Source organism: Odocoileus virginianus, chromosome 4 (assembly GCF_023699985.2).
Source record: "Odocoileus virginianus isolate 20LAN1187 ecotype Illinois chromosome 4, Ovbor_1.2, whole genome shotgun sequence".
In the NCBI taxonomy this organism is placed as follows: domain Eukaryota; kingdom Metazoa; phylum Chordata; class Mammalia; order Artiodactyla; family Cervidae; genus Odocoileus; species Odocoileus virginianus.
In genome coordinates, this window is record NC_069677.1 from 6882136 (window position 1) to 7001955 (window position 119820).

The 119820-nt window shown below is 39.7% G+C and overlaps 4 protein-coding genes across 18 annotated transcripts; 2 read left to right on the plus strand and 2 right to left on the minus strand.

The window, feature by feature from the left end:
• Positions 1-1729: 1729 nt before the first annotated feature.
• On the minus strand, positions 1730-31157 carry TMEM39A (transmembrane protein 39A). 6 transcript variants are annotated; one of them, XM_070466006.1, is made up of 10 exons: positions 30844-31156; positions 29505-29691; positions 21780-22002; positions 17561-17644; positions 13333-13487; positions 7728-8076; positions 7579-7623; positions 6765-6952; positions 4654-4774; positions 1730-2212 (listed from the first exon to the last, which is right to left on the minus strand). In XM_070466006.1, the coding sequence occupies exons 2-10, from the start codon at positions 29615-29617 to the stop codon at positions 1979-1981; spliced, it is 1512 nt and encodes a 503-aa protein (XP_070322107.1). In that variant the 5' UTR covers positions 29618-29691; positions 30844-31156; the 3' UTR covers positions 1730-1978. The 6 variants fall into 6 exon arrangements, 5 of the variants coding, with proteins under 5 accessions (XP_070322107.1, XP_070322108.1, XP_020747402.1 ...); XM_070466007.1 differs by having other exon boundaries at positions 31042-31149; XR_011487199.1 differs by lacking the exon at positions 1730-2212 and adding an exon at positions 5649-5829 and having other exon boundaries at positions 4685-4774; positions 30844-31157.
• A 440-nt stretch (positions 31158-31597) lies between these two features.
• On the plus strand, positions 31598-59934 carry POGLUT1 (protein O-glucosyltransferase 1). Of its 6 annotated transcripts, none has more exons than XM_070466011.1 (12): positions 31598-32086; positions 36264-36354; positions 36810-36853; positions 37766-37909; positions 42221-42356; positions 44570-44691; positions 50424-50483; positions 51879-51978; positions 53690-53748; positions 54770-54937; positions 55662-55718; positions 56307-59934. In XM_070466011.1, exons 2-12 carry the CDS (start codon positions 36322-36324, stop codon positions 56461-56463), a joined length of 1080 nt encoding a protein of 359 aa, XP_070322112.1. In that variant the 5' UTR covers positions 31598-32086; positions 36264-36321; the 3' UTR covers positions 56464-59934. The 6 variants fall into 6 exon arrangements, 4 of the variants coding, with proteins under 4 accessions (XP_070322112.1, XP_070322113.1, XP_020747407.1 ...); XR_011487201.1 differs by lacking the exons at positions 31598-32086; positions 36810-36853 and adding exons at positions 34744-34903; positions 56065-56232 and having other exon boundaries at positions 59476-59934; XR_011487200.1 differs by lacking the exons at positions 31598-32086; positions 36810-36853 and adding exons at positions 34744-34903; positions 56065-56232 and having other exon boundaries at positions 56307-56394.
• A 3351-nt stretch (positions 59935-63285) lies between these two features.
• Positions 63286-110107, plus strand: TIMMDC1 (translocase of inner mitochondrial membrane domain containing 1). 4 transcript variants are annotated; one of them, XR_011487202.1, is made up of 9 exons: positions 63286-63749; positions 66636-66801; positions 69785-69873; positions 70552-70619; positions 75709-75787; positions 79061-79171; positions 81387-81627; positions 84893-85087; positions 108381-110107. XR_011487202.1 is itself a non-coding variant. In XM_020891741.2 (7 exons), exons 1-7 carry the CDS (start codon positions 63556-63558, stop codon positions 81523-81525), a joined length of 846 nt encoding a protein of 281 aa, XP_020747400.2. In that variant the 5' UTR covers positions 63286-63555; the 3' UTR covers positions 81526-82038. The 4 variants fall into 4 exon arrangements, 1 of the variants encoding a protein (XP_020747400.2); XR_011487203.1 differs by lacking the exon at positions 108381-110107 and adding an exon at positions 94912-95345; XR_002313571.2 differs by lacking the exon at positions 108381-110107 and having other exon boundaries at positions 84893-90512.
• Positions 77054-108573, minus strand: CD80 (CD80 molecule). Of its 2 annotated transcripts, none has more exons than XM_070466013.1 (6): positions 108474-108573; positions 99728-100051; positions 94952-95233; positions 89332-89442; positions 88006-88120; positions 77054-77403 (listed from the first exon to the last, which is right to left on the minus strand). In XM_070466013.1, the coding sequence occupies exons 1-5, from the start codon at positions 108571-108573 to the stop codon at positions 88044-88046; spliced, it is 894 nt and encodes a 297-aa protein (XP_070322114.1). In that variant the 3' UTR covers positions 77054-77403; positions 88006-88043. The 2 variants fall into 2 exon arrangements, with proteins under 2 accessions (XP_070322114.1, XP_020747398.1); XM_020891739.2 differs by lacking the exon at positions 77054-77403 and adding an exon at positions 82709-85094.
• Positions 110108-119820: the final 9713 nt, after the last annotated feature.

Here is a 119820-nt window from a genome sequence, read left to right on the forward strand (position 1 = left end):
AAAGCAACCAACACACTGGTGGTTATTTTTCCAGTGTACCAAAATTGCTCAGGCTTCCCTGGTGGCACTAGTGGTAAAGAATCCACTTGCCAATGCAGGAGACTTAAGAGACGTCGGTTCAACCCTGGGTCGGGAAGATCCCCTGAAGGAGAGCATGGCAACCCACCCCAGTATTCTTGCCTGGAGAATCCCATGGACAGAGGAGTCTGGTGGGCTACAGTCCATGGGGTCACAAAGAGTTGGACACGACTGAAGCGACTTAGCACATAGCACACAAAACTGCTCCTACCTGAGGGATTGTCTCCTTGAGGATGCCTTCTATTGGTGCCATTGCTAGCACTATTTCCTTATTCTGACTTATTTTCTCTTTACCACCCTTATCACTACTAGCAAGAGACATTATATATGTTTGTTTACAGCATATTTCGCACCTCCCATTCTGCATACTGTAAGCTCTATGAGGTAGGGCCTTTACTTTTCTTATTTGCTGCTGTATCCCCAGTACCTAAAATAGTGCCTGGTGGTCACCACATATTTGTTGAATGACTGAACTGACTCAACGAATTCCAAATAATGTAACTTTAAAAAAAAAGTATATCCATCAAAATTTAAGGAAACAATGGTCACATGCAGCAGTCACTTTAGGTAGCTATATATACACCTATTCCTCATAGTGCTGTCTTTGCTGAAACCTGTTGGGAACTTTCAGAGCCAGTATAGGAATTATATGATTATTTGTTTTCATTTCATAAGCCATATTGTATTTCAGCTGTCTTTGGTGAAACCTGCTGGGAACTGTTTTCAGAGCCAGTATAGGAATTATATGATTATGTTTGTTTTTACTTCATAAGCCATATTGTGTTTCACCAAAAGCTTCACAGTGTAAAAAGGTCAAAAGGAACATAGGAAACACATGAAAATGTATTTCAGGCTCTCAAAACAATGCTCAGAAATTTAGTTGACTAGTAACATCAATTGACTAGGCATATCCTCTTTCAAGAAAATGGACTAAAAGGGGTTAATACTCACAGACATAAAGGTTCTGGAGTATGAAATTAAGAACACACACAGATCAAACTACTTGAGGACAAAGAGGTAACTTCTCCTATCTTCCTTCCACTCATAACTCCAAATATGCCATGGTAGGGGGGTTGCTGCTAGACTGCATCCATTCCTCCAGTTACGTGGGTGTGTTCAATCTGCCAGACCCCAGGCCAGGGGATCTGTGCTCATCTTCTCCCACTGATCCAGTCATACCCAACTTCTTCATAAGTTTGGGCATTCTATCCTGTCCTTAAAAGTATTATTTCAAAACAGCTAACAAGAAAAGGAAAATCTTTTCAAGCAAAAGTGGAAGAACAGGGAAAAGGAGTGTAATATCCTGTTTCAGGATAAGAGATTTCACAAAAGTATATTTAAATGTCATAGGGCAGGCAGAACACTGAGTTCCTACCTCAGAAATGCTTCTTCCCAGCAGGCAACAAAGAAAACCCCACCAGGACTTAAACCCACTCTTGCCCTGTGCACTCCAATACTATCTGCCAGTCAAAAAAAAAAAAAAACAAAAGATGATGAGTGCTGTCAGGCAACTCCACTGATCTCTCTGTAACAATAAGGCCAACCAAAGACTAAAGATGAGGAGGACTAGAAGGAAAGCATACACACAAAAGGTACCATGTCAAGTGATATATGAGATGTTTTCAGAAATGAATGAGTTATTCCAGGGCCATACAAACAAATCAATCTCTTTACTAGAGAGGTGCACCTCTCCTCTGTATATTATTCAAATATACTAACACATGAAAGATCACATCACCTTGTTTATGGATACATTTAATATCCCTTGCCCTTCCCACCTTTCAAAACATAATAGTATACAAAATATAAAATATCTTAAATATTTATAAAAATTGCAAGAAAAAAATAGAACGTATGAAAATATTTTTATCTGAGTTCTCCCTCATTGTTGAGAGGCAGCTTAGTTTGCCTTGAGTTCATAACTGTTGAGCGGATAGGAGTATGCCCTGCCTAATACTATTCTGTCCCGGAGGAGCTTAAATAAAACATAGTAGTTGCAGAAGAGGATGAGAGCCATGGAAAGTGTGTGGTTCCACTTCTCTGACCGCAGCAAGGAATAGAGCTGGTAGAAGACAACACTGCCCTCAATAAGGATAAGCAGATTTAACAGCCTTAATGGACGATGAAACAGGAACTGTAAGGAAGTTAAAAAGCAAAATGTTATTTCATAGAAAAGACGGGATTTATTCTCTTTTTTTCTAAAATCATTTTACAGTTATAGGCTCCTATGTACACTAACAAGTAGATCTGCTTATTGAATGTCAATCAGGCTATTTCTTGCTATAGAGATCCAAACTCATTCTTTTTTGCTCAAGGTATAATGAAACACATTTTATTTCAATACCCCTGAGACATAGAAACAGACTTATCCAAAAGAACTCGTTCTCAAAAAAAAAAAAAAAAAATTTTTCCTAGATTATGTCTTATCTCAAATATTTTATTTGAGATAACCTCTTAAAATGTAACTGCTTAAAAATGTAAAAATCGTGGTTTGTGGGCTGATCTAAGACATAAACACCTACACTAAACAAGTCTGGAGGGAGGGATGGTAATATAAGTTGAAATATCAATACAGTAATTTCTTACTTTTTTTCTTAAACTGTTACCCACCAAGCTGTTTTCTTTTGCCCAGTTTTTCTGGATATTGAGAAGTAGGGTATACAAAGGGAGAACAGTGAAGAAGGAAGGAAAAATTAGTTAGAATTAGAGAGACTGGCTAAACACAGAGCTCCAAATTCATCACTCTAAGAGGCTGAATCCTAGTTGACTAATAAAAATGCATCATGAATAGAAGACAGTGGTCACAGACTGCAAACTGTGTTAATGGTAGTATATCAGATCTAAAAGAATAAGTTAGACCTCGGGGCTCAAATCTGAGAATAAAGCCAAATAAATCATCACAACAGCTCTGAAAGGTTTAACTGGGTTCTCAGGATTCTCCTGCGGGAGAAAGAACATGTTTACCCTGGATTTTATTACATGACCCCCAGTAATACCATGTATAATACTGGCTCAGAATTAACATTCTAAAAAAAAAACCAGGCAATTTCAGATTCTGTGGCAATTATACCAAATATAATTAAATGTGTAGGTAGACTATAAACTGAATGAGTAGAAATGTGAGGACAGCCACAGTTACAGGTAGCAAGCCCATTCTTAACTTCGGTGTGCCTTAAGAATCATTTCCAAATATGTAAATGATGCAAATTCCTAGGATTCTTCAGAGATCTGACTTTAAGGGACCCAACCACCACTCTAAGAAGCACTGATTTACCTGTTTGGTCACACAAAATCAGTAATAAGTTCCTTAATCTTTCTTCTATGGTTTCCACCTGATTCTTCAGCTGTCCAACACTAGCAAGGAAAACACTTATCTTTCAAGCAGAAAACTTTAATAAACTATCTGGTTACTGTCAGCTTCCAGGGGACCACAATGGCCAACAGATGCCATTAACAGCCTGTGGAATTCAGCTGGCTGAATGAAATATTCTGTGTAGAAACCAGATGTTTGTGCAGTTATAACCTAAGTCCACTTCTCCATCTTAAGGCCAATCCCACAGGAGTCAAAGAAATTGTTTTAGTTCCCTCATTCAAAGGCCTTCCATCTCGGCCCACCCACCCCTATTTATAAGCATCCTGCCCTGATGCAAGTTTCCAGTATTTAATGAAAAAGTCCTTAGTAGTGAACACTTGCAGAACCAGAACGTCCAAGTACCCTCATAAGGAACTGGGAGGGATGAAGGGAGGAATGGGAGCGAGAACGGGATTCAAGTATCAAATGAATGAATGAATGAATAAAATCTCCCAATTCTTTTTCAGAATATGATCTCCATTCAAAGACAATGCACTGCACTTTGTGCATTTTTACTGAAAACAGTTCCCTGTATGTACCTACTATTCCCCACTCCCATTAATCAGTTTGTCTTTCTTTAATAAGTAAATATTTCTCCCTCCTAGAGCCAGAATTTCTGGAAAACTGAAAGATCAAACAGAACATAACCCAAGACATAAATCAAATGGGACAAAACTAGGTTTAGTGGGCATCTATGGCTTTTTTCCTTTCAAACTTTTAAGCCTTTTTTCCTTTTAATTCGAAAAAAGGTAGAAGACCAGAGATCATGCCATCTGCCTGTGTTTCAAAGTGGAAGTATTTTGAGGAGATGATATACATGAGAAATATCAAAAAATAAAATCATCACATTATTACTATATTAAATATTGCTTAATGATACAGATATAATAGGGATACCGCTAAACCAAACTATTACAAAATTAAAGACTGTAAGATGAAAATGGAAGTCTTAAATAATTGTGTACTTCTTTCAAGTGATACTAAACTCACAAATTCCACTGTAACTAGAGAAACCAGTCAAGTTATTAAAATTGACATACTGGCATTTCACCTTCAATCTGCCTTTCAGAAGTATTCCCAAGGACAGAGGCCATTATAGTAGTAAAATAATTACCCTGTATTAATGTCCTAGTATGTGCTATACTCTGTGCTAAATGTTTACACACAAAGTGGCCTCCTAACACTCCTAAGCTTATGTTTGAAAAGAAATAAGCGGTACTTGCATAAAAGCGGGCATGGGATACATCTGAAGGCACAGCCACGTTGTAAGGCCCCACAGCTCTATACAAGCATCTGCTGTGTCGCACCAACACCCCTTGAGGCCATATTGTATTTTCTGACCAACTAAGGGAGAAAGAAATGCAATGTTAGCATATTGGCAATTACAGATAAGATTAGTGTCTGGCAAAACCAGTTATGTTTCTATGGAAAGAATTAAGTATTCAAGTCTTCATCTGCCTGAATTCTGAAAAGATAGTAATTCCATGGTCAGACTGGAAGGAATTAGAAAGGATTTATTACAACTTCATTGCTATATAATAGAGAGAAAAGTTAACTGCAAAGTTAACTCAGTGTCAAAGGACTTAAGAGGCTTAGGAGAACAAGGAGAAACAAATGTGTAAGTAAGGCATCGATGAGCCAGAAAATCGAGTATAAGCAGGTGGACTGTCACCTCAATCCCAAGTGAGCAGAGTCCACTGGTGGAAATGCTAGAGGAAACAAAGAAGAGAAAAGTGGATGGTAACAAGACTAGTGGAGAAATTAACACATTATCAAACTAGAATGACAATTACTGCAGAATTACATCCCACAAGCTACAGAAAATTTATTCATTTATCACACATTTCAAGTGCTTCATATTGTGAGAAGCTATACAGAATAATACAGAGACACACAAGGTACCAACACACAAACTTTTCTTTTTACTGCTTTCCTGGTTTATTTTTATACAGGTTTCTCTAGGAAAAAGAAGTTACGGAAGAAGCTTCACTCTTTCCAGCACCAACATAATGGAGTTGGGGTGGGGATGGGGGATCTTCAGGTTAAACTTTTTTTAAAAAAATCTAAGTTAATTCATCTCTTCCTGATTTTGGAAAGGTTAGTTTCCTAGGGTAAGAACTGGGACAGCATTTTAAATATGTTAAAGAAAAAAAAAAAGTCTAGCACCCTGAAGCTTTCCCAGTTCAGAAAATGTTCCATCAGCCTTGCTCACACTTACCAGCATTAAAGTGAAGACACACCTCATGGCCATGTGCCATCAGGAGCCTGAAGATGTACAGTACTAGCACTGTGCATTGGATTTTCAATTTTTATTGAAATCTGTCCTTTGCCCACAGTCAGGTTTCTTTTCAGCCTGGCCCAATCTCTTTCAGTTCCTGGGCTTGAAGGCCTGTGCTAATCTGTATCAGACATCAAGGCAAATAATTGAAGGGAGCACTCTGAGGGGAAGAGGGGAAGGGAATGTCACCTTTAATTAGGACACCTTTAATTTCCTAATTTAATTAGGAAAGAATTTCTAGGTGATGAAATTTGTGAAATGTTCAAATTATAAAAGGGAGGAAGATGAAGATGGTCCAGGTCTGAGAGAAAGGCATGATGAAGGGCTCAGAAGCAAGACAATAAAAGGATTCTGAAGTCAAGTCATTTTGGACCATAAAGGACCATGCAGAGAAATGACTGGCGGGGGACACAATGAAAGGAATACTCAGAAAGAACTCAATTAGCGACAGTTTTCATTTGAATATAGGAAAAGCAGAGCAACATTCATTAGTGAGTTTAGGAAAAGAAATGCACAAAGATGCAGGCTAATACAGCAACAAAACAAACAAACAAAAATAAGTAAACAAAAAATAAAAATGCTGGCTAGGAAAATTACTAGAGCAAATTTACATTTATTAGAAAGAAAAGATGAGAGAAGCAAAGGCCAGCTGCCTAAGACAATTAGCTAGCAGCTATTTAACTGGAGCAATGAAAACAAGAAGATGAATCTCACAGTCTTCTAAAGAAAATTAAAAATATATCATGAGTCTTTGAATTTGGGCAAATGGTTAGGACTGAAAGAAAACTCCAAGATGATAATTTGGGAAACAAATTACACACTCTAGAGTGACTGGGCAGCTGAAAGGTAGAAGGCATTTGAGGAGGGACTGGGGATGGTGGTGGAAATGAGTTAATGTTCCCTGCTTTCAGTTTAGAGTGATGACAAGCACCCATGTGGGCAAAAACTAAAAATTAAATGTTCAAAGCCAAGAACAAGAATGACATACAAAGCAAATAAACATGGTCAGCAGCATGTAAAAAGGTGTTAAATGGTTTGATCCTCTAACCTACTTACATGTGCTGTGGAGCATTGCTGTAGGAGCCATGTTCAAGCTTCTGCCACTTGCCCAGGTGAGCAGCTGATTTATGCAGCAAATCACAGTACTTGGATGGCAGCAGCTGTGTGGTGAGCATGACAAAAGCATTGATCCACACCATAATGAGGTGCTCACATGACCAGCGCATGTCATAGTACTGGGTACTCTGGAAGAGATTAGAAGAGAGAGAAATGATCCATGTACTGATGAGCAAGAAGGCAGGGATGGGTGCGTGTACATACGCCCTGCAGACAATGTCACTCTGAGTCACACATGCATTTGTTGTCCTGCTGTCCGTGCAGAAAGTTCAAGAGCAGAGTCCTCCAAAATCCTTCAACCTGACTTTCTGGTTGCATGAGTTAGGGTTGGGAGGGAGAGGCAATTATACTTTAAGTCCTTCCTTTCTAGAAGAAGTGAATGCTCTCTGTGAATGACCACTCCAGCTGCAGATGTGCTTCTCAATGGGTGAAGGAAGGGCACTAAAATGACCCAAAAGATTTTGGGCCCAAGTGACATCCAGACCATTTTTCTCTTCTACCAAAATAAAGTTTAAATAAAGGTTAGATTAAATTCAAGGAAACTCCTGATGACCATGTTAAGATCAACCATGGCAGGCTGTATTTTACTGAAACTCCAGTCCTCTTACGCTACCATATACTGATTCTAAGTACAAGTTTATTCTCTCCAGAAACTGGGGGCGGGGGAAATCTAAAAAAAAAAAGAAAGAAAGAAAGAAAACAAGAGGGGACCACCATGGGTGCATCACAGATATGGAAATATCTATCCACCAACCAGGTATTGGTGCACTCCAGATGCAGCCGAACTCCACCATCCAGGCTGCCAAAGGGGAGACAGAGAAAAGGGGGATTAAATAAGAAATACCCAGTTTATGTCATCCACACACAAATCCAGGAAGCACGGAAAAGCACGTAACCACTTACCTTCACAAAACACAGGGGAAGAAATGCAACATAGTAGGCACTGAAGAGAGAGTTGAAGAGAACTTCCTTGATTCTGTGGTTGAAATCTGCTTTCAGACATTCTACTTCATTGCGAATGAGGTCAGGAGACAGTGGGCAGCTGTGGGTGGGGATGGGCGTGGTATTATTAAACTGTTCTTTTAGAGACTCCAGCAATAAGGAGAGGAAGTCCTTGGATTTCGCCAAGCCACCCACAGTTGAGGCACTTTCCTCTACCGCCTGGTGCTGAACCACATAGGGAAAGTCTGTGAGAAGGAGATGAGCTCTACTATCTTGGTGGAAACAGCAGAGAGGAACATAAACACCAAACCTGTAGAAAAACATGAGTATGAAAATGAGACCACAGATGCCACCTAATATCAGATCTCATAACTATGTTAGCAGAATAGTCATGACTCTTCAGAATGAACCTAATATAATGGGGACTTGGCTGATGGTAAATTCATTATCTGGGAAGCTCTTTAATTTCTTCCCACAAAGGCAATATATATTCACTGTAGGATAAGAAACTACAAAAAAATCATGACAATTACCTAGAAATCACCATTTTATAATTTTTACAATTGGGTGCATAGGCTTTATATTTTTTCTATGTTTAGCTTCACACAGTATAAACTTTTGTATACTACTGTTTTAACTTTGGGTGTGTGATTATGTAGCTTGTATGTACTGAGTATTTTCTCATGTCATTAAATGCTTTTGTTAACAATTCTAAAAGGTACTACAGTATTCTCATATAGCTACACCATACTTTACCTATTTCTCTTTTGTTAGTAACATAGTATTTCTTATTTTCCACTACTGTAATTACCAATGGAGTAAATAATTTCCCACACACATCTTTGTGTACATCTGGTATTTTTTGAAGGGTTGCCTTTTACTTCCAGTTCTCTCTTCTTAGTGACAGGGCTCCCCTGCCTCCCCACAACATCACCCATATCACTATCCTAGTTCCCCTTGGTTATTTTTCTCCACTGAACTGGTAAGATCATGTATTTTACATGTTTATTAGGTTTTTTATTTGGGTTTTTTTCCCGTTGGGTCTGACCTCCCCTTACTACAATGTAAAAAGCTCCAGGAACCAGAGATTTTAGTCTGTTTATTAGTTCACTGCTATATATATCTTTGATACTTATAATAGAGGCTGAAACATAGTAGGCACTAAATAAATACCTGATAAGATTAATAAAAGCAATTCAGAAGTACAATAGATAAATTTTTACAGGTAAAATTACTTGGCTAGAGGACTAAAAATTTGTGAGACTTTTCATAACTTCTTATAGTTACTCCAAACTTTGGTTCCTTAAAAACATGTTAAACACTTCCCTAAGTCTTAAGAAACTTCCACATTGTAACCTAGGTCTGTATTATAAAGTGGTCATTTCAGTGATATAAATTTAGATATTAAAAATAGCAAATAAAAAGACATTTTAGTCTCTCGTGAACTGTTCTCTATAACTCAAAAAGGAAAGAGAGGAACTAGCCCAGACGATCTGCAAATAGTGTAGAGCACCAGGATGTGATTAGCATTATCAGCAGTTGCAGGTTAAACAGCTGCATGGATGCCTTTGAAGGTATTTTCTCAAGATGCAGATGTGAGTTTGCGACGTAACATCCCCAGAGAAGACGCAGAGCAGGAGGAAGAAGAGGAGGAAATGGCAGCTTCTCAGGGGCTGTTGACATTCCGGGATGTGACCATAGATTTCACTCAAGAGGAGTGGGAATGCCTGGACCTCAGTCAGCGGGAATTGTACAGGGACGTGATGTTAGAGAACTACAGGAATCTGGCCTGCTTGGGTCTTTTGGTCTCTAAGCCGGACCTGGTCATGTTTCTGGAGCAAATGAAGGATCCCTGGGATGTAAGGAGAATGGAGACAGCCATATACCCAGCTTATCTCAGTAATCTATCTTTGGATGAAGATCAGATGCCTCATGACCTGCAACCAAGACTGGAAAAAGACATAATTTAAGAGACTGTCTCCAACCTGGATGGAAGGACTTTTTATCAGAGATTAAATCATGGACACTGCAACTGCTGACTTTCAACGGCCCTGAGAGGAGTTCAAGGAGATCCTGATAAGGAATACAGAACTAATAAGCCACCACCAGCCAGAAGAGTTGGGGAAATGTCAAAAGGAGACACCGCGTGTCCGTCCACTTCCATCCACTTCCCAAAATCCCTCTTGCTAGAATCCATCTTGGCTGAGCGATGCGTGGGCCACCAGGAAAGACTCTGAATTAGAATGATTGGCCAAAGACCACCCGGAAACTAATCCCATCACCATAAAACCCAAGACTGCGAGCCACGAGGCAGAGCAGTTCTCCTGGGTTCCCTTACCCTCCTGCTCTCCACCTGGGTGCCCTTCCCAATAAAATCTCTTGCTTTGTCAGCAAAAAAAAAAAAAAAGACATTTTATTTAGTAAATTTTATTTTAAAAAAATTAACAAATGTCACTTGTTCATAGTTCCCTACAGAGAGAGAGAGAATGAGTTTATTACTAATTAAGAGGATGGTGAGCAGAGGCTCTGGGATCCAAAGTGAATGTGCCCTGGAGTAGCAGAATGGGAGAGGAGTAAATGCAAAAGTATCAGGCAGGACTCACACATGTGCAAAATTGCAAAAGCTAGAGAAGGCTGCAAGTTCAATACAGCTGAAACCACACATGCAGGAGCGGGGGTGAGAGCTAGGGTGTGTAGTAGATTGCAATGATGGCCCCATTTCTTTACCCTTCCCAGTAGTTTCACCCACTGTCACATAACTGCACAGCCCTCCTTCCACGTGTGCAGTGACCCTGCCTAATCTCCGTGCTGGGCTCAACAATGCGATCTGTTTTGGCCAATGGGATGTCCAGCAGACACGCTAGGATGGGAAGCTTTAGATGGGCTTGTACATTCAGGCCTGTTCTTTTGCCACTCTGTCAGTTTCATGTGACCATGTCCAGAGAAGGTTGCCAGAGCATGAGAGACTCATGGAACAGAGCTTACTTGTCCTAGCTGCCTAAATAGACAGTCCTCAATTTCAAACATGTGACTGAACCCAGCTAAGATAAGATTGGGAGAGCCTCTTAACTTCTAGCTGATCCCAACATGTGCACAATAACTACAGAGAGTGGTATGTACACTACCACAGCTCTGTGGATGTTTGTTACAGCATCATATGTCAATAGATAACTCATACAGGATAGCATCAAAGGCTTAGAGCATGGAGAGTTTTGTGAAGTACAAAAATGATTCATTAAAGAATTTTAAAGAGGGTTACTAAAGATATTTAGACATAAAATTTGTTTGAATTACATGCTTATTTCATTGTTTTACAAGGGTATGGATAGCCTCCAAAAATAAGCTTCTTTACATATCTAAAAAGAAATGAAAAGGTTTGCTAGTCATTCTGATGATGGTAACTCTCTTCAGTCTAGCCAAAATATTCGTTGATATATCCCTAATTAGCCTTTCAAGTTAGATATGGTTAATCTTCTAAATGATTCAATCAGATATTGCTGGTAAACAGAATAAATAATTTGTTTTCAACTCAAACAGGTGAATGTTAATCTAGAAATACAGAAACAACTGATGTAAAATATACACCTTATACAGAATCTGAATCATGAAAAGTGAAGTTTATAACAAAGAAAATTCATTCTGTATGAACCAAGTTGATGAGTGCTTTAAATAATTGTTTAAGCATTATAATTAGAACCTAACAGAGTACAACCAATAGAAAGACTCTTCCTGCCACAAAGTCAGACTTGGCCGCACAGTCTCTGAGTATACCTTTATTTTATACAGTCACAACGCATATAAATTCATGCTTATGTTATAGCATCATAAATGGTATAAAGCAATGATTCTCAAATTTGACCTAGCATCAGAATCATCTGGAGGACTTGTGTTAAAAGACAAATTGCTGGGCCATACTTTCTAAAGTTTCTGTTTCAGTTTGGGGTTGATTCTGAGAATTTCTTTTTCTAACAAATTTCTAGGAGATAGTGATGCTCTTGTTCTGGGAGCCACATTTTGAGAACTACTGAATTTAGAGTAATGGTTAAGACAATGGCTCTGGAATCAAAAAGACCTGGGTCTTTCTAATTAATTGTCTAACCACTGGAAAAAATTTCAACTGCTTAATCTGTCTTTACCTATGTCAAAAATTGCTAATTGTCTGCCAATAGCTACTGTTCTCCTGTTCTTTCATAGCAACAGAAATTTTAGTCGAGATACAGCTCCCCTGCTAAAGATTCAGTTTTCCAGACTCCCTTACAATGTATTCTACTAGGGAAAGTGGAAGCTTGGGTCCTGACACCATGGAGCTACTACAACTATCCACCATAACTTAAATACACACTGTACAGGAGAGAGGAATAAATTTCTAACTTTTTAAATCCTCTAGTATATTGGATCTGTTGTTACAGCAGATTAAATATACTACTTCCTGGGTGATTGTAATGATTTCATGAGGTGATATTTATAATCACCACCTAGCCCAACACTTAACACATAATAAGAGTTGAATAAATGATAGCTATCTGTTAACATCTAATGAAGAAGGTTTTAGCCAAATGTATACAAATTAAAAAACTATGCAAGATATTTAGTTTAATAGCTAATATCTACAATAAAACACCCCAATTCAACCTTCAGAATGGCTAAAATTTTTTAAATGGAAAACATCAAATGCTGACAAAACTGTGTAGCTGTCAGACTCTTACAGTATTGGTGAAAGGATAAATTGATACCACTTCTTTGGGAAAAAGTCTGATAGATTCTTATTAAACTAAACATACTCCTACCTTATGGCCTAGCAATGCCACTCCTACACATAATTCTCCCAAGAGAATGTAAAGGTAGCTTTACAAAAAAAGACTTGTATAAGAATGTGTATAATAGTTTGTTGTTTTTTTTTTTAAAGAGTAGTCAAAAACCAGAAACAACCCTGATGTCGAATAGAAGGAAAATAAATTATGGTATATTCATGCAATGAACTATTACTGATAATATGTAAACACAGACAAATCTCAAAAACAACATGCTGAGTCAAAGATGGTTTGAAAGAGTACATACTGAACAATTCCATTTATATGACATTCTAGAAATGGCAACCTAACCTATGGTGGGGAAAAAAAATCATCAAAACAGTGGTTGCCTCTGGGATGCAGAGGGTGGGATTTGATTGGAAAGGGACATGAAGGAATCTCTGGAGTAACGGTGACATTCCATACTGGGATGAGGTTTTGATTTACACAGGTATATGCATTTATCAAAACTCAGTAAATGTATACAAGATTTGTGAATTTTACTGTATATGAATTTTATATGGCAAATAAAGCTCATGAAAATCTTCTCCATTGGTACCACTCAGGAACAATCTTAGTTTATATCTATTGCCCCAACTGTATTCCAGTTTAGAAAATAAATTATATGGTCACCCTACCCACTGATTTTTTCGAATTGCCTAAACTTCAGATGTGCATTGAAGAATTTCATTTCCCTCCCTTTTATACCATCATCTGGCATGACCCAAATAATTTCTTAAGACTTACTAATAAAGTAGTAAAACTGGAGTACTCACGGGTAGCCAAGGAAAAGGAGATTGAGGACTGAATGGCTTCGGAAGAGATTGACGAGGGTCCAACAAAGTACCCATCCACACAAAGTAAGTAGCACCAAGCGAGCTGATATCAGAACCATGTAGTGAATCATTGATGATGCACCCGCCTTAGTGGCCTACAAGTTTGGAAGCACCAAAAATAAAAGTTTATAAATGACCTTACTCAAAAGCAATGTGACTCCAGTAAGGACTTAGTAAATTTAGAGGAAGAAAGGGGGGAGAGGAAGGAAGGAAAGGAGAAAAGAACAGAAGAAAAACTGCCCATCCTGCCTTATTTTCCTCTTTCTTGAAGATTCAGATCACTCCAGGCAGTTAGCTGTTTCTTCCTTGCATTCCCATAGTGCCTCACACAGACCTCCACACACGTTCTCATGAAATTGTCTAATTTATTTACATTGGGGCTTCTTGAAGTATGTTCCATTAACCATACTCATCAGAATCACTGGGGCTGCTCACTGCACATGCAAATTCCTACTTGCTTTCATCATCAGGTATAGTGAACAAACTCACAAGTTAAGGAATCTGTATTTTAACAACCTGTCAAGTGATTTTTATATACATAAAAACTGAGAGCCACTAGTATGACTCCAGACTAGACTGCAATGGCCTCGACAGCAGCAACAGTGTTTCTATTTTTCTTTGAATCTTCCCCTCAATATGCTTGCTGAATTAATGTTTAATAAATTATGGAAACTTCAAAAAATAATGAGATCTTCTTTGATAAATCCCTATATAAACAGAAGTTTTTGTTGTTGTTGTTGTTTTACTTTAGCAAACATGAAAATAATGCATGGTCCTTACTTCTAGTTCTTCACATCACAGCTGTTCAAATACTCTTCCTTAATCCTGAATCTTTAAAACTGATTAAATACAGTAAGAAACCACAGTTGTCTAAACATGAGGCTCTGCAATGTCATTTTCTTACAAACTGAACCAGGAAGGAGAGAATGAGTGAAATGCAGGGGAAAATGACAGATTCTTATAAGCTCTGAAAAAGCAGTGTCAGAACTCAGAAAAACAATTCTCTGGAGTCAATAGCACATACAAAAGGAGGAGTTTTCCAGGTACCTTCTATGTATCCATTTCTTAGTTCAACCACATGCTATCAATACACAGCATAAATAATATACACACAATATATGATGTTTGTGTAGTTACTTACAAAAGCATAGAAGCAGTTAATTAATACTACTGCCTGAGCCTCAAAATTGTAGACTAGGCTCAAGCTGTTCTCAGTAATAGCATGGCAAATAGTTGCATATTATTCCCAATACATACTTCATGCCAGTGTACCTCATGTGTCAAAGGCAAGAGAAGCCATTTAAGTCACTGGAATTACTTCAGCGCCTCCATTCTCAAATGTTTAGGGTTAGTTAAAAAAAAAAAAAAAAAAAGGCTGTTTCTGCCTAGTGTCACCATAGCAGCAGAACCTGAATGTGTTTATCATTTCTGCCATATTCCAGAGCCCAAGCTCTTAACCACAAAGCTAGTGGAGGTGATGGAATTCCAGCAAAGCAATTTCAAATCCTAAAATATGATGTTGTTAAAGTGCTGCACTCAGTATGTCAACATATTTGGAAAACTCAGCAGTGGCCACAGGACTAGTCTTTTTATTCTAATCCGAAAGAAGGGCAATGCCAAAGAATGTTCAAAGTACTGTACAACTGTGTTCACTTCACATGCTAGCAAGGTAATGCTCAAAATCCTTCAAGCTAGGCTTCAACAGTACATGAACTGAGAACTTCCAGATGTACAAGCTGGTTTTAGAAAAGGCAGAGGAACCAGAGATCAAATTGCCAACATCCACTGGATCATAGAAAAAGCAAGGGAATTCCAGAAAAACATCTACTTCTGCTTCATTAATTACTCTAAAGACTTTAACTGTGTGGATCATAACAAACTGTGGAAAATTCTTTAGAGGTGGGAATACCAGACCATCTTATCTGTCTCCTGAGAAACCTGTATGCAGGTCAAGAAGCAACAGTTAGAACCAGACATGGAACAACAGACTGGTTCAAAATCGAGAAAGGAGCTTGTCAAGGCTGTATATTGCCACCCTGCTTATTTAACTTCTATGCAGAGTACATCATGCAAAATTCCGGGCTGGATGAAGCACAAGTTGGAATCAAGATTGCAGGGAGAAAGATCAACAACCTCAGATATGCAAATAACACCACTCTAATGGCAGAAAGTGAAGAGGAACTAAAGAACCTCCTGATGAGGGTGAAAGAGCAGAGTAAAGAGGCTGGCTTAAAACTCAACACAAAAAACCAAGATCATGGCATCTGGTCCCATTACTTCAGGGCAAATAGATGGGGAAAAAGAGGAAGCATCGACAGAGTTAATTTTGGGGGGTTCCAAAATCACTGTGGAAGGTGACTTCACCCATGATATTTTTTTTCCTTGGAAGGAAAGCTATGACCAATCTAGATAACGTATTAAAAAGCAGGGACATGACTTTGCTAATAAAGGTCCACATAGTCAAAGCTATGGTTTTTCCAGTGGTCAATTCATGGATGTTGAGAGTTGGACCATAAAAAAGGCTGAGTACCTAAGAATTGATGCTTTCGAACTGTGGTGCTGGAGAAGACTCTTGAGAGTCCCGTGGACTGCAAGGAGAACAAACCAGTCAATCCTAAAGGAAATCAACCCTGAATATTCATTGGAAGGACTGATGCAGAAACTAAACCTCCAACACTTTGGCCAACTTATGCAGAGAGTCTACTCACTGGAAAAGACTCTGATGTTAGGAAAGACTGAGGGCAAGAGGAGAAGGGGGCAACGGAGGACAAGACGGTTGGGTGGCATCACCGACACAATGGACACGTGTTTGAGCAAGCTCCAGGGACAGTGAAGGACAGGGAAGTCTGGAGTGCTTCAATCTATGAGGTCGCAGAGTTGGACACTACTTAGCGACTAAAGAACAATAAACTCTCTAAAGTCATGCAAAAGCTGTTAAAACTATTCTTAAGTAAAAGAAACAATAGAGTTTTTCGAGTTACAGCTGTTGTAGCTCCAAAATAGAAACCTCTGTTTATAAAGGACTTACACACTAACTAGAAGGGTTTACATACTAACTTGACATACACAAGCACCATCTCTAAGTAACTGAAAAGATGAAACAAAATCAATCCTTGCCTCTTTTAACAGATATAAACATAAAATCCCACTGAGTTCCTCTAAAGAAAGAAGAGACTTTCTCAAACATCCAAAAGCAAGAACTTAATTTCATGACCTAAATGAAGACCTTGGGATTAAAAAATTATAGACAGCCTTTCTCACTCTTACTGCACTCTTGCACTCTTACTATCAAAGTTTTAAAGTTAACTTCAAATAGCTTTCAGATTATGACTTAATTATCTGCAATTATTCTGCGCTCACAGAAATAAGGTTCCTGCAAATCAAGAGCCTGCAGACACAGACTTCCCATGTACGTTTTAGAAGAAAAGAGTTGACCCTAAGTTAGCTATGATTATAGCAATGATTTATTCAAAATTTCACAGTTAAAAACAAATTAAAATTATTAGCCATTTTAGCTAAGTTAACATTTTTTGTTTTTGTATTCATTTATAGGGCACAAGATAAATTTTTAAAAAACACAATTACCTTCTTCACTGGGGTTTACAAATATTAAAAAATTATTTTAACAATGGCCATTTCATAAAAAGATCATATTAATGTTAACATGGTCTTTTTAATTAATTAGGTTCTAATCTTCAAGATTAGTCCTATGCAAATGTGGATGCTATCTTTTAAAAATTCTAAGTTTTAATAAACTCAAATGTTTCTTGCTAGCAACTCCACAAATGATATATAAATAATTTGAAGTGAATGTTACTTGAATCACAGTTTTAGATGCAACTTTCCCTAGTAACAGTTACCTAAAATCCATCCTATTTTTACTATAACTATCAAAATTAGAAAGATTATACTGAAGGACTCAGAAGTTAGAATTAAGCTCCTACTGGACAAATAAAATTTCTAACAGCTGAATTAGTATATCACACTTGAATTTTGAATATATTATGAGAAAACCTTTTTTAAAAAACTAGCACAGTTCATGTGAGAGTAAAGAAATTATTTATTACAGCATTTAAATTATACTTTGACACTTCACATTTTCAACCTGAACACATCCTAGTGACTAGCTCTAGCTACAAGTGATAGAATACAGTCAATGAGCAGTTACCTCTGAGATGAGGGCCCATACAAGCCTCCTTGCAAGCATCACTGTGATGAATGCTGCCAGATGGTAATCAATGAGATGAAAATTCTGTAAGAGAAACAGATAACCAAATCAGAAAGAAATATGGATATCCAGCTGTAACTACTACATGAAGAATCGCCCCCTCAAAAGGTCTTCTTATATCACCTTACATTTACAGACCACAGGAATTTGGGAGACCTTAAAGAGACTACCTACCTTCTCCTTCTTTCATGACAAATTGCTTTAACTTCTAAAACACTATTTTAAACTATCTGGAATATAATCTTCTCTGTTCTTGAAAGTTTACTGTATTAAAAGGAAACGACTGCAGTTTTGGGTTAACAAGCACCAACCTGCAGAATTATGACAAGAATAACTTATCTAAAATGCCATACTTATAATGAGTGTCAAATTTAAATTCCCGGTCTCCTAGAGCTACTGTTGTTGGTTTCTCTTTAAGAAAACAAATTAATCTAACGGGGCATCTATTAACCTAAACTCCCTAACTCACTGATACAGCAACACATTCAGTCTTTCCCCTTAACTTGATTTAGAAACATGTCTTATGTTGATCTCTTATTCCTATAAAATGACAGCATTACCTAGAAGCTGTGTACGTTCCTTCTAGTTCTAAGTCTGTATATTTAACTGTAATAATAAAATAAAAAGTCATTAGTGGCAAAAAAAATAGGATATATTTTAATTTTGATGATCAAAAGGTCTCTAAGTTTCTGTTCTACTGTTCTCCTTCCAGAATTTCTCAACTCATTCAATAAATATGAGCTGGGCACCCAGTTTGCTTAGGAGGGGAGGGCAATAGCAATAAACAAGCTAACAAGCGAAAGCATTTCAAACAGTTAACGCTGCTGGTAAGAAGAAAACAATAATGACTGGGAAGGGAAGTGTAGAACCAATTTAAACTGGTAATTAGGAAGGATATCTCTAAGAAGGCAGCATTTGGCTGAAGGCAGCATTTAGGCTGACAGCTGAATGACAAAAATGCACCAGCCAAGAGAAGATCAGATGCTGAGCACTCCAGGCAAGGAAAAAGTAATCACATAGCTCTAAGGCAGGAAAATATACACCTGGTATGTCTCAAAATCAGTAAGAAGGCTGAAATGAGGTAATGAGCAATAAAGACTGAGTTTACTCTTTTTTTCCTAAGGGGGAGTTACAAGAGTGTTTCAGGCAAAAGGTGCCATGATTCTATTTGTATTTTAAAATTCTCACACTGATTGCTGTGTGGAAAATATACTGTATTGGGGAAAGATCAGTTAAGAAGCTACTGCTTTAAATTCAGGTGAGAAAACATGATCACTCAAACAGGGTCAGCAGCAATTGGGAGTTGTCAGATCTGGGATACATTTTAAAGGTAAAGCAGTCAGAATGCCAAGAGAATGAATGGCTTACTGCTTCTCACACTATTTCCTTTTCTCTATCTCTAAGTGTTTAGAAAGAAAGAAAGTGAAGTCACTCAGTCATGTCCGATTCTTTGCGACCCCATGGATTGTAGCCTACCAGGCTCCTCCATCCATGGGATTTTCCAGGCAAGAGTACTGGAATGGGTTGCCATTTCCTTCTCCAGGGGATCTTCCCGACCCAGGGATCGAACCCAGGTCTCCCGCATTGTAGGCAGACTCTTTACCATCTGAGTCACCAGGGAAGTGTTTAGATCCTAACAATTATTTATCCCCTCTTGAGACTCGTCCGTGCTCATCCTACTCCTTTAAAATAATGCAAGCAAATTTACTACATCCCCTAGCTAATGTCTGGGGGTCTTATTTATATGTATCACAAGTCCATCTAAGACATTTTTATTATAAAAATAATTTAAGTGCCTAGGATATTTCATTGTTAAACACACCTATATTCTAAATCGTTGAAAAATAGTAATTTACATTTGGTTAACTTTTACAAACCAGAATATTTGATTAATCAGAGCACTCCACTCCTGAATATTCTGAATAACTTCCTATACTACTACTAGCTTGTATTTTTCTTAGGGTTAAGACTCACTCAGATAATTGTTTGATAGTTAGAATGATATTTTACATATTCGGGTGCCCACGTTTTCTTTCTGATAATTATTAAGACCTTGAAAAGGAAAAAGGAAAACCTAACATATAAATCTGACAAGCATCTGAGTCAGGCATGCCTAATGGAAGAAAGCTTAAAACAGACAAATCACTAGCTGAAATGTAAATCCCATGGCGAGTGTCCCAGTCAAGCTGTTACGGGCTAGGCTTGAATTCCTTCAGTGGCACGAAGGAATCAGATCTCTGGCAGCCCATTCATCTTTAACAGTTTACTGATGCAGGCTCTCAGATTCATGAGCTAAAATCTTATTTGCTATTCCACATATGCTACTTATAGTTCCACAATTAAATTTTAAGCTTTGTGTGATCAAGCATCACACGTGACAGATAAGTTAGCCAGTTCACACGACACTCTCCTTTAAGTGTGCCTTCCTCTACGGTAGAGACTGGAAAGCTAAAAACTACATGCCCAAACTTTCTTGTAACTGAACTTACTAGATTTAGCATCTGCCAGCCACCAGGCACCACAAAAACTGAGTGAAGTGGGGAGAGGGGCAGGGTAAAAGGCCCCTCTTGGTGGTGTGAGCCACAGCAAAGGAAGCATAATTTTAGAGTCAGCAGTTTCCCAATTATAACAGGAGCACTGGCTCCCTTCATTTCAAGGCGACACTTGTAACAGACTTTTACAAGAACTCTTGTCAGAAATTGGGAAGTTGTCAGAAGTTGACTGGGAAGAGTTCTGTGATTAACCTGAAAATTCAGTAAGTGAAAAGTTTCCATAGGATGTCAAGGTGGAAACAGCATAATGAACTAACCAACGGTACTCATGGAGTAAATAAAGAATAAATACAGGAAGTAGAGCATAGCAGATAGTTCTGGATTTGAGTGCTCACTTGATCACATGTGATTTTAAGCCAGTTTTGTAATCTCTAGTTTTCATATTTCTCATTTATAAAATGGGAATCATAGAATAATACCTACCTGTTTTTAGAACAAATAAATAATACTTGCAAATAGCATAGTAAATATATTAATAAGTATTTGTCAATGTCACTGTTATGATACAGGTATTTAGATTATAGAACTACATAGTGGAAGAAGCCTTAAGATCATCTAATCCAACCTTCTCATTCTGTAACACCATGGCCAAAGAAGGATGAATAAAGTAGGGTTCCTATACTCAATAAACTAATATTCCAAATAGGAAAAAAAAAACATATTTTAAAAAAAGCATATTATTTGGCACTAAATCATTATAATTCTTAAAATAAAGAAACTAAACTTTTCTTCACCTGGTATTAAGAAGAGAGACGGCCAATACGGAAAGAAAAATCTTAACAGTTAATTTTAGGAGAAACCAAGTAATACAAATACTTAAAATAAAATTGTTTATTTCCTTCTCATACAGTCTTGAATATTTTGGTCCACATTTACTATGTTCACCAGACCAGGGAGATTTTCTAATCATTTAGAAGTCTCAGACACATATAATCTACCAGGACAATAGTCTTTCTCCTAGAGCACATCTCTATCATCCATCCAAATCTGCCATTGCCAACCACTTAACTATCAGGTCACCTGACTACCCTGAACTGGAACATTACCACAGTGTTCCTAAAAACTGGAAAGAGGGCAGAAGAAACCTACAATATATACTGATGTACTTCAGCAGAGATAGCTAGTTCTTGCCTCTATTTTATATTTGTAACAGAACCCAATTTTATCCACAGTTAATGAACCCAGCTAAGGGGCTATATTGTCCAGCTTCTCTTACAGTTAGGAGCAGATACATCTCAAAATGATATGAACCTGGTCTAAATGAAAACACTCTCCTTTACGTTTCCCTATGTTCTTTTCTCTTTCTGGTAATCAAGGACAGATAACATCCACCGTGGATGTAGAAAAAGCTAAATATCAAAACCTTTTTGTGATACTGTTATAATAAATTACTTAAATGTTTTCCACATTTTCATTTATATTTTTACTATCTCTGCTTATGGACCAAAGCCAGATATTTAACAATTTTATGATATTACATTATGAAAGTAATCTGTGCTTTAATATAAAAACATTTTATTGCAAGAAAAATAATTTCTACATGAAAGTTTTCCAACTAGTTTCTCGGCTAAGTAACATGAAGAACTTAGAGGCCTATTAAGACTTACCAATGAAGTACAAGAGGCAGGATGATTGTAAGGATACCACCACACTGTTTTATAGATGTTGATGTACTGAATGAACAGAGCAACCAGCAAGTAGATGAAAAACAGAAATTCAAAGAGCAGGCTCCCATCCACAGGCAAATCAGGAATTTGGCAATGACGAACAGGACCTGGGGTAATTAAGGCTGTGATAGGTGGGACCGGAAGGCCAATAGCACTACCATTCCTGAAAAGAGAAAACTACAGTTAAATCAAATGGTGATACCTTTCAGTGTCAAAGAGCATAAAGGAGTCCTGCTTCCTTAGTCACCTACACTTTTAACTGTTGGCCTTCCTCAAGACTCTACTCTGGGACCTTTCACTCTTCTCTTTTCCCTCTACAACACTCTCTCAGTCATGTAATACATGGTCATGGCTTCCGCTATCTCCTACATGCTGAAAACTAAAATTTCTCTCCATAAAGCTCACTGCTGCATTTTAGATCCACGTCATCAAGCTGTCTACTGGACATCTCTCTGTTTCTCTTCGTAAAATCCTGATCATAGTCTATGGCCCACCCAGTTAGCTGCACAAATCAGAAGCCTGGGAGTCATATTAGGAATCTTCTTCTCTAAATCTCTCTCTAAATCATATATGCTCCACTTCATAAATCTTTTTCCAAATTGCACTCTCCTCTCTAAACCCATAGCCTTAGTTCAAGGAGTTGCCATTTTTCACCTGAACTACTGTAGTAATCCCTCTAAATTCAAGTCTGTTTTCATCAAATCCTCCAACCTGCCTTTAAACATCTTTCTAAAGTGAAAATCTGATAGTATACTCTCTTGCCTAAAACTCTTCAATGCTCTCTACTGCTAGTAGCATAATACCCAAAAATGTTTATTCCTATGAGACTCTCTGCTTAACAGACTAGTCTCATCTCTAATCACTCCTCCACATGCACCCTAAACACTACCCATACTATTTGCTATCTGTGAAATATATATATATATATACATGCTTTGTACACAATATTCCTTTTACCAGCAATGTCCTCTAAAACCACCTTCCTTAACCCTTCACATATACATTTACAGAGAAAATTTTTTGAGACTGTTTTAAATAATCAAACAAAACCTCTAAAAGATTACTCTGACTCAATCAAAATCAATTCATCTCTCCTATGTGCCACTATTACAACTAAACAATGCCTTTATTGCACTTTTCAATTGTTCAATTTTCAAAAAATTGTTATACAATTTTTTCATACTGTTATGTAACTTTTTGTATTACATCTTTCTGTCTATCATCATAATCTTAAGGATAGAGACAGTACTTCTCCTAGTTCACTGCAATTATATACCTTTAGGTTGAGAAGACAGTAGACCAATATAGTCATGAAAAAGAGGGAGATCTCTCAAAACACAGATTAAAATGTAGAAATTTTAATCCCTATCTTATTCTTTCTTTTACACTCTCTTATAGGTCACAACTAGCTGGACTATCTAAAATGATAAGATAAGGCTAAAGAATTAAATTTCCCATTTATCTGTATGCCTGTGAACAGTGAGAGATCTAAGGGTCTATGCTGTTAATAGAACAAGGCAAAGAGGCTTCATTTGGCTATTTCCAAAGAAGATTCTAAAGAGGGAATAACATTAGTGTTACCATTCTACCCTAAAATTTCCAAATATAGAATTCTAGCATTAGGATGTGACACCGACAGCACTTAAAGTGACTCATCGACTATAAGCTCTCCTTATTCTGAACCATTCTGAATAGTTAAGAACACCATGGCAGAAACTAGAAGGGAAGAGAGCTAGAAGGAAGAACAGGGATGGGTGAGGGTTGGAAAAAATTTAAAAAGTTTCTTCCCCTCAATCTCAGAGTACATTGCAATAGAGCAAGCTTACCAAGGAGTGGGTTGTGATCTACCAGTAGGTCTCAAAACCTCATCTGCTCAATTATAAATTAATCATTAATACATCAACGCCCTCTGATCTGTTCTGGGAGCTGGGCCACAGCACTATGCAACTCCAGGAAGTGCTATTCATAAAGAATAGGACATGAAAGATTCTCTCTGGAATTGTTCAAGTTGGTGGACTTGAATGGAGAGAATTAATGCCAGCAACTATTCTACTCCCTCACTCCATTTAATCACAAAATAAGGGAAAAAAATTCTGAAGAGTCTCTACTCTAGAACAAGCTAAGTATTCTCTAGAACAAATAAAATTTCCTATTCCTGTTCAGTCAAAAGTATATGCTAAACTATTTGTTATGATTTAAAGGTTAAAATGGTTTTCATAGAATTTACCTAAATAAAGCAGACTAATGTGCTTCTGCCATTAACAAAGTTATTAACACTCTGGGCTTCAAGAAAAATATTCAAAACAAAGTACAAAAGATCTATATCTGTGAAACTACCATATGATCCAGCAATCCCACTCCAGGACATATATCCAGAGAAAACCATAATCCAAAAAGATACAAGCATCCCAATGTTCAGTGCAGCACCATTTACAACAGCCAAGATATGGAAGCAATTAAATGTCCACTGACAGAGGAATGGATAAAGAAAATGTAGTACATAAATACCATGGGATACTACTCAGCCACAAAAAAAGAAAATGAAATAATACTATTTGCAACAACATGAACAGACCCAGAGATTATCATATTAAGTCAGACAAAGAAAGACAAGTCTAAAAAAAGAAAAAAAGAAAGAAAAACAAGTATTGTATGATAGCTTATATGTGGAATCTTAAAAAGCTATAAATGAACTTATTTACAAAACAAATAAAACCACAGATGTAGAAAACAAACATGGTTGTCAGGGGGAAGTGTAGGGAAGGGAGAATTGGGAAATTAGTATTGACATATATACACTACTATTTATAAAAGAACTAACTAATAAGGACCTACTGTACACCACTGGAAACTCTACTCAATACTCTATAATGATCTATATGGCTATGGAGTGGATATATGTGTATATAGAACTGATTCACTTTGCTGTATAGCAGAAATTAAAACAACTTTGTAAATCAACTACTCGCCAAAAAAATTTTTTTAAAAAAAGGATTCACTCAATCCTTCTCCCCTCTATTTGGAGAAGTGCCACTCATCTGAATGCCCATTAAAATTTGGTCCCTAGTTCCCTTATCACATTTATCATTTAACATTGAAATATTTTCTCCCCTGCTGGGCAGTAAGCCACTTGTAATCAGAAATCAAGATGTTAGGGAACCATTGACCGAAACCACCCACCTTGGCATAATAATAACTGCTTGCATGAGTTGTCTCATAACAGGAAATCCCAATAAGGAAAACAGTACTGCTGCTGAAAACTAACTGGAAGAATCCGGGAAGGGCCAAAAGGAGGAAGGAGATGCCAGTTCATAATATGTCCTCTAACCTCCCAGAAATCTTCATGCTAGAATCCATCTTGGCTGAAGAATGGAGTGTGCCACCAGGAAGTACTCTGAGTCAGACCAAATATGGGCAGAGCAAGATGACTGGCCAGAGACAACTTGGAAAGCTAACCCTGAGCTTGCAAGCCACACGGCAGAGCAGATCTCTGGGCTTCCCTTACCTTGCTGCTCTCCACCTGGGTGACCCTTCCCAATAAAGTCTTTTGCTTTGACAGTTAAAAAAATTTTTTCTTAAAGATCTGTATCTGTGATATCCTATACAACCTTGACTATTATACTTCAAGCCAAAAGACAGAGACAAACATCAAATAAAGTGATCCAGAGCATCAGAGGAAAAGAGGAAAGTATTTGCATACATTGAAAATATGAGAGGGTATATGATCAAAGCATTTTAAAACCAAAAACAAACAAAAAAGAGCTAAAATAAACACTTAGTCAATACATCTCAGAAAATTAATTAGAGAAAAATGTGAGAAACTTTAGAGACAAATCACTTAAGAAAAGTTAAAAGCATTGTTCCTCTGAAAGAATATAAAATAGATTCAAGAAAAACAAAGTGACACAAAGGTTTGAGATACAATGCAGGAGAGTTCTAGTCCCAGATTTCCCATTAACCAGTTGTGGGGTTTTTGTTGTTTTTGTTTGTTTGTTTTTGGCTATGCTGGGTCTTTGTTGAAGTGTGCGTGCTTAGTTGTCCTGGGGTACATGGGATCTCAGTTCCCTGACCAGGGATCGAACCCACGTCCTCTGTTTTTGGAAGGCAGATTTTTAACTACTGGACCATGAGGGAAGTCCCCCAATTGTGGTTTTTGAGACAATAACTTTACATCCCTAAGCCTCAGTCTCTTCATCTACAATACAAGGGTTGGAAAAGATTCTCTTTAAAGAAATTTTCTCAATGCACACTGAATATTCTCTTTCAAACAGGGCTGCAGTCCCAACAATCATGCCTAAGCTGATGATTTGCTAGGAGGACTCAGAGGACCAGGCATGTAGTAGTGTTCACAGCTACAATTTGTAACAGCAGAAGGATACAAATCAAAACCAGCAGATGGAAAAGGTAACAAGCAAAGTCTGGAGAAAACCAAGTGCAAACTTCCAAGGGTTTCTCAATGGAGTCATATAGGATGCACTTAACTAGTTTAGCAACTAGTTATGACAACATGTGTAAAGTCCTTCTACCAGGGAGGTTCATTACTAAGCAAGCAGCATTTTTACTGGAGGCCTGCCTCACCTCGTAAACACTCTTTAGCTAGCACTAACAAAATTCCAGACTCTTGAGAGGAAAGCAGGTGTTCAGTGTAACAATTTATAGAAAGGACTGGCTACTAGACTGGCATCTTGGAACTGGTAAATAGTTTCCCCCACTGACACAAAAGTTTCTCTAAATAATAAGAGTGGCTTACTGTCCCTAAACTGTCTGTGCAAACAATATGAATCATGCTGAACTCCATTTTTGTCCTTGTATGCAGGAAAGAGTTAACACAGCAGACCTAAGACTAGCCTTTATGGAACTAGCAAGCAGCAGATTTTAGGTAAGAAAACAGATAAGTCAAGAAAAATTTAAAGGAATAAAAAAGAACTAAAAGGGACAGAGAAAGCAGTAATCATTTGAACATGCTCAGGTGATATTAACTAAGTATGCAAGAACAAAACAAAACAAAATCACTCTTAGTCATCTCAAGTAAGAGTCTCCCTCAACCAAAAGATCTCTAGAAAACTCAGAATTGGAGAAGGAAATGGCAACCCACTCCAGTGTTCTTGCCTGGAAACTCCCAGGGATGGGGGAGCCTGGTGGGCTGCCGTCTATGTGGTCGCACAGAGTTGGACACGACTGAAGCAACTTAGCAGCAGCAGCAGAACACTCAGAGGTTCACAGTATATTCTCCTTCTTTAGAAGGCAATCATCTAAGCACATAGTTCCAAGAACAAATTCCTGCTCCCCACAGGTGGAAAGCAGGACAGGATGGATTTCAATTTTGATTGTGTCACCAAACTAGCTCTTTTAACATTCTCAAGTTTAATTTTACCAAACAGGTCATAAATATCCAACCGGGGCAAACGTTTTTTCAGCTGATCTCTGCTTTGCAGGATCAAATACCTCATCCAAAACTCAAGCAATTACTTATTTCTCTCCGCAATACAGACATTCCATGAGTTCTCCACATGTGGACATTGCTTTTCTTTAGAAACACACCTCCTCAAACTATATTGTAGGCTATTTAACACTGGTTTTATCCACACTTTTTATACCCTTTCCCCATGTCTTATAAAACAACCTATTCCAAGCTGCTTCTTTCCCATCGAGAAACACAGTAAATCAGAAAGAGAAAGAGAAATATGGTATATAAATGCATACATATATATGGAATCTAGAAAGATAGTACCAATGAATTTATTTGCAGGGCAGCAATGAAGAAACAAACATAGAGAACAGACTTATGGACAATGAGGAGCAAGGAGGAGGAAGGAGAGGGTGAGATGTATGGAGACAGTAACATGGAAACTTACATTACCATATGTCAAAAAGAGAACCAATGGGAATTTGCTGTATGACTCAGGGAACTCAAACTGGCTCTGTATCAACCTAGAGGGGTGGGATGGGGAGGGGGTGGGAGAGAAGTTCAAAAGAGAGGGGACATATGTATACATATGGCTGATTCATGTTGATATTTGGCAGAAAAGAACAAAATTCTGTAAAGCAATTACCCTTCAATTAAAAATAATAAATAAATAAAATAAGGGAAAAAAAAGAAAAAGAAACACAGAACTGTCTTCTTCCAAAATAACCCCTTTAGGTAAAAATGTCACAAAATAATCCCTCAATAACAGTTTCAGTGACTTCAAACCATGAGCAATTGTTATTTTTCACTTTATTCTAATCTATTGAAAAATAAGTCCTTCTCCCCACCATTCCAATTAATTGCTAAAGAAATATATGTTAAAGGAGGAAAGTTGAAATATATGTTAAATGAGAATCAAGGCAATCATAACAAAAACCCTGAAAGCCAAGATAGGCACAGCTATAATTTTCTATGGCAATTTGAAAGCACTGAATCACTAAATAAGTAGTCAGTACATATTAGTAAAATTAAGCCATGAACTTCAAATAGGAAACATCCTTCATCTCAGTCTCTATGCTGGATAGCACCTTTCCTTAAGAGCATTTTCACATATCCTCATTTAAAAATTCTTCTTTATTAAAAAAAAAAATGTGTTATTTGTGGAAAATTCAGAGTAAAGTTTTTAAAAGTTACTGCAATTTACTACTTCATTTATTTCCAAGCAGAAAGTATTTATGAAACAAAGTATTATCATTTTTAAAATGAGGAAATTTACAAGAACAGGAGAGTAAAAGTATTACTCTAGAATAAATTACAAGTACTCTGTCTGCATATGTAGATACAAAATTTGGATTGAAAATTAATATAATGAGAATCAGAGACTGGAAAAATCCCTTCAAACTGGAACTTCAGGGAGAGCCCCACTGAAATGACAAGATCAGAACTGACTCTGAAAACTGAGTAGAGCTTGGGGTGGAAGGTCAGAAAGCAAGAGGTAAACAAATAACATCAGGAGAGCCTGAAAAGAACAGAGTAGTACTGACTGCTAGCTGTGAACATCAGAATCCAGGCCAGAAAAAACGCTATTCAGACAGGAAATAGGGAGGAAAAAAATTATCTTGACCAAACAATCTAGTAAAAACCATCTTTCTACTGCGACATGATCGAACCTCCTGATAAATTATTCAGGATAATTTTAAAAATAATTCATACTAACTTTTGAAAATTAGGAACAGAGATAAATTTCCATTAAGAAAATAAAATTCTTTATTCTCATGCAATACGACACAAATCTTAAGATGTTTAGGCTAGAGCTGATAAGTTTATTCATTTCAACTTTTGGAACAAAGTAATTTTTAAGACCCCTGTTAGGATATGACAATTTTAGAATCTCATGTTAACTAATAGCTTTAATTTGCCCTCCTTGAAAAAGAATCCTAGAAAGTAAATCATCACATTCATCTTGAACTGTAATTCACTTCCACCTTCTTTTAATAGCTAAAAAAAAGAGATGACAACTAGAATTTGGATTACTGGCCGTTAAGTATGAATCAGGCTTTTTCTTATTTTGTGGGCATCACAACTTTCTACCTCCAAAGTATTCTGAAATACTCAGCTTCCAGTTTTTAGGGTCAGGGTTTCTACTTCAGTGTCAAAAAATAATCCTGATAAGCAAATATCTGAATAGTATGATGACTTCTGTATTAGCCTTACTAATCATAGAATATTACAAATTGTTTGTCTTATTTCTTTTTTACCTGTTCCTCAGGCCTGTTCCATTGCCGCAGCCCCCTCCAACCAAAGTCTGTAAAGAAGGTAAAGCTGAACGGCTTAGCTGCTGCCGACTAGGGCCCCTCCTTCCACCGGGCATGTCCGGGAACCAGTCTGCTTCCAGTGCCACCTATAGTTGCAACCCAGGTTAATGGTTGTCAGCCTGTTTCAGCGCTGAACAAAAAGAGACATTTAAATATCAGTTTGCTATCTTTAAAGTAGGCAATGTAACAAAACAACCAGAAAAACTGAGTAAGCAGACCATGTAAAAGAATGCTCCCAATGTCTATCACTGACTTCATTCTAATGAAAGGACTACTCAAGACTACAGTGGATCAGAAGCCTAAGTTCCAAGCTTTGTTCAGCATTAGGGAAGTCACATTTGTGTCTTTCATCAGCAGACTTGTTCTACATGAAAGATTTTACCATCAGTTTACAAGAAACACTGAATATATACAGTTTCAACACAGACGTGGTATTTCACATTAAGGCCCTTGAAATAAAAGAGAATCAGCACTGTCCAAAATGTTAGCTTATGTTATCAGGGTATCTAGATTCTGAGATCAGCTGTTATCATTTATTACCTGACTCTGAGGCATTTAACCTCTGAGTCTGTTTCCTCATCAGGAAAAAAAAAGCATTCCTTGTCCTACAGAGGTGGTGGTCAGAACTGACAGAGACGCGTTAAAGTACATCAGAAGGTCTTTTAACTCTAAAAGTAAAACTGTTCAAGTGCTATCTCCATATGTTAGAGTGAAAATATTGTAAAGAGATCAAGGGGATGCCCACTCCAGAAAAACTGATGTAAAATCGTTTAGAAATTAGTTAAACTGCAGGATTAAAATAAATAAATAAAGACCCTCAGTAAAAAGAAACTGTTTTCATTAATCTATGGAAAAGTTGTGGTTCTGTCAATATGAATACCAAGAATCTGCTTCCTGAACAATACAACTTAAAAACTGAAGAATGACACCGTGGAAAAACCCTGGTTTTCAAAACGTTACAGCGGATATTCTGTTCCCTATTCCTAACAGCTCTCGGCTGCAGACTAACAAACGCCAGGTGAGACAAAGCATTCTAACCGCTGGATGTAAGGGCAGCTGGTCCTTGCTCAATTAGCGAGCAAAGGAAAGGAAAAGTGTAGAGCAAAAAACTGGGACGGAAGAAGGCGAGGGGATGGGGTGGTGGAAGGTGAGCAGCGAGAGAACATATACTTCAACAGACTGGCCTCTATGAGGGGACGACAAAGCGGTCCCCGCCGCGCAACCTGGAGGGCCGAAGCAGGCCCGGGACAATCGGACAGCGCGGCAGCTCAGAAATACTCACGCATGGAGGAGGCCAGGCCAGCGGGGAGGGATCCCTGGGAGGAGGCGGCGGTTTTACAGATAGACCCCAAGCAACAGAACTCCCAGCCCACGTTGAGGCGCTGCAAACCGGTTGCTTGTCTGTGGGTTGTCCCCTCCCGGAGAGTCGAGAAAAGGTGTCCCGGCTTCGGGCTGCCAGACCCAGACCCCAAGTCAGTACCAGAATCAGAGCCAGAGCCAAAGCTAGAGGTAGAGGCCGGCCCCGTCAGCACTCATCCTCAGCCTCCATTACCGCGGAGCTGAGCAGACGTGGCAGCGCACGCCGATGACGTCAGCTCGGCGACGGCCGCCCGCCCCAGGAACGGCTAACAGGCCCCCGGAACTACACAGGAGCCCGAGGAGTGAGCACCCCGCCCTCTCTTGCGTGCACCTGCGCAGTGGAACTCGCCTTCTCCGTGGGTCTCGCGATTTCTCCTTCCCCAGCCAGCGATGAAGAAAGTGTTTCCTCCCTGAGCCTCGGTCACCAAGCCCCGACGATATGCGGACAGCATACTAGGGTCCTTTCTGTTATTATCTCATGGACTGCTAGTAACAACCGTGTTCAAATTATCAATTCCCTTTTTACAGATGGGGAAGGTTGTGAAAAGTGAAGCGAAGTGAAAAGTCGCTCAGTCGTGTCTGAGTCTGCGACCCCATGGACTGTAGCCCACCAGGCTCCTCCATCCATGGAATTTTCTAGGCAAGAGCACTGGAGTGGGTTGCCATTTCTTTCTCCAGGAGATCTTCCCGACCTGGGGGTCGAACCGGGGTCTCCCGCATTGCAGGCAGACGCTTTACGGTCTGAGCCACCAGGGAATCCCCTGGGGAAGGTTAGGAGACGACATTTAAAGTCAACGCTAAGCAAAGGCGATCAAGACGCAGTTGTGCTTCAGCAGCCAGTCGTGTGCTTCTTGTATGTTGAGAAGAGTACTAAATGAATGCTGGAGTTACAAAAGTGAATACCACAAAGGGCTCACAGTCTAGTGGAAGAGACAAGACACCAGGAAAATTACAATTTATTACAATCAATGTAACATAAAAAGTATGTCCAAGGTCCAGATAACAGGCTAGACAGGTTAATAAGTTCTGTGCAGTGGTGATGGTGTCAGTCCCAAGAAAATCTTCACAGAGAGCTTGGGGTTTAAAAGACAAGACTGCAAGGATGAATAGGGAGTTTGTGGGAGAATAACTTCCTATTACTAGTAAAGGACGTGTTCGACAGAAAGGTAAGAAAGAGGACAACATCAGTAGTGAATTCAGAAACTTGTCTATAGTTTGGTGTTAGCAGAAGAGTATCAACGGAACTCTTGGCGTGAGATCTCTCACTTTGCATATTTTAAGCATCTTAAGAGAAAACCTTATCCAGTATATGATTAACCTTTACTGAGAGGTTTATTTGTTTGGTGTCAGACACTAGACTAAGAGCTTTACATATTTGATTTAAAGCTCAATGTTTTGATAGTATTCCTGTTTTTTACAGAGAAAACTGAAGGTAAGAAAAATAACTTGTTGAAACCTAGCTAATATTATCCAGCTAGTAAGTGACAGACCCAGAGTTTACAGCCAGAATGACCAATATTAGAACCGCTAAAGTTACTAATATTCCCAAGTATTCTTACTGTCCTTGTGTACCACAGAGCTTTCTTTCATGCAATATAAATGATTACATATTTTCATTTTATTCACCTATAGGCTTATGATACATTTCTTTTCAGTATATTAACTACTGCTTGCTACTCTGAAACTCTTTGCTGCTTTCCATTGGCTCACCAGCGTTCATCTTTCATTCAGCAATTATTTTAGTGCCTACTATGTTCCAAACATTGTGCTTCTGAATAAGATGTGTAACTTCCCTCCTGAAGCTTATATTCTGAGAGACACATTTACTTAATATCAATAAAATACTGTTTATAAGTATTATGAACTAGACAAATAAGGGGGTAAGGTAGAAAATTAGGGTGCTGTTTTGAGGGGAATCTGTCTGAAGGAATGCCATTTCAGCAGAAACTTGAATGTTGGGAAGGAACCAGAGATGCCAGGATGAGAGAGAAAAACAATCCAGATGGAAAACAAAACTTAGGCAGAGATTCTAAGGTGGGTTAGAACTTGGCATGTGTGAGAAATTCAGTGTAAAGCTGTACAGCCAGATTATGGTGAGCATGAAATGACTTTGAAGACACAATGAGCTTGAACATGGAGGGTCTTTTATTAAACTATAGTGTTTGCGTTTCAAATTAATGAGCGTGGCAAAGGCCTAGAAATCTGTGTTTTTTTTTTTTAAACTGTGGTTTTCTTAATTCCCAGGAGAATTCTAGCACTCATTCACATATAGCAACCACTGGAAATAAAATCTTACCAGTTAAGGAAATGAAACAAGTAATATTTAAATTCATGTGTACCTTATTCCTCCTGTATAGAGGGCTCACTTACTCTCGATCTCTCACTTCAAATATAAACATTGTAAAGTTGCAGAAAATATGATTTATTTTCATTTCAAAGACCTTATAGAATGAAGTGATTTCCATCATCACAGAAAACTGTAATTGTGGAAACTAAGCTACTTTATTAGAGTTTCTATAATTGTTCTCCACTATATTCATTTTAAACTAACTTTGAAGGGAAGGATATTTGTTTTCCAGTGTATTCACTTGAAACTAACTTTGAAGGGAAGGTTATTGTGTTCATCCATGTAGTACCTTGCTTGGTGGGCTTTTGATTAATTATTCACTTTGAAGTGTTGCACACCTTCCTGGAAGTAGAAGAAACTGACTCGTTTTCATTTAGATTCCTAAAGGCTTGTAAGATACAGTATTAAGGATTCATTTTCTCCTCTTCCCCACTCACCCAAAATGAGTTACATAGCCATTCCTAACTAATCCCAACATTATTTTATCTTTCACCATTCCTCAACGTACATCCTAAATGCTTCACTACCATCAACCCAGATTCTACTCCCACCTGCAAATTATGGCCTCCCCCCTTTAAGCATCTCTAGCACAATATTCATGAACTGCAACATCACCTTTTCCTCAGCCTGGAATATAATATACCCTTCCTGCCTCTTTCTACAGATTTCCATAGTGATCTTTCCCTCCACTGAAACCAGTAGCATTTAGTTATTGCCTTAAATTGTAAATAAGCTCCCAGGAAGAATATTTTTCTCCCTACTAGATCTAAATTCCTTCAGGACACAGATCTCATCTTGTTTTTCCACAGAGCCTAGGGTGTCACCGTGCACATTTTACACAATGGATACATACTTGGAACTGTATGATCACTGTATATGCCTACACTTTACAGTATAATGTTGTCCTCTGTTTTTTTCTTGCCCCCCCCCCCCCGTCACCCCGACTGTTATAAATTGCTATTACAAAGAGACGTGTGCTATATACTATTTGCAATCATTTGAGGTCTAACAGTACTGTAGACATTCAAGTGCTCAAATCTATACTATTTAGTAAAAAAAAAAAAAAAAAAGAAGAAGCAGTTTGAGGCCATGGAAAGAACTGCTAGCCCAGGTTGTGCCACTAACTAAATCTTTGGGCGAAAAAAATGTGGTTTTTTTGGCTTTCAGGTTTTTGGCTGCGGAGAAGAAGATGTTTTCAAGATGTTATAGAATGTAAAGAACAAATATGAGATATTTTTCCCCGGGGTGCCATTTATTCATTCTCTCCTGGGATTCGATTTTATCTGAGAGATGCATATATATGTATATATAAAGAGCGCGAGTTCAGCTCTAAACAAACGAGCAGGTCAGCGGCTGACTGCCTGCACCGCCTTCCCAGAGAAGCTGCGCGGCTTGCCAGGCTCGGGACCAGGGCCGGGAGGCCGAGCGGCGCTCCGCCGTCACTGCGCTGGGCGGCCCTCCGCCCACGTGGTGCGGCTCCTCGGCCATCTTTGTGCGGGGCTCCGCTTCCGTCCGCGCAGCAGCTGGGAGTCCGCAGTTGGGCGGCAGGCGATGGAGCTGGGGGCGCCCTCCCAGCTTTGGTTGTGGCTGCTGTTGCTACTCCTGCCCCCGGTGCCGGGCCGCGAGAAGGAGTCAGGTGCGCTCCGGAGAGGGCCGGGCCCACCGCTGGGGCTCGGGGTCTGGCCGCCTTCCGGGGCGCCCTTCCGCGCCCTTCGCTCTCCCGTGCTACCGGCGCCCCTCTCTCGCTGTGGCCGCTGCCGCGCAGAGCTGGGCAGCCGGCACGGCGGCTCTTCGAAGCAGAGAGTGCCTCTGGGTGTCTGGCGCTGCTTCTCCTGCCCAGAACCCTGGAGAGTAACCCATCCTCCAGAATTCGGAGCGATAGTGGGTAGGGGAGGGCATGCCCACAGCGGGTATGGCCCACGCTTGGCTACCCTGCACCTCCCTAGGACACACTGGGGGATAATTCGTGTGTGTGTGTGTGTGTGAGTGTGAGTGAGAGAGAGAGAGAGGAGATGAAAGGAGGGTTAATGCCTGTGGCCTTTAACCGATCCTCTTTATAGGGGGTGTGTGTGTGTGTGTGTGTGTGTGTGTGAGTGAGAGAGAGAGAGAGGAGATGAAAGGAGGGTTAATGCCTGTGGCCTTTAACCGATCCTCTTTATAGGGTGTGTGTGTGTGTGTGTGTGTGTGTGTGTGAGAGAGAGAGAGAAGAGATGAAAGGAGGGTTAATGCCTGTGGCTTTTAACCGATTCTCTTTATAGGGTGTGTGTGTGTGTGTGTGTGTGTGTGTGTGTGTGTGTGTGTGTGTGTGTGAAAGGAGGGTTAAAGCCTGTGGCTTTTAACCGATCCTCTTTATAGGGGGTGTGTGTGTGTGTGTGTGTGTGTGTGTGAAAGGAGGGTTAAAGCCTGTGGCTTTTAACCGATCCTCTTTATAGGGGGTGTGTGTGTGTGTGTGTGTGTGTGTGAGTGAAGAGATGAAAGGAGGGTTAATGCCTGTGGCTTTTAACTGATCCTTTTTATAGGGTGTGTGTGTGTGTGTGTGTGTGTGTGTGTGTGTGTGTGAAGAGATGAAAGGAGGGTTAATGCCTGTGGCTTTTAACCTATCCCTTTTATAGGGTATGTGTGTGTGTGTGAAGAGATGAAAGGAGGGTTAATGCCTGTGGCTTTTAATCGATCCTCTTTATAGGGCTCAGTTTAATTAGTAAAAACTGAGAATCTGTGTGACCAGTTTATCCATAACCTTCTGAGTGCCAGGCATTAAACTTGGAAAATTTCCCCTTTCTTGGATGTCTGGGAGCCAGAGTAGAGGAGCAGACTTGACCTGAGTGCTGGAGAGCTGTAGAATGTATCCTTCCTGGCTGTCCATTTCCACCAGTGGGGACGAAAAGGGGGGTGTCTAACAAAAGTTTTGGCTTTCTGTGGATTCTACTTACCTGCTGCTAGTGAATAAGAATACTCAGGAGTGTTTTATTAACCTTCATTTTCTTCTCTTTTTGAAGGTTCAAAATGGAAAGTATTTAATGACCAAATTAACAGGGCTTTGGAGAATTATGAACCATGTTCAAGTTCAAACTGCAGCTGTTACCATGGGTGAGTTCTTTTCTTTCACCCATCTTTAAGAATTTAGATCTTGTCAGGAGGAAGTCCCCTAAAATCCCCAAGAGACCTTGGTTGCAGTGGTCACAGAGCAGACAGGATCCCTGAGGTGGTTTTCTGATTTCTGGGGAATAAAAATACCCTGGGATAGTAGAGGCCCAGGTGGTCTCAGCATTGCCTGTTAATTCCCTGTAGGAATGTACTTGCTTGCATTCCCCACTGGACTGAAAGCTTCTTGAGGTCAAAGCATATGTCTTACATTCGCTGTTGTATTCCTGGTGCTGACTCTCAGTAAGTGAAAGTTGCTCAGTCGTGTCTGACTCTTTGCAACCGCATAAACTATACAGTCCATGGAATTCTTTAGGCCAGAATACTGGAGTGGGTAGCCTTTCTCTTCTCCAGGGGATCTTCCCAACCCAGGGATCAAACCTAGGTCTCCCGCATTGCAGGTGGATTCTTTACTAGCTGAGCCACAAGGGAAGCCCTACTCTCAGTAAGTACTCTGTAAATTTTGTTGAAGGAATGAACATATTTTTAAATGAATCAAATTATGTTTCCTGTTGGTTATCTTTTAATGTATGCAAATTAAGTCTAGAGTATGATGGTAGAAAGATTACTTTGAAATCAGCCTTATATTCTAGTGCCAAATTCAGGTCTCAGATCCAAGTCACTTCTCTAGATATCAGATTCCTTATCAGTTAAATGGCAGTCCTTTAACTCCTCATTATGTTTGTTATTTTATAATTCCTCGAAAAATTCATCTGATGCATGTGATACTTACTGAAAACTTGGTTTGTATCAAGCCTTAAAAGGGATGCTGCTGCTGCTGCTAAGTCACTTCAGTTGTGTCTGACTGTGTGCGACCCCATAGACGGAAGCCCACCAGGTTCCTCCGTCCATGGGATTTCCAGGCAAGAGTACTGGAGTGGGGTGCCATTGCCTTCTCCGTAAAAGGGATACAAAATAGTGTAATTCCTAGTTACTTCTGTCAGTCACACATATTGCTAGAGTATGTGGGGGTGGTAGGGGCCGAACAGGCTAGAACATAAGACTTGGTTTCAAGCTGTAAGGCATAAACTGTGCCTTCTGTGGGGTTCAGAGACTGGGAGGACACAGGTGTGACACGAGTATTGAGGAGGAATATGCAGCAGGCAAGGGAGGGGCAGTCCAGGTAGAGGGAGGGGAAGAGATGCTCGATACTGGCTTGCTTTTTCCTTTTTTTTGCTTTGTTGTTATTTTAAGTTACCTGTGGTGCTTCTGGGAAAGAGGTTGCTCTTCCTGCTCCCTCTTCTTTCCCAAAGCTTACTGTGCTCTCTAATACTAAGCCCAGACCTACAGATAGGAAGTGGTAGGATGGTACCCCTCTCTTGGCCTGCTTTCCTTGATGATTCCTCTTCTTTTCCAGTGTCATAGAAGAGGATCTAACTCCTTTCCGAGGAGGTATCTCCAGGAAGATGATGGCAGAGGTAGTCAGACGGAAGCTAGGGACCCACTATCAGATCATTAAGAACAGATTATACCGAGAAAGTGACTGCATGTTCCCCTCAAGGTAAGAGCTATAAAGTACATATATTTTCTGACCTTATTGCTTACTTAATACTAATCCACCTGCAATGCAGAAGACCTGGGTTCAATCCTGAGGTTGGGACTGTCCCCTGGAGAAGGAAATGGCAACCCTCTCCAGTATTCTTGCTTGGAGAATTTCATGGACAGAGGAGCCTGGTGAGCTTCAGTCCATGGGGTCACAAGAGTCAGACACGGCTGAGCAACTGACACTTATATAGAGTCCAATTAAAGGGGCTTACAAGTAAACCCTCATGTTTCAGGACCCCACAATAGTGACATCTGTCTCCTCTCTCTTTGTAAGGCTGGGGCACGTCACTGGTTGTCCTGGATGTGGCTCTGCCCCTTCTCCAGCTGCAGGACACAGGCTAATGTTAACTAGTGTGAGTGAGCTGGGTTGAAGGAGAAGCGATGACTGATTGTCAGGGGACAGCTATTGTTCTAGATGACAACTATTCAAAGAAAGGTGGCAGAAAGGCAAGAGAAATAACCAGGGCTGCAGATTACACAGGCCATACTAGGCAGGACTTTAGCTGTGAGAGCTGAAGTTCCTTATCAGTGGGCTAAAGGCTGATGGGGAGGGTCATAGACTGAGGCTGGAAATTGCCCTTAGACAGCATTATTTACAACAAATAGTAAACCTTCCTCGTTCCAGCCTTTTTTTTTTTTTTTTTGGCTCAGCCGCCTGGCTTGTGGGATCTTAGTTTCCCAAATAGGGATTGAAGTGAGAGCTCAGAGTACTAACCATTGGACCACCAGGGAATTCCCAGGAGTTCTTTTAAAAAAAAAAAAAATATCCTCAAAGCTTTATAAAATTGCAAAGTACAAAACCCAGAAGGCAGAGTATTCCCTTACTAAGATCTTTTTTTCTAAATGACATATGTCATTACAAGTAAAATAAATGAGCAGTATTGTAAAAAAACATGCATCTATTTGGTCACAAGGATTTATATTTTGTCATAATAACTTCATTACAAATTAGTATATTTTCACTGTCAAAAATACATAAAAACAACAACAGAAAAATATAAAGATCATTTAATATCCCATATTCCGAGGTAATCACAAGTTTGGTTTTCAAGTGTCAGGGGCAAGTAAGGTGATAGTGGGGAAAATCATTGAGATATTTTAAATAGACATTTGTTTCATTACTTGGAGCAATAGAGACTTTAACTACAAATTATGAGTATAGAGGAATTTGTGATTTCTACAAATGAGAAAGAAAATATCAATATAGGTCTTTTTGGACTTTAAAAGGTTTTCCAGTGTTTGATAGTTAGCTGAACAATCTCCAGATCAAATTAAATTGTGCTCTTGAAGTTTCTGCAAGCCACATAGCTCTTATTCCTGACCCCAGAGCATTGTGGTCAGAATCTTGAGCTCTTAGAAATATTCTTAAGAGAGGATGGGACCTTTCATTGGCAGTAAAATAGTCTAGAGTTCTAATACATTGAAAGTTCCCTACCCCAACTACATACACAGCTAAAGAATTGAGAGTTAAATAAAAGAGAAACAAAACAAAATATTTAGAACCAGCATCTTTAATGAAATGGACACAGTTGTATAATATCTCAGACTCTTATCTGGCCAAAAGTAGTATCTTTCTAGGTCTAGATACTTTTAACTCACCCAGTTTGAGAAATATCAGTGACATTTAAAGTATTCAGTTCTGAACAGAAGAACATGTAAATTCAGCATTTCAAGGATGAGCTGAAAGATTTTGCTAAGGAACTGGAGCACCATTTAATTAACCTTGGAGATATATCATTTCAAAGATAGGGAATAACTATTTTTTTAAATAATAGTTTTAGTGAAGTATGGTTGGCATAAATTGCACATATCTAAAAAGTGTACAATTTGATACATATATCAAAATATGTATGTCATATATATATATTTGTAGCCAATATAATGAACCTATCTATCACTACAAAAATTACCTTGTGCCCCTTTGTGGCCCTTCTTTCTCCTTTTCCCTGTCATGCCTTCCTCCTGTCTTATCCCGGTCCTCAGGTATCCACTGATTTGCTCTCTTTCATTATAGATTATTTCCTTGAGTTTTATATAAATAGAATCATGCAGTATGTGAGAGTGCTATTTTAAAAACCGATGTGAAAGAAAATAACATGTTTGAGCTGTTAATATGTAAATGTACTATAGTAATACATTTTTTTAAACTTTGTAACTGGTAATTTTTTTTAACATAAAAGGAGTAATTATACGCACATGGTAAAATATTTAGTTAACTCAAAAGTGTATACAGTGATGCCCTCCACCATTCCACTAGTCCCTGAGTCTTCCTCTCAAGAGACAACTACACTTGCGGATTTATTGTATATCCTGCCAGAAATAATCTGCATATTCAATTGTCTAGATTCATCAGCAAACCAGAATATGCTGTATCTTCTGTTCTACAACTTACCTTTCCTTTCCACGTATCAATAGATTTTGAAGTTGATCCATAGGAGTAACACATGGAAAGCTGTTTCATAGCAGCATAAAAAACCCATTTTATGGATTTCTTTATTCAGTCCTATATCAATGGATGCTTAATTATTTCCCATCTCTCCCCTTTAATTTTTGACTAATGGAAACAATGCTGCAGTGAACATTCTTGAACTTAGACTTTTGAACACTCATGCTAAGTCACTTCAGTCATGTCTGACTCTTTGTGACTCCATGGACTATAGCTTACCAGGCTCCTCTGTCCATGGGATTCTTCAAGCAAGAATACTGGAGTGGGTTGCTATTTCCTCCTCCAGGGGATCATCCCGACCCAGGGATCAAACCCGCATCTCTTGGGTCTCCTGCATTGGCAGGCGGATTCTTTATCACTAGCCCCACCTGGGAAGCCCCTTTGTACATATATCTACAGTATAAAAGTAAAATTAACTAGGCAAATAAAGTGTTTTTAAGTCTCAATAAATAGAAGCAGATTGTCCTCTAAATAGGTTGTGTTTACACATTCACCACCCTCCTATCACATGCTCAGAATAGACCTCACACACTCGGTAACACTATGTATTATCAGGCTCTTTTGATCTTTGACAATCTGATTGGTAGAAACTAGCATGTAGCTTCACTAGACTTTTTCTTTTGTCATGTTGATACTTTTTTGTTGAAATATATTTAACATATAACTTGTAAATTTAAGATGTATAACATGTTAATCTGATAAGTTTATTTTAATATGATTTCTATTGCGGCAACAATTAGCACCTCTATATCATGTTACATAATTATTTTCTTTTTTAGTAGTGGAAATGATTAAATTCTAGTCTCTTATGTTTGATAATTATAATACCATTTTGTTATCTATATTCACTTCACTGTGCATTAGATCCCTATGGCTTATTTATTGCTTCTTTTAAGTTTGTTCCCTTAAACAACATCTGTCCTAGCCCCTCCTTCCCCAGCCTCTGATAAGCACCATTTTATTCTCTGTTTTTATAATTTTGGCTTTGGGGGCATTTATTTGTTAGTAGTACAGTTGACCATCTTTTTTGTATGTTTATGAATGATTGCTATTTAGTTATCACCCTATATATTGATATTTAGTTATCACCCTGTATATATATCAGTCATTATCATGCTGCCAGAAAATTTTGGTCAGACCTTGGAATGTTGCTACCAGTACTGTGCTGGTCTGGACCTCAAGGGTGGGGCAGGAAAGTTAGCTCTGGGTGTATACTTACTTTCCTTCCAGAAATCCTTTTAGAAAATCTGTTCTGAAAGCTATGTTACAATCTTTGTGATTATGTACCTGGCACTTTTTCTGGCTTGCAAAGCTGCTTTTGAGAATGTTCTGTATTTAGGTTGAAGGTAATGAAAGGTTCTTTATCCTTCCTCATAAACTATGAGACTTAGTTATGGTGGAAATAAAAATAATGTCTTTATGAGACGCAAAGCCCAAGGGATACAATTAGAAAATCAGCTTTTCCAGTTCCTATCAAAATTTACATCTTGCTTACTAATTAAACTATTCCATGTAGGAGAAATAAATGCAGGAAATGAAAAGAGGGGAGGAAGTGGTGGGAGTAGCAATAACATTCCGATCAAACTTAGAATGATCTAGTTGGAGAATTTTATTATTCTAAGCTGGAGAAGCTTAGCCAGAAAAGATAACTTGCACCACATGAAAGAGTGGAGTAGTCCTTTCAGAAGCGTTGCTGTCAGGACACTTTGCAGGCCAGTGATCTGAATGCTGGCTTGTCTTACCTTGGAAGTGTCAGTGGGACCCTGCCTTGTCTGAGAGCAGGCACTGCTCTAGTGAAGTTGTGGTATTTCTGGTTGACAGGTGTAGTGGTGTTGAACACTTTATTTTGGAAGTTATTGGGCGCCTCCCTGACATGGAGATGGTGATCAATGTGCGAGATTATCCTCAGGTTCCTAAATGGATGGAGCCTGCCATTCCAATCTTCTCCTTCAGTAAGGTAAGTACAGGAAGGGCTGTCTGAGGGGATGGAGGGTGGTCTTCTAGGGCATAAGCAGGAGATGACTGAATGTGGCAGAGTCTGATGGGTAATGGTAAGGATGAGGCCTGAGGTCCCAAAGCGGGTCTGTGTCCCTGTTAGCTTCATAGTCATTGAATGATAAGACTGAGGAGATGGAGGTGAGGACCTGTAAGTGATGAGTATGATTGCTTGGGATCTTAGCTAGGGCTCAGTGTTTTGGGTGAGGAATGAGAGAGGCTGAGGAACCTGTAATACATTGGAGGTGGGGTTCAGAGAACCTACAGAGTATGGGAGAGAGTGACCCAGGAAAGCTCACGGACTTTCGACAAAAATATTTGTTGAGCTCCTATGATGTATGTATCAGCCATGCCATTGGGTATTGTCTGTCTGGCCACTATATCCCAGGGTCCTCACCAGGCTAATGGGCAGACTAAAGATGCTCAAATAACCACACAGTTTGCACCCAAACAGTGCATTGAGGGGATAGGCCTAAGATACCAGTATGAGAGGGTGATCTTTGAGTCTGGTTACAGAGAGATAGGAGTACTAGGACATGCTTATGGGCTTGGAGAATATGGCACAGTTAATATCTTAGTGCTTAGGTTCTTGCAAATGATGTATTAGCAGGAATGGGCCTTCATTCCCTAGAGACTAAATATGAAAGCACTTGGGGGCAGGGATGGGGGAGGCTAGAAGAGAGTGGATGGAAAATTCTATGGGAGAAGAGTAGGTTTGGGAAAACCCTCTGGACTTTAAGAAAAGGAACTCTGTTTCTGATTTGGTGTCTCCTAAGCAGAGGGACTTTTTATCCCCACTTTTTCTTTATCAGAGTTTACTTTCTCTCTAGATTTGTTTATTTCCTGTGTTGCAAGTGGGCTGAGGCCACACTGTGTTGCATTTCCCATGGTTTAGCCTCATTTCTCAAAAGTGCTTGGTCCCGTTATTTGTCATGAAGCCCTCTCAGAAGAACAGATAGAGGCTCCCATGTAAGTCAGTAAGGATTTCTGTTTATTATTTATCTGGTTTTTTCTGTGGATAATGAAGTATGATCATCAGTATACTAATTTTCCTTTCATCTTTAATTCCTTCCCCCCCGCCCCTTCTTTTTAAACCAATGACTCCTAGCTTGCCAGGGAGGGATTTTAGTCTGTCAGCTTTATAATAATTATGCAGTTTCTTTTGAGCAGCTGTTATGCCTGAGGTGCTTGATGAATCACATACCATTTTTTTAATATTTGAAAGAAGGCAAACAGCATATTGCATATGCAATTCCACCGGAAGACTGTAGATTTAGAGGCTTATCAGTGGCCCGAATTTTAACAGAAGTAACCATATAAAGGTTTCAAACGTTTGAAACCATGTAAAGGTTTCAAATGATTTCAAATTTGCTTCAAAAGGTGTGGGATAATACCCCTACCCCCTTTCTGCCCATCATTACTTTTGACCCTGATCAAAAAAAAAAAAAAAAAAAACCAAAAAATAATTCAGAACTTATTGACCAACCAATATGAGCTAAGTGCCACAGTATTAGGTAACACTAACACTTATTGAGTATTTACTATGTGTCACTGTTCTAAGTTTTTTACATGTATTAACTCATTTAATATTTAAAACAAGCCTGTTAGATAGATACTATTATTGATATTATCATTTCTCTAGTTATAAAGATAAGGAAACTGAAGCATAGGAAGATTAAGTAACTTGCCTAGAGTTGGAAAGAGTTGAAGTCAGATAATCTTTCTCAAGAGCCCACACTCTTAACTATTGCATTGTATTTCCTAATTCTTGCTCTAAAAGACTTACCTAGGAAATAACTAAGAACTGGTAGGACCATATACACTCCAAGTACGATATCAGTTAAAAGATGAGAAAGCTGTGTGGTCATTCAGAATTGGATATATCGTTTCCTTAAACTAAAACCTCTAACAGTATATGTCTTCTAGAAAAACAGAACTTTTGGGAACTGGAAAAGTTGACATTTAGTGTGATTTCATATTCTGGGATTCAGTCAGCCCATGAATTTTAACCCATGACCATTTTTGCCTTTTAGCATCCAGAGTCTAGGCTTGGATATGTCTTTGACGGTATAACACAGGGGCAAGGCCTTTTCCAGATCCCATGATATGAGTGCAGTTTACTGCTTCTTCCTCTGCTCCAAGACATTTAAAATAACTTCTCTGTTTCTGTTGAAGACATCAGAGTACCATGATATCATGTATCCTGCTTGGACATTTTGGGAAGGAGGACCTGCTGTTTGGCCAATATATCCTACGGGTCTTGGACGGTGGGACCTCTTCAGGGAAGATCTGGTAAGGTAGGTCCTCTAGAGAGGTTTTATTTTTCCCTCTTTTTGGGTCACCTTGAAATAAACAGTTAAGTATAAACAATTATTTTCTCTAAAATGACTAACTTTTAAACTAAAAATAAAAGACAAAAAAAAACCACATTATAGCATAAGCAATTTTATATGTGTATAGAAGTATTTACATATCCATAGAAAAAGAGCAAAAGAACTTAACCTAAAATGTTAGCAGTGCTTCTGTGGGAGGGATTATAGAAGCCTCTTTTTTTCTTCTTTAAATTTTTCTATACTTTTAAGATTCTTTAAGAGTGAATTCCTTTTATAAATAGGAAAGAATAATTGATCATATTATGGGGAAGGATAGAAAATGACTTGGAAGAACATAAATGTACTTTACAATTAAGAGCTAAGTTCTTCGGGCAGGGATGCGGTGGGCATAAATGTTCCATAGGCATCTCAAGTTCAAGCTTATTCCAGACCCTCTCGAACTGAAGATTGAAACCTGCCTTGGCCTGTTGTCTGCATCCTGCCATCATTTCAGAGTTTAGATTATCTTGTTCATCAAGCTGTAGGTATTTCTTACCTAGCTGCATTTTACATTAATGATCCAAACAACTTGGGTACCTAATTAGTAAACTTCTAGAAATACAGTCTTTCTAGTTCTTCTCTCAGATGTAGAGAAAGCAATAATTTAGTTCAACTTAATTTTCATAAATATCTATCACCTGTATTAAGTGTGACTACATATTTAAATGAGATGAAGAGAACATCCCTTCTCTGGAGAAACATGTAGGGCTGTAGTCCTCTGTGTCAGCTAGAGCCACTGGTTAAATAAATTTTTTAAGATAATTTGGCCTCATATTTCATTGTTCTTGTCCAGCTCTTTCTTTCAGGGATGAGGGAATGCAAACTCAAGAGAGGTTAAGTGACTTTGATCAAGGAACCAATTTAGGCCTGAAATCCAGATTATCTTCTCCACTAGTTAATATTTCCTGTGTCCGCCAGACTGTGAGACTGACATTTCTTATTTAGCATTTCATTTTGAACATAATTTTGAGAGAGGGAAAAATAAAAATGTTGTTAACATTTTTTCACAAAGTTATTCTTGACTTTAGTTTTCTGATTCTTTTTTTTCCCTCAGGTGCTTGCAAATACACTTTTCACACTCTTCTTTTTGTAGCTCTTTTCCCACCTGCTGTATATCTACTTTGTTTTTTTTTTTTACTTTTATTAGTTGGAGGCTAATTACTTTACAATATTGTAGTGGTTTTTGTCATACATTGACATGAATCAGCCATGGATTTACAAGTATTCCCGGTCCCAATCCCCCCTCCCTACTTTGTTTTTAAAATCTCTTTAAAAACAACTTTTTTCTGAATATGGAAAACTTTGTGTGCTTATAAAAATTTTGCTTATTTATCAATGTGTCCCACCTAGGCAACTTTTCCCCCACTTATTGGTGTGTCTTACAGATCTTTCCATGTCAGTACATAGGTGGAGAAGGAAATGGCACCCCACTCCAGTATTCTTGGCTGGAGAATCCTGTGGACCGAGGAGCCTGGTGGGTTGGCTATCCATGGGGTCACCCAGAGTTGGACACGACTGAAGCAACTTAGCATGCATGCATGCATTGGAGAAGGAAATGGCAACCCACTCCAGTATTCTTGCCTGGAGAATCCCAGGGACAGAGGAGCCTGGTGGGCTGCCGTCTATGGGGTCGCACAGAGTTGGACCCAACTGAAGTGACTTAGCTGCAGCTGCTGCTGCAGTACATAGCAAACTGCTTCATTGTTTTAAACAGTTGTGTGGTATTCCATCAGATAAGAACTTGATTCATTGTGTCCTTCAATGTATGTGTAGGCTGCATGTGTAATATTTGCATAATTTCTTATTTTCTGAACTATTAGAGAGTGTTTTGCATACTTTATGGCTCTGTACCCCTTAATTCTTTGCCGCATAATTCCTAAGAGTGAGAGTATTCCCTTTATAACCACATTGCCATTATCAAATACAGGGAACAATGTTAATTCAACATTTAATTGTCATAACAATGTCCCATAAGACACACTTCTTCTCAGATGCAGGATCCAGTCCAGCATCTTGTGTTGTATTTAGTCTTTATGTGTCTTTAACTTGTTTTAATCTGCAACAGCTCTTAAGTCTATCCTCCTCTTTTACTGCGTAGTTGCCACTCTTTTACCGTTTGCAAACTAATAAGCAATTTTTAGGGAGATAGAATATGTTTTAAAAATCTAACTTACGTTAATATGTTTTTCTTTTGATACCTTCACCTGTTATTCTTGAGCTGAATTTATTCATGATTTAAGAATTGCAATTTTATTTTTTAGAGCCCTCCATTCAGAATCTCTAGCCTCGTGATTTCATTTCTTACCTTGAAACTTTAGTAATCTGTTTACTGATCTGCATTGGTGTCTGCCTGGCGTATTTCCATCTTTATGCTCTTCTGGGAGTTTGTCCCCATTGACATACTTTTCACCCTGTAGAAGAATTTAGTGTCCCTGTGGATTTAAAGATTCACTCTACTGTCAGCAGAGGAGTGGGGTTATAAAAGAGGGCTCGGGCAGCAGCAGTGTTAGAGCTTGCCCAGAGACAAAAATCCTAACATGGGTCTTCTGAGGGGGTGGATAGGTGGGTGGGGAAAAATGAGGGAGAGGGAAAACAGATGATACTTGGTTCAAGTTTGTCTGTATTAAATTCAGCTTTCCCAGGGACTAAGGAAATTTATACTCAAAATTTCAGTATTTCTGATTGGGTAGTTGAGCAGTATAATATATCAAAATGTAAAATGTGTATATCCTTTGACCCAGCCATTTTACTTCAAGAATTTATCCTGAGAAGATAATTAAACAAGTATGCAAAAATGTGCATACCAGGATATTCACTTCAATGTTGTTTCTTAAAGTTTAAGAAACTTCAGTTTCTTAAACTAAACATTCCTACCTGAAAGCTCACCAGTAAGGAATGGAGTGAACTATGACATGGCTATAAAATAGAATATTGTGCATAGATGGAAAGTAAAGGTATAATAGGGCTTAAAAACAGGGACTCTGGATTTAAACCTTACTAGCTGTGTGATGCTGGGCAAATTGCTTAGCCTCTTGAAGGCCTCGACTGTGTTAAGTAGGGATAATAAAAGCCATCTTGTAAGGTTGTAAGAATGAGTTGTGTGTGTGTGTGTGTGTGTGTGTGTGTGTGTGTGTATGTTTATATTTGATCCCGACCCAGGAATCAAACCTGCATCTCTTATGTCTCCTACATTGGCAGGCAGGTTGTTTACCACTAGTGCCACCTAGGATCCCCCTCTGCCCCCATTCCACCCCCCAGTGCTACAGTAGTTCTGACTTGTTAGGAGGGAGTATGGGACAGAGTAAGAAATAATTGAACTGGAGAATCAGGTAAAGATGATCCAGTGAGAAAGAACTGGAAGATAAGCCAGGAAAATATGGAGGACTGGGTCACTTAGGAGAAAATAAGTAATGGGACACTGTTTGTATCTGAACAGTGTCTCTACCTGAAAAGTGTATGTGCGAAGTCTCTCCATTATAGCGAACAGCTCACCAAGCCCTCATGAACTCCACTTCAGTCTTACCCCCTCCTTTTTCAGAGAAAGACGCTACAAAAACTTCTGTGAAGGGTTCCCACAAAGCAAGTTAAGAATGGTGCACCTGTCACCTGAAACTATCACAATATTGTTGTTTGGCTGTATCCCAATACAAAATGTTTTTGGTGTTAAAAAAAGAAAAAAAGATGCATCTGTGAGCTAGCAATTTCAGCACGGAAAGCTGGCCGTGGTAACTGGTGTTGAGAACTGAGTCTCAGGGACTTGGTCTTTATGGAGCACTAAGTACAGTTTGAGGATACCAGAATGCTTTGCAAAATCAGACTAAATCTGATGATACTTCCTATGCATCTAAAACATAAAGTCAGGAAGGAATTTATTTCCTTGCCCTTGATCCAGTATCCGATGTTCTGTACAGTTATTGTTGGCTAGTAATTTTTATCAATCTGTTCAGTTCGGTCGCTCAATCGTATCTGACTCTTTGTGACCCTATGGACTGCAGCATGCCAGGCTTCCCTGTCCATCACCAACTCCCAGAGCTTGCTCAGACTCATGTCCATATAGTCAGTGATGCCATCCAACCATCTCATCCTCTAGACTCTTGCTTAAAGTAAGGAAGAAATCCTCATTGTACTGAATTAAATAGCCCTAAACATGTCATTTACTTTGGGGAACTTTTCTTTCAATGTTGTTAACTTATTAACCAAACAGTAGATGTGCACATATTGCTAGCTAGCATCTCCAGAAGATAAAGTAATAGTAAAAGGAAACATAATGTCATTTAGAGCTTTTTCTTTTTAGTAGCCTTGTTGTTCAGTCGCTAAGGCTAAGTCGTGTCCAACTCTTTGCAACTCCATGGACTGCAGCACACCAGGCTTACCTGTCCTCCACTATCTCCCGGAGTTTGCTCAAACTTGTTTCCACTGAGTCGGTGATGCCATCCAACCATCTCATCCTCTGTCGCCCCCTTCTTCTCCTGCCCTCAATCTTTCAAAGCATTAGGGTCTTTTCCAATAAGCCGCTTTTCACATCAGGTGGCCAAAGTATTGGAGCTTCAGCATAAGTCCTTCCAATGAATATTTAGGACTGATTTCCTTTAGGATTGACTGGTTTGATATCCTTGAAGTTCAGAGGACTCTAAAGAGTCCTCTCCAGCACCACAATTCAAAAGCATCAGTTCTTCGGCACTCAGCCTTCTTTATGGTTCAGCCCTCACATCCGTACATGACTACTGGAAAAACCATACCTTTAACTGTATGGACTTTGGTTGGCAAAGTGATGTCTCTGCTTTTTAATATGCTGTCTAGGTTTGTCATAGCTTTTCTTCCAAGGAGTGTCTTAATTTTGTGACTGCAGTCACTGTCCGCAGTGATCTTGGAGCCCAAGAAAATCCATCACTGTTTCCACTTTTCCCCTGTCTGTTTGCCATGAAGTGATGGGACCAGATGCCATGATCTTAGCTTTTTTAATAATGAGTTTTAAGCCAGTTTTTTCACTCTCCTCTTTCACCCTCATCAAGAGACTCTTTAGTTCCTTCATTTTCTGCCATTAGAGTAGTAGTATCTGCATATCTGGGGTGTTGGTATTTCTCCTGGCAATCTTGAATCCAGCTTGGGATTCATCCAGCCTGGCATTTTGCATGATGTACTCTGCATAGAAGTTAAATAAGCAGGGTGACAATATACAGCCTTGATGTACTCCTTTCCCACTTTTGAACCTGTCCATTGTTCTCTGTCCAGTTCTAACTGTTGCTTCTTGACCTGTATACAGGTTTCTCAGGAGGCAGGTAAGGTGCTCTGATATTGCCATCTCTTTAAGAATTTTCCATAGTTTGTGATCCACACAAAGACTTCATAGTCAGTGAAACAAAAGTAGATGGTTTTGGAATTCCCTTGCTTTTTTCAAAAATCCAATGGATGTTGGCAATTTGGTTTCTGATTCCTCTGCCTTTTCTAAATCCAGCTTGTACATCTGGAATTTCTTAGTTCACGTACTGTTGAAGCCTGTCTTGAAGGATTTGAGGCATTACCTTGCTAGTGAATTGAGTAGCCTGGGTCAGACTTACTTTAAAATGTAAAGCTCTCAGCTAAGCTTTAGAAATGATTCAGACACTTCTTTCTATAGTTAAGGAAGAAACACATAAACTAATGAAATCTGTTTTTAGGTCAGCCGCACAGTGGCCATGGAAAAAGAAAAATTCCACAGCATATTTCCGAGGATCAAGGTGATTATACTTTCTGACATTTTACAAAGATACTCTTCTGGCTAATGTGTAAAATTTTGAGGGTGTGGGGAACTCTAGTTCAAAGAGAAAACTAAGATAACTAAGAAAAAGACATAGAATCACAGAATTTTAGGCTAGAGTAGAACTCAAATTATTGGCCAAATCACTTTTAGCTGAATTGAAATTGAAAGAAGTAAAGTTCATCTGTCCAGTCATTCAGCAGACATTTACAAAGTGTGATGAGTGTGATGAACTTTAATTATTTAATGCTGAATAGAACAATGAGCTGTTCTCTTGCCTGAGAGATTGCATTTTCCTAGGAGTACTTTATGATTGTGCCCACAGACTCTCTGCCACTTAATGGCAGAGCAGGAACCATCACTAGCTCTTCTAGCTGCCTTTTTCATCAGACCATGTGGCTGCCAAATAGTGGTGGAAGCACAGACTGAAACTGGTGAAAATTGAGAGAGACGCATGGAAGGAAGGTGGAGCGAAAGTGAAAAGGTTAGGGGAAGACTGAGTCCATGTTGTTCAGCTCCATATCCCCGGTGTTGAGAACAGTACCTACCCTGTAGATGCACAGTGAGTATCTGTTGGACAGATGAATACCAAGGAGACTGTGAAGGGAGAGTTTTGCAGATTTCTCAGTGTGTCCTTGTCAGAGGTCACACTCTCTCTTCACTTGGTAGTGGGCTTCAGGGTGCAAATGAGCCCAACAATCACTGCTGATGGTTCCTTGTCACCATCTCTGGTTCTCAGATCTTCAGATTCCAGATTCTTAACTTGGGATCCATGTGTGGACTTCAAGACTTTTAGGAACTCCTTGAAGTTATATGGGGATATGTAGAGAGGGCGTCCACAGTTATCAGATTCTCAGGGAGTCCATGACCCCTCAAATGTCAATATCATCCGCTACTAGAACCATAACTAGGACTTTTTCTACAATAAGTTTTCAGGTGTTTGAGCCCTTAAGTTGTCTTTTTAATTTAAATGTTATACTGGGTTTTACAGAGCACACCCAACAAAGGTCATGTAGCTGTTTTGGTGAGTGGTGAGCTATGAGTACCAGTGATTAGAGGTTACATGAAACTTCTAAAAGGGAAATGATTCCCTGGGATGTGGCTGTAGTATCCAGAATAACATAATCCTAAAGACTAGATGGAAGCAAAGAAGGCCAAATACTCCCCTTCCCTGAAGGGTACAGTGGCAAACAGCCAGCACCACCTAGATGCTGTAGGATCTAGTATCCCCCTCCTCTTCTATTAAACGACCCATGAGTTGTTCATCTGTGCGTATGGTCATCTAATTGGGTCTGATTACTGCTTACCTTTCAGTGATTGGGAGTGATCTTACAGTGTAGGACACATAGTTCTATGTCTTGTGTTTCTTTTATAGGACAAGTCCAGAGCGAGATCCTCTCATTCTTCTATCTCGGAAAAACCCAAAACTTGTTGATGCAGAGTACACCAAAAACCAGGCCTGGAAATCTATGAAAGTAATCACTAATTATCTGACTAGAGCTACAGCAGTGAACATTCTCACTCCAAGAACATTGCACCTGGGTAGAACCTCACATTAGGTTTCCTCTCAGTGGTGGGATGAATGTTGAGAACGTTCCATGGACTAAAATTAGTATACGTGTAAATTATTCTTTTTCAAACTCACATTGTGTTTCCGGGCCCTTATTATGACTCATACTTTATATTATTTTGAAGGCTTAAACCAGAGGTCACAAACACTTTCTATAAATGGCTAGATGGTAAATATTTTAGACTTTTCAGATCTTGTAGTCTGAGTTGTAGTTACTCAGCACTGCCACTGCGGTGTGAAAGCATTCGTAGACAATATGTAAACAAATGAGCATGGCTGTGTTCCAATAAAACTTTATTTAGGGCATTGAAATTTGAATTTCATGAAATTTCCCCATGTCGTAAAAATATTGTCCTTTGGATTTTTTCCAACCATTTGCAAGATAAAAATAACTAGTTTGTGAGTTGTGTACAAAAACAAGCAGTGACCCAGATCTCTCCTATGGGCGGTAAGTTTGCCAAAATCTAGTTTAAACCATTGGTTCTCAACCCTGACTATACAATCCAGCCAAAGAGCTTAAAAATTAATAGAATAAGTCAAAGTCTCTGAAAATGGTGTATAGTCATCTTCATTTGTTTAAAATTCCCCAAGAGATTCTAAGGTGAAACAAGCAATGACAGGCTTTTTTGGTTGGGAGTCCCATCTCTATCCTCTTAACTCTGTCTTTCTTGCCTTATTCAAAGACCCTTAAGTTGTAAAATGTCCTCATCTGAAATTTACATATACCATATGAGGATGATAGGAGAAAATGTTTAAAAGTCTTGTCAGAAAAACTAAGTGAAAACTAAGAAATACTAAGTAAAGATGCATGTATTTATCACATGATCATTTAATTCAAACAGAAGCAAATGCAGTGTAAGAAACTTTGTTAAAAAATAAAAGTATGAAAAAAATGTATCCATTCATGACAGCATCTACTATGGGAGCCTGCAGAAGCAAGCAAGACTTTTTCCCCTCACCATCTGCTAAGGTGGCTGGAATATGGATAGGGGATAGGGGTCTCAGACTCTGATGCCCCCAGGGGCTGCAGTAGTGAGCAGAAGAGAGCACTGAAGGTCCAGTCATTTCTGCCAAGGGGAATAGGAGCTCTCTTTGCCAAATCCTCCTTTTTTTTTTGCCCCCAAGAAAAGTGGAAATCTGGATTTTTGTAAGAAGTATCCTGCCACTTAACAAATGCTGGGCAGTGGTTTAAATATTTATTTTTCAAATACTTTGTGAGTACAACAAAATTTATGTGTGGGCTACACCTCTAAGCCCACCAGCCACCGTTTGTAACCTCCTTTGCCATATGATTTACACAGAGAGAGTTGTACTGCAGGCCATGACCTCCTGAGTGCAGAGGAACAGTCACATGGCCCCAGGGGAGCTTAAACTCTAAAATCATACAGACCAAGTTAAAGCCCAATCTCTTCTACGTGTGACCTTGAGCAAGCCTCCCAACTTCTCAAAGCCTCGGCTGCTTCATCTATAAAGTGAGACAGCCTTGCCTCCTGAGTCCGTGCATTCTGAGACTTCAGTGAGGTCATGTTGATGAAATGTTTAGTGACCCTTGTTGCACAGTGATCTTCAATAAATGCTCCTGCTACTAATACTAACAACTTCCTTTTCCCTGAAAGGATACCTTGGGAAAGCCAGCTGCTAAGGATGTCCATCTTGTGGATCACTGCAAATACAAGTAAGATTTCCAGGACTCCTGACTCTTGTTTTTTCCCTATTGCTTTTGGAATAGCTTCTCTTTGGGTGAGAACTTTAATACTAGGGTCCAGCTGGGGTTTGTGAAAGTCGCATTAATTCATTTAGTTATTGTTTACAGAGAGCCTGCTATGCACCAAGCTCTGGACTGGGTTCTTTGGGAACTGCAGAGAAAACGAAACATGGTCCCTGCTTCCAGGGAACCTGTATGCCCATAATCAAAGGGATGGGGTCCCCTCTCCACACCCCACACAGCCAAGAGCTGAAGTTAGATCAGTCATTTATTAAGTTAATAAAAATAGTTTAATGTTCAACATGAGTGAGGCATACGTAACTAATGTATTATTTTCAAATGCCAAGACTAAGAATGAGATGAAGGTAAAACAAGGTCAGGAGGTGGGCAGTGGGAATACTCAGAGAAATGAATGGTGATTACACTGCACAGTGGGACCTACAGAGTAGATGCAGCTCTGGGTGGAGACAGGTACCAGAAATGCTGAAAAGAAGATGTCCTTAGTTATTAGCTTTGTTTTCCAGATGGATTAGGCATGCCTGGTTGTCTTCTCCAGACTTCTGAAGAGGAACCAGGGAGCAGGGCACACCTTTGACCATATATGGAACCCTGTGGGGAAAGCCAGGCTTTGCGGGGTGCCCATGATGAGGTCGAGACTTCAGGCCTAGAAAAACTTGTAAATAGGGTGAGATATTGTTTCCACTGAGCTTTGTATCCAGCACCCAGCTGCTGGCTCTATCTGTCTCTGCCTGGAGAAAGTATTTCTCTTTCCCCCTCACCCTGATATTCCCAGGAACAGGCCTCTAACCCCGGAACAGCAAGGAGTTTATGGAAACTCCACAGGGACATGCTGATGGGTCCTTGAAAATTAAAAATGGAAAGAGAAAGAAGAGAGGGTAATAAAAGGAGAGAAGAAGAGGGGATAAGAAAAAAATGTCATGTGTGGTAGCAGGAATATATTATCAAGTATATTTTGCTCTCTCTTTTCCAGGTATTTGTTTAATTTTCGGGGTGTCGCTGCAAGTTTCCGGTTCAAACACCTCTTTCTGTGTGGTTCACTTGTTTTCCATGTTGGTGACGAGTGGCTGGAATTCTTCTACCCACAGTTGAAGCCATGGGTTCACTACATCCCAGTAAAAACAGACCTCTCCAACGTCCAGTAAGCAGCCATTCATCAAGCAGAGTCTCTGATGAATCCCACAGTCTGCCCCTAAGTCCCCAGCCATTCAAGATATTTATTCCTAATGACTTTTTCCACTGAAAGCTTTTTTTAAGAAAAAAATTTGGTTTTCAAAGATATTATTGCATTATTATCCAACTAGACTTGAGTGGGATTTAATTTTTTAAGTGCTGTAATGCTGATTCAAAATGTAACATTCAGATAGTATGCAGTGAAAAAGCACTAATCTCTCAAAGACTAAACAGATACGGGTATTCAATTGTGTTATATTGTCAAAAGGATTTTCAGATACAGTGTGAGAACTGACCTCAGTGAAACAAAGGCAAATTTCCTCTCATGATGGGAAGAGTTAGGACGGCATGCAGAGGAGGGCCAGAAATATAAGCCCAGTGCCCTCTTCTGGGGACCAGAGCAAGAGACAGGAGGGAAATTTTTTCTTCACTATTGATTTTTGGTGTGTATCATTGAACATTTCTCTGTTTTCCCAAATATGTTCCAAAACTACAATAGACTGTTTAGCCTATGTGCAGAGTACTTTTTTTGTTGCTATTTTGATCCTGTGAGGACCCGATAGCTTTACTTTTAAAAAAACCCAACATCCATATATCTAAAGATTAACTACAGACCTCAGTCTGTGATCTCTCTGCTTAGTACTAATGAGCATGGTCTGTATTTCAAAACCTAATAATTCTTTGCATTTTAGGGAGCTGTTGCAGTTTGTAAAAGCAAATGATGATGTAGCTCAAGAAATTGCTGAAAGGTAAATTCTGCTCATTTTTCTTTTTCCACTTTAATCATTCCTACTTTTCCCAAGCCAAAATCATAAGAATGTTGTTACCATGGTGCTATCTGAATGTCAGCCTCATTATACAGAGATAATTAGAATCAAAGCTATCCTGGGGAAAACCACACATTCACCTATGTCCCAAGCCTATCCTTTGTAGAGGTAGACTGAAATCTTTGAAGTAGTTCAAGTACCCTTTCTGAGGATTGGCTCTTTATATATTTGTTTTTAAGGGTGGGGGAAATGTCCTATTTCCAAATGCACATGTATAGTAGATATTTTGGAGAAGGAAATGGCAACCCACTCCAGTATTCTTGCCTAGGGAATCCCGTGGACAGAGGAGCCTGGTGGGCTGCTGTCCACGGGGTCGCACAGAGTCGGACAGGACTGAAGCGACGCAGCAGCAGCAGTAGATACGATGGCTGTAGAGTTGGTTCTGAAGATCAAAGACTTAATTTACATGAAGTGTTCTGAACAGTGCTTGGCACAGGTAAGTACTCAAATGTAAGCTACTAGTTTTATTAAATGTTATGCTTTAACTGTTCTTGTTAATCTTGTCTCTAGGGGAAGCCAGTTTATTCTGAACCACTTGAAGATGGATGATATCACCTGTTACTGGGAGAACCTGTTGACCGAATACTCTAAATTCCTGTCCTATAACGTAACAAGAAGGAAAGGCTACAATCAGATTGTACCCAACCTTTTGAAAACTGAACTCTAGTAGTCATGATCAGGCCATAGTCCTCTTTATGGCATCAGACCTCAGATATCCTATGGTGAGAGGCTTGCTGTGAATGTGACACCTATACCTTGGATACTGTTACCAAGTCAGATATCTGGTTTTCCTTATCATGCTGTACCAGGAGCAACTTAGGAGAAAGATCCAAATTGTGTGGAATACAATTAGGAAGTCGCTCAACATCTTTACTAAAGAAGGACCAGAAATCGTGAGATGTGGGTTTTGAACCTGATTCTGCCTTTCATCTTCTTAGAGCCAATCACAGCTTGTGCCTCAGATCATCCATATGTGTATGTCCACACTGTGAAACTGACTGTGCCCATGGGGTGATGCCCTTTGTCTCATTCTTTTGAGTAGAAAGTCACTCATATGAAACTAGTACAACTCATCACCACAGTTCTGCACTTATTCTACACTTGATCTCTGTCGCTGTATTTTAATGTAGAAAGCCCTTTAGGGTTTGTAAAGAATACTTGGGGATTATTTTCTGAAAGGTCTAAGGAAGCAGCAGTGTGCCATGAAACAATGTAGGAGCTTTCTTTTGTAAACACGTACAAAAACTCTTTGGTACTCAAGAGGTTTCTATAAAGCCATGTAGAAAGGGGCCAATTGCATGAGTAGTCATTGCAATTGGATTTCAGCTTCCCTTTTTGTGCCTTCACATCCTTTATGTTCTCTTTCAAAAAAGAATGATTAAAAACCTCCTGATTAAAAAAAAAAAAACCTCCTGATAAATTTAGGAAATAGTCCTTACTCTTTAAAGGAATTTGCATAAAACAGCAACTCTTCCTCATTCTTCACACACCCTTAAGATTTTTCGTGCTTGAGTTGGCAGCAGTCCACGCTTGCTGGGATCTCAAGGAGTCTTCATGTGTGAAACGGTGTCAAGTTGGGAGTTGAGAGCAGTCAGCTTTAGCACTTACTCACACAGGAGATTCCTGTTGCAGGGCACATCCTGTTGGAGTGCTTCCTTTTTCCTTTTTGAAAAAGACATGTGGATAGTAGTTTAACCTCAGGATATTCTCCCTAACATAGTCAAAAATGAGGAAAAACTTCTAGTTTAAAACCCATATAGTCCAATGACTCAGAACTATCCTTGTTCTTTAGGCCCAAAATTTCCACTGAGAAATCAACTCTTTTCCTTTGCCTCTTAAGAACTGTTTGATATCAACTGGTTCCAAAATTAGTAAATGTGAGATTCAGTTATATAAAATCAGGGACTATATTTCCATTTATGAAATATGCATTTGGCCATTTAAACTCCCTTTCACGAAACTATAAGCCTATGGACCTTCTTAGAGGACTTTCTGATAAGATCATTGCATAGAACAGGGCAAGTGTTTAAAATTGAATTTTGTCTTTGAGTATTAAAAACTCATGGGGACTGTGTCCTTAGGTGCCGTAAATCTGGCAATAAGACATCCAGATTTCTGAGTTGTACTGTGGTTTTGCCTTATCAGTAGGAGGCCCTGGTAAATATTATCATTCTATTTTAATTTTCTTCTGACTAAACCAAAAGCTTAAAGAGATGGGAATACCAGACCACCTTACCTGTCTCCCGAGAAACCTAAATGCAGGTCAAGAAGCAAAAGAACCAGAAATGGAATAACAGACTGGTTCCAAATTGGGAAAGGAGTACGTCAAGTCTGTATATTGTCAACCTGCTTATTATTAACAACTTCTATGCAGAGTACATCATGCGAAATGCCAGGCTGGATGAGTTCCAAGTTGGAATCAAGATTGCCAGGAGAAATATCAGCAACCTCAGATATGCAGATGATACCATGGCAGAAAATGACGAGGAACTAAAGAGCCTCTTGACAAGGGTGAAAGTGGAGTGGAAGTTGCTCATTCGTATCCAACTCTTTGCGACGCCATAGACTATACAGTCTCTAGGCTGGAATACTGGAGTGGGTAGTCTTTCCCTTCTCCAGGGGATCTTCCCAACCCAGGGACTGAACCTGGTTCTCCCGCATTGCAGGCGAATTCTTTAACAGCTGAGCCACAAGGGTAAAAGAGGACAGTGAAAAAGTTGACTTAAAACTCAACATTCAGAAAACTAAGATGGCATCTGGCCCCATCACTTCATGGCAAATAGATGGGGGGGGGGGGGGATGGAAACAGTGACAGACTTCATTTTCTTGGGCTCCAAAATCATTGCAGATATTGACTGCAACCATGAAATTAAAAGACACTTACTTCTTGGAAGAAAAGCTATGACAAACCTAGACAGTGTTTTAAAAAGCAGAGACATCACTTTGCCAAAAAAAGTTCATATAGTCAAAGCTATGGTTTTTCCAGTAATCATGTATAGATGTGAGAGTTGGAACATAAAAAAGGCTGATCGCCAAAGAATTGATGCTTTTGAATTGTGTTGCTGGAGAAGACTCTTTGAGAGTCTTTTGGACAGCATGGAGATCACACAAATCAATCCTAAAGGAAATCAACTCTGAATATTCATTGGAAGGACTTAATGCTGAAGCTCCGATACTTTGGCCACCTGATGCGAAGAGCCAGCTCATTGGAAAAGACCCTGATGCTGGGGAAGATTGCGGGCAGGAGGAGAAGGGGGCAACAGAGGATGAGATGGTTGGATAGCATCACCAACTCAATGGACATTAGTTTGAGCAAACTCCAGGAAGTGGTGAAGGACAGGGAAGCCTGGCCTGCTGTAGTCTGTGGGGTCACAAAGAGTCAGACACAACTTAGTGACTGAACAACAAAACTAAGAGCAAAATTTTCTGTCCTTTGGATTAGCAGCTGAAGGTGCATTTCCCATGAAGTCTTTCCAACTCAAGCATTATCTCTCAGACTCCTTATTTTCATTACTCTAGGCAGTTAGAGGCTATCATAATATTTTTCTCGAGCCTGTATTATATGACATTACACTGTAGTTATTTGACTGTTTCTCCTGCGAGCTTTTTTTTTTTCCCCTATGAGCTTCTTGATGGGTAGGAATCATGTTTTACTTACCCCAGTTTCTCCATTATCCAGCACAGTGCCTCACACAGAAGAATGCACAGAACAGTGTTGGAAGGATGGATGGATGGATGGGGACAGTACGCTTAACTAAATCCTGTTTACAGACTGCCCAGCCATTGGCTTCAAGAGGGATTGGACAAGACTGTAAGAATTGGATCAATGCAACTTCTCATCTGTCCTTTGAAGAGTTAATAAGACCATTTGTATTTAAGTACAGCAGATGTTATTCAGATTTTACATGTATTTGTTTACCTCAGTGTAGATGATAATGAAGATGGGTGTAATGACATATAAAATGTATGGTTTTGAAAGTAATTTTTTATCTCCATAACTTTTGAAAGTTGTTTTTTGTTAATACTAGCTGAATTCCAAACTTACCCTTTCCTTCTCAGAGATAAAAGCCACACTTTTCTTCAAGAAAAGAGAATAACTGAGTTTATTTGAGTAAAGTGAGATACTTGGATAACACAAGGAATGATTTTTCTTTATTTGGGGAGTATCATCTGTGTGATGTCAGTGTTCCACCTTATTCTGCTGTTACATCAGGTTTTCCTAGTAGAAGAAAATAGAAACAAAGATGCCTTCACTTAACATAATCCCACTGCATCCCAAGGAAGGGTGTGCATTAAACAGAAGAGTACAATTACAAATCACTTATTTAATAATTTATCAAATACTTGAGCATTTACTGTATACAAACAGTGGGAGATAAGAAAATGTTTACAACAGGCTCCCTAGCATGTAGCTGGTTTAAGCAAAAGAACTTTTTAGACGGATATGAGGGCATCTTGGAGTACTTGGAAAGGTAGAAAGTGGAGCAGCTCTAGGAATCTCAGCAAGAATTTGCATAGTCCCTAGAGTGCTGCCATGTGCAGATCCGGAGACTACATGCTCTGTCTCTCAGTCCAGAATTCCTAAAAAAAATGTCAGTAGGCTTTTCTGGGTCAGTTCTGAAGAGGATAGCTTCCTACTCTGCACCTGCTCTGACTGTGAAGAAGAGCACACACACATGGATATGTAAAAACACATCTTCTTGTGCCACCAAAGATGCCTTCACTTAATATAATCCCACTGCATCCCAAGGGAGGGTGTGTGTTAGACAGAAGGGTACAATTACAAATCACTTATTTAATAATTTATTAAATACTTGAGCATTTACTGTATACAAACAGTGGGAGGTAAGAAAATGTTTACACCAGGCTCCCTAGCATGAAGCAGCTCTCTAGTTGAGATGGCAAAGTAGAAACAAAGTATGAGAGGCTGCATAGGCAGAAGGTGGTTAAGGGGACACGAGGCCTTAATCATAAGGCCAATTATTCATAAAGACAATGTGGATTTGAAGTTTAAAGGTAGAAGACATTTCTGTCTGATGCAGATTGGAAACTTAATGGAGGTAAAAATTGAGTTACACTTTGAAGGTTAAATGGTCCCTGGAGTTCTGAAGGTTTATTCTCTTTCTTTGTGGTAACAGTTTATATCATACATAATATAATTTATGTAGCAAGGGCAGTACCCAGAGAACCTAGGAGGGAAAGGGAACCTGACACCTGGGGGAAAATTCATGATGGGGCAAGAGGCTGAGTTCTGTAAGCAGAAATCAGCAAGAAGTCCGAGGGTAGAATAGTGGTTCCAGACAGTGTGGTGACTGCACTGAAATTTTTCTGATGCCTTTACTCTGGTGGCAAAGGTATATCCTGGAAAGGAGCAAGCTAAATGTGAAACAGAGTGATCCAAGTGAACCGAATAACACGTTTTGGTTTAATGTTGCTCTGAGAACCTTCAAAAAAACAGACCACAGAAAAGGGAGAATATTTCCATAGTGGTAAAGGAAGGTAAAGAGAAGGGGGCAAAAGAGGATGAGATGGTTGGATGGCATTACCGAATCAATGGACATGAGTTTGAGCAAACTCAGGGAAATAATGAAGGACTTGGAAGCCTGGCATGCTACAGTCCGTGGGGTCAGAGTCAGACACAACTTAGCAACTGAACAACAGGAAAGGAAGGTAAACCCCAAGGGCTTGGAGCAGCAGGAGAGTAGGAGAGTGACAAGTAGTCTCAGGAGCTGAGGTGGAATAGCAGCAACAGTGTGAGCAGGCCTAGGATCTGGAGACTTCTTGAGTGATCAGATGACAAAGGGAACCTTAAGAAAGAGGCTTAGTTACCCAAATGAGAAGGCAGCTATGGCGTTAGCAAAATTTGCCTGTTAATCTCATTTGTTACCTATAAGGTACTGAGGGAGCATTTAAGTTGTATATCAATTATTTCAGTAATACCTGCCCACACTCCCACCCTCCAATTTAAAGTCCTCCTCATCCCAGAATGATTGTGGAGTCATCTTAAGCATTTAGATTTTCCACATGTAGACTAGACAGATTGCATAGCCATTTCCTTGAGCTTTCACACCTTGGTACTTTATATGGTGCCCACCTCTGCCTGTATGGGTTAGGCAGCAATCCGCAGCCAGAGCCAGGAGTCAAGGATCTGAAGGCTTGATTCAAAGACTTATGTGAATGTAGGTACTGGAGATACAGAAATGCACATACATGATCCCTGACCTCAAAGTTAGTCTACTGAGACACAGTAAATAGGAAATAATGATGCGATGTAGTAAATGCTATGATGGGAATTGAATCTAATCCCCTCTCCCAGACATCAGAGATCTTCCTGGCGCCGCGACTAACTCAGCTAGTCACTGTTATCAGTCAGTTCCCAGCGCCCTATCTATAGAATTCCAGCTGTCAAATTCCAGAAATCTATTTACCTTATCTCACTCAAGAGTGTAACGGTTTAGACTTAAACCTAGAAAGCAATAAGGATGAGTAAGGATTGGTTGCTGGCAGAGCTTAAATGAAATAACACAAACCAGTTTGAGAATATTTTAAATGCGTACATTTTAATAAAAACTATACTTTGAAGTATATGTTAATGAAAGCTGTAGTGGCGGGATATTATTGCTATTATAACTATTAAGTCAACACCTGGTAGAAATTCCAGAAAGTGTCCTGCCTTTTGAGAAACAGTAGGCATATAAACTAAGGGGAGTAAAACCTATCTTGTGGAGCCCAGAGCGGATTTCTTTTTTAGCATATGTGCTGCCGAAGCGAGCACCAGAGCGGATTTCTTTAAAAACTGTTCTGGAAATCTCGGGGCACCCGGCACCAGTACTCCTCTTCAATGCCTCGGTCTTTTCTGAAAACCAGAATGAACCCCGTCCAGCCCGGAAGTCTGTGACAGAGTAGGTTAGGATGCATTTGCCCAAATTGCCTTCCCCTTTCCGTACTCCACTTGTAATGAACACCGCACTTTTTCTTCTTCACGGCATTTCTGCTGTTTTAAATGGCTTCCCTGATAGCTCAGTTGGTTAAGAATCCGCCTGCAATGCAGGAGACCCTGGTTCGAGTCCTGGGTCGGGAAGATCCATGGAGAAGGGATAGGCTATCCACTCTAGTACTCTTGGGCTTCCCTTGTGGCCTTACTGGTAAAGAATCCGCCCGCAAAGCGGGAGACGTGGGTTCAATCCCTGGGTTGGGAAGATCCCCTGGGAACGAGAAAGGCTACCCACTCCAGTATTCTGGCCTGGAAAATTCCATGAACTCTATAGTCGATAGGATCGCAAAGAGTCGGATTTGACTGAGCCACTTTCACATCAGCGTAAGACCGCATCTTTCCGCCTGCAATTTACTTACTACCCTGCTTTCCTGTTGCAGAAATGTGAGGAGGATGACACCGGAAGTCACACTGCACTGAGCGTGGCTCCTTGACACTACCTCATTTCCGGCGGGCTGGCCTGGCACCGTCCCGACCCCAGCCGGAAGTGTGTCGGCTTCAGTTCCGCTTTTGCGCCGTCCCGCAGCCTTTGCCCTCGTTGAGGAGGGACTTCCTGTCTCGTGTGTCCAAGTTCCTCCAAAGTTAGGCTTGGCACGGAGGGCCTGTGTGTCAAGTGGTGTGTCGGCGGATATGGCCGCAAATTAACTCGGGGCTAGTGTAAAGATACTTGCCCATTCCTCTTGCAGTTACCCCCACCACACCTCCGTGAGGCCTTGGCCTCCTAAGCGCCCAAGCGAGTGTCTGTCGACAGGTTCGGAGAGGATCATGGAGGCGCGGCCGCTGGCCCCACGGAGCTTCCTCTGCAGGACGCTGAGTCCTTTTCCTCGGGTCTTTGCTGCCGAAGCTGTGCCCGCCGATCCCAAGGCTCTTGTAGAGGACCAGGAACTGTCTTCCTTCGTCTCAGAACCCCAATACCCGGAATCCGGATGGGACCGCCTCCGGGAGCTGTTTGTCAAAGAGTAAAAGTGCTTACGGTCTGTGGGGAGGGGCTACGAAGCAGGTGACCTGCAGCCTGGGTCATCTGGAGCGAAGGACCCCAGGGTGGTGTGATTTATTTCTGTGGGATTTGGAGTTTAATGTAATGTACTCCAAGCTTTTATCCTAACATTGCTATTTGGTAGTTCTATTAATTGACAGGCCGGTTTTCAGATGGAGAGGGTGAGACTAACTGAAAGTAAGAACTTTTAGGAATGTTTAGGGAGTCTAAACTTAGTGTTTAATATAATCCCCTGACTTTACAAATTAGAAGAATTAGAGCAAGCTATTTAGTGACCCTAGAACCAACATTTGGAGGACTCCAGTATTCTTTCTCGTGTATCACTTGATGCCACATTCTGATGCTTCTTGAACAGTAGCCCTCCTCCCCGCCACAAAAATGGAGGTTGGAGAGAAAGCACAGTTGTTAAAATTTTTATTCTGCCAAATAAGGAAGGTATAAAAAAACAGTAGCAACTGTTGTTGCAAAGATATTAGCTGGATTCACAAGTAAAGTGGTGTCAGAATAAATGATACATAACCCTTTAAATTGAATTAACTTTAATGGAAAACTCAGGATAATTAATTTCATCATTTTTATTCCTCACCGGTGAAAAGTTTTCCCTTTTTATGAAGTAATTTACCATATACTACACTGTAATATCAACTGGTTAAATTAACATTGAAGCTTTATTATCTTGCTGAAATAGAGCAGGGGAGCCAGTGGAATTTAATTGTTCTTTAGATTTCATCATCTTATTTTAAAGATAATGAGGCCGCCTTTCCATTGGTCATTCCAGATTTATTTGAGATATTTGTGAACGATCCTATGTAGTACACAACAGAAAAGGTTTATTTTTGTTGATTTATTTTTAATTGGAGATGGTTGCTTTACAATGTTGTGTTAGTTTCTGCCACACAGCAACATGAAACAGCGATAGGTTCCCTTCCTCTTGAACCTCCCCCTCCCAACCTCCCACCCCATCCCACACAAGTAAGTTGTCACAGAGCACCAGGTTGGGCTCCCTGTGTTACACCGCAGCTTCCCATGAGCTGTCTGTTCACTTTACATATGGTAACGTGTAAATTTCAATGGTACTGTCTCAATTCTTCCCACCCTTGCCTGCCCCTGCTGTGTCTATAAGTCTGTTCTCTATGTCTGAATCTCTATTCCTGCCCTACAAATAGGTTCATCAGTACCATTTTTCTAGATTCCATGTATATGCATTAATATATGATATTCATTTTTCTGACTTCACTCTGTATAACAGGCTCTAAGTTCATCCAACTCACTGGAACTGACTCAAATTCATTTGAAAAAGGTTATTTTGATCAGCTTTATAAGCCACAGAATGTTGGAGCTGAAGGAAATTTGAAAGATAATTTAATATAACTTTCATTGTCCCCTCCATGTCATGGGTGAGGAAACCAAGGTTCAGAATGATTGTGTCTACCTGTAGGTCACTTAGCAGTGGATGACAGAACCAGAACTACAACTCCATTGTTGCTACTTATAGTCTAGGTCTTTTCCACCACTTTTCCCTGTTTGTTTACCATTCCTTAGTTCTTAGGCCCAATCATGTAACTTTTAGAGTGTCTGCTGATAATATGGAGAAAAAATATCGCTATGTCATGGAATTTTTCAGAGGACGAAAAAGAGGATATCGTATGCATTTCCTGGCTTGTTAAATCTTCAGCTCTTTTTTCATTTTCTTTTTTCCGAGTTCTCCCACTTTTTATGTAAATGTTTTTGGTTTTATTCATTATACAGGATAAAATATAAAGTTCAGATTATAGCAGTTTTTCCTATTGATATAAGAATTCATTTGTCAAGAAATTTTATTTAGGTTTCTCTCTTGTATATGCGGGCACTATAGGAACTCACTGATTCTGATTTCAGAAATGTTGTTGTTAGAATTAGATAAATTAGATAGAATTAGAATTAGATACACACTTGTACAGTCTCAGAAGAAAGCAAGTTAGTAGTTTGTAAAAAATTAATATTCAGTAGTTTACTTATGTAGGAGGGCCATTACTTCTAGTAACTAAACGCTTACAAACTTAGCTGTTTGTTAGAGCAATTTTCAGAGGACATCTTGGAAGCTGCAATATAGCTTCTAGTTTCTAATGCTTTTGAGAGTAATAGATTGAATGAGATGGTAGCTTTTCCCATTTATTTTAGGTTGGTCTGTGCTGCCCACTGCATCATGAGCTTTCTCATTTAGTGGTCTTTAATAGTACAGGCCCATCTGAGCATGACATAAAAATTAAATATTCAGAAAGATAAAATTTTGGGGTTTTTTTTACATATAGGTATTCATTCTTGCATACATTGTCCTAAGATCCCATAAGTTTTTATAATTTCCAAAAGTTATCTAAAAATTCAAAAAGGGAATTGTTAATTTCTGCTTCCAGTTTATAAATTCTTTCTGTTTCCAGGGATATAGTAGAGCTGTAATAGTCATCAAATAAAATAACCCTTTAAAAAACCTTTTTATTGCAGTATAAATAAAATATGCGCCTAGAAAAATGTACATAAGTATACCTGTCTGTGACTTTTCACTAAACCTAACTCTGTATCCAGCCCTGAGACTGTTAGTGTCCCAGAAGCTCCCCCTTGTGCCCCTTCTCTGTCACTGCCTTCCCAAGAATAGCTACTAACCTAACTTCTGAAAGCATAGATTAGTTTTGACTGAGATTTGAGCTACTTGTAATATAATTATTTAATTCATCAGAAGGTTTAATTGATTCTGCCCATCATGAAAAATTTAAGTCCTGTTTAGCATTTGGGATAATTCTGATCATACTGTCTTTTGGAGAGCAGTATCCATAAACTAATCCCAAACAACATTGTCTTTTTGATGTTTTAGTGAACAGCAGAGAACTTCAAAAGAACTTCAGGATATTTACAAGGCAGCAATTTCAGCAGGCATCATCGGCTGGGCATATGGGGGAATACCAGCATTTATTCATGCTAAACAGCGCTACATTGAGCAGAGCCAAGCAGAAGTTTACCGCAACCAGCTTGATGCTGTGGTATGTACTGGTGTTCTAATAGTATTTGGGGGCATGCCAGTTTTAGCTGTTCACTTTATACTTAATCATCTAGTTAGATAGTAGGGTTGAGAAGATTTAGGAAACAAAGTCTGTACTCAGCAACAATGGAAGTGCTAATGCTATAGCGCATACTCAAACTTTGTCAGACCACTTTTCTTACTAGAATTGATCACGACCATGGCTTTACTTTCTGAAGTATATTTCTAATCTCCTGCTAAATCATCAAGGCTCAGCTGTAGTGTATTTATCCTATTCAGAAAGCCTGTGGGCAGTCCACTAGCTCACACTAAAATAATCAGTAACATTTAGAGCTTTACAGTTTGTTGAGTGCTGACTCATTTGTTCTATCTTAAATCTGTATGTCAGTTCTATTGTCCTAGTGAGGAAGTTATGGCTCAGAATTTTTTGTTTTTTAAAATTTGTGGTGTTTTTTTTAATTGTGTCAAGTTTTAAAAGTTGCAAAAGTAGTGCCAGTGTCCTGTAATGTCCAAGAGGGATTGATTCCAGGACTCCTGTGGATACCAAAATCCACAAATGCTTGAGTCTTTTATTTAAAAAAAAACCATAGTACCATACGTCCCCCATATCCGTGGTTCCACTTCCTCAGGTTCCAAATCTGGGGATACAGAAGGCTGACTGTACAAAGAATTCCTGTACACCTTTCAGTCAGATTCTCCAAATGTTAACATTTTACCACATTTGCTTTCTTATTCTCTCTGTATAAGGCATGCTGTTATTTTTTTGTGAACTGCTTGGGAGTATGTTTTAGACATGGTGAATGCTTCAGCATACATTTCCTAAAAAACAAAGACATTTTCTTACATAACCACAATATTATTATGCAATTCAGGACTTTAATACTGATAGAGTACTATTATCTTATCAATGGACTTTATGTAAATTTTGCTTATTGTCCCACTAACATTATTTTTAAAGTAAACAAGTTATTAAAATTTTTTTTTTCTGATCCAGGATCTAGTACTGGATCAGATGTTGAATTTGCCTGTTGTGCCTCTCTAGTCATTCTCCTTTAATTTGGAGCAGTTTTTCTATTGTTCTTTGACTTTCATGACCTCAATATTTTTTAAGACTTGGGCCTTTTATTTTGTATTGTAGAATGTCCCACGATTTGGACATTTGATGTTTTCTTGTGATTAAATTTCACTTAAGTGTTTTCACAGGAATATCCTACAATTGATACTGTATCCTTCCCAGTAAGTAATGATAAGGAGCATGAGATACCTATTTGTCCCTCTACTGGGGATACTTAACTTTAATCACTTAACTCAGATGGTCCTTGCCATGTTTATCCACTATAAAATTATTGAGTTTTTCCCTTTGTGGTTAATAAGTATCTTAGGAATACTTATTAGATACTTTGAGACTATGCAAATATCCTATTTTTCATCAATTTTTCACCCTCTGGTTTCAGTAGTCAATGCTGATTCTTTCCTAAAATAGTTATTACTGTGGTGGTAACCAAATGTCCATTTTCTAATTCCATCGTCCATGTATATTTATTGGTTAGTATTGTGCTATAAGGAAGAGCTTTCACTTTTCCTCTATTTGTCCATTTATCCATTTATAATTTATTCAGTGTGGACTGTTGACTCGTGTTATTCTATGGTTTTCTAATCCATTATTATCATCTTTATTTTGATACCTGGCTTGGATTTAGACTGTTGGAACCCCTTCAGGCTAGCTCCTGTGTCCTTTTAATGATGTCTCCAGTAGTCTTTGAGCGCATCTTTACTTTGGGGCACAGCATGGTGTTTCTGGTTCATCTTTTCAACAACAGCTTTGTTTCTTTTAAAATGGCGTTTAAATGACTCAGGGAACTCAAACAGGGGTTCTGTGACAATCTAGGGGAGTGGGATGGGGAAGAAGGTTTGGGAGGGAGGGGACATGGGTGTAACTATGGCTGATTCTTGTTGATGTATGACGGAAAACCACAAAATTCTGTAAAGCAATTATCCTTCAATTAAAAAAAAAATAAAGTGGCAAAAAGAAAATGGTATTTAAAAAACAAGATCTGGAGCTAGGCATGCTCATTGCTACTGAGGTATGATGGTGTCTAGGCAGATAGAGCTAGGAAATGTGTATGTATGTGTGTGATTTATATACACTTTCATACATATATATCTCTGTTTCTGTATTTGTCTACCTATTTGCTAAAAGCCATGAGTTTGCACTGATACCTTTCAGAGAGGTTTTGACTTGCACAGTATCATATAGTAGATAAGACTACACCTAGGGATTCTGTCAGATTCTTTAAAAATCTAGGCTTTACCCTCACAATATTATGCCAGACTCGCTTCATGGTGGTTAATGAAAATGAGCAGTGGAAACAGACAACCTAACTTCCAATTCTGACTTTATTCTTTGTTGGCTGAGTGATCTTGGTTAGAAATGTCCTCTTAATGCCTTTTAACACCTGCTTGAAGAAAATGTTGTAAAGATTAAATGAGGTAATATGTTAGCAACTTTTACATAGAAGGTGGTCAGTAAAGGTTAGGGTTTTTTCTTCCTTTCTTCCTCTCGTGCACATCTGTATTACTTTAATCCTTACCGTTTATGGTTTACTCAGTGTTCCTTTTTATTTTCTGTTTTTTCTTTTCCCCACAATTTCTTGAAAAAAAAGCATGTCTAATACTGCTTTTATGTTTGTCATAGTATTTGTCATATAGAGTCTTAGTTGCTATTTAATTGATGAATTACTTGGTTCACACTGCATTTCTTAGTTCCTTTTATACCCTGTGATAGAATAGAGTGCGCATGGTACATTTGCTTAAGTTTCAGTGATTGAAGAATGATATTTCTAGAGATTTTCTATTGTTTCTACCTATTTAGGTGTCCCTACCTATCCTACCTATTTCCTAGCTGACATTCCTCCACCACAGTTTTAGAATAGGGAAAGTATCAAGGTGTCTCGGAACCTCACAGCCTTTTTTATTAACTTTAGCAATCTGCCCATCGTGCTGCTACACGAGGCTTCATCCGGTATGGCTGGCGCTGGAGTTGGAGAACAGCCATGTTTGTGACTATATTCAAGTAAGTTCTCTGAATCGTCATAAAGGATTTTAGATATTCTTTTAGGAGCACATTGTTTTAACAAATGAAATTATAAAATCTGAACACCCATATAAAAGTGATCTATGATACCTTTTTCTCAAGAACTGTTATCTATTTATACAAAAGATTGGTCCAGCGGTAGTTTTGTATCCATGGATGATGGTCTGCCAGGCTTCTCTGGTGGCACAGTGGTAAAGATTCCTCCTGCTGTTGCCAGAGATGTGGGTTAGATCCTTGGGTTGGGGAAATTCCCCTGGAGGAGGAGGAGGCAACCCATTCCAGTATTCTTGCTTGGAAAATTCCATGGACAGAAGGAGCCTGGAGGGCTATAGTCTGTGGGGTCATCGCAAAGTGTTAGACATGACTGAGCACCTTGCACAACTGAGCACGCATGTACGTGAAGGCCTGCCAACTAATATCAAAATAGATACAGGGTTGCTAAATCAGAGGAATTCTGCAGAACTTTTCTTTACTTTTCTGTTGCTTAAATGGCATATTTTTTATAGCAATCTGAAACACACTCACTGAAGGAGCCTACTGGGACCAGGGATTGACATAGTAGGCTCTTCTAAACTAACACGTATCACTTTAGTGAAAGTTAAAGTCAAGAAGGTAATTGAGATATGCTTTAAATTTTGTTTTCTTCTTCCTTCCTAGTACAGTTAACACTGGTCTAAATGTTTACCGAAATAAAAATGCCTTAAGTCATTTTGTCATTGCAGGAGGTAAGACATTTTTGTTCATATTTCATATTTCAATCTCACATATGGTTTAGGAAAACATGTAAGGACTTATAAGTCATGGCTACTGAATTCTTAGGTTGGCTTCTCATCACATCTCATTTAACATTCATGCAAGATATATGGAAAATGTGCTTGGTCTTTGGTATACTTAGTGAACAAAACATAAAAAAGTCTTTTCCTTCATTGAGTTTTATCATCTAATGTCTATGGGATAAAATAGGTTGCTATGATAAAAAGTAATAAATAGGTGAGGAGGTAGGATCTAATGTGGACAGGCTGATCAATTTCTAAGGAAGTGACATTTAAGCTGATAGCTTAAGAATGGGAAGGAACAAGCCTTGCAGAGAAGAGTCGCTTAAGCAGGGGTAACATCAAGGGTGAAGGCTCTAAGGTTTCTCAGATGTAGGATAATATGACTGCAACATAGTGAATGAGGGGAAGAGTGGCTTGAGAGAATTGTGAGGTGAAGTAGAGAGGAGCCAGATTTTTCATGATAAGAAATTAGATTTTGTTTTAAAGCACTCTGCCTCTGGTAGACATGCCCTCTTTAAAATGAACATTTTAAAAAGTGTTGAACATTTTCATTACATTTCTAGTACAAATCAGTACATTTCCCAAAATGTAAATGAAGTTAACTGCCATTTAGATGCAAACATTCACTAATTCATGTATATTCCCTCACATTAAAAAAAAATACATATGCTTCACATAACAGTTTTTTACTTTTTGTTTTGAAATAGCTTCAAGCTTATAGAAAGTTGCAAAAATAAAAGTAATATAAGGAATACCATGAACAGTATCCTTTAGTACAAAGATTCTGTTACTGTTAAGAACTTTTTTAAGCTCCCTACCCCATACCTATCCTGTTTCTATTTTTTTCCCCATCTATTTGCCATGAAGTGATGGAACCAGATGCCATGATCTTAGTTTTTGAATGTTGAGTTTTAAGCAAGTTTTTTCACTCTCCTCTTTCACATTCATCAAAAGGCTCTTTAGTTCCTCTTCACTTTCTGCCATTAGGGTGAAGTGACAGACTTTATTTTCTCGGGCTTCCAAAATTACTGCAGATGGTGACTGCAGCCATGAAATTTAAAGATGCTTGCTCCTTGAAAGAAAGGCTATGACAAACCTAGACAGTGTATTGAAAAGCAGAGACATCACTTTGCCAGCAAAGGTCTGTCTAGTCAAAACTGTGGTTTTTGCAGTAATCAAGTATGGATGTGAGAGTTGGACAGTAAAGAAGGCTGAGTGCTGAAGAATTGATGCTTTTGAACTGTGGTGCTGGAGAGGACTCTTCAGAGTCTCTTGGACCACAGGGAGATCAAACCAATTAATCCTAAAGTTAATCAGTCCTAAATATTCATTGGAAGGACTGATGCTGAAGCTGAAGCTCCAGTGTTTTGGCCACCTGATGTGAAGAGCCAACTCATTGGAAAAGACCCTGATGCTGGGAAAGATTGAAGGCAGAAGAAGGGGACAACAGGATGAGATGATTGGATGGCATCACAATTCAATGGACATGAGTTTGAGCAAACTCCGGGAGATAGTGAAGAACATGGTGTGCTGCAGTCCATGGAGTTGCAAAGAGTTGGACATGACCGAGCGACGGAACAACAGCCACCACCCACCTCTGGCTGCAAAGCATGTGGAATCTTAGTTACCGGACTAGAGGTTGAACCCAGGCTGTTGGCAGTCAAAGTGCAGAGCCCTAACCTCTGGGCCGCCAGGGAATTCCAAGTTACTAACATTTTAGCCTATTTGCTTTATCACTTATGCTCTTTGTTTTAGGTGTACTCTCTCTTTTTCTGTGAATACACAGGCAAACACACATATACATAATTTGAGCTTAACATTTTAATGAAAACATTTAAAAACATGAAACGAGAGATCGGTATTAATAGCATTGGAGCAGCTAGAACTTGCCCTGTTTTAACTTGTGAAAAATTTTGCATGGATATTCTATAGTGCCTATATCCAAAGAAAACTTGTGTTTCTGCCCTCACTTGCTCCTCATATTTACTCCTGCTATATGTTTTTTGTCATCTACCCTGTTAAATTCCAAAACTGAAAATCAATTAATGATGTGGTTCTGCCCTTTATATCCCCTTTCCAAACTTCTAGTTCTGTCAGTCTTATTTCTTAAATATTTGGACTCTCACCTCTTTTCCCACTGCTACTGCAGATTTTCCCTGTTTATCATCTTGGTTTGCTTCAAACATCTACTGTTATCTGATTTTTTTTTTTTAAATATGAGTATGATTTTAGCACTTTTCTGCTCAGACTTCATCACACTAAGGTCAATTCTTTTTTTATTTAAGGTCAATTCTTGACCTGACCTCCATGTACCACTCTTAATGAGCCTTATAATCTACTTTGATTTCTCAAACCCAGCATATTCTTGCTTTACAAGAATTCTTGCTTGAATCCAACTTTCCACTCCCATAACTAATTTTATTCAGCTCCATACTTAACACCTGTCTTTCAAGGTTGAGTTCATCTGTCTGCTTCAGCTTCCTCAGAGGGTTCTCCTAGCTCCCATTTTCCTCTCTTGGGTGCCTTTCCCCTGTGTTCTCATTATTCACCATAAACAGTTTTATCAAAGCATTTATAACACTGTGTTGTAGCAGTTTACTTGTTTTGCTTCTCTACTAGACAACTGACTAAAATTCAGAGAAAGTGTTTGCTTTTTATGTCACAATTGTTTGACATATAGCAGGGTAGAGTAAAGGTTTCTCGATTGAATGTAAATATTACTAAAATAAGAATAGAAAAATATATATGATAGAAAATATATTTTTATCTCAAACCAGCAACCAACATTAAAATAAATAACACTAAAATTAAAAAAAAATTTATCCTGAAGTCAGAATCAGGTAAGGAGGTCTTCTCTCACCACTATTGTTTGAACACTTATAAAAGTATTTTCAATATCCAGGGAGCTTGGCAAATCCTTTCCTCCAAAAGTAATAATAAAACTGGACAAAGTTATAAAAAACAACCCCTTAAAGATCCTGAAACTGAGCAAGGGCACACAACAAGTTGAGAAGCATTTATTTAAGAATTTCTACTAAATCTTGGTAAGAACAATGGGAGTCTGTAGTGTTTCAGCCTGAGGCTGCTGCCACCTAATGCTGAGCTCCATGATACAGAAGTTCCACAAGGGCAGGGCAGGCTGGGAAGACCAATACTAATGTTGGAGATAACTGACTTGATTTGGAGCAGAGCACAGAAAATTCTGTGCCTCAGGGTGTTGCTGAAAACAATAGCAAACACTTAGGAAAGAACGACATCACACAGCTAACTGGAGGTTTTGGTGTTTGGGGCAAGCAGTCGATTAGTGGATGAGGTATAATTTTACCAAAGATATCCAGAGAACAAGAAACCCAACGGAGACTTCATTAAGAACCTACTAATCCCCAGAACTCCGGAAAATTACCTGTCTGTGTAAGCACACTTAGGAGAGACTGGTAAGGGCCCTAGCAAGCTGATTATCTGCTTAATTGTGAGGCCTCATGAACACAAAAAGTAAAAGCTAGAAGGTTTATAAACTGCCTAAACCTTGACTGTGTTCTTCAAGCCACAGACAGATCCATTGACAAAAGGTGACAGCCTTACTGGCTTAAAATGTGTAATCACAGCCACTGACAAATCACTGGCTGTCTGCCAAGCTAGTGTGATTCCTAGGAAGCCAGACAGAAAAGTAAAAACTGAACAGAGACCTCTCTGGCTGCACTCTACTAAACAAGAAAACTAAGACTCCACAGAATTGGTCCAGGCAAATCACTATATCCATGCCCCTAGGTAGGAAGATATTCCGACTTCAAGTGTTTAAAATAATTAAAATGTGATGATGGTTATCAAACAGAAAATATCACTAAAGATAGAAATTATTTTTTTTAAGAGTCAAATGAATATTCTGGAGTTGATAAATACATAAATGGAAATTAAAGATTCACTGGAGAGAAGGCCCTCAACAGCCAGTTTGAGAGAGCATGAGAGAATCAATGAACTTGAAGATAGATCGATATAGGTTATCTTTTATGAAGGACAGAATTTTTAAAAATGAAGACAAATGAATAGAGCCTCAGAGATCTTTGGGACACAATCAAGAATATGGATAATGGAGAGGAAAGGAAAAAAAGGGAAGAAAAAGAATTTTAAGAAATTATGGCCACAGACTTCCCAAATTTATGAAAAATATCTATACATCTAAGAATCTCAACAAACTCCAGGAAGAATAAATGTGAAAAGATTCACACCTAGACACATAATAGTTACAGTTGAAAGAAGAGAAAAATCATGAAATAGAAAAGTTAAAAAATGAATACATTATACTTAAATAAGAAATATAAACCCCAAATGTTAATGTTTAAAAATGTTACCACCTGAAATGGCGTTTGTTGTGTTGTGCATAGTGAAAGAGGAAAATTAATGGACATCTTGGGTGTACAGTCTTAGCGGTAAGGAAAAAGGACTTATGCTCCAGCCACCAGGTGGCAATGTAGGCCAATTGCCCACTTGCAGGCCTGCTGGAGAGGTGAAGCTTAGCAGTACAGAGCTGGTGAGGCTGGGGACATCCCTGGTGGTATGGCCCTTCTACTGTAGGAGGCACAGGTTCTGTCCCTGGTTGGGAAACTAAGATCCCACATGCCATGCAGCGCGTCCATAAAGAAAAAAAAAAAGGGCGAAGCTGGGGAAAGACATGAACTGCAAGTGGCTAGTGAAGATTTTTATTGTTTATTTGGAGAAAACTTTCCTTAAAGCAGGAAGAAATAAAAGAGGTAGAAGTAAAGAAATAACAGATTTTTAAGGGGAGGTTAGCACAAAAGCAGAATGAGAAGAGGCTAGGTCCATAGAACCCACTGAGCAGTTCTGTTAAAGGGACGTTTCTTCCTTTAAACTTGCAGAGTGGATGAGAAGCTGGCCATATGGCAAGTCTAGGTTGTGATAGATTAATGTTGGGTTCAAAAAGCTTACTTGGGGATTTATGTCCTTATAGAAGGAACATGTTTAAATGGAACTCTGGTGTTTAAAAATGATTTGATACTGCTTTTTGTTTCTTTTAAAATAGCTGTCACAGGAAGTCTTTTTAGAATAAACTTAGGCCTGCATGGCCTAGTAGCTGGTGGCATAATTGGAGCCTTGCTGGGGTAAGTGTTAACATACTTTGATTCTAAATTAATATCTTATTAATTAGCTTATTAATTAATTCATTAATGTCTTACCTGTTAAAAATCTGAATCATTTCTAAAGAACAAATTTAATCCTTAGAGGATTTAATCCCATTAAAGGTCTCTAGCCTTGTATTGAGCTTCCCTGGTGGCTCAGTCAGTAAAAAATCTGCCTGCCGTGCAGGAGACCTGGGTTCAATCCCTGGGTTGGAAAGATCCCTTGGAGGAGGGCGTGGCAACCCATTCCAGTATTCTTGCCTGGAGAATCCCCATGGACAGAGGAGCCTGGTGGGCTGCAGACCTTGGAATCACAAAGAGTTGGACACAACTGAGCGACTAAGCATAGCACAGCACAGTCTTGTATTGGTAGTAGCTTTGATTGTCCAGTTCTGATTGTATCCCAGTTGTTGATTTTACTTCTGGTCTTCACTGGGTAAAAACTGTTTAAGTATCATTAACACCTGAAACTAAGGTTTGAACACAGATACTTATAAAGAGTAGGAAAAAGGAATAACAAACAGCTAACAAGCACATAAAAAATATGGGGGTTAGGTTTGTTTATTTAGTTTAATAAATTTTAAGACTTTTCTTCTCCAGCTTTTTACTTTGAAACATTTCAAACCTGTAGAAAAGTTGAGGTAATTAGTATGTTGAACACCCATATAATCTTCACTTAGATTCACCATTTGTTCACATTTTTCCATATTTGTTTTCTCTCTCTCAGTATTTGTGTGGGACATGTGTATATTTCTTTTTGTTTGAACCATTTGAAGTATTTGAGCCCTAAATACATCAGCATGTATTCCCCAGGAGAAAGAATATTCTCCAGTGATTTCACAGTACAATTATCACAATAAATGATTTACCTTTGATTCAATACTATTTAAGATAAAGTCCATATTCAGAATTCCTGTTATTACAGTAATGCTCTGTGTGTGTGTGTATAATATATAATTTTGTAGAATCCAGGATTAAATTGTATTTTGTTGTCATGTCTCTTTAGATTCCTTTAAGCTAGACTAGTCCCACACCTGATTTTCCCCCCGGAATATTTCTCAGTTTTCTTTGATTATCCCCTCATGGTTAGATTTGGGTTTACCGTTTTCGTCAAGATTACAACATAGGCAAAGTTGTATCCTTCTTAGTGTATGTCAAGAGACATATTATGTCACCCCTTGTAAGTGATATAACTTGATATATTAGTTTTCTGTTGCTGTGTAACAAATTAACCACACACTAAGAAGCTTCAAACACTACCGGTTTATTATATCACTGTCCTGTAGGTCAGAAGTCTGGATGGGCTCAGATGGGTTCTCTTCTTAGTATTTCATGAGGCTAAAATCAAGGTGTTGGTCAGGCAGGCTCTTACCTGGAGGCTCTGTGGGAAGAATTTGTTTCCATAAAATTCAAGTTGTTGACAGAACCATTGTGGCTGTAGGTCTGAATTCCCTGTTTCCTGGGTGGCTGTCAGGCACCATCTTGTTCCTAGAGGCATCCACATTCCTTCTCCATGCCCTCTCCATGTTCAAACCAGCCGCCAGCATGTTGAATCCTTCTCATACTTTGAATCTCTCTGACTTCCATTCTGCCACCAACTGGGAAAAAAACTGTATTCAGAGGGTTCACACAGATAATCTCCTTTTTGATTAACTCATTCAAGTGATCAGTAACCTTAGTTACATCTGCAAAATCCACTTTGCTGCATAACATAATCATGGGCATAATTTCTCATCATATACTCATATTTGAGAAATTAGGGCAGGAAATTTTGGGGGACCATTTTAGAATTCTGCTTAGCACATTTGATATCTACTAAATTTCTCCACTGCAAAGTTATCTTTTTCCATTGTGTTTAATAAGTAATCTGTAGGGTACAGTAGTGTGAATTATCTACTCTCTAGCTGTTTTTTAATGGTTTTAATGATCCATTGATGATCCCTAATGTAATCCGTTATTATTTAATATAAAACTGGTTACAAAATGTTGATTTGCTAGTTTTGTCATTTCTGTCTTTATTAGTTGGCATTCACCTGAATAGAAAGAAGAGTTCTCCCTCACCTTCCAAATTTGTTTTAAAATTCATCATTTGATGATCTGTTGACATTTTTGTTTTCTTGTTAATATACCAACTTGGTTTGAAGGGGAAAATTGTTGAAATTAGCTGCAAAAATATTTTTTTATTGTGGTTAAAAAACACACATAACATAAAAATTACCATCTTAACCACTTTTAAGTGTACAGTTCAGTAGTGTTAACTATATTCACATTGTTGTGCAACAGGTCTCTAGAACTTTTTCATCTTGCAGACCTGAAACTCTGTACCCATTAAACACCATGCTCCCTTCCCCCATCCCCACACAGCCTTTGGCAACCACCTTTCTACTTTCTGTTTCTGTGATTTTTGCTACTCTGAGTAATTCATATTAGTGAAATCATATATTTTTCCTTTTGTAACTGGCATATTTCACTAAGCATAATGTCCTTGAGTTTAATCCATGTGACAGGATCTTCCTTTTTGGGACTGCGTAATATTCCATTGTATATACAGTTCCATATTTTGTTTATCCATTCATCATCAACAAACATTTCCACCTAGCAAAAATAATTTTTAAAATGTGGTTACAATGTTAAGTAAGGAATTTAAGTTGTATCAGATTAAAAAACTCCTTCTCTTTGGAAATATGAACAAAACCCTCGTTATTACTGTGATAATTTTTATCTAAGTCGTTTTCTCAGTGGATAACTAACTATTGGCATTCTGAGTGAGACAGTTGTGCCAGACTCTTGAATTTTAGGATATTTTGGCAGCTCCAACCCCCAAAGCCAGTAGCATCCTTCTCCCAACCGAAAGTACCCTTCACATTTCTTGCCCTTCACATTTCTGGTATGAATTTCTTTTCTGAGAAACCTTCAGTATAAAGCTGCTAACTAGAACTTATAAATATATTTTTTACTAGTTTATTTATCTTTCATGATTTTTTTTTTTAAAAAAGAGCCAATTTATAGACCTGTTGTTTTTATACCAGTTAAATTTAGGATGTTGCAATGATTGTTTTTCCTGTTGTTCAGACCAGGAAGGAAATTATCTTAATATTTTTTTATTTGACAAGGATGCTTTAACTGTCAGATGTCCCTGCACCTGTCAGTGAGCCAGTGGTTTGGTTAGTGTTACTCGTGCCTTAGCAGAGATCCTCTCATTCTGCATGGTCTCATGGCTCTTTCTTCTAAACGTTCCTTCTGCCTCCTCCTCAGCACTCCTATAGGAAGCCTATTGATGGCACTTCAGATGTACTGTGGTGAGACAGTTCAGGAGAGAAAACAGAAGGATCGAAAAGCATTCCAGGAGCTGAAACTGGAAGAACGGTAAGGAGTTGTGTTAAGACTGGATTGTTTGGCTTTTGTATCTGCAGACTGATGGTTTCTGAAACAGGTACTCTAAATTGCTGCTCAAGTCAGACTTGCTTTTTACTGAGTCTTTCACCTGGTACCCTACTTGGTCTTAATATTTTTAATTAAGGAGAATGGAAAAATGAAATATACTAATTGAGAACCTTTCCTTAGATACATTTTTTTTTAAATTAAATGTTATAAATCTTATTTGGTTGCATATTTTTTCTTTTCCTCTGTTTGTGACTGCATTGGAAATTACATGAAGGAAATGAATAGCAGTGAGTGGGCTTTACTTGGCTTTACTTAAAAGATGATATCCTTGTTTACACATACGTGTATGAACATTACATAGCATGTTAGGTCTCCACATTTAATTATTATACTTCTTGCTGTGGCTGCAATGGATGTTAGGTACGTATACTGGCTGTTCATAGACCAGATGCTACTGAGAAGGATGCAGACTGTCTCTTGTTCATATAGTCACTCCCTGGGTTCCAGTGATGGCCAACTTCCTGCTAATTCTTTGTAAGATCATCATAATAGTCTGCCGTCTAGCGCTTTGGTACAAATGATTCTCATGGTTCTGCTTCCTGCCCACTAAGATGACATCTGCTGCTGCTGCTGCTTTGGTAGTTCGATAGATAAGAAGTCTTCTTTTTCCCTTGGTTTTATTTGAAACTTCGTTTGTGCTACATGCACACACACACACACACACGTACACACTCACATAGACATACATGGAAATTCTTAATATCTATAAATCTGTTGTCCAAGGACTTACGTACTATAGGAGAAAAAGCATTGATTTGGAGCCAGTGAAACCTTGAAAACAAATCTTAAATACCAGCTAGACTATTAATTCTATGAACATAGATGTTTTCCTTAACTTGAAGCCATCAGTTTTCTCAGCTATTGTAAGGGCAGAGTCATACCACAGTGTCCAACATACATGTGTTCCTTCTTCTTCATAGTAAGAGGGTGAGTGAGATATGAAGCTATTATAAAGCACTTAAAATTCTGACTGCCAGCATAAAATTTGATATTATGGAGGGTTAAAAGCATAGAAGCATTAGCTTATTTCTAGTTCTCTAGGTGTCATGAGACTTCTTTTTTAAAAAAGAATCTTTGAGAAAGGAGTTGGAAAGCAAGGAAAGGGCATGATTCTTTGACAGAGGACGTGACAGAAGGATTAACGTCTGGAAAAATATGCACAAGAATTGTATTCCAGTTAGGAAAAGGAAGCTAGAGAAGTGGATCAGTTATTTAGAGATGAAAAACCTCAAGCATGGGTAAAAAACTGGATTTATAGAAATGAAAGAGTATTTTGGCAGAAGGAAATAGTGTCACTGTGTCAGTGTCAGAAGTGTTCAGGTTATTTATATGTATATAATATATATGTGGTATTTCTGAGGACAGTTAATAAATAGTTAAGAACTTTTTAAATGTCTGCTTCTTTGCTTGAAAATAACTACAGTATAGAGAAATCAACAAAGTGAGAATCTGAAAAATTGCCTTATTGAGCAGAAAATCTAGAACACTGGCTACATTTTCCATAGAGACATAGAAGAAGAAATGATCAAATCTTCTTATGAAAGTCATGGGTGACCTTGATAATCACTTACAGGAAGGAAGACACTAATACTTGACTTAGAAAAAGAACTGACCTCTTATTTGAAAATTAGATATTTTAACTCCTAATAAATATACGTCTGTAGTGGTGTCCTACCTGACTTCTCTGTATCGAGATTACCAATGTTATAACCTTTGTGCGTGTCCTGCAAGATCTGTCAACAGAGTTTAACAGAGTGGCAGGGGGTTTCACATCCCCCTAGGCCCTGAGGGCAAGAGCACAGACTGGTTCCAAGGCTCACATACAAGCTCAAGGTGTTTTAGCAACTGCAAGTCACTGCTGAGAGAACTCTGGAATAGCTTAAGGATCAGAGCTACTGCCCTGGAAATGTCCATTTTGGTAATGTGAGACTCCTACTTGGCTTGTAAGTGAAACAGGTTATGAGAGAGAAGAAAGTCTTGTACTTGAAGTGCAAGGAGAAGTATTTGCTCATAAGTTGTAGGAGAGAATAAGATAAATACGATCTTTCTTAAGAAAGAAAAACTCTAAAATAGAAAAGCCAAAAAGCCAAAAAAATAGAACAGTACTTGCTATATCTTTCTTGTACTTTCATTACAGGAAAGCCAGACTACAATTTACTGACCTCCTTCCTGAAGAAATTGAAAGTAATTTACAGAAAGATCAATCCAAGGATGACGCTCAGAAAATTGAAGCACTGCTAAATCTTCCTAGAAACCCTTCATCAACAGATAAATAAGACAAAGACTAAACATGCTCTGGACTTGAAACTCAGTGGAGAATTGAAGGGAGCTATGTCACCATGTCTATAGCATGCCAGTTGCTTGGGCTGCTGACACATGTAAGCACTGGCATCTGTAGTGGCACAGTGACTTGCTCTTGCTTTTTTTTAACCAAAAATTGGGCTCTTGTACTCTTACTTTACTCTTCCTTAGATATAAGTACATACTTGTATCTGCATTGATTGATCAATATAGATTTCCTTTCTCTGGATTTTACAATAGTAAATTAAGAGTTCCCAAAAGATTAAAGTTGAATTCTACAGGTTATAAATTTATTCTTGTAGCCCTTTTAAGAGTACTGTAGTGATCACTAGGAGAAGAAGAAAGAAACAGATAAGGCAGATGATTTGTGAAACCCTTGGGTCCTAGAAACAGTAAGAACCTAAATGTGTAGTTGCGTTTGGTTTTGTTTTAATACAAATCAGAGATGGTTCCTATGCCATTTGCAATAAAATAAAACTTAACAAAAAGGAGATAGATGAGAATTATTAAAGAAACAGCCCGACCTTGTTCTCTCACTCAGTAATGCTGACAAGTATGTCTGCTGTGGTATACAAGAGCTGCTCAGAATACACTGTCTCTTTACTCCAGGAGCTTGCTGCCTGAGAAGGAAGCTGCCCTGCAGAGTATAACTTTTATTAAATGAGTGGGCAGAATGACTGAACCAAGTGTACTGAAAGGAGAAAACTGCTAGTGCTCTGTTTTGGTGTTAGACCTCTTAGTTCCTACTCTGACAATACTGTTGTTCCCATGAGCAGTGTCTGTGAAGCAGCCTAGAGTAGTGGCTAAAGCTGTGGGCTCTGGAAGCAGACCACAGGCTTGGAATCTCAGCCCTGGGGCTTTGCGGTCATGTGACTTACAGCCAAGCCATTTTACTTTAGGTCTCAAGTTTTCACATCTGTTAAACAGTATGTATCTCAGAATAGATACTAAATGAAGTGATGTGTGTAAGACATAGCACAATACTGTGGCACACAGGACATTGTCTAACAACAGATATTAGCAGTTAAAAGGATATGAGAACCTCTGCACCAGCATAATCATCCCATTCACAAATTGCTGACAAATTGGCAGTTTATTATTTTATTCATGCCCATGTATAGATTAAATCTTTCAACTGGAAATTATAAAATTAGATGGTTGGTTTTAAAATAATTTTATTAATAAAGTAAAATATAACTCCTTTAACACATTTATTAAACGTAATAAGCAATAATTTACTATAATTTATTTAAAGTACAAATAAGCTGTCTCTTAGGTTTGTACTGGTTATTACTTTTTTTTAATCATATCCAAGGATTATGACTCTTAATGAAGCAATTCCTGGGCTTTTTTTGTTGTTGTTGTTGTTGTTTTTCTTTCTTTAAATTCTTGTAAGTCTACTACCTCTATTTTCTTTTGAATTTTGTTCTGTAAGAAACCATTTAAAAGTGTACCCCTGTTCCTCAGACTGTATAGAATAATCTGATCTTTATAGCTACTGAAATGAAACATTTTAAATCCTGCCACATTTGAGAAACTTGGTCAAACTCTTGCTGTTCAACTCCAGATTTTCAAATGAGAATGTCTAACTGACCAGGTCTACTCCTGGTCCAGTGAGCATGGAAGGCAATTTCAGAGAAAGAGGAGTCTTGAGTTAAGTCATGTAAGAACAGCAGTTGGCCACTCGTTTCTTTTTAATTCCCTGACGTCAGGGGGATCCAGAAATACTGCAGAGAAAAAGCCACTTTAGGGATCTGAGGAAGCCCTTTGGAATGCTGTTTTCATTACTTCAATTAATTTATGCTAAAGACAGCTTACTCTTTAGTACATACACAATGAAATGATCTCATTTTAAATGAGAACCTTCTCATAAAGATTTTACAAATGAGATTAAACTAGCATAAAGCCATTTAAGGAGAGTATCAGTCCAATGTGAACCAAACATTATCACTCTCCAACCTTACTAGTGCTTTGGGGTGTACAGTAAGTCCCCTACATATGAACGAATTCCATTCTGAGAGCGTGTTTGTAAGTCCAACAAAGTTAGCTTAGGTACCCAGCTAACACAATTGGCTGTATACTGCTGCTTTTATGCTTGCTTCTGGACGTCCTGGGCTTGAAATAAAGATGCTGTACTATTGTACTCTATATAGTACTGTAAAGTACACAAAAGCACAATCACTTATAGAGAATGCATGTGACAGTGTGCGCCAGACACATGAGCTGACTTACATGATTGGACATGTGAATGCACGTTCACAATTTTGAAAGTTTGCAACTTGTTAATAAGTGCAAACAGAATGACTTTATTTTTTGTTTTTTGAAGTAAATCATATTTACCAGGTCATAGGTCAAACAAGAATAGATTTTGCTGAATTGTTTTTTTATAGGAGCAACTAAAAAATCAATACTATGAAAAGTCCAAATGAATGCTTTTTGATAATTGCTTGGGAAAAAGTTGGTAAGCTTTTATATACAATACAGTATTTACTTTTATATACAAAGTAAATATTGTACTAGAGAACAAGGGCATAACAATATATGTAATACACGGTGCCAATCTTTGTGTTTAAGACTGAGGCTATCAATAAACTGTTAAGGAGAAAAATGCAAATTTCCCTAAGGAAAGGTTTAGAGAAAGTTGTGCAAGTGTGCAAAACACACACTTCCTTCCATTTAAAATTTATGATCTAACCAATAACTTGTTCTAGAAAGTAACTACAAATGAAACAGCTCATAAGTTCACTTTTGAATTAAAAATTGGCATAATACCTGTTTTGTTACTTCAAAGACTTTTAAAGGAATTAAAATTTATTTTTAGTTAAAAGTTCACAACTTGGGGGTTCATATGTAGGGGACTTACTGTATAAGTCATTCATCCTACATATCAGAGGAAATTAGTTTTAGATGGATCTACTTTCTCCTGAACCTGGTTGAGAAGTGGGAAAGCCAAAAAGGAGAATACAGTGAGAATAAAATCCTGGCTAAATACCAGTAATATTTCCATTGTCTTCTAGGTGTACTTAAAACAGACTTCCCATACATTAACATTAGATTGCTTTTGACAGCATGACATCCTCCATTCCTTCATCACACCAAGTCTCTTGAGATGGACCTAGATGATACTGAATAAATTCTGTTTCCAGAAGCACTTTGACAGATACATGTGTGTGTATACACACAAACCAGTCAGTAGCACAGAGCCCGATTCGTGAAGGAAAAGAACACCAGAGCCAGAGCACCAAATCTGGGTTCTGGCCCTGACCTTTGTAATTCAGGTCACCACGCAGGACTTCGAGATCCTTGTCATTAGTAAGTGGTTTTCACTAATGTCTCTTCCAGGCCTAAAGAATTCCATGTTTCCAAATCCTTGGGCAAGGTCACCAGAACTACTTCTGTCCCCATCATACTCCTCTAGTCACTTTCAGCAAAGCCACTGGAGTGAAGGGGCTCCTAGAGAACAGATACAGGAAGGTCGAGGTGGGATAACCCTGGCTGTTCGCGGAAGCACCAAGAAGAGGCCAATCTCAGATGGAGGTAGGACCTGAAGAAAACATTTAAAAATTTTTTTATATTTTTTTATTGCAAGGGTATTCCCCACTTGAGGTACCATTATAGATACTAATCTTGATGGCTAAACGACATAAAGGCAGGTCTAAAGTATGAGAGAATTTAGGACAGGTCTGACGAATTTTACTACAGAAAATATTGCATTATTATGCACCAGCAGTCACCAACCAACCAAATATTATCAATAAAGGTGCGCACTCAGCTGTGTGTGGGACAAAGGTGTATCAGGCATGCTTGCTCTTCTCAGTAAGCCTATAATTTGGTAAAGAATGAAAATAAACCCAGGGTGGAGAGTGATGTGCCTGAGAGAACACAACTATGGCGGTCAGAGGCAGAGCTGCTTGAACTGGACAGCATGGCCACAGAAGACTTGTGTAGGGGATTGGGTTCCTGGCTTCCTTCAGTTGACTGAGCAGAAAACTTTTAAGATGGAAGGAAGGTCAGGGAAATGCAAGGTAATTGCAGAACTGAGGGGAACAGCCTGGGAAGGGCATCCTGGGGAATGAGTAAGTTGTAAAGAAAGCAGAATTGGAAGCTGAGAGACTGCTGTGGGGGAATTACACATAGGCTGCTATGGAGCCATGAAAGGAATCTGAGCTTGATGTCCAGTTTGGGTTCTAGTTTTGCTCTTTATCTGTCTGACTTCAGGCAGATCACTGAAGGTCTTGGAGGCTTGAGTTTCTCTCCGTAAAACCGATCTTGCTCAGATCACCAGCCCAGGTTGGATGCATGAGATGGGTGCTCAGGGCTGGTGCACTGGGAAGACCCAGAGGGATGGGATGGAGAGGGAGGTGGGAGGGGGGATCAGGATGGGGAACACATGTAAATCCATGGCTGATTCATGTCAATGTATGGCAAAAACCACTACAATATTGTAAAGTAATTAGCCTCCAATGAATAAAAATAAATAGAAAAAATAAATAAAAAGTAAAAAAAAAACAACAACAACAAAAAACCGGTCTTGCTTATAGAGACTTTTATAAGATGAAATAATGCTTTTGTAAAGAAAACTAAGATCATGGCATCTGGTCCCATCACTTCATGGCAAATAGATGGGGAAACTGGAGACAGAGACTTTATTTTTGGGGGCTCCAAAATCACTGCAGGTGGTGACTGCATCCATGAAATTTAAAAGACACTTGCTCCTTGGAAGAAAAGCTATGACCAACCTAGACAGCGTATTAAAAAGCAGAGATATTACTTTGCCAACAGAGGCCCGTCCAGTCAAAGCTATGGTTTTTCCAGTAGTCATGTATGGATGTGAGAGTTGGACTATAAAGAAAACTGAGTGCCGAAGAATTGATGCTTTTGAACTGTGGTGTTGGAGAAGACTCTTGAGAGTCCCGTGGACTGCAAGGAGTCCAACCAGTCAATCCTAAAGGAAATCAGTCCTGAATCTTCATTGGAAGGACTGATGCTGAAGCTGAAGTTCCAATACTTTTGTCACCTGATTTGAAGAACTGACTCATTGGAAAAGACCCTGATATTGGGAAAGATTGAAGGTAGGAGGAGGAGGGGATAACAGAGGATGAGATGGTTGGATGGCATCACCGACTCAATGGATCTGAGTTTTGAGTAAGCTCTAGGAGCTGGTGATGGACAGGGAAGCTTGGGGTGCTGCAGTCCATGGGGTCACAAAGAGTTGGACACGACTGAGTGACTGAACTAAACTGAAAGCATAACCTGCTCTGTAAGTCTCAGGTGTTAGATCTCATTTTTTTACTTTTTAAAAGTAACTGCAGAGTCTGATTTTTGTATGCAGCTGTTACCCTAACCTTCACAAGTCAAAACTGAACTGTTCATGGAGACTGTAAACCATCCTGGTCCTGATATGAGTCTCTTGGATTCTGATGTCCCAACGTTTCTCTTAAAAGACCTGGGGATTTTAGAATAGTGCAAATTGGGCTTCCTCAAAGCCCAAAATTGGAGCTTTCCTGGTGGCTCAGATGGTAAAAAATCTGCTTGCAATGCAGGAGACCCATACTCAATCCCTGGGTTGGGAAGATCCCCTAGAGAAAAAAATGGCCACCCATTCCAGTATTCTTGCCTGGAGAATCCCATGGACAGAGGAACCTGGCTGGCTACAGTCCATGGAGTCACAAAGAGTCGGACATGACTGAGCGATTAACACTTGTAATAGTGTTACTTACAAAAGCTGATTTTATGTTAGGCTCCCTTAACATCCTTGGATGAACAGTAATTACTCCATCATATATATTTAGAATCAGATCAAATCTAAAGTCTTGGATACCACTTACTGACATTTAAGGTGTGCACATGTGCTCCTGGAAACTGCCATGTGAGGGAGGATAGAAACAACTGAGGATGTTTACACTGAGGAGATAACTGGAATATGGAAAGTAAGCTCTGAAGCCTTTCCTGTAGACACTGGGGTCTCTTTTTAAGTGAGAAAATGACCCAAAGAGGTAATTCTTTATGAAAATGGCTCTATGCTTGGGTCAGTGGGATGACTCTGTTAGTAAGAGGCAGACAGACCAATGAGATATTACTGAATTAGTACAGAGCTACTAATCCCACTCTGTGTCCCAGTGCTGAGGGATACAGGGAAAAAGGAATGATGAGAATAAGGAGTTAGCTCAGAAATAGTACATGTGTTTGACAAATACTAAAAGACACTGAGTTGACTGAAAAGAGGGGAACATTTTAAGATGGCAGAATGGCATGACAAAGGAAAAGGTTACACTAAACAAATTTTATGTGAGGAGAAAGGAGAGATGTGCCAACCACCTGTTGAGAGTACTCTGAATGAGGATTTTGAGAAGGTGGTACTTGGTAAAGGATCTTAGGTTTGGTCCTGAGAGGAAGAAAACCCTGTGTTCACAAGCCACAAGATCTCACACATCCCACATTGGTAGAGAAGATACCTCCAGGTGTTCTGGTCAGCTTGATCCTTCCACAGATTCTATGTAGATAGAGAATACCTTTCTATTACCATGTTCTCCTCATTCCTCCTTCTCTGTCTCCATCTTGCAGCATTTCCTTGAAGACAAGAGCAAGCAATAAAAATCTAGATAGGTAATCTTCCCTTAAATCATGCCCATGTATTTTGGCAAAACTTCAATTGGCTTAGAGCTATAGCAGTGGTTCTCAACCCCAGGTTTCCACCCCCACCCCCACCGAGGGACAGGTGTGATGCTTTGACACATCTTTGGTTGTCACAACTGGGGCAAGAGGTGCTATTGTAATACATTGAGAGGAGACCAGGGATGCCGCTAAGCATCGCAATGCGCAGAACAAAGAATTATCCAGCCCTCAAAGTCAATAGTACTAAGGATGAGAAAATGTAAACTAGAGAGGTAGGGCTGGACAGTCTGTATTAGAAACGTCCTTGAGCCCACCAGACCTCTTTATCCTACCCGTGACGTAAGTTGTTCATAGCAAAGTCTCTAGTGACTTCCTCGAGCCTTGATTTTTTGTGTGTGCCGGATGTTGGAAAAGTCAGCAGATGTTGATTTTCCAATTTGCTCAGTGTACAAAATTTCTTCTCCAAGAAAGCTTGGTGTTCCTTCACGGTGACTATAGCCTTAACACTGGCCTAGCAGTTCCTCTTCATTTAATTACAGAGATTGAGTATAGCATATGTGTAAGGCCAAAGATTTAGATTCATAGGAAAAAGATATCCTATCCTAAATATCTCTTCTTTCCTCAACCACTCCTGATCTTTCATCGAAAAATACATTCTGAAGAACTGAGAGTTGGTAAATCACCTGTAGTGATGTAATTACTCAACTACATCTCATTAGTGCATCTTACCCTCCTCCATGAAAATGATTCTTGCCCCTAAACCTTGTCATTCTTTCCTTTCCTCCAACTCCAAATCAAAGATTAGACTATTGCTTTTCATCAGATATGTTATCAATTTAGTTAGCAAGCCTCAGTATCTCCAAGAAAATACAGAGTTAGGGGGAAGATAAAGGGACTAAGCTAGAATGTGCCTTGAGGTCAGTGATTTCTCATCTGTGTAACTCCAGTGCCTAGTAGAGTGCCAGGCACATAGTAGGTGTCCAAGAAATATCTGTGCAGGGAATGAACAGAACTTGCTGAGACAAGTAAAGGAGACACTAAAGTTTCCATAGATTTGCTCCAAAAAGAATAAAATAGGCTTAAAAGTTCAGAGAGATGCTGACCTGTACTGATAAGAGGTTGGATGTCCAGAATTGAGATCATTACCAGAGTACAATATTACTTACTGCAGGTCAGGCATGTTACTGTAACTGCAATGATCACAGCAATCCCACATGCTGAGACTGTGATGGTAATGGTCCAGGGCAGGTGCTGATTAGCAGAAGGGGTTGGTTTGGCTGTTGAGGGAAAAGAGCAGTGTCAGCTCTAATGTGTTTCCAGCTGCCTGATACCCTTCCATGCCCCTTATAATGACACAACTGTAAAGCATTTTTCACTTCTTTGCCTGGTCAGCTCTTCAAAATGCAGATTCTATAATTTTTCTTGCATAACTCTTTAATCAGACACATACTTATGAGCAACTAATATCAGATGTCAGAGTAGATATTGAATGTGAAAAAGAAAATTTAAATGTTTGCATTTACTAAATTAAGTTGGCACAAAGAAAAGATTCTCAGGAGAGCCTTTAAAAGCTATTTTAGGGATTTCCCTGGATGATCAGTGGTTAAGACTTTGCACTTCCAATGCTGGGGGTGTAGGTTCAATCCCTGGTCAGGGAACTAAGATCATGCATTCTGTGTGGTTGTGGCCAAATAAACAAATATCAGAGCTTAATAAGCAATTTTTTTAAATAAATAAAAGTAGAAAAATAAATAGAAGTATTTCTATAGCTGATATTACTATGTACTGCTACCAATAGTTGATGTTGTGTTCTAAATGTACCTTCTAGATTTTCCTTCTCCAGCTCTGTCATGCCTTCTCCCTTTTAGGGTGTCCTCTTTAACGCACACACACATACACATACACACCTCACAATAGCTGCCTAAAACTACAGAAGTCACTTTGCATTCATTTTCAGATAATACCTTTTTCATCATTCAGCCTAGAACTTCGGGAAGAACAGAAGAGACCTAGCAAAGAACCAAGCATGGCTGTTGCTTGGTGGTAGGTAGGATCACCCTGGAGGAGGGCTCTGCAAACTTGCTCTCATCTGTAGAACACAGGGAACAGAAAGGAGAGGGCACACGAGGAAGGATGTGGGTGGGAGTAGAAAGGTGTATGTGGTACTCTGTCAGTCCTCCACTCAGGAGCAGCAGCTACACCATTTATTCTTCACCTCCTTTAAGGAATAGTTAGCACCAACAGCTGGAGAAAGGGCAGAGACACTAAAGGAATACTAGCAGCTCATACTCCTCTGATTTCCCTGGAATGGCTCATCAATAAATATTGAACATTTATTAATACTAAAGTACTTGATTCTCATTTTTCTGATTACACGCCGTGGGGATAAATTTTGGTCTTTAGCTTATTGGACTTCTTCTCATCAGCATTCAGTCCCGTTGACACTTTTCCTCCTGTGACTTCTGTGACACCATATTCGTCTATTTCTGTTTGTTGTGATTCAGTTTTGTTCATCAGCTCTTCTTCCTCTTTTTATTCTTTAACTTGTCCCCATAGTTCCATCTGTGGTCCCATTCTCTCACTAGCCCTGGTAATCATGGGTGATCTTAGCCACACCCAAGGTTGGAAACATCAGCTGATTTCTAAGTCTGTATATCATATTTCTGATCTCACTTCTGAGCCCCAAATTTGTATTTCCAACTGATAACTAGATGGTTTGATGCCAGCCTCTCCATTTGGTTAAAATTGAACTCAACATATGTATTCTTTCTAAAGTATATCTACCACCTGCATTCTCCTATTTCAGTTAATGGCAACACCATCAGTGACCAAGGGAAGGCTTGCCTTCATGCTTACTGCTCAGTAGCTCCCACTGACTTTCTATTCTGTATTGAGACTATCTCTGCAATCTTTTATCCAAATCTCTTGCAGGAATTAGTTCAGGTTTTTCTGATCTCCAACCAAGTAGCCTTTATGGTCTCTTTGCCTCTGGTGTTCTAGGCTCTAATAATTCCTATACATTCTGCCACAGTGGTAATTATAAAATGCACATTTGACCATAGAGCACCCACTACTTGAAAACTAGGGTAAGTTGTTTTTCTATTTTTCTCTAAAACACCCATTTGCATGGAGACATCCAGTGGTTACCAGGGTTGGCCTTTGCAGACCAAAATGACACCCAAAATAACAAAGAAGCTCTTGCTGTTATCCTGGGAGTCTAGATGTTTCACAGGCTTCCTCTCAGAGGTCACTCCTCATTCATTCTCAAGCCTCACTCAGCCTAGAAGAAGGTAAGTGTTTAAGAGAAAGGAGGAATCAGTAACAGCATTCCCACTCTCTCGTGATGCCTATTAGGAACCTGGCACTACTCCACAGGGAAGACCCAAAATCCCAAGTGCATAGTTGTGTGAGGACATTTGCACATATAGCTCATAAGACAGCCTGAGTAGGTCTCCCTGATTCACCCCTTATACACACACACACACCCCTATATGTTCCAATACATCAAGGGTTAACAAATTGGGCGGGCCCAGGCTAAAAGAGCCACAGACCCAGTCTGCTTAATTAATAAATTCAGGGTTAAGAGTAGGTATTTAAATAGTAGAGCTTTGCTCATATCCATTCAAAATGTCTATCAACTATACACTAATTTACATTTGTTTATGCAGTCACCCCTTGACACCCCAAAGAGGACAGAGAGCTAGTATTTTTAATTATTCTGAAAAGGGATGCTGCTCATCTTTAGTGTGAAGGAAGAGTTGAGAAAAGGCAAATTAGAGAAATGATGATAAAGCTGGGTAGTCTAAATCATCTTTAAAGAATAGATCCATCCTTTTATTTAAAGGACTATATTCTATTTCCTTTAAGTTAATGAACTACTATGCACAGGCCAAACCTGGCTTACCACCTATTTTTTTAAATAAAATTTTGTTGGAATACAGCTATGTCCTTCATTTATGTCTTGTCTATGGCTGTTTTCATGTTATAACAACAGAACTGAGTTGTGGCTGGAGACTATGACCTGTGAAGAATATTTGCCATCTGGCCCTTTTCTGAAAATTTTTGTTAACCGTTGCCCCAGAATATCATACATACTCATATTCCAAATATAAATGATATCCAAAATAAAATATAATTGAAGCTGTACTTATTAACTTCTACCTTAATCATGATGATCTAAAATTGATTATATATCAATAAAATGACAAGAATGCTGAATTAATTATGATTCAAACTTAATTTTTATAAACTTGTTTAGGATACATGAAATAGAGACGAGTTTGGGCTATTAATAAAATCATGTCAACAAAATTTGGTTTGTATCTGAACTAATTTTTGCCCCAAATTTTATCTCATTACCTATTAAGGAAAACAAAGAATCCACCCAAGATGGAAAGACCTAATCTTACCTAAGATGAACTAGTAGACCATCTAAAATATCTACATTATACAAGCAAAGATAAGCATAAGATATAAGATATACTATACATAATATCAATATATTATACACAATGTATTGTCTTTTACTATGCAGCCACAAAACATTGTTATAAGTGGGGTTGGGGGATGGGCAGAGGCCTGGTGATGCTCCATATAATCAGTCAAATACGCTAGAAATGTATTTCAAGTATATGAGTTCTTCTGTAATAACCCATTGTGGATTTAATATGCATACATTTATGTAAACCCTACTTTTTCCATTTTATATTTTCATATGACTTCACCTCTTGGGGAAAGAAAATTTTATAAGTTTACTACATGTAGAGTAAATATTTGATCATGGTTTTGATCAAAAATGACCACTTTTTTCAAGCATTGTCCTCTAGTAGTTTGTCATTCACTTTCTTTGCCAGGCTTGGTTCTGAATGAACAAGTATTTCTTTTTTTTTTTTTTTTTCAACTATTTCTTAAAAAGCACATTCACCTTCAAAGGACAATGATTTGACATCATGGGACCATCATAGGAAGGGGGCTCCCAAAATGAAAGTGCCACAAAGACAGAAACATAAATCAATGGAACAAAATGGAAAGCCCAGAGATAAATCCTCACACCTATATACATCTTATCTTTGACAGAGGAGGCAAGAATATACAATGGAGAAAAGACATTCTCTTTAACAAGTGGGGCTGGGAAAACTGGTCAACCACTTGTAAAAGAATGAAACTAGAACACTTTCTAACACCATACACAAAAATAAACTCAAAATGGATTAAAGATCTAAACGTAAGACCAGAAACTATAAAACTCCTAGAGGAAAACATAGGCAAAACACTCTCTGACGTAAATCATAGCAGGATCCTCTATGACCCACCTCCCAGAGTAATGGAAATAAAAGCAAAATTAAACAAATGGGACCTAATTAAACTTAAAAAGCTTTTGCACAATGAAGGAAACTATAAGCAAGGTGAAAACAACCTTCAGAATGGGAGAAAATAATAGCAAATGATGAAACTGACAAAGAATTAATCTCAAAAATATACAAGCAACTCCTGCAGCTCAATTCCAGAAAAATAAGCAGCCCAATCAAAAAATGGGCCAAAGAACTAAACAGACATTTCTCCAAAGAAGACATACAGATGGCTAACAAACACATGAAAAGATGCTCAACATCACTTATTATCAGAGAAATGCAAATCAAAACCACAATGAGGTACCATCTCACACTGGTCAGAATGGCTGCTATCAAAAAGTCTACAAACAATAAATGCTGGAGAGGGTGTGTAGAAAAGGGAACCCTCTTACACTGTTGGTGGGAAAGCAAACTAATACAGCCACTATGGAGAACAGTGTGGAGATTCCTTAAAAAACTAGAAATAGAACTGCCATATGACCCAGCAATCCCACTGCTGGGCATACACACCAAGGAAACCAGAATTGAAAGAGACACGTGTACCCCAGTGTTCATCTCAGCACTGTTCACAATAGCCAGAACATGGAAGCAACCTAAATGCCCATCAGCAGACAAATGGATAAGAAAGTTGTGGTACATATACACAATGGAATATTACTCAGCTATTAAAAAGAATGCATTTGAATCAGTTCTAATGAGGTGGATGAAACTGGAGCCTATTATACAGAGTGAAGTAAGTCAGGAAAAAAAAAAACACCAATACAGTATGTTAACATATATATATGGAATTTAGAAAGATGGTAATGATGACCCTATATGCGAGACAGCAAAAGAGACACAGATGTAAAGAACAGACTTTTGGACTCTGTGGGAGAAGGCGAGGGTGGGATGATTTGAAAGAATATCTTTGAAACATGTATATTATCATATATGAACTAGATCACCAGTCCAGGCTCAATGCATGAGGGTCAGGATGGGGAACTCATGTACACCCATGGCTGATTCATCTGAATGTATGGCAAAAACCACAATACTGTAAAGTAATTAGCCTCCAATTAAAATAAATTTTTAAAAAATGAAAGTGCCAAAGCCTAGAGAGCAGTTTCAAAGAAGGGCAAATTTTAGTGCTTTCAATAACAACAATATTATTGTAATAACTTCCTAAGATGTTGACTTGACAGATAGAACTTAGTTGGATATCTAAATTTTAGAATGTTTATTAAAGAAAATAAAATTAGTACCATTATAGTCAAACCTTGTACAGTGACCTTAATAAGTCATAGTAACACTTTTATTATTATTTTATTTGCATGTCTAAAAAATACTGTAAGTAATAGCATCAGAGTCAATATGCATAATTCTATAATGTATCTGGCTGAGTTATTTTCTTTTTAGATTCTACACAGCAGAAACTCCCCAGGACAATGTCACTTACGTGTTTTCCATTGGAAGGTCTGTGACACTGTTAAGTCTCCATACTTGACAAGACACAAGAAGCTGTGATTGCTTGTCATGTTGAAATCCAGTTCACTGCTAATTGTGAAGAGCTCGGTTTCAGGATCTTGGGACAGTGTTGTGTTGGTAGCATTTAATTCTTCTCCATTTTCCAACCAGGAGAGGTGAGGCTTTGGAAAACCTCCAGAGGTTGAGCAAATTACCCTTCTGATGTTAGGAAATGGATTTCCAAGATCATTTATAGTAGGGACAGGGAAGTCAGCTGAAGAAAGAACAAGAATGTAAATACATATCATTACATATTTGTGTGTAATTATATTTTTAATACATCACTTTAATAAGAATAATAAAATATAATTTTCAACTTCCCATAAGTATTAGTATGTATAACCCAAAGACTAACTTTAGTTTGAGTTGGTTATATCAATTCATTACTTTTGATGGAGTGGAGGTAGGAGGGCACTTATTAAAGAACTAAATTCATGTGAATAAATATTGACATAGTGCTTGCATTTAAAAACATTTATTGAGCTGTTAATATTTCTTAGGTCTGGACGTTATCTCATTTTGTCTTTAAAACAACCCTAGGAGGTAGGTTGTAGATCCAAAAAGGTCAAATATCAGTAAATTCATATTATTTATCCTAATACAATGTTTCCATTTTATGAATAATCAGATTGAGGTCTAGAGAAATCACAACCAATAAGTGGGAGAACTGAATTCAAGTTTTTCTGATACCAGAGCCTTCCCTTCCCCCGATTTCTTTTCCTTTTTTTTTTTTTTTTAGAGCTTTAAACTCTGCTGTCTTATTAAAACATTAAATAAGATTATATTGAAAAAAAAATGTAGCCTCAGAAAAATATCAATGGCATGGTATTAGAGATAGTTACAAACAAGCAGATTTAAATATGTCTACCTTCTTTTCCTTTCCTTCCTTTCATTTCTTTTACTTCTTTTTCTTCCCTTTCTACCTAATTTTTGAGGTATACAAACTGACCCTCTTTTATGTATCTATTTATTAATTCGTACTATACTATACACCTGGGAGCCTACCACCCAACTTGAGAACCAGAGCATTGACAATAACTTACATAAATCTACTTGTATGGTCTTAACTTTGCTGGACCCCTCGTTCCCACACCTGGAGTAACACTACTCTAACGTTTGTTTAGCATTACCTTTACATTTTCAAAAGTAGTCTTTAATCAGATAGGCCTCTGTTCCACTTTTATACTGTTGAGCCTATAATCTCAACCACCATACTTGACTGATCCCCTTGCTGTTTTGATACACCTAACAAGGACAGAGAGTCCTTCCTAATATTCCTCCAAAGTACTTGAGGCACTATTTCATTTGTGTTTTTTACCCCTAATAGCATATTAAATTATACACAAAGCAAAGCATAGTGAAATGACTGAAGAGGAAACAGGAAAAAACTCCACTCACCTCTTCCTCACTTATTGTGAGGCTTAAAAAATTTATACTTCTATAGCATAAGTGTGGGGAACCAATCCAAGTGTGGACTTCCTGAGTGGTGGGTGGTGCAGTGGTATATAATCTGCCCACTAATGCAGGAGACGAAAGAGACGGGGGGTTCTGTCCCTGGGTTGGGAAGATCCCCTGGAGAAGGGAATGGTAACCCACTCCAGTATTCTTGCCTGGAAAATTCCATGGACAGAAGAGCCTGATGGGCTACAGTCCATGGGGTCTCAAAGAGTCAGGACACACACACACAGGACTAATCCCCTCATACTTCATCTCATATGTTAGTTTTCTTTTCAGAATTCAGAACCTCACAGAGAGATGTAGTATAATGCACAGTGGTCATCAAGGGCAGGTTTTAAAACCAGTTTTGCCTTTAATCCTGGGCCAGTTACTTAACCACTTTCCGTCTTAGTTTGCTCATTGTACGAAGGGGATTGTAATACCTCCCTCCCAGTGTTATAAGAGTTAAATGGTATCATTAACATAAATCACATAGACCAGAGACTGACATACAGGAAGTTAGTTAGACTAATTAATGTGAGTCTTAAATGTGTCCTCTCTTAGAGGAGTTCCTTCATGTAAATCAAGTTGCCAGGTGAAAGCTTCTAGGACTGCCTGGTGGTAATAAGGGAGAGGAGAAGTTATGACAAGGGATTATAGTTGCCAAGGCAAGGAAAAACTTGGATCTAGATACAGATAGAGTCACCTTTCTTTTTTGAATCAGTCCTTTTCCTAAATTGTTTGACATTTTTTGAGCCATTTTTAGTTGACATTATTATTTTCTACTCCTTTAATTTATCCTATAAGATCAAATCATTGCAATGGTAGCTAACATTTTGTTTCTTATATCAGTATGTCATGTTATCACTTGGAATAACAAATCCAAGGAACTCATATCCAAATTATGATTCATGTTCATTTCTGGACTTTGCTTTTCTAAGAAATATTTAACCACAGGAATGCCACTAACACCAAGGATCGTATTGAAAATCACCTTTTCACGGTCTGCCTGGGCTTAGAACAGCCTATGCTCTGTCTGCTATTCCTTCTGTAAGATGATCTGTTCGGAGTAGTAGCTCCAAAGGTTTTGCAAGAATGAACCATCGAAGAATTACTCTTTTGTATCTCATTTCAATCAGTTAACCCAAGTTTTCACCACTCTTAATGGGTAGAGTAAGAATATCCTACTAGGAAAGGAAAAGGTGCATGTGTTTTAGAAAGGTAAAAATTTGTTAACCTAGTTAATATGTTAACTAGTATAGCTAGTTCCTCAAATTCGCTGCTTAGTGCAGGTTTTCATCCATCGTGCAGCACGTTTGAGGAACTAGCTATCCTACTTCATGATACTATGCTGTTATTGTATCCTTTGGCAATGTAGAGAAATCATCCTGTCCCAGTTAGCCTGAGACTTTCTCAGTATTAACACCCAAAGTCTCATGTCCAGTGAAACCCCTCAGTCCTTGGCAGACTGGGACAGCTGGTCACCTTGGCCAAATGAGCATTTACTTAATTTCTTGCTTCTCAGACTGTAATCCTTAGCATCAGTACAGACATCACCAGGGAGCTTGTCAGAAGTGTCAGACCTGCTGAACAAGGTCCCCAAGTCATAGGCACCTTATCATTTGAGAAGCACCATTCTAATTGATTCAACTGGGAATACCAGAATTGGTTCTGGGTCTAATTAAGCAGTATTTCCCCCTTTGTCTTCCCTTGTCTGATTTTGGAGCCGCATCCCCCTGTTTGAGGCCGTGTTAGCCTCAAACAACACTCCCCCATTAGCCCTTTAGCTGCGTTGGTCTCCAACTGTGACCTGCGACTAAGGCCCACCCTCCCTGAAACTCTGCCTCTTCTCTCCTTGGATCTTCTTTATCTTTCTGTCAAAATGTACACGTCCTGAGTCTGTTTCTCTCTGGATATTCTGTTAAAGGACTATGTATCTAAACGTAATTAACTGATACAGGCTAATATGTCTGTGATAACGTCTCCACCTAGGTAACACATTTTCGTCTTTAACAGGGATCCTGGAGGGAGGGGGAGGGCTTCCCAGGTGGCTCAGCGGTAAAGAATCTGCCAGCAATGCAGGAGACGTGGATTCAGTCTCTGGGTCAGGAAGATCCCTGGAGAAGGAAATGGCAACCCACTCCAGTATTCTTGCCTGGGAAATCCCATGGACAGAGGAGCCTGGCGGGCTACAGTCCATGGGGTTGCAAAGAATCAGACATGACTTACCAGCTGAGCGTACATACATAAGGGGAGCATAGTGCTGAAACTAGTAGGAGAGGCTATAATAGTGGGAATTGCAGGAATCCAGGCAGATCTAAATTTTGGAAGAGATAGGCTTCTCAGAGCCCCTCACGTCCCACCATATGATCATGGATATTTGTTCTCTCCATGGGTAGGGAATACACAGAGTGAAGTTTAAGATAACCCTGTGTAAATTTGGCTTACTTCTTAAGCTTTAGGTATGATCTGGGTGTTACACAACTAAAGATTCAATATAGCCGAAGACCAAAAGCAGGGAAGAAAAGTGAAGAATTCACTAAGGATCCTTTTAAGCTAACTGTTATCAAGATTAATTCTTACCTTTTGTTAAAAGGTTTTGTTTCCACTAAAGGCTCAAGTGCCCAGAAAGAAAAAGAAATGTGTTTGAATTTCAAGGATGAAGCAATGGCCCAGGGCTGCCACTTCTCAATGAGGGTTCAGGACATATTTGTGTCCTCTAGCAGGATTACCTGTGATTAAGTCAAGGCTGGTTCCTACCCTGCCCTTCACAGTTTTTTAACATCTAACTTTGTAGGAATGACATTAGATGAAAGTTTCAAATATACAATAAATATAATAGTAAAATAGCCATAGTAATAGACATTCAAATACTACTTGAAAAGTATTTATGCCTGTGCAGCTTTTATACCCTTTAATATACTTTATGAGAATATCTTACTGGATCAAGTGCAGTTAATAGTACAACTACATCAAATCAAATGTGTCCCTTTATGATTCAGAAAGTGCTTCAGGTCACGATAGTGCTCCAGGGTGGCTGACATGAGCTTGGACTGTCAAAGTGCAAGAAATGCAACTAACAAATATTTCCAGGACATCCTGAGAAAATAAATTAGGATTTACTGTAAAACTAGAGACTCAACCCTAAGAAATGAAGTGAGATAGGCCCCTCTGGTAAAATTTCCACTTAAACCAATAGGAATGTGTCTCTAAGGACATCAAAGACATACTCCTATTGATGGCTTATTGAAAATCAGAAAGTTCCACTGACCTCTGATCATTAACCTCACTTTAGTCAGGTGCTCCACTTTATAAGTCCCTGTCTCAGGCTTCTGAATAACACAGGTGTAGGTGCCACTGTCTGACAGGCGCAGAGCCAGGATCACAATGCAGGGGTTATTGGTGATGTCAGTGATGGTACGGTTCTCGTATTTGGGCCACACCTGCACTTTTCCAAGCAAGACAGCCAGCACCATCTCACTATCCTTTTGCCAATAGATCCGAAGGCTTGTCAGTTCTTCAGTGGATGTGTTGTAATCACAGGATAGCACTACTGCTTCTTTCACTCTTTTGGTCACACTCTTTGGGATGATGCCTATGGAGAGGCAAACAAAATAAGATCTTGTGTCTGTTAAATGTAAGATGCCTGCACAAGCAGGAATTCAGAGTTGGCAGTAACAGAATTCAGAGTGTTGTATTTAGTGTCTAAGCAGGATTGGACAGAGTGTTCAGTTGATTTTTTTTTTTCTTTTGGTCTCCAGTGCATTTTTTTTCTCCATTTAAATAATCGTGATTAAAACAATAACATAGATTTTACCATCTTAACCATTTTAAAATGTACAGCTCAGTAGCGTCCAGTATCTTCACATTGTTGTGAAACAGATTTTCCATGCTGTATGCATTAAACTGCTCCCCCCTTTCCCTCCCTTCAGCCCCCTGGTAACCACCACTCAACTTTATGTTTCTATGAATTTTACTACTTCAGATTCCAAATCATACAGTATTTATTTGTCTTTTTGTGACTGGTTTATTCCACTTGGCATAATACCCTCAAGGTTCCTCTGTGTTTTACATGTGTCAGAATTCCCTTCCTTTTTAAGGAGTGATAATGATGTTAATGACTAAATATTCCACTGTATGTATTAATATATGCCACACTTTCTTTATCCATTTGTCTGTCCATGGACAATGAGAGAAAAGTTACACTAGTCCCAAAAGAAGAAGGACTTTAGGAGACCCCAGCACATGAATGCCAACTACCGGTGAGACAGTGTTCTCAGTCCCATGGGGACAGAGAAGTCATAGTTAAGGAATGTGAGATTTTGAAGGAATTTCCCTGGTCATTCATTTTGGTGGTCTTATTTTATAGACGAGAAAACTAAGCATAGGAAAGAAAACTGCTCCAGTTTTGCAGAGAACTTTTTGGATCACTCTCCTTATTTATTTGTTTCCCTCATTTGAGACCCAGTTCTAGGATAGATAAGCCAGCACTGCCTGCTCTGAGCCGGGTCCCATCTTCCAGGCCCAGCTTGACCCGTGACTTCAGATTGAAATGGCTGTCCTCATCTCCATGTGACAAGACCTCAGTTACACCTCCGGACCATTTCTGCCCTCTCTATCTATTTAAACAGATGGCTATCCTGTCTTTATCTTCCTTGGCTATCTGCAATCCAAATAGCTGGTCCCCTACAACCTAACTTGGCAAGAAGATCCCCGTTTAAAACATTTGCCCATTTCCCATCAGCATATCACAGAATTTCAGCACCAAACTTCATATTTTTGTTAGCTCCTAAACACTCATCAGTAGCACCAAAATCCTTGAAAGACTATATTTTCTGTTTTTTTGCTTAGAAAGCATAGTAACTTTTCCCACGCTGTGCTTGACCTAAAAGCAGAGCCCCTCCAAAACCCCAGCACTTTCACAACTGGCCAGCCCTGAAGGCCCCCAGTGCTGACATCTTCCCTTCAGTATCCTTCAGAGCCACACAGAACCCCGGGGAGGCCCCCATCTCACTAAGATAGGGATCTCATTTCCAGGCCTGCTCTCCCTGGACAGCAGGATCATGGGACACTAGCCCGTCTCCACCTCCCCAGCCAACCTTCCAGCCTACATCAGACTGGATGTGGCCCCACCGCAGCATTTAGGAAGAGAGTTTTGTGATTGCGGGTATTTTCACAGCAGTGTGAGGTACCTTAGAATGATCCAGGGCACTTCTTTCAGCAGTTGTGCTGAACATTGCCAGCCCTAGATTTAGGGAATATAACTGAAAAAGGGAAATAAATGAAAAGTTATACTTTGTTGTTCAGTCGCCCAGTCATGTCCGATTCTTAGCGACCCCATGGACTGCAACATGCCAGGCCTCCCTGTCCCTCACCATCTCCCAAAGTTTCCCCAAGTTCATGTCCATTGCATCAGTGATGCCATCCAGCCATCTCATGCTCTGACAGCTCCTCTCCCTCTTCTCGTTCTGCCCTTAATCTTTCCCAGCATCAGGGACTTTTCCAGTGAGGGCTGTTCGCATCAGATGACCAAAATATTGGAGCTTCAGCTTTAGCATCAGTCCTTCCAAAGTGTTCTCAGGGTTGATCTCCCTTAAGATTGACTGGTTTGAACTCCTAGGGACTTTCAGGAGTCCCTTTATATTTTAGGAGAGCATGAAATAGCTAAATAATCAAAACTCTCTTTTAAAAAAAGATACAACTAAAACAAAATGGTATGTAGAAGGATTCCTGTTGACTTGGGTTCTAGTCCCAGCTCAGCCACTTACTGACTAACCTGTTTCCTCATCTGTAAAATGGTTTGATGCCAACCTCTCAGGATGATTGAAAACTTAAATTCAAATTAAACTGTATATGTGGAAAAGTCCCTAGTACCTAGCAGGTCTTCCATAAAGGTTTCCTTTCCTCTTTCTCCTTCCTCTCGTACCCTCTGGTCTCTTTCACTCTGGGGTTATGACAGACACTGATCTTGCTGTGGACCAGACAGACCCCATGACAGAAAGCAGCTCAGTCATCTGGGGTCCTGAATAACTGAGTCTTTCCTGCGCTGTTTGTTCCCACCCAAAAATAATCCAGGATTTCTAATTTTGACATGTGGTGACATTAGCAAAAAGAAATCTTAACTGAAACTGATCTGAAAATTTTCTTCACTGAAAAATTTCAATGATGGTTCTTAAGGAGTTTTTGTCCAGCCATCTGAGGAGAAGTGTGGGTGTTTGTGTAAAGGTCAACAGCAAACCATCAATGGGCTCTTCGATGTTCCTATGTGAGATCCCCTCACCAGACTCTGTTGCTGAGGAAGAACCAGACTGAAAAGAGGAACAAAAATCTTCTGGGCAATTCCCGCCAGGACCTGGCTTTCATACTCAGGGACTCTGCTACACATGGTTACAAGAAAACTGTTGAAAGACTTCTGAAGGGTTGTGTCTGCTTCAGTGGTTCTGGAGGGGAGAGGCGTGTCTCAGCATTACTGCCTGCATTGTTGGATTCTGAGCTTGCTTTGCCGTCTTACAAACGGCCTAGCAGCACCTACCTGATAATGTGGGTTGAGGTTTCTGTGAGGGAATGTAGGTAAAACCTGACCCAGTACCAGGCACACGATCAGGACTGTTGCCTTTCCAGACTTCCACACAGCTCTGTCCTTTGCTTCCTTCAGGGAAGATGTCCCCTTATGGTGAGCCTTCTCTGACTCTCCCCAACCAGCACCATCCTCATGCTCCTTTTGAGTCACTTGCCCTGATTTGTTTCTCTCTTGAGCTTGTCTCTAGCTGCTACATATCAGCTGGAGTTACTTTGGGGACCATGAGAGCAGGGACTTTATCTGTTTTGCTTGTTGTCATGTCTGTAGAACTAGGGCCTGGCCCAAAGCAGGTGCTCCCTAAGTACTTGCTGAATGCCTGGCTAGGCCTTAGGAGATGGGATCTGATTCCATCTGCTGTGTATTAGACTCATAACCTTTGATTAACCTCCTTGGGCCTCAGGTATAATTTCTACAAAATGGTCATAATACTATCTCCCTAACTTACTTCCCCTAATTACCACAGGGTCACATGACACCCAGATGTAAAGTGCTTTATGAACCGTAAAAGCTATACAGTTGTGTTTTTTCCCCATGGGGTTGCTTCTCATGCACAGCACCTCCTGCGCCTCCTGTGTTGAGTCACACCCAGGATGGGGCCAGAATCACTGTGGTAACTGGCTGACACGTGCACTGAGTACTGCTCCCAACTGGCACCCAGTGCCCACCGTCACCAACTGTCTGCCCAACTGTGAGGGGGAGGAGGGGCTGCAGGGATGGAAGGCAACCTCGCTCATCTCTTGCAAGTCTGTGTGCAAACCGCCCCACCCGCAGGGCACTCTGGGTACACTTCAGAACCCCTGCCCTTCCTGACCCCTCTGCCTGCTTCCTGCCCCGATCACAGCAGCTCCCCACTGATAACTCCCCAAGAGAGGGAGCCTTCTGCCAGCAAATGCACAGTACACTAGTTCTAGACAAATAATGTACCTCTCAGAACTCAAAATACAATGGAATATTATTTAACCAGAACAGGTGTGAGGCACTGTTACTACAACATAGACGAACCTTAAAAACATTGTGCTAAATGAAAGAAGCCAGACACAAAGGCCATATATTATATAGCTCCAGTTAAAAGAAATGTCCAGAATAGGCAAATTCATGGAGACAAATTAGATTAATGTCTACCAAGAGGTGGGGTAGAGGGAATGGAGAGGGACAGCTAATGGGTTTGGAGTTTCATTTTTGAATGATAGAAATGTTCCGAAATTATAGTGGTGATGGTTTCACTTCTTTGTGATTATACTAAAAACCACTGAATCACACACTTTAAAATGGTAAAAAAAAATTTTTACCATTTTGCAGGAAAAACAGCAATAAACCCATGCAGGACAATTGGGAGATACTACAATAAAATCTAATATTAAGCTTTAAAGAAAAAAGAACCCAGTATAGGGAGCCATGAGTCTCCCCTAGTCCCTCCAAAGAAGGGGGAGGCAGTGTGGGCACAGTGGGCTGGCCACAGCACCCCTTCCTCATAGGTGAAGCCCAGCAGTGGTCAGGAGAGCTGTACCAACACTTTTAAAGGAGAAAAAATCAGGTGCCCACAGCAGCTTAGATCACCGTGTGCTGTTGTGTATCTTGCTGAGGACTGTGGTGTGCTTTTTAAATAAAGGTTTTCCCTGACTCTAAAAGAAACACACATTAAATTTGGAAAGAATGAAAAATAAAGAAAAACATAATAATCACCTATAATCTCACCATCTGGAGATTTAATGGTCTGTGTGACCTTTAACACAATGGAAGTGACCTTTTGGGACCCTTCTAAGTGCTTTTGATTAAGTGAGCCAGCATCCACAGGGCTGGTGTGGGCCCTGGGCTAGGTGCTGGGTACACAAGGGGGCTAAAGGCATCTGCTCTCCAGCAGCTGACAAATTTACAGGGGTGACCTGATTTATACACTGCTCTCAACTTTCCTCTACAGACCCAGACTACATGCTCTTTGTAAATCTGATCCTTACTTCTGTGTCTCTCTCCAGAATGCTCAGGTACTTGAACAGCTGGTACCACCGTAGTCATAGCAAGAAGCGTGGCTTTGGGGACATCTTGGCCAGCGGCATGCAGACAGAACATGGCGACAGGGGAGAGGCCCTGTTTACAGTGGCACTCTGGGGCCCTCTTTTCCTCTAGCTCAGTGTTCCTCATGTTATAGACTTCCAGGCCAACACCTGTCCTGAATTCCTGGCCTACTCCTACCTAAGGTCTCTCTCCTCTCCTTAGGGCTGTGTCTCCCTGAGAGGACCCCAGCTCTGAGAAAAAGGTGCCCATATTAGACGACCACCAGTCTCTGGAGCACATGAGTCCAGGGCTCCTCCCTCTGCAGACCAAACCAGAAGTGAAACAGGAGCCCTGCTGGTGCTGCCCTGTGCGGGAAAGAGGTCCCCCTGTCCCGGGGAGCAGCGGATGAGGACAGGTGCAAGTGTAGCTTTCCTGCACAGGGGAGGAGAGGAGGGGGCAAATCCCCTGCCCTGAACAAAGTCCTCCCTGATTGTACTGACTGCTCTAAAAGCCATTCTTCATGCTTTAGCAGCACTGTCTTTGTCTTTTTTTGTATAATGTATCTTTTACTACTAAACCTAAAGGACTATGGACCAGTAGCATCAATATCACCTGGCTGATTGTTAGAAATACAGATTTGCTGGCCCCTCCCCAAAGCCCACCTAAGCAGAAACTGCATTTTTAAAAATACATATATGGCCTTTATTTTTTACAGCAGTTTTAAGTTCATAGCAAAATGAACATAAAGTACAGACAGTACCCATGTACCCCAGCTCCCATGGGTGCAGCCTCCCCCACTATCAACATCCCATGCCAGAGTGGTACCTTTGTGACAATCAGTGAAGTTACACTGACACATCACTATCACCCAAAGTCCACAGTTTACATTAGACATCATTCTTGGTGCTGTACATTCTATGGGTTTTGACAACTGTATAATGACATGCATCTACCATTACAGTATCATACCCAGTATTTTCACTGCTCTAAAAATCCCCTGTGCTACAGGGAACTCTGCTCAATATTCTGTAATAACCTAAATGGGAAAAGAATTTGAAAAAGAATAGACACGTGTATACGTATAACTGAATCACTCTGCTGTACACCTGAAACTAACACAATATTGTTAATCAACTCTACTCCAATATAAAATAAAATTTTTTTAAAAATCCCCTGTTCTAGAAGCTGCTTCTTAAAGAGTCCTCCAGGTGATTGGTATGTATAATTAAAGTGTGAGCAACCCTGGCAGAGACTGTCACTCCCCTGCTTAAAATCCTCTGTGGCCTTCCAGTCCTCCAAATAACTTCCAGATCCCTGGCCTTGGAGCACAGAGTCTAGTCTCTGTCTCCCTACTGCCCCAACATTGCCCATTTTCACTTCCTTGCTCCTCCATGTCCCTCACATGCTGCTTCTTCCACCTTCACCCAGCTCACTCTCACCACCCTCCCCTCTGGCAGGGAAACATCATGTTTCTTGGTCATATATTCATTTTAATGATTGATTCATCTTCATCTTCATGCTAATGACTAAATTCCATGAAGGCAAAAGCCACGTCAATTTTGCTAACAGCTTGTCCTCAGGACCAAGAAAAGTGTATTGTACATAAGAGAGGCTCAGTGTTTGTTGAATATACAAATGATTAAACCAGAAAATGAGTCCCCCACCCGCTGACTCATCCTCATCTTTGTGCATTTGTCCGTGCTACAGCTCTGCTCAAGCTCTGCTGCTGCGATCCCCATCCTCCCCCATAAAGCCTGCCTGCCTTTCCCAGGTCAGGGGCGCTTACAGTCAGAGCCAGGCACTTCTCTGCTCTTCACTTGCTTGCAGATTAATTACTTTGGCCTTCTCCAGCTAACATACTCAAATCTCTCTTTGAGAGCAGGAATCTGAGGCTCAGTTTTTCCAAGGTCCATCTTTTACACAGCAGGTGTTCAGACAAAAGAAGTTCATGGATTCCTTTGTTGACTCAGTATAGCAACAATAAAATCTGGGTGTGACTGTACAGCAGGGTGCTTTCCAAAAACATTTCTTTAGCTTTAGTTCAAAGTACTTCTAATTTTTCTGGTATAATTGCTAAAGTCTTGGTTTTAATTTTCTTTTTATGCTTTCTCTCTTTTTTATTTTGTTTCTTTCTCCTCACCCCTCCCCCACCTCTCTCTCTCTTTCTCTCTCTCTCTCTCTCACACACACACATGCTTGCACACGCACCACATTTCTAGGAAGCCTGTAAATTTACTTTTAAATCTTGTAAAGCTCATTTAGACTCCCCAGAAGACTCTAGATTGGGAATGCTGCCTTCAACTACCCAGAAAAAAAATTATAACTGTTTGAAATATTACTGTTAAATATCTGCAAAATCTGATGTATAAATTGTGAAACTTGAATCATGGTTCTCTTGCTTCAGCAACAGTGTCAAATAGCAATTTCAGGACAGAAAATGTATAAATACCTGTATTGTGATCATCTTTCGCTACTGTGCCAACCCCCCTGTGCCCCGCCACCCGCCCCGCAACCCGCAAAGTCATTCTGGGTGATGACTGCAGTTTGAGCAAGCAGAGCTTAAGAGAAGATCCTTTGATATTTGGTTCTTTGAAGACTAGGAAACTGTGCAGGAGGCAAAATCTCCTCTTTATTTTGAGGAAACCAGGCAGGTATGCTGCTCAGCAGAAATGCAGATCTTTTATTTGTTCTGCCTTCTAAAAAAAAGTCAGAACCACCCTGTCAGCAGAATCAGCACCATCCTTCCCAACAGCCCCCCAAATTCAGCACCTGAGCTGGATAAAGTCTCCAGAAGTCAAAATACTCTTCGTAGGATGCACCTGAAATACCTATGTAGTAAGTTAAAAGTAACTCAAAATATGATTTGTGCTAAATCTGATACCTAATGTTAGATGCCAGCATTGACAAAGGGCATTGGCACATATAGCATAAAAGTAAATATTAAGAGAAAATTTTAATATGAAAAAGATTGTATGTCACCACTACTTTCTTTTCCCCCTTCAACTTGGAAAGATCATTGCTGTTCAGTTTTAGAAGCAGAGGATGTTAGCTGTGTTGTCTCATGGAAATGTAGCTTGGGAAGCAGAGCCCAAGGCCAGTGTGCCCTGAGTGTGTCACAGAACGTAAAGGAGCATCTAGTGGAGGAGATCACAACTCTAAGCTGTCCTTCTGAATTGGCTTTTGGTTTTGTTAAAATAACACGGCCCCACCTTTCCTTTAAGGTCTGTGTTCCTGAGCTAGCTTGGCCACTGGCTTGTTGTGTGATCGAGGACAAGTCCTTTAACCTTTCTGAACCTGTTTTCTCATCCCTAAAATGGACTGAAATACCCTGAATGTCCCTTCCCTCTTGCAGGGCGACAGAAGGAGACAGCACAGAGAACGCCATGTCCTTTCCCTTCCAAACCCCGAAGTGGTGGACTCAGTCAAGTTCTTGAAAGTTGCTTACCTGAACAGAAGTGAAAAAGACCAGCGAGCACCAAGAGCTGAGAGAGCCAGAGGTATGGACGCTTGGGTGGTAGTGTTCCCCACTTCATTGTGTGACCCATGGCTTCTGCTGGGGAGGACGGAAAACAAAGGCAAACAGCTTCAAGCCACGTGAGAGATGGCACCTCACAGCTTACACCAGGCAGGGCAGAAGACAATTCAGTTGCCCCCACACAGAGGGTTCGCCCGTGATGTTTGCAAAACACACCGAGGAAACGCTGGCTGGAGTATCTGGGTATCTAGGCTCCTAAAAGTAAAAGACAGGATTTATCTTCACAACCTGAAAAGAAAAAAAAAAAAAAGTCATCCGGGAAGGAAGATTGGCCTGCCGTGGGTTGTAAAACCTCTTAGTTTACTGCCTGAAATGAGTCAGGGATTGTAATCTGAGCAACCTCTAAATCACAGCACAATCTTGAGGGAAAAGCAAGACTTGACGGACATTTGAGGAAGTGACCCTGCCTTGCGCATGTTCCAAGAACCAACCACCACTCTCCCACTGCTGGGAGATGTTGAAGACTAGAAACAAAGAGAATTAAAGGGCCCTGGACACCAGCCAGCCAACCCATGAAAGCTTGGACCCTCTTTAGAACATATCGAGAAACACAGAGCACCAGGGAGGGCATATTTTGCCCACGGCAGTACTTAAGTCATGAAACTACTTCTTTCTTACTATATTAACACAGAAAAACAAATGTTTCTGTTTTTAAATGCTTCTACACAAAGACTGTTTAAAGCTCAACATTCAGAAAACTGAGATCACGGCATCTGGTCCCATCACTTCATGGCAAACAGATGGGGAAACAGTGGAAACAGTGGCTGACTTTATTTTTGGGGGCTCCAAAATCACTGCAGATGGTGATTGCAGCCATGAAATTAAAAGATGCTTACTCCTTGGAAGGAAAGTTATGACCAACCTAGAGAGCATATTAAAAAGCAGAGACATTACTTTGCCAACAAAAGTCCGTCTAGTCAAGGATATAGTTTTTCCAGTGGTCATGTATGGATGTGAGAGTTGGACTGTGAAGAAAGCTGAGCGCTGAAAAATTGATGCTTTTGAATTGCGGTGTTGGAGAAAACTCTTGAGATCCCCTTGGACAGCAAGGAGATCCAACCAGTCCATCCTAAAGGAAATCAGTCCTGGGTGTTCCTTGGAAGGACTGATGCTGAAGCTGAAACTCCAATACTTTGGCCGCCTCATGCGAAGAGTTGACTCAGTGGAAAAGACCCTGATGCTGGGAGGGATTAGGGGCAGGAGGAGAAGGGGACGACAGAGGTTGAGATGGCTGAATGGCATCACTGACTCGATGGTCATGAGTTTGAGTAAACTCCGGGAGTTAGTGATGGACAGGGAGGCCTGGCGTGCTGCGATTCACGGGGTCGCAAAGAGTCGGACACAACTGAGCGACTGAACTGAACTGAACTCAAAGACTGTGTCTTAAAGGGGTAGAGGATTTCAATCAGTGAAAGAGTGTCAGTAAAAGGGGAAGAGAAAAGACATACGGAAATCATTACTTGGCTATATTATGTACTATAATGTGAGCAAGCTGATTTTTTTTTTTTTAGTGAATATATTAAACATTAGGAATAAAAATGAAAGCTGTGCTTTGATGTGATCCTCTCCGATTCCAACAGAGACCTAGTCTGGGTGCTACCCAGATGTTTGGGACCCCTCTTGGGGAACCACCCCAGAGTTAGTCTGTCAGTCACATGCGATTGTCTTATCAACCATACTGTATTTTAATCAGAATTAGCCTGGATTCACTTATTCATCAGAATTTTACTGGCTTTGGAAAACTCAAATTCAGCTTGAAAAATTAATATTTTCTACCGTGTAGGGCCATAACTGATGCCCAGGCTTTGCTGGTGGCTCAGGCAGTAAAGAATCTGCCTACAGTGCAGCAGACCCAGATTCAGTCCCTGAGTTGGAAAGATCCCGTGAAGAAGGAAATGGCAACCCACTCCAGTATTCTTGCCTGGAGAATCCCTTGGACAGAGGAACTGGCGGGTTACAGTCCATGGGGTCACAAAGAGTCAGACACGACTAAGCGACTAACAGTTTCCACTTTCCTTTCCACCATCTAGAGTCATAACTCTAATAATGATTCTCCAATATGTCGGAATAAGAGACCCCCAGAAGGCCCTCTGGGGGGAAGGGATGCATATTGGAGGTATGTTTGTTTAAAAAGCAGTTAGGTTGTTGGTAACTAGATCCACCAAGCTATCCCCATATTAAGCTAATAATAAATGTACTTACTTGCCAAAGAACAATTCCTCTTGTGTTAAAAATCGAAGGATGAGGCTCCACTTCTGAGATGTTCCTTTCTTGCCGTCTTCAAACTAATGGCAAGTCACTCGGTTTTTCTTCGGGTGATATTTCACAGAGGTGGCATTTCCCCTCCCAACTTCCTTTTACTTGATAGAGAACTCTGATGTTCAGAAATATTTAAGTCCAACCAGGGGAAGAGCATAGTGTTCTTTATGTGCAGTTTGAGGAAGCTCCCTCTGCTGTCCTGTTTTGTCAGTTCCCTTCAGATGGTATTGCAGACACACAGCCACTCTCCCTCACCTGCCCCAGCAATGCCTCAGTGTCAAGGGGAGAGGAAACTGCATTGGGCCACCTGGGGGAAAGGTTAGGACGGTGCCCCATTGTGTGTGTGGGGGCAACCCATCAACTTTGGGGGTAGACAGTATTTGAGCCATAAGGCTGGCTGTTTCTGTGCCTTTTCAAGTTTTGTTTCAACACTCAGAATTACCCCTCCCTAGTCACAGTCATGCCATTGCAGGAGTGGGCCATCCATCTCATGGGTAGTGGAAACTTTGGGAGAGTGCCTAGCTTACAGGACCACTCTTACCTACATTCCCCCCTACCCCCGCCATCTTTACAGAGTGGTTGGACAGGGTATCCTACTAGCCAAGTTGGACAGTGAATCCCAGTCACCCTAGCCTGGTACAATAACCCTCAGGTAAACACAGTGACAGAACCAAAAGGTGAGTTGAGGAAATTTTAGTCCTCCCCTGCCAATTTCCAACCAGCCTACTACTCCTGTGAAGAGTTCTAGAACATTTCATGGGTAAGCAGCCAACCCACACTGGTCCAGGGGATCTCTTTTGCACTCATGGAACCTGACAGCACTTTATCTGAGCCATACCTTTCTCAGTTTGCTTCTGGCACTTGAGGCTTCTCTGTTGCCTTCACCTCAGATTCCCTTGGAAAGTCTGCACTCAAGCATGTGCAACTTGGAAATATGAGGGACTTAGAACCAATGGGGATACTCTTGATCCAAGGGGGCTGGAAGATGATGGATAACTGCTTTCCACTTTCATCACCCAGATGGGGAGTTGAGAGAAACATTTCATGACGCTTTCCAGAAGGTCCCAGTGAGATGGAGTACCAGTTGCCTGAAGCAGAGGCCAGCATGGTGAGGCACCCTTGTATTGGCCTTTCTTCCTTCCCTGTGTCAAATCCCCCTGTCCTATACCACCAGACTCACATCCCCAGTCATCTAGGGCTTTGTAACTAGATTTGCTTTCTGGAGAAACTAGGCTTCAGGCAGGAGGGACTTCATGTGGTAGACACACAGTGACTTCCTGTCTAAAATAACTGGGTAGAAGTAGAAAGGTGATTCCATTTAGAGGAAAAGAAAACGATAGGAGATGTGATATGTGAATGTGATAAATGCACTTGGCTTTGCCCCTCAACAAAGTGATCTCTCTAAAATGGTGATTCAGTCTATCCTCTCTCAACCTTAGAACTGTTTCACTCTCTTCATGCAGATAAAAGCCAGGCTGAGATAAAACTGTACCCCAGGGCAGGGTTGGGCTGGGCCAACTAGGGCTACTGCAAAGTCTTTGCATATTGAGTACTCGGGGTCCAAGGTGCTAGGACAGCTTTTGTTGTTACTTAGGACAGCTTAGGTGCTGAGAAAACCTCTTTCCCACGGTGGACTCTTCTGTTGCCAAAGAAACAAACCCATTTTTGCATTAACGAAAATTTTCAGGAAGTTGTGTCTTTGGTTTTTCTAACAAGACTGGTTGCAATCTCAGCAATGAAGAGTCACAAGAAGCTCTCTGACCTCTGTTTCAGGTCAGTTCCCCTGGGTACCTACCTGGCAACCAGCACCCTGATTTCTGCCCTGGACTGTGGTTGCAGTGAATTTCAGCCTCTCTGTGGAGCCTTTCTCTCAGCTTTATTTACATCCATCTGTATAGCCTGCACCCAGAATGGGGTGGCCAGACCTGGGCTTTAAGACTATGGTGCTCCCGAGTGGTGCCACACTCTGCTAAAGCTGGTGGTAAAAGCCGTCAGTGTCAGAGTGGTAATCTCTTCTTTGTACGCTGTCACATTCTTTCTGATTCACGGAGATGGAAATCACCAGAGTTCTTTAAATGAAAAGAGAAGTGGACATTCAGCGCTAACCCTGATCTAAACTGAGGGCTCTTTCCCTGTTGCCCATTACCCCTCTCCCTTCTGCCTTTGGGGCTCTACTCTCTGCCTGAAAATCTTGACTTCACCATAACTTCCTGCACCACTTTTCCCATCCTCTCTGCCCATCCAAACATCTTCCTTCCCTAAAGGAGTATTCCAAAAATCACTTCCTCAAGAATCTCTCTTTGACTCTTCTAATCCCCATCTGCTCTTTCCCTCCTCTGAGCTCCTAGTGTCTGTACCACTCCTTTGCCACATCAAACTAGTTCCCCCACATTTACTGAGTGCCTACTGTATGCCCAGAACTGTACCACATGCTGTGGATGCAAAGGTGAACAGACTGGGAGAGAGATAAGAACAAGATGGACAGACCCTCAGAAAAAGAAACAAACAATCACAGAAGAGGACCCAGGGCAACCAGCCAGATCTGAGGCTGCAAGATGGTGAAAATGCCAGCAAAATATTAGGGAGGTATGAGTGGAAAAATGACATGCCACAGCCAGGAATTATCTTCATTATCTTTGCACATGAACCCAGACCTTTATTGAAATATTACATTCCGTTTCAAACTAAATGTAGAAGTGGATCCAGAAAAAAGTAACAAACAATAATAAGAGGGATGTTAAACTGGGTAATTCAGAGAAAAGAGCAAACAGAGGAGAGCTGAGATATTTTTAAGATTGGCCAAGGGGATTGGGGGTTCTTGATAATGATCTTTCACTGCCTTGAGGCGTTCCTGTTTATTTGCCTTGAGCTTTTTTAATGGATGTAAATGCACTTCACTTCTGTGGATGACCAAACTAGAGAAAATAATCTTAAATTAAAGCCGGGGATATTTTAGTTGTGTTTAAGGAAGACTTGGTGTGTGTGTGTGTGTGATGAAACTGGAAAGGGCAACTTTCAAAGGCACTGGGAGGGTCGTATTGTACTGCTTTTTCAGTTGCTTCAGTCTGTGTCCGACTCTTTGCCATCCTATGGACTGTAGCCCACCAGCCTCCTCGGTCCATGGGATTCTCCAGGCAAGAATACTGGAGTGGGCTGACATGCTTACTACTTGGTCCTTTAAGAGAAGAGACAGACCCTGCAGCCACGCGAGTTCTCTGCCTGAGGGTAGGGACCTGCTCTTGAATCCTGGCCAGTCTGTGATGATAGGACTCTGGGAATTAAGAGTCACCACAAACATTGGCTGCAGTCCTCCTGCCCACACTGTCCATTAGAGCTGCTGGCAAAGTCACAAAAGTTGCCCTTTCTTCAGTTTGTGTTTCACTTTCCTTATTCCCAGAGAAACATAGAAAGGAGCCACCCAAAGGCTGTAGAAGGAGAGGACAGAGATGATTTTGGTGATTTCATAATGGGACAGTGTAGCTGTCATGATATCAAGCTTGGATAAGTGAAAGCTGAAGAGTCAAGTCAGACCATTAAAGATTTTTTTTTTAATTGGTAGAAAATAGCTTTACAATTTTGTGTTGGTTTCTGTTGTACAAGTAGATTCAGTCATAATTTACATATATATATGTACACACATATATATATTTAAATTAATTTAATAGATAATTTAATATATATCCCTTCTCTCCTGAGCCTCCCTCTCCTCCCCCTATCCCACCCCTCTAGGTCATCACCGAGTGTTAGGCTGAGTCCATTAAAGATTGAACAATAGGGCATTTACTTCTTAAACACACTAAACTATTTAACCACCCTAAGAGGCACAAGGAGTTGGACAGGACTCAGCAGCTAAGCAACATTAACAGGAGAAAGCAACCACCTTCCTTTACCCTACCCTTCTTCTCCTTCCTCCTCAGCTTCTTCCCTTTCCTCCTCTTTCTTCTTTCTGGCATATTTTCTTGAAAAGTGAAATAGATAGCTGCCCTCTGTTTCTTAGTGACACAGTAATCTAGGGGAAAAACAATCTGTAACCAAAGGTCATGGTCTCCTATTTCAAAAGAAGGGGGAGGGATTGCAGGGAGGGGAGTCGTCTAATTATATGCATAAAATTTTTTTTTCCATTTATTTTTATTATTTGGAGGCTAATTACTTTACAATATTGTAGTGGTTTTTGCCATACATTGACATGAATCAGCCATGGATTTACATGTGTTCCCCATCGTGATCCCCCCTCCCGCCTCTCCCCATTCCATCCCTCTGGGTCTTCCCAGTGCACCAGCCCTGAGCACTTGTCTCCTGTCTATGCATAAAATTAAAGAGAAATTGCATGGCTTGAGTGGAAAGAGGGGATTTATCTCTCATCAACTCTCCCCAGAAAGGGCAACAATTGAAGTACGCCTTGCACGGACACATGGACACATTTAGCTACCATTTGAATGGGAGAGGAAATCCGAACACTTGTGGCCCCATTTACACAGGGACACCAGAGAAGAGCAGAATTTCCTTGATGGCATGAAGAGCCATAGCACACCCTCACATTGACTGCCTCCTGATTCTGGAGCTGATTTCACTGGCATCCACAGGGGGTGGCTGAGGGACTCTCCAGCGCTGTCACCACTAGGAAACCTGCCTAAACCAGCTTCCTTTGTTTAGTCTTGGTTTCACTCTCACTCTTTTTAGATTCCCCACCCCAAACTTGAGCTCTCTCCAAAGAGCAGTTTTAGGAATGAATGTCAGAGCCAAAGGGTGAGGGAACTGACACCTCATCAGAGGATAGGAGAGGGCTGAAAGATGTCCCCTGATGAGGTTTTCATTTACCTATAGTCCTGCAGACTCTTCTCAAAGCAAAATGAACAGACTCAGGTAGGTTAGCCTAGTCTGACCGCTGATGGAGGGATGGTGGAGCCGAGGGTGGGGAGGGAACTTAAGCAAGGCTCACCAGGTGTTTGGCTTCAGTAGTTACTTTCCATTTCCTGGAAGCTATATTTTCACCCACTGAGAGCCAGACTTGTGGGCAGTAAAGTGCTTAGGATGAGCCTGTGGTCAGGAGCACCAAAAGTCCATTGCAAACTTGGGAAGGGGAGCTTGGGGACTCAGCTGACTGGCTGTGGGAAATCCCCACAGGACTGGGAGAGGCAGAGTGGTGGGGGCCATCTGGTAGAAAATGTACCAAAGAAGGTTTCAAAATCTACACGGATCTCCAGATCAAAGGTTGGGAAAAAACAACTTACAGAAGCAAACGAGAGCACTCCAGAGACATGGGGGAAGAGGGGTGGGTAGGAATGTGGACTTCCCCCATGTCTCTTTCTGTTCTGCTTAGAAGGAGAGAAGCCATTGCCTGCTTTTAAAACACCAATTTGTATCCACTTATCTCTCCATTCAGTGTCCCCATCCCCACCTTCTGCCATATTTGATTACTGCCTGCTTATTAGAATTATAGCACATATCTTGGATCTTTCTTTAAATACGACTTTTACACTGTCATCAAATGGAGGGCTCTTGTGAAAGGAGTATGAAATATTTTAAAATATCAGGCTCTGGAGGTTCAGAGCCATTAATGAACTCAATGTTTAGTCTATCATATCATTTCAAAGTCTGTGTAAATGGCAGTACAGGGAATGGAAGAAACCCTGGACTGAGAGTTCCAAGACCATGGCCTGCTTCAGAGAAGAGTTCAGAGAAGGCTACTTCTCTCTGCTGTGTGACTCAAAGGCACTTAGTTGGGCCTCACTTTCCTCACTATAAAGTTACAGGTATGCAAATATCCCTTCTGACACTGACATGTTATGATGTACACTTTGCTCTTATGTACATATGGATTCTATTTTTAAAAAAGTACTTTGGGACCAGTGGCCAGAGAGCCTGTTTTCTTTGATAAACTGATCTTTGAATTCTTTTCCAGCCTTCTTTAAAATCCTCCAGGAGGATACTTAATTTCCATTGTGCAAATCTAGTATTCAGTCTTACGATGAAGTATTTGGAAATGATTCAGTAAGACAGAAAAGGAGAAAGCTTAAGACCATGACCAGTGTTCTAACCCAGTGACAGGCCGGATTGGAAACTAACTCACACCTCAACACTGAGGTCGGGCTGAGCAACATCACTGGGGAGGAAATATCAACTTAAGTCTGCATCTTTGTTTTTACTTTTACTTTTTTAAATCTTTGCTTTTACTTTTTTAAAAACCTCTGAACTAGCTGTTTGGGTTATGTCTGGGTTTGAAATTTTAGTTTATCTTCTTAGTTATTTTTAAAAAAAAATAAGCCCAGATGTAATTCTCTCTAGATGCCTTCTGTGAACCCTCTAAGTTATAATGTCTCCCTCCTATTTGCCGAGCTGGTACCTTGAACATTCTCCTTGGTCACAGTGCTTGTGCCTCATGTCGTTACACTGTATGAAGTCTCCTCTATCCCTGTGATTCTTGCTCTACCTCAGTAACTGCAGTAAGCGCCCAGCAAAGTATCTAGCATACTTTATATGCTGTAATAGGATTCTACAGAGAAACATAACCAATACACACATGGAGAGAGAGATTTATTTTAAGGAACTGGTTCATGTGATTGTGGAGGTTACCAAGTCCAAAATCTGCACAATAGGCTAGCAGGCTGAAGACCCAGGTGAAGTGATACAGCCACTCCATGTGAAGATAGTCTGCTGGCAGAATTTCTTCTTCCTTGGGTGAGATCAGTCTTTTTTCTATTAAGGCCTTCAACTGAATGGGTAAGGCCCACTTACCATGGAAGAAAATTAGCTGCTGATTTCCATGTTAATCTCATCTTAAAAATACCTTCACAGAAATATCTAGAAAAATGTTTGACCAAATATCTGGGTACTTTTTCCTAGCCAAGTGAATACCTAAAATTAACCATCACAGATGCTCACTGAATCTTCTGAAGTGAGTTGATGCTGCAGGATATGTGAACAGCCGTTTTTGGCTTCCTATTTCTCCTGGGCTAGCTTTCTTCTGTTTTCTTCTAAAAAGCCTCTACTTCATTTTTTACCCACTTTAAATCACTTTAACAAATTGTGTTAAATTGTGTCCTAGTCTGTGGTAAATTTTTCTCTGAAACTTTTTGTATTTTACATTTGCTGCAGAGGTCAGGGGCCCTGTCTATTAACCATTTCCTGTTAGCTCTATCTTTCTCTCTCTCATTAAAAAAAATTTGTTTTTAGCTCTCAAGATTTCATGAGGCATGGTGGCACGGTATAATACATTCAGGCCCCTGAAGATGAAGATTTGTTTAATCCCCTGCTTTTCAACTATCTATACTTCTGTTTCCTTTCTGTTGAAACAGCCCTGGCCATGGTGTGGCTGGAGAGGAACTGAACATCAGGGCCTCATATTGCTTTGTATCAACATGAAAGGGGGTTTATTTTAGAGGCATTACCTTATTTGAACATTTGGATCCAATTGTAGTAATGACACTATTACAAATGACACAAATGCTTACAATGTATAGCTTAGTGATTAAATATAGGATATAATATATTGTATATACAAAATGACCTCATTTTAAAAAAATGTGCATAAAGACTATAAGTATCGGTCTTTACAGTCTGAGTGGTAGAATGTGGGCTTTTTTTTTCCTATTTTTTTTCCTGTTTCCTATTCCTAAAAATTTCTTTCTATATGTAATATGTAAAAATTCTTAATATGAAAGATTAAAAGTTTCCCCTTCTCTCTCTCCCTACTCCCTGCAAACTCTCCCCTTAGCCACCTGAGAGATAATTATATAATCATTAATAACAATTTAACATGTATCCTTTCAATCATTTTATACACAGGCATGCACACACACACACAGAGAGTTCTTTTTTCTTATATAAATAAGACCATTTATATCCCTCACTCTAAAAGCTGATTTTTTAATTAACAAAATGTCTCCAGTTTCTTCCCTTGTGAACCTAATTATTTACCCCAAATCTGCTGATTTAAATGTCTACCTTTTTGGAAAAGTTTCATAATTATGCCCTAATTTAGGAGAAGGAAACTCATTCTCCTCTCTAAATAGAGATTGAGATTATTTCCAATTTTCTGCTGAGAAACAGTTCTGCAAAGAAATCCAGAAACATTTATCTTTGTGAACACATGAGAGATGTATTTTTAAAGAGAGATTTCTAAAAGATTTCTCAGTTTTTCTACTGGAAGTATGCATTATTTTTTTAATAATAAAAATAACATTTTGTTTAAAAACAAAAAATGGAAATCAACAGCCTAAGATGGGATCCCTTGCGTGGGTCCACTTTATGAGAACAGGGTTGTGTTAGGGCCTAGCATCCACCTGGTAAACAGCAGGTGTTTAATGTCTGTAGCAAGAAAGATAAGCATCCAGAAAAGTCTGCAGAATACTGCATATAGTGTTTAGAATATCTGCATAGAATACCTGCAGATAGTGTTTCTAATTCTTTTCAAGAATTTATTCAGGCAAAAAGAATCTTGGTTTTCCTTTGCTTTTATTTATTATCAGCATGAAAATATTCTATTCTGCGACCACATAAATGACAAGAGTTAAAATTAATCCTACCAACCACCCTAAAGAGGTCGGTACTATTATTGCCCCATTTTATTTTATTTTTTCCATTTATTTTTATTAGTTGGAGGCTAATTACTTTACATCATTGCAGTGGTTTTTGTCATACATTGAAATGAATTAGCCATGGATTTACATGTATTCCCCATCCCGGTCCCCCCTCCCACCTCCCTCTCCACCCGATCCCTCTGGGCCTTCCCAGTGCACCAGGCCCGAGCACTTGTCTCATGCATCCAACCTGGGCTGGTGATCTGTTTCACCCTAGATAATATACATGTTTCGATGCTGTTCTCTTGAAACATCCCACCCTCGCCTTCTCCCAGAGTCCACAAGTCTGTTCTATACATCTGAGTCTCTTTTTCTGTTTTGCATATAGGGTTATCGTTACCATCTTTCTAAATTCCATATATATGTGTTAGTATACTGTAATGGTCTTTATCTTTCTGGCGTACTTATTGCCCCATTTT

Bases quoted from the DNA above. Each gene is read 5' to 3' on its own strand.
- TMEM39A (XM_070466006.1), bottom strand. From the start codon at position 29,617: ATGCCCGGTGGAAGGAGGGGCCCTAGTCGGCAGCAGCTAAGCCGTTCA. The intron at 22,003-29,504 runs GTAAAAAAGAAA...TTCTCTTTTCAG, and splicing joins GGAACAGGCCTGAGGAACAG to GAATGGTAGTGCTATTGGCC. The intron at 13,488-17,560 runs GTAACTGCTCAT...CCAAACTTGTAG, and splicing joins TATGGGCCCTCATCTCAGAG to GCCACTAAGGCGGGTGCATC.
- POGLUT1 (XM_020891748.2), top strand. From the start codon at position 34,819: ATGGAGCTGGGGGCGCCCTCCCAGCTTTGGTTGTGGCTGCTGTTGCTA. The intron at 34,904-36,263 runs GTGCGCTCCGGA...CTCTTTTTGAAG, and splicing joins GGGCCGCGAGAAGGAGTCAG to GTTCAAAATGGAAAGTATTT. The intron at 44,692-50,423 runs GTAGGTCCTCTA...ATCTGTTTTTAG, and splicing joins TTCAGGGAAGATCTGGTAAG to GTCAGCCGCACAGTGGCCAT.
- TIMMDC1 (XM_020891741.2), top strand. From the start codon at position 63,556: ATGGAGGCGCGGCCGCTGGCCCCACGGAGCTTCCTCTGCAGGACGCTG. The intron at 69,874-70,551 runs GTAAGTTCTCTG...CTTCCTTCCTAG, and splicing joins ATGTTTGTGACTATATTCAA to TACAGTTAACACTGGTCTAA. The intron at 70,620-75,708 runs GTAAGACATTTT...CTTTTAAAATAG, and splicing joins TCATTTTGTCATTGCAGGAG to CTGTCACAGGAAGTCTTTTT.
- CD80 (XM_070466013.1), bottom strand. From the start codon at position 108,573: ATGGGTCACACAATGAAGTGGGGAACACTACCACCCAAGCGTCCATAC. The intron at 95,234-99,727 runs GTCAGTGGAACT...TTCTTTCTTCAG, and splicing joins AGTGAGGTTAATGATCAGAG to CTGACTTCCCTGTCCCTACT. The intron at 88,121-89,331 runs GTAAGTAATATT...CTTGTCTTCAAG, and splicing joins AGTAACATGCCTGACCTGCA to GAAATGCTGCAAGATGGAGA.